General features: G+C 34.5%; 9 protein-coding genes and 3 long non-coding RNA genes across 26 annotated transcripts; 7 read left to right on the plus strand and 5 right to left on the minus strand.

Moving 5' to 3' along the window:
* Positions 1 to 16,288: 16,288 nt before the first annotated feature.
* LOC122281090 (probable LRR receptor-like serine/threonine-protein kinase At1g53430) lies at positions 16,289 to 30,132 on the minus strand. Of its 3 annotated transcripts, none has more exons than XM_043092353.1 (24): positions 28,778 to 30,131; positions 26,233 to 26,395; positions 25,799 to 25,870; positions 25,040 to 25,108; positions 24,862 to 24,930; positions 24,678 to 24,749; positions 24,017 to 24,088; positions 23,859 to 23,930; positions 23,685 to 23,756; positions 23,521 to 23,592; positions 23,345 to 23,416; positions 22,117 to 22,185; positions 21,910 to 21,975; positions 20,477 to 20,539; positions 20,271 to 20,309; positions 20,126 to 20,172; positions 19,646 to 20,013; positions 19,338 to 19,533; positions 19,123 to 19,257; positions 18,393 to 18,511; positions 18,093 to 18,303; positions 17,773 to 18,010; positions 17,380 to 17,530; positions 16,289 to 17,020 (listed from the first exon to the last, which is right to left on the minus strand). In XM_043092353.1, the coding sequence occupies exons 1-24, from the start codon at positions 28,893 to 28,895 to the stop codon at positions 16,577 to 16,579; spliced, it is 3,069 nt and encodes a 1,022-aa protein (XP_042948287.1). In that variant the 5' UTR covers positions 28,896 to 30,131; the 3' UTR covers positions 16,289 to 16,576. The 3 variants fall into 3 exon arrangements, with proteins under 3 accessions (XP_042948287.1, XP_042948288.1, XP_042948289.1); XM_043092354.1 differs by having other exon boundaries at positions 20,126 to 20,169; positions 28,778 to 30,130; XM_043092355.1 differs by lacking the exon at positions 19,123 to 19,257 and having other exon boundaries at positions 28,778 to 30,132.
* A 7,532-nt stretch (positions 30,133 to 37,664) lies between these two features.
* Positions 37,665 to 39,983, plus strand: LOC122281105. 2 transcript variants are annotated; one of them, XR_006230153.1, is made up of 2 exons: positions 37,665 to 38,902; positions 39,544 to 39,983. It is a non-coding gene; the product is annotated as an uncharacterized LOC122281105 (long non-coding RNA). The 2 variants fall into 2 exon arrangements; XR_006230152.1 differs by having other exon boundaries at positions 37,665 to 38,188.
* Positions 39,984 to 47,150: 7,167 nt separating this feature from the next.
* On the minus strand, positions 47,151 to 48,322 carry LOC122281104. Its single transcript, XR_006230151.1, has 2 exons — positions 47,724 to 48,322; positions 47,151 to 47,638 (listed from the first exon to the last, which is right to left on the minus strand). It is a non-coding gene; the product is annotated as an uncharacterized LOC122281104 (long non-coding RNA).
* A 1,423-nt stretch (positions 48,323 to 49,745) lies between these two features.
* On the minus strand, positions 49,746 to 54,525 carry LOC122281106. The gene is made up of 3 exons (XR_006230154.1): positions 54,369 to 54,525; positions 54,036 to 54,093; positions 49,746 to 49,792 (listed from the first exon to the last, which is right to left on the minus strand). It is a non-coding gene; the product is annotated as an uncharacterized LOC122281106 (long non-coding RNA).
* Positions 54,526 to 57,827: 3,302 nt separating this feature from the next.
* Positions 57,828 to 68,933, plus strand: LOC122281094 (probable leucine-rich repeat receptor-like serine/threonine-protein kinase At3g14840). The gene is made up of 24 exons (XM_043092361.1): positions 57,828 to 58,107; positions 58,310 to 58,481; positions 59,903 to 59,974; positions 60,100 to 60,168; positions 60,341 to 60,412; positions 60,498 to 60,569; positions 60,712 to 60,783; positions 60,885 to 60,956; positions 61,068 to 61,139; positions 61,233 to 61,304; positions 61,394 to 61,465; positions 62,061 to 62,132; positions 62,875 to 62,940; positions 63,915 to 63,980; positions 64,067 to 64,102; positions 64,236 to 64,276; positions 65,471 to 65,850; positions 65,955 to 66,150; positions 66,664 to 66,813; positions 66,957 to 67,075; positions 67,194 to 67,404; positions 67,530 to 67,767; positions 68,006 to 68,156; positions 68,265 to 68,933. Exons 1-24 carry the CDS (start codon positions 58,002 to 58,004, stop codon positions 68,655 to 68,657), a joined length of 3,042 nt encoding a protein of 1,013 aa, XP_042948295.1. The 5' UTR covers positions 57,828 to 58,001; the 3' UTR covers positions 68,658 to 68,933.
* A 1,082-nt stretch (positions 68,934 to 70,015) lies between these two features.
* LOC122281099 (protein trichome birefringence-like 41) lies at positions 70,016 to 73,852 on the plus strand. Its single transcript, XM_043092370.1, has 5 exons — positions 70,016 to 70,718; positions 71,763 to 71,934; positions 72,905 to 73,080; positions 73,185 to 73,343; positions 73,468 to 73,852. The coding sequence occupies exons 1-5, from the start codon at positions 70,438 to 70,440 to the stop codon at positions 73,751 to 73,753; spliced, it is 1,074 nt and encodes a 357-aa protein (XP_042948304.1). The 5' UTR covers positions 70,016 to 70,437; the 3' UTR covers positions 73,754 to 73,852.
* A 1,384-nt stretch (positions 73,853 to 75,236) lies between these two features.
* Positions 75,237 to 78,980, plus strand: LOC122281098 (protein trichome birefringence-like 41). Its single transcript, XM_043092369.1, has 5 exons — positions 75,237 to 75,664; positions 76,410 to 76,581; positions 77,598 to 77,773; positions 78,159 to 78,317; positions 78,441 to 78,980. Exons 1-5 carry the CDS (start codon positions 75,369 to 75,371, stop codon positions 78,739 to 78,741), a joined length of 1,104 nt encoding a protein of 367 aa, XP_042948303.1. The 5' UTR covers positions 75,237 to 75,368; the 3' UTR covers positions 78,742 to 78,980.
* A 470-nt stretch (positions 78,981 to 79,450) lies between these two features.
* Positions 79,451 to 82,054, plus strand: LOC122281101 (protein trichome birefringence-like 42). Its single transcript, XM_043092371.1, has 5 exons — positions 79,451 to 79,916; positions 80,633 to 80,804; positions 81,050 to 81,225; positions 81,334 to 81,492; positions 81,649 to 82,054. Exons 1-5 carry the CDS (start codon positions 79,660 to 79,662, stop codon positions 81,947 to 81,949), a joined length of 1,065 nt encoding a protein of 354 aa, XP_042948305.1. The 5' UTR covers positions 79,451 to 79,659; the 3' UTR covers positions 81,950 to 82,054.
* A 1,386-nt stretch (positions 82,055 to 83,440) lies between these two features.
* LOC122281102 (ubiquitin domain-containing protein 1-like) lies at positions 83,441 to 86,766 on the minus strand. The gene is made up of 4 exons (XM_043092372.1): positions 86,563 to 86,766; positions 85,191 to 85,313; positions 84,033 to 84,152; positions 83,441 to 83,749 (listed from the first exon to the last, which is right to left on the minus strand). Exons 1-4 carry the CDS (start codon positions 86,597 to 86,599, stop codon positions 83,685 to 83,687), a joined length of 345 nt encoding a protein of 114 aa, XP_042948306.1. The 5' UTR covers positions 86,600 to 86,766; the 3' UTR covers positions 83,441 to 83,684.
* Positions 86,767 to 87,353: 587 nt separating this feature from the next.
* On the minus strand, positions 87,354 to 97,753 carry LOC122281097. Of its 4 annotated transcripts, none has more exons than XM_043092367.1 (7): positions 97,528 to 97,753; positions 97,153 to 97,221; positions 96,836 to 97,003; positions 95,949 to 96,119; positions 90,104 to 90,316; positions 89,190 to 89,278; positions 87,354 to 88,472 (listed from the first exon to the last, which is right to left on the minus strand). In XM_043092367.1, exons 1-7 carry the CDS (start codon positions 97,610 to 97,612, stop codon positions 87,825 to 87,827), a joined length of 1,443 nt encoding a protein of 480 aa, XP_042948301.1. In that variant the 5' UTR covers positions 97,613 to 97,753; the 3' UTR covers positions 87,354 to 87,824. The 4 variants fall into 4 exon arrangements, with proteins under 4 accessions (XP_042948301.1, XP_042948300.1, XP_042948299.1 ...); XM_043092366.1 differs by having other exon boundaries at positions 87,354 to 88,475; positions 90,104 to 90,313; positions 97,528 to 97,752; XM_043092365.1 differs by having other exon boundaries at positions 87,354 to 88,475; positions 97,528 to 97,752.
* Positions 97,754 to 101,288: 3,535 nt separating this feature from the next.
* LOC122281561 (protein transport protein Sec61 subunit alpha-like) lies at positions 101,289 to 107,400 on the plus strand. 4 transcript variants are annotated; one of them, XM_043093158.1, is made up of 8 exons: positions 101,310 to 101,446; positions 103,296 to 103,318; positions 103,495 to 103,868; positions 104,227 to 104,454; positions 104,860 to 105,214; positions 105,298 to 105,425; positions 106,242 to 106,377; positions 106,824 to 107,400. In XM_043093158.1, exons 3-8 carry the CDS (start codon positions 103,525 to 103,527, stop codon positions 107,061 to 107,063), a joined length of 1,431 nt encoding a protein of 476 aa, XP_042949092.1. In that variant the 5' UTR covers positions 101,310 to 101,446; positions 103,296 to 103,318; positions 103,495 to 103,524; the 3' UTR covers positions 107,064 to 107,400. The 4 variants fall into 4 exon arrangements, with proteins under 4 accessions (XP_042949093.1, XP_042949092.1, XP_042949094.1 ...); XM_043093160.1 differs by having other exon boundaries at positions 101,312 to 101,446; positions 103,300 to 103,318; XM_043093159.1 differs by lacking the exon at positions 103,296 to 103,318 and having other exon boundaries at positions 101,289 to 101,446.
* Positions 107,401 to 113,109: 5,709 nt separating this feature from the next.
* Positions 113,110 to 119,024, plus strand: LOC122281086 (protein GRAVITROPIC IN THE LIGHT 1-like). Of its 6 annotated transcripts, none has more exons than XM_043092343.1 (3): positions 113,225 to 113,365; positions 114,041 to 114,175; positions 117,176 to 119,024. In XM_043092343.1, exon 3 carries the CDS (start codon positions 117,178 to 117,180, stop codon positions 118,594 to 118,596), a length of 1,419 nt encoding a protein of 472 aa, XP_042948277.1. In that variant the 5' UTR covers positions 113,225 to 113,365; positions 114,041 to 114,175; positions 117,176 to 117,177; the 3' UTR covers positions 118,597 to 119,024. The 6 variants fall into 6 exon arrangements, with proteins under 6 accessions (XP_042948276.1, XP_042948277.1, XP_042948281.1 ...); XM_043092347.1 differs by having other exon boundaries at positions 117,187 to 119,024; XM_043092345.1 differs by having other exon boundaries at positions 113,227 to 113,365; positions 114,047 to 114,175.
* Positions 119,025 to 119,387: the final 363 nt, after the last annotated feature.

Here is a 119,387-nt window from a genome sequence, read left to right on the forward strand (position 1 = left end):
AGAAAGTTCACAACTAGTTAGTTGAGGTTATACCCAACAAAGACCACAAAAGTACGATGTACAAAGTTCCCTCCAATAATGAGAACTACTTTCATATTTATTGGTTTGGCCAAATGAGAATGATGGTTAAATTTTGGATAATCTATGCGAAAAAGATTCCACATTGAATTAGACATATCTAAAATATTTTAGATTTCAGTTACAATACTTGGCCAAAAATAGAAGACCACTATTGGGTCATCAAACATTAAAATACTAGTTTTTTACTCCAAATAAAAATACTATTTAGTTATGTAATACCACGTTCCCGTAGAGTAGAGATGTTACTAACGTACATAATATAATATCTGGTAAAGAGATTCATATCCTGAAATATTCCATTTATTGAAAACATTAATAAAACTAAGCATAACTGTTTTTGAAAACATAAAACTGAAAACGTAAAATAAAAACATAAACTAACTCTATGCATGACTTTTTATTCAAAAATCATAAAAGAAACTAAGTCATTGCACTAAATCTACGCCTGGTCCTCCAACTTTATGTCCTTACAATCATCATCTGTGATAGTTAAATGTAGGAGAGAACAAAGGAACAAACAAAAAATGAGTCGAATACTCAGTAAACTCAATAAATAGCATATCATACCGTAAAACATAACTTAACAAGACTTAATTTTTGAAAGGCTCTTCAAACAAACGTATGTCATTCACATATTCTCATAGCATTTCTATTCATCATTAACATGAGCAAAAACATACATAATCATGGCAATCATATAACGTGAATATATAAATTAATTGTTTATCTTGTCTTTCACTTATTATATAGTGAACCACGTTTGAGTCCATGACACCCTATAACATTGAGTGAAATACGCTTGGATCCGTGTTTCACTTAACATTAGGTGAACCATGCTTGAGTCCGTGATACCACATAACATAACTTGTGGTGAACACGCTTAGGTTCGTATCATCCTTAATATAACTTATGATGAACATGCTTAGATCCATGTCATCCTTAACATGACTTGTGATGAACACACTTATGTCCGTGTCATCCTTAACATAGTTTGTGATGAACACGCTTAGGTCTGTGTCATCATTAACATAATTTGGGATGAAACACGCTTAGGTCTGTGTTTCACTTAACATAAGATGAACCACGCTTAGGTTCATAGCACCGTCTTAACACAGCTTGTGGTGAACATGCTTAGATCTGTATCACCTTTAAACATCTTATCTTTCTTAATGCATGAGAACTTATTTAATATCATGAACTTTTCTAGCATGGCATATATTTGTAAATGGCATAGCATAACATAGAATATTCTTGTACATGGCATATTATGATCTAAACATAAACATTCCATGGCATACATTATTTGAGTTCTATATAAACTTTACATTACATACTTGATCTAAATACTTCATGACATTACATAGCATATATGATTTAATCACTTCATGTACATGGCCTACATGATCTAGGTACTACATTAACAAGGCATACATAATCTGGCAATTTTATTACATGGCATAATTGACTTAAATTACTACATGAACATTTCATGGCTTCCATATGATTTTAGAATCATTCACTCCATTAAACAACAAACTCATTCATACAATCATAATATCATAATTCATCAAAGATCGTGAAAGGAATCTAACCTTGACTTAGCTCATAGCATAGCGTAGACAAACATCATATTATAATCTATCATTAGAACATTTACAGTATACATGCAATTATATGATCATACTAATTACCTCTTAATGTCGCTTCCATAATCTCATGTCATAGCTCGTAACTTATATGAGGCACTAATCGTTACTAACTTTTCTAGAAAACGTGTCATAGCATTCTAAATACTTAAATTAATAATATCAAAGAGATAATTTAATAAATATTCAATTATATAAAGATTACATAAAATAATATTAATCAAAATTCATAACATATTCCCTAACTTCTATTTAAAAATATAACTTAATAATTTTCTTAAAAACATAGTTAAATAGAATAGACAATTAGAATACTAATTAAAATAATAGACTAAAAAGTATACTTTAAAATATGCTTAAAATTCCTAAAATATTTTTTGTAAAAATAAGTCTATGACTAATATATTTATTTAAGTAAATAAAGTCCTTGTAAAAGTTATTTTTTCTGAAAATATAATCATCCCAATAAAATCACTAATAAAACAGTTGCTGAAATTTAATAAAATCAAGCCCAATTTAAAAAACAAATCCATCAAACGTGTAGGATCAGTTTACCCAAAAATTTAAGTAGGCATTCGGCCCAATGGACTTAAGGCCCAAGGGTCCCTTCTCAAATTAAAACTAGTGGAAGCTTTCTCTAGAAGCAGATGTAGGGAACTTGTGAGAGGGAAGAAGCCATGCAACACTTACCTAGAGAAGGAGGCTGAGGCGACGGCGACTCTGGGGTGGCTGGAAGTGACCAGCGATACCACTGGACTTCTTAGAATGGTGGTGTGATACAAGAGAGAGAAAGAGTGAGAGAGTTAGAGAGAGAACTATCAAACGGAGAGGAGAGGAGGAGGATCCCGACATGAGCTTACAGGGAATGGCCAGAGGTGGCTGCTGGTCGGTGGGTTCTGGGCGGCCCGGGTGGTGCTCTAAGGTCGACAGTGGGCTAAGCAAAAACACGCAGGTTCTATTTGCGACAAGGGGCTTGTTGTGGAGTGGCTGGGAAAAATGAAGGAGCTATGCGAGTGAGTTTTTCTCTGATTCAACTGGATTTTTCTTGTGTTCAACTATGAGGGTCCTGTGGGATTTATATAGACAGGGGTGAGGGAATAACATGAGTCTTGAGGAAGATTGGATAAAGTATGGAGTTGGGAGTTTGTTTCGTTCAAGGGTCATATTCAAACTTAAAAAAAAAAAAAAAAAAACTAATGGGAGAAACGCTTGGGATAGGGGAAGAAACCTAAACAACAACAAACACTATCTGAAAATCTATCTTAAAACATATTTCAAATTAATAATAATAATAATAATAATAATAATAATTTTTGGGATCTGGGTGTTCCAGGTTAGTAAGTAAGAAATTTAGATATAATTTTAGATCGATGAGTTTGACCAAATATATTTTGTTATTAGCATTAAGCGACATTTGAAAATATGATTTTTTTAATATTAATTTAATTTGAATATAATTATTATTAGCATTTAATTGATAGAACTATAAAATGTGATAAAAATAAATTAGTAATATTTTATTATTATATAGAGAGTGAATTGATAATCTCATGTGGGAATTGAATTTAAATGGAATAATCAAATGCAAAAATGTGTGATATTGACTAAATTTTAAAGATGCATTTGGCCAATCCAATGAGAATCCAATCCTCTAGAATCCCGAAGAGCTGCCTTAGTCCAAAACTTTCTACTTAATAGATCATACCCATTTCACAAACATTATACACAGAAGTTCAAATATTCTTCTTGAAATTTTTATGATGCGCAATCATGTCATGTGCCTAATCTCTCTTTTATTTGAGGCCTTTAAATTCGTATAAGATTTTACAAGTAACTCTTTCCAACTACGTATAGTTAGAAGGCTTCCATACCGGCATTTTACAAATCATGGGTGACCAAGGGTTTTGCAACATAGAGTGCGGGATCAGGCAAATTGTTATGGATGAAATAAGAGAACTTGAAACTTCTACGTACAAAGCGAATGCTGGCATCTTATAGCATGCAAATGTCAATTCCTATCATCGATCAATTCTAGTAATGTTAAAATGAAATGATAGATTGTAAGGAGAGTGGATTGGATGCAAGTTCCAATTTAATTATGATGGAATTAATCAAGTACTTTACTTTTATAGCATAATACCTGAACTAATCAAGTACCTACCTACTTAGACTTGGTAAATTTTAGATGTGTTGCGTCTACTTATGGTCTATTAAATTTACAAACTCAAGTGTCATTTAAAAATAAAAATAAAAATAAAACTTAAAAGCTTCCAACAAAGCAAACATCAGGAGTCGTGGAAGTTTACATAATACTTCCAACTTCAAAGAAAGGTGCAACGCATTACTTATTATACTAAAAAACATCCAAGGTTTCTAAAGTCTGAGCTCATTTAGCATGTGTGCTCAATGGATGGGAATAGCAAGCAAAAATGATAACGTTCCAACAAATACGTGTGCGTGTGTGTGTGTAGGCATGCTCGACTATGAGATGCATAATTATGGATTATGGAACTTCATTGACCCAGATCGAATAAACTTCTGGAATACAATTTTGAAAGTATTTAATCAAAGCATCAAACATATTGTCATAATGGATAAAAAAAAAAAAAAAAAAGAAAAAGAAAAAAACCCTAATGGCTAATTGTCACATAATCAACATTTTCAAAACTCTACACCTTTCTCGAGCAAAAACAAAAAAAATCAAAAAACAAATAACAGATTGATTTTAATTTCTTTCTTAATTTTCTTTTCCATTTTCTGGCATAAGACTCATGGAAAGAATTTTCTTTTTCTTGTAGTAAAAAGATCATGTTCTTCACCTAGTGATTCTATATGGTAGAACCCTACTTTGTCTTTATTTGACTTTGTCCGAAGGCTATCGTACGTGGCTCTCCTATGCATGCAATAATGTTTCTCCAGCAGTTAGGCCTACCATCAGGGGAGAAATTGTATATTGAAATTATATAAATAATTATAAATTTTCTTCTATATAACTGAAATTGTCCCTAATACCCAGGTCTCCAAAAATTTTATTGAAATTGTCCCTTCCAATATTCACGTAGCCCCCATTCTAACTTTTCACTTCACCTTCTTCCATTCAAGATATGTCTATATTATTTGAGCGATGCAGAGGATTAACAATTTCAAAAAAGTCAAAGATATATTATTTAATTGACATGTTAATTCATCTAGTATTAACTCTTCATATTTCTACTGTTATACTAAGCAAACATTTTTTGCCATGAAACTTATAAAAACTAAATTGCATACTCAAATGGAAGATGAATTTCTTGCATATCATTTGCTAATTTATATTGAGAAAAAAATTGTCAAGAATTTCACTTGAGAGATGATAATAGATGAATTTTATTCCATGAAAGATCATCGTCGAGCTTAATTTGAAGGGAAAATCCTAAGTTGATATCTATTTCTTTTCTTTTTGTAATGGTATCTAGCAAACTACATAAATCCCAAGGAAAATTATCTTATAAGATGATTTATAGACATGTATTTTTTATATACAATTTTATGACGTATGATTATTATTTTTTTATATAGTCATGTGCAAAAAATACATATTAATTATACTCATACATACCATACACTTTGTCAATCGCCCCCTCAAACACTAAATCCTAGTTCCACCCCTGCCTACCATCATGTCTTCGATCGGTGGTAAGCAAGCATGCATGCTTGAGGGAAGCGCTATTGTTCCAGATTATTTGGTTTCGGAAGGTCATGGTTTCACAGATGATGACGACGACAATGATTTAGAGATAAAGCTCGTGATCAAAGCATGCAGTCAAATTGCTTCCTGTCAAATTGCAATGGCTTGCCTAATAATATGTAACCCGCATGCATTGGAACAACATCACAAAATACTTCATTCTTATACTTCACAATTGAAAAATTAGCACTTGCTTATTTATCTTAACTTCCTTACAATCATTCAGCCACATCAACTTATATGGCCTAGAGTGTTTCAAGGTAGGTAAATTTAATTTTTCAACTAAAGTAGTGGTGGTCACATTAGTACAACTTTCTCATCAATGATCATACTACACACCTTCTTGTTTACATAACATCTAGTATGAAATATGTTATCTCTCTGCCGCTTCATATCATCTACCTTAATTTGTGTATTGAGAGCACACCCGGCAACAAGAGACTCACCTTCTACTGGATATTCCACTTCATTATCATCACTAGCATCAACTAACTCGAACATCTCATCACTATCATCCTCACTCTCAGTTATTACTGCCCCATTGTCACGTATAATCATCACCCGCTTGTTTGGACATTGAGATGCAATGTGCCCCGAACCCAAATATTTAAAACATTTATTATCTTTATTCATTGAAGGTTGGAAATCTACATTGGGTTTGTTCTTGTTAGTTTCCCCATCTTTTCCCTTAGGAGATTCGGCCTTCCCCTTTATTACTATTCAATCATTTCTATCCTACTTTGGTTTCCAATGAGTACTAGAAACTAAAGTATACTTTGCAGCCCCATTTCTCTTTAATTGTCTACCCACCTTCATAGCCATGTACACATAGCTTCTAACTCCACATAATGCTGCAATTCAACTACGTTGGTTATGTCCCTATTCAAACTACTTAAAAATCTGGCCATTGTGGCCTCCCGATTCTCCTCGACATTAACCCGAATCATAGCCACCTCCATTTCTTTATGGTAATCTTCTACATTCCAAAACCCTTGTGTAAGGTTTTGTAATTTTTTGTTGAGGTCTCTATAATAGTGGCTAGGTACAAATCTCTGCCTCATGAGAGCTTTAAACTCACCTCATGTTTTTACAAGTCTCTCATGATTCCTCCTCCTATTAGTCACTAATTGATCCTACCAAATAATTGCATAATCAGTGAACTCAATTACTGCCAATTTCACATTCATCTCCTCTGAATAATTGTGATAATAAAAAATCAACTCTATATTCTTTTCCCACTTTAAATAGACTTCAGGGTCATTTCTATTTTGGAAATATGATATTTTTATTTTGATGCTCCCTAGGTTCCTATCTACCCTGTCTTAACCCCTTGGATTTCTCCTAGGTCCTTTTCTACGCCTACCTTATTTAGGTCTGTCAATTCCACTCATTCCAACTTCAGATGTTATGTCTTCCTCATCCTTATCATCTTCTTTGTTTTCATACTCATTTTCAATGTTAGGATCACGTCTCTTCCTATCTTGCCCACCTTGTAAATTTCTAATCACTGCATCTTACTAATCCATCATATCTCTCACCTCCTTAAACATCAAATTCAACCGTTCAAACTGTTGTTGCAACACAAAGAATGATTATCGGCCTCCTTTTTAGGTGTTGAGTCACTCTTATGAGACATTTTTAATGTGCTGCAAAATAAGAATGTTAGTGGTAAAACCTCACACACTTCCTTGTGTGTTTACGCTCAAATATTGTCACTCCACTCGTGTTTCACTCTTTTGATTTTTTCCAATACTATTTTCACCCACTCTTTCCTTTTACCTCACATGTTTTCCCTTGCAAGTTCTTTAAGAACTAGGTGAACTAAATCAAGACACAATCTTATATTATTCCAACCAGTAATATATTCTAAAAACAAGAAAGGAATAAAATGATATGGATCTCAAGGAATTTGTATGAGAAAAAAAAAAACAATCAGAAAACAAGATAATAAAGATGATATATTCAACCCATTTGAAAATACTAAAGTAGTGCGCTTATTTGTAATCATGTTTGTAATCGATTTAAGAAACATTTTGTGGGTATAAACTACAGGGAAATCCATTGCCCCCATTTCACTCATCAGTTAACCTTTCAATTGGTTTACACTCCACAAGTTCAAGCCATGTAGATGAAATCCAAAATGCCACACTTTACTTTATTGGAAAAAGTATGTCTACGCCATCTGCTCATGATACTGTTAAATCCAAAGATGATGATCAATTTGGAACACAAAATATTGCGCATATTGAGGGGGCCGATATCGTTGAGGAGCCGATGTTGGGGATGGTGTTTAGATCGATAGAGGAAAGACATAAAAAGGAGATACACTCTTATACAAAGTAGTTATGACATACTGCACGACAAAAAATCAAGGTATAAACAGGTTGATTGCAAAATTTGTGAAGGATTTTTACATATATCTGCAAGTTGATTTGTTCTCTTCCTCTCTCTCGGTTTGCAAACCCATACTTTGGTACATTGTGGTAAAAAAATTTTCTTTTTTCTTGTTTATGAGTTTTCTTTATTAATTGTTTATCGTTTATAGGGGTTCATTGTTGTGAATTAACTTCTGTACCAATGATGATATTTCCAAGTGAACTCCAGTCATGGCAAACTAGAAGAGGCAAAATGCAAAACTAGTTTCAACATGAGAAAATGTTCGTTATTTATATTTTGTTCCCTTTACATTTGAATTCTATGGAAGTTATCTAATTTTTTCTTATGACTTGGAGGCACAGAAGCTTGCTACATGATGAAAATGCAAAAGTACTTGCGTTGTGTACGTATAGTCCTGCATCTTGGTAGGGTAGCAAAGGATTAGGTTGCGAAAAAGGAAGAGGAAGGGAAGGAAGTTTTTTGAGCTACAAACAATGGTGACTGAGCATGGCTAAGATGAAGGCCATGGTGATTGGGAAGGAAGTTTTCTTTATGGGAGAGAAGAAGAGAAGCTACAGAAAGAATGAGAAACAAGTAGAAGGGGAGAAGGGGATAGGGGCTGCGATGAAGGAGAGCAGAAGGAAAAAAGGGGGGTCACCAACTCACGATGTGTTGTGTTAAAAAATTTTCATTTTCCAAGAAGGCCACAATTGCGCGCCGACTCCCCATCGCGTTTGCAAGATGCATTTTTCTATATATGTATATATTTGTTTTTGCTTTGTAGCCACATGGAAGAGAAGACAAAGTTGTTGCAACTTGTAGGAATTTATTTAGGCAAACAAATGTTGGGACACAACAAAGTGTTCCCATTCAGGTTACATACGGGTTTTTAATGCTGTAACAGCCCCTAGAAATTCAATTGTGGAATTTCTATTCGCTTTAGAAACCTCGTGAAGACCCCATAAGTTTTTACGAATCTATTTAATTGTATAGGTTTTAGTCTAACTACATAGTTAGTGTTATTACTCACTATGGTATCAGAACTGTGTTTTTGATTATTAGAGATAGTTAAAAGTGTCAAAATGTATTATGGTTTGTGCCATTATATTCGGCGGGTTATTTAACGTCTTATGGCGCAATAACTCTTTTTCATATTTTCGGACGAAACGTTTGTTCAAAACTGTGAATATTATTAGATAAAATATCTTGAACTGATTTTTGTGGATATTATTAGATAAAAATATCTTGAGCTGATTTTTATGGATATTATTAGATAAAAATATCTTAAGCTAATTTCTGGATATTATTGGGTAAAAATATATTGAACTGATTTTTTGTAGATATTATTGGGTAAAAGAGACCTACACTTAACTCTCACTCCGGGTAAGAGAGACCTACACTCAACTCTCACTCTAGCCTAATCTTCTCCCATATTTTGTCCATAAATACCTCCAGCCACTCCCCACGAAATTATCTTCATTTACACCTTTCATTGAAAGAACACCAAACTCTCTCGGACAGCTTTTAAGTATTCTTTTGCACCCCTATTTCGAAACTTTTGTAAGTATTTTATCATAAAGTCTCTTTCATACAAGTTGTTCCCTTTTTAGTCTAATTTACGTGAATATCTTATTTTTTCCATTTGAAGATCATTTGGTCAGTCAAATATTGTTTAAACTCTAGAAAGGTCATTCTGGGAGATAAACTGGAGAATATGTTATATTTTGGAGTTTTTGACCAAGCTAATGGATAGATTTTGGTTTGAAATTTTTATGGAGTATTGTTAACATGTGTATATGATTATTGGTTGAGGATTTGTTATATGATTAAAGGTTTTGATGAAATATTTTCTTAGATCTAGAAACTTAGAAACTGGAAGAGGAAAAACAGTTTCTATTTTGAGAAAGTTTAAATCTTTGGTAGTTTAAACCTATTCCAATGACTTTGATAATTTTATTTGAGGATCTTAAACCTCTTATATGCATATTAGAATATTATTTTAAAAATATTTGATGTTAGTTTCAAAGATATGAAATATTATGCAAAGAGATGTTCGGATAGGCCAAAGTGTAGATGTTCTTGGCTCAATTTATGTTTTGGTTAATGTTTAACCACGTGATCTTGAATTAGAAGCTTATATATGTTTTAGGATATTTTTTTAAATCATGTGATGGTTTGGTTTGAAGATCACATCTTTATAAGTCATAGATCAAAAGGTTAATCAAAACAAGTTAAAAACAAAAAATCAATGGAAATAGCATATGGGAATTTCGGCCCTATGAAGTTTTAATAGTTGTGATTAGTTTAAAATTTTTCTAAATTGATATTTGAGTTTAGGATAAAATTTACATGAGGCATGTAAATTTTGGTGACTTTTGGAATTAGCATGCAAAATCCTTAAGTTAGGGATAAAACGATCATTTTCCTACATGTAGAGGGTAAAATAGAAATTTTACTCTTTAAGTTAGTATTTTCTATATTTCAAATTATTAGTGATTTAGTTCTAACTTTTAGAATCACTAATTCTAGTTCCTCGTGATCGTGCTTGAAGTTTTATAAGAAACGCGGAGATCGAGGTAAGTTAGCTTTTAACTTACTAGCAGTCTACTGTGTATGTGTGCTAAGTAAATGAACTACAGTATATGTATGTGTATTATCATATATGCCAGGCCGTATTAGGTTATCATATATTTGTCTGTTATATAGAATTTATTCTGTCATGAGTTTCATCTGTTACACAAGATATTTTGTCATATATTACAAGTACATAATGTTAAATATGTCATCTATTACATGTATGTCATGTCATGTTCACTGTTGCAAGTATGTCAGATTAATTATATTTCCATTACATGTAATATCATGTTATGAAATATTGTGTGTTACATGTTTAAGTCATGTTACGATAAAACTCTATCTCAAGTTGGTCATGTCTTTTAAGTTATGTTCAAGTCATGTTATGTTACGTCAGAGCTTCTGTCTTTTCGTATTCTAGTCACGTTTCATCTTGAGTTACATTCAGTTTCGTGGGATCCACAACAACTGTGGCACACGAAGTATGGGGTCACAGCAATTGTGACGCATACACTACGTGAGATACAGCAATTGTGACACGTAAAATACATGGAGTCACAACAACTGTGAAGTATGTATTTAACTGTATTGTGACACGTAAAATACATAGGACCACAACAACTGTGGAGTTTGTATTTAACTGCATTGTGACGATGCAGTTAAATACATAGGGCCACAACAACTGTGGAGTATGTATTTAAACAGTTAAAGAATAAATTTCAAATCACGTTCATGTTAAGTCAAGTTTCAGAGCAAGTTCATGTTAAGTCAAGTTTCAAATCAAGTTCATGTCAAGTCAAGTTCAGTTCACGTTTCAATTTAAGTTATGTCAGTTATGCTATGTTGAACATCAAGTTATGCTTTAATTACTTATGTATATGCTTTCATGCTTTTACTGTCATCCATGCATCATTAGTCTGTGTGAAAGTTTTTGTTAACTTACTGAGATTTGTAATCACATCTCACTGTGGTAGTCTCAACTACCATTCCTCCCGAATGGTAGATCTTGTTATAGGACCTGAAGGAGAATCAGGAGCTGACCAACTAGATACAATTGACTGAGCGACGATGTGGCGTTAATACTAACATAGTAGTTAACGTAAATTACTACTTATACTATGGAGTTGCATCTCCAGTACTTTTTGGATCATAAGTATTTTGGACTAGTGTTGTGATCTTAATTGTTCAATAGGTCTTTATATATAAAGTATGTTTTAAGCATTTGAGATATTTTCAATTTGGTGCATAGTATTGCTAAAGAAAAAAAATTTATCCGCTACAAATATTGCATAATGTTAGATGCATGTTAGGAACATTGCATCTTATATGTCATGAACGGGGACAGGTAACCTTGTGTTGCACGTCTCGACACTTCAAATGTCCGTCTGATCCCAGACGAAATTTGGGAATGTCACTGACCGGTGCAAAACTGCAAGTGCACAGTATCGTAGTTTTATAGTAAAGTAATAAGTAGAGTATCGTTCTCAGGGATTGGTACCTTACTCTTGCCAAATACCAAAATTTTACTAATCTCAATTTTATCTAGAGGAATCGCTAAGGTTTTTGTAGTTGCAAATAAACTTAGATCAACTCAAAGAGAAATAAGCAAAGAAAATAAAACTGACTTTCAAAGATCAAATTCAATGGGGAAGAAACCTTCTAGGAAATCGATTTCACCATAATTCTTCACTATGCTTTTCTCATCCAGCTAATTTAACTTAAACCTCTTTTGTCTATTAGCAAATCTCTAATTCATCCAAAAGCCTCTTTCGATAGTCAATTGGAAGTGATTCTAGTTTATCAATTCACACAAGAGTATGCAAATTAAATAATCAAGAACGCAATAAGACCAATGATTTAATTACTACACAGGTTCATACAAGTCTTTCGATCTCTATACTTACCTATGCTGAAATATCCAAGATCTACCCTATGATTCCCTCTTTCGATAGCAAATCACAAGATTAATAATCATCTAATCAATGGCCAGTTAATTAGAAGCATTAAACTCAGAATAAATCAGATAAACAAAGAGAGAATTGCATTAAATTAGCATGGACAAACAAGCATAGTTCGGAATTAGGTTACATCGTTTTCCTAGAAAGAAGAAAATTTAGCTCATACTAGAATTGGAATTCAACATAAACGAATTCACCATAATTGTTCTGAGAAGATGGGAAGAAGAAAATAAACACTGAAAAATCCTCCTTGCAGCCTCAACTGGTCGTCAAAAGTTCAAGAGAACGATTCAACGCCTTTCTCCCGTCCGTGCTCGTGTATGAATCCAACGTACGTGCAATAAATTGGAATTCCGTCTCCAAAACAAATGATTTGAATCCCTCTAGCTATGTTTTTCTCTCCCAAAGAGTGTTCTCCAGTCAAAACTCGCGGCTCTAGAGTGAAGAATGGCCTTTTATATGGTCCCACGGCGGAAAACCTAAAATCTGTCAAAATACGATGTTCGCTCGAGCGGGGTGTCGAGCGCACGTCGAGCGTTCGACTCTGCCTGATTTCGCTCGAGCGGCCTATCGAGCGCACATCGAGCGTTCGACTCTGCCTGATTTCGCTCGAGCGGCCAATGTCTCCGCTCGAGCGATCTTCGTTTTTCAGCAACCTGCTCGAGCTTCCTGTCGAGCGGCAGTCGAGCGTTTGAATCTGCCTGAATTCGCTCGAGCGGCCAAAAGCCTCCGCTCGAGCGAACTTGTAAAATCTGCAATATGAAATTTTGCAAGCCATCAGTCACAAATGCTATGACAAATTATATTATGTGTTTGATGCTAGAAAAAATTATATGCTCTACGGGTTACTTTGATCTAAGATTTTGCTTATGTATTGTTAGCTGCCTCAAAACACTACCGAAGTGTTGGATTGTAGTGGCACCAAGTTAGGCATTGTAGTGATTGAGACTCAAGAAATTATAAACCATCTTATTTAACTTGGTCATACTCTCTAAATGTTCCATATTTTGTGAGTATATTGGTTTGATTTTTAACTGTTATATTATGTTCAGAGATGCAACTTGGGGTGGATGTAACCCAGCCGAATAGCTTGCTTGGGACACAACCATGACTATAAGTCAAGGTGGAAAAGATAGATCTATCTTTCCCACCTTGATGGCACCCAAATGATATGAAGTGGTTTAGATATATTGTGAATGAATCATGATCGCTTTGTCTTAGCACTGATGATGGTTTATTTAAATATAACTTCAGTATGGGTGTGCAAGATATCGCTTCTAGTGTTTGATATTCTATTAAATTTATTATTGGCTTCTGCTTCTTTTTTTTTTTTTTTTTTTTTTTTTTTTTTTTTTTTTTTTTTTTTGTCTTAGATCATGTTGTTAGGATATATGTGGTCACCTCTAAACGGTGGGATGAGGCTATATTGTGTTTGAGCTAAGGTGGGATGAGATATTTAATATAATATGCGTTGGGATGTAATAGTTAAATTTTTAATCTTTTCTACTTAGTGTATTTATAATGTTTTGTAACAAATTTTTGTGAGCATTGGCTAGTGAAACTGTATTGCTTTCATATGAAAGCCATATAGTTCCACTAATATATATATATATATTTTGTAACAAACTATTTGCAGCAGCTAAACGTCGCTGCTAAAGGAGTAAATTTGTTTTGAATACTTGTAATTTGCGACGATTAACGTAAGTCGCAAATAGGTTTTTAGCGTCAAAATCCAAATTCATTAGAAATATTTTATTTGGAGTGAAAATTTTCGATGGAAATGTATAATTGCGGCAAATAATGTTGGTCTCAAAAAGTTATTAAGGTTTCCATAACTTTTTAGCATCAAAATACAATATCATTGATTATTTTTATTTGTGACAATTACCACCGCAAAAGCCTTTTCCCAACCTTTCTAAATAAAATTGGAATATGCATTTGTGGTGATTTTTCAACCAATTGTGACCAACTTAATTGCCGAAAATAAATTACTATTTGCAACGATTTTTGGCTTTCGATGATTAAGAGCAAAAATAACTATATAATAGCAACAAACTTGCAGCAAATAAAAATAGATGGAAAAAATCAATTGCAGCGATTTTTGCGACTATTTTTGACATTGCAAAAAAGTGTTTTTTCTTGTAGTGAGAGTCATTTTACCACTTGTGATTTTGTATTTGGAACTTTTAGGGCTCATTTTACCACTTGTGGTTTGTATGACACTTGGTGTTCATGTATTTCTTGTTAAATTTTATGATGGTGGGGGAAGCAATCTTGGGTTTCTGGCGGAGCTTATTCATACAATGAACGAGCAACCAAGTCTGATATTAAGATGTGCATTTATGACACATCCTTCTGCATTTATGTCTATTTCTGTCAGTCATTGCTCGCAATAGTTAGCTATCCATGTCAATCAAGGGAATAGGTTTTCTCCTACCATCACAAAAACTAAACGCATAATTCCTTCGATTTTCCAAAGTTTTACAGGGATGTTGAAGTTTGTGTCATTAAGATCTTATATGTTGTGCTATAAGTTCTCTTTTCATTACTGATCTAAAGACTGAACCGATGAGTTTGGTCCGGTACCGAGTTTGTTTCGGTCTGGTATTAGTTTTTTTTTGTTTTAAACCGATCAAAATTTATCTGATTCCGATTTTTCTTTTAAAAAAAAAAAAGAAAAAACCGGATCGGACCGGACCAGTTCATATATATATATATATATTAATTTTTATATATAATATATAATTATATATAAAATAATTTTGTATTATATAATAAATTAGTAATTAATATAATATTAAATTTTAAAATCTTATATCACTATAGTTTATTATATTAATAGTTATACTAATACTATATCACTATATATTATGATATACTATAATATATTACTATATTATATATTATAATATATCACTATAGTCTATATTACAATTACAATATATATTATAATATACTACAATATATTATCACTATAGTATTATATATTATATTATATTAAAACTAAAAAATCGGACTGGAAACTGGTAAAACTAGAGTACCGGTTTAGGAGGATAACCGATGCATAATCGGTTTTGAAAAATGCAAAACCAGTATGCACCAGTTCAATCCTAAATTTTGTCTAAAACTAAACCGTATCGGACCGATTACACCCTTAATTACTGTAGTTATTGTGGCAATAGTTGTTCCTACTTGGTGATTTTGTCACATTTACCATAGACTACCATTCGTATCTTGATGGAATAATAGCTTTGATTCTTGGCTAAATGCAAATCCTTTCAATGATAGCCTGTCAGTTTTTACTTCTCTATGAACATTATGCATCGGCCTTCCTTCTCTGTTCAGATAAATTGCGGTGTTGAAATTTAATTGTAATGGTACAAAAGTGTAAATAGTCTCAAGCTTAGCAAACATGTGAATATTTGAATGTTAGTTAATGTGATCACATTGATCTACCTCTCCTTTTTTCGTATTTAGAACTTTTTAATATAATTTTTTCTCTTTTTCTTGACTATTTGCGTTTTAGTTTTTCGAAGAATTTGACACTTTTGGTTACTTAATTAAAAAAAGAAAAAACAGAATTTGAATTATCTTTTCTAGATAATCTTTTTGACATCATGTCTGGGTAACATATTCTATCGAATATATATATGTAGGCCAAGTTCTACATAACTTGACTTAAAAAATATATATAAAAATGAAGTAATTATTATTGTATGCCACGTCAATTAAAGTCGGTGCTAACATAAAATATTTTAATTACATGACATATTGTGCTAATACTTTTCCTACAAAGTAAATGTATTTCAAGAGTATCTAATACTTTTCCTACAAAGTAAATGTACATTGAGATTACAATACCCATTCATATTGATTGGAAAATAGAGTAGGATGCGATATAAAAACTACACCCTATAATAAAAGGCTGATGCAAGAATATTAGATATAACCATATAACAAAAATCTCAACTACACGATTTTTTCGATAAAATCTTTAAAATTAAAAATAAAACAAAAATCAATACTATAACCATCCCAAGGGGTGGCCCGAAATCCATACCGCCCAAGTGGCCACACACAACCACTAGAATCTGGTAAATAACTAACAACAGTCTTCTTTCAACTGTTGTCCTTACATCATAAGTCAACAGAATATTCTAAAGAAAGACCAAGAAAGAATGCCATAATCTTTCTTATTTTCATCTTCCTTAATATTAATCACTCAAATTAACATCGTAAAGATTTGTGAGAAGCTTGCTCGATGAAGAATGGTACTCTCGGGTGTCGTCCTTAGGGGGGAGAGAGATGGAGGAATCAATCCAAGGTCCATCCTCCAGTGATATGCCTTTCCGCATGTGACTGCGACTGTCTTGAGACGATGAAGAGATATTAGTTTGACTGTCTTGGGATCGCTTCTCAAAGGCTCTGAACCTTGCATCGGGGTTTGTTTCACTGCGCTTGATTATTGGTGCCTGAACTGCAATTTTTCCATCAAGCATACTTATTACGGAAGACATTGATGGTCTGAGAGTTGGAGAGGGGTTGGCGCATAAGAGAGCCAAGTTGAGCATTCTCATTGCCTCTTCAGTGGAGTAGCTTGACCCAAGACTTGGATCCACTAGGTCTAGAAGGTTTCCTTGCTCTTGTAGCACATAGGCCTTCAGTTACACGTAAAAAAAAAAAACACACAAAATTATTCATGATCTCATGCATACTTGCCAACAAAAAACAGATGGCATGCATGAAGGAGGAGCATGTCGAAACCAAGCACAAGTGCACAGAATTACATTAGCATTTCCAGAAATAATATAAATAAGAACCCTTTTTTCATTGTTTAAAAAGTTTACAAAAAAACAAAGATCAATTTTCTGTCATGAGTTTATATACACGATTACAATATACACATGCTACCATAGTAAGTTGAGATAATTTTATTTATGTGTCCAAAGCGACCTTAATCATGGTAAACTAAATATATCAGTAAGAAGTAAGAAGTATATACTACGAGATATATTACCCAGTCTAGAAGAAAAACGAACTCATCCTTTGGCCTGTAACTTGTGTTGCTCTTCCCACTAACAATCTCCAAGGCAACTACTCCAAAGCTGTAAACATCTGCTTTGTCGGTCAAGTAACCCCTCATTGCATATTCTGGAGCCATATAACCTCTGAAGAAAAGCATAAAGCACTAGGACAGTGAGGAATTATGCCATTAGGTAAAATGAAATCCAGCCTAGAGAGGCTTCTAATATCCATTGCAATGGCATCTAACATATTTTCTAAATGATGTGTAAAATCATTACTCCAATTTTTTTTTTCAGTACCCTAGCATAAGATCCTTTATACAATAAAGAAATCCTGTTTAGAGAAGCTCAATGTAGAGGAAGATGTAGAGAGAGATGGGACTCACATTGTTCCAGCAATTCTTGTGCTGATGTGTGTGTTCTCTTCTTCATCAAGCTTAGCTAAACCAAAGTCAGATATCTTGGCATTTAGATCCTTATCAAGGAGAACATTTGTTGCCTTTATGTCTCTGTGAACTATTTTCAATCTTGATTCCTCATGAAGATAAGCTAACCCCCTGGCTATTCCCAAGCATATCTTCTTCCTCATAGGCCAATCCAAGTGTAGCCTGTGCTCCTCGCGACCTAAATTGAAAACCAAGAGAGTTTTCAGTTATAAGTCAAACTATTGAAATACGCAAAAAATGGTTGTCACTGAAGGATTTACCAAAGAGTGCACGGGCAAGACTATTGTTTTCCATGTACTCATATATTAGTAACAACTGGTTTCCTTCGATACAGCATCCATAGAGCCTCACAAGATTTGGGTGCAGTAGTGCAGATATCATGCCTATCTCGGTGACAAATTCACGGCTCCCTTGCTTTGATTTGGAGGATAGCTGCTTAACAGCGATTAGAGCACCATCTGATAGTTCACCCTAAGACCAAGCAAAGCAATTTCAGAAAAGTATTTTCAGATATGTTTTTCCTATGGCTAAAATTGTTGCAGGTGGTCATTCATAATTACCTTGTAAACTGGCCCAAAACCTCCTTCACCTATCTTATTTGCAGGGTCAAAGTTACTGGTGGCAGCTTTAATTTGTCTTAAGGTAAAATGACCTGTTTGTAGATCTAGTCCACGTAGTTCTGTAAGAAGAAAAGAATTCAGAGAACTTCCACAATAAGAGAAGGAAGGAAACAGAAAAGAAAAAATAAAGAATGTGATGGAATGTGTCTCTACCAGTACACACAATGAAACGCAGACATAAACGCATCCATAAAAAATGAGGATCGCTTTGTCCTCCAGTGGGATGTTAAAGGCTGATTAAACCAAAATGCAGTCCATTCTACATTTTGGTCTTGCACTTCAATATCTTCTCCAGGTATCACATCAACAAACATATAACAAAATAAATACAACATATAAGTTCAAATGAGAATTAGAAATCCCACAATTTATTAACAATGACAATGCCAGCCATTACGAATTCCTGAAGGGTATGGACCTTTTACTAGCCAATAATGGCATAAAAATGCCGAAGCTAGAGAAAGAGAGGATCACATCTTAAATCTATCTACTTCGAGTTTATGCATAGTTGTGCATGTGCAGGTGTGTGTGTGTGTATCACAGAGAGAGAGAGAGAGAGAGAGAGAGAGGGGCAATAGTTCAGCTTCTAGCTAAAATTATCTATTAGTGGGTGGGTAGACAATACTTTTTATACTTTTTATGCGTGTGTGTATTTGTGCGATTAACTCACCATTATTGTCAAGGTCTTTCCCCCCCAGATAACCCTTCATACGGAGAGCTGCCAAAGCCAGTACAAGGAGCACACATGACCCAAGTACAATGCCAGCAATAGCTCCGGCAGATAGACCGCGTGAAACATCAAAGTCTACGAGAAGAGAGGGATGTCTACATGAGAAGTTCCCCGTAAAAATGATAGAGATCCTAAGTCATGGCAAAAAAACTTACTTGCTTCCACTGAAATGGCAGAAATAAGAGGACCATAGACAGATAGGTAAGGAATGGCAGTAGTTCCTTTCCCTGCCCAGTACAAATGAATTTCCAGAGTGCTATCTTCAACAGAAACATCAAATTCCTTGATGGTGCCGTTACCAGCAACTTTAGCATCATCCATAATATTAAAATCCTTCAAAACTAAATTCCCCTGATAAAAAAAATTCAAAATTACATCCATTCTCTTTTAAACCCAAACAAAACATTGACAGTTATCACATAACATACTGTCTCTTGATCTTAAGAAACTTTTATCGACTTACTTGAATTGAGACATCAAATATGCGCCTCCCCAGGCTGCTAAATGTCTGATCATCAGAAAAGATTATCTCAGCAAAGTAGAGCTTTACTTTGTAGCTTCCCTTTCGCAAACAAAGGCCGTAGTACTTAAGTGATAGTGGGGAAAGTCGGGCTGTTCGGTAGAATTCTGGGCCAGTCACGTTCAAAGAACCTGAACTCTCCGCGAGGTATCTAGTGTCTTGGTTACCATTGAAAACCCCTGTACTACTGTAAGCCCATTTATCAGAACTAGAACTAAATTGCGAGAAGCCACCCCTATTGGAATCCTCTTCATACTCCTTCCCCATGAATGTGATCCTTGGCCCTCCACAATTGATAAACAATTCATAATCTGCAGATATCATAATAACCATTTCATCTAATACTTCCATAGGTGTCTCCAATAAATAGACTTCTAAGTGCAGTTCTTAAAATGAACAATCTTTATATGTATCTATGCGTACTTTGTGGTTTTCTTGGACAGGGGAGGCCTTTCTTCAAACACCAACTGCTTATAAAAGTTGAAACTTTAGGTTCAGTCAAATAAATCTGTTTTGAATGCAAATTGAGAAAGCAAAATAAATGTGTCTTAAAAAGCAAAGAACTTACGAGTTGTCCCCAAGAGATGAATGACTGGAAACCATATTCCTGTATGATGATATGGATAATTTAAATGCAAGAGGAATGAATATATCAGTCATGTGTACACACAAACTACCATTTATACAGCAGAAGTTTAATATTGAATTCATTTGCTTATCTCTTCAACGGGAATATCTTTGCATTCAGAAGTCATTAATGCTAAAAAAACTTACACAAATGACTCATCTTCACAAGAAAGAGTTGGTGACCCAGAAAAATTGTTGTAAGATATATCCCTGTTGAAAAATCAGGTGCATTGGAAATTTAATCGACAAATCAAACGAATATTCAATAACTACATATCTAAATATCTAAGCAAAATCAAGCTATCAAAAAATATCTAAACAAAATCTAAAACGAAACCCCTAGATATCAAAACCAAAATCTAAGAAAGCAATAAAACAATCAACACTAAGATTTTGGTAACAAAATAGAGACTCATTTGAAAAACCTCTTCAAAATCTAAAGAAATGTGCTAGTGGGCCGCCTAGCACTTACCACTAAAAGTAACACGAGCACAAATATGAGGGTTCATATTTTGATTTTTTATTTTGTAAAGATTTTTTAACATTTTTAATCATTAAAAAAAATAAAAAAATATATACAATTTTACTAATAACCACTTCCTTAATCATTAAGTAAAAATAAATAAATTTAAAAAATTAAAATGCATGAGTGGTAAGATTAATGGGCTCCACTACATTTTTCAAATCTAAAACCAAACCCAAAGGTATCTACTATAGAAAACTTTTGTTACAAACCCACTAAACGACCCGTTCACCTCCCCAACTTTGTGGCTCTAAAACCTCTAACCTTTTTCTATATGAATAATCTTGACGGAAGAACCTCTTCCACTTCAAACTGGAACTCCAGTGGCTGTAGGCTTTTCTGTGGTTTAGTATGAAAATAAAAATTAATGAGAGAGTATCTTGAGGATTCGATATGTTTCATGGAGTTTTCTCTCGAGGAAGACAATATAGGAGCTGTTGTGGCCAATCTCTACCCTAGAAGTCGCACATAATGATCAATGTATAGTTAGAGTTTCTTTAGGTCATTTGGGGACTCTGAATCTAAGTGAAATGTTGTTTCCCACAATGTTCTCCGAAGAAAAGGTCGAGCAACTGCCAAGCAATCTCTCTGTCTAGTTTTTGGGTTAGCTCAATGTCGAGCTATTTTGACCTAGTATGCATTAAAATTTGAAGATCCTTGTAAACTAGGAATCAATAAAGAATTTAGTTAGCTTTCCAATGCCACCAAGATCACCTCAATAAGATGCCAGGATCAAAAGTTAAGGCTGATTTAACATGCCAACACTTTTTTTTCCAATTGCAACCTAGACTCTACCCAACATATTTACAACCTAAGCTTTGTCATAAAAATATGCCAACATGTTATTTTTATATCAACACCTACAATATCATCATAACATTGTTACACTTCTTACCTAAGAAAGAATGAAAACAAATAAAATGTCACAATTTATCAAATGAGTCTCACAATCCAGAAAACAAAAATTTTTAAAAAGTAGCAGCAGCAAGAAATCACTAGTATATAGAAAATTTCACAGCCAAATGAAATGAAGATGCTCAGCTTAAAGTAGACTCACAAGTTTTTTTTTTTGTTCAATACCCACTCAGGTACTTTCCCACTTAACGAGTTGTTGTTTAAGAACCTACATCCATAAAATGCATGTCATCTCCTTTCTTGCCAAGTGAACAGTCATTGTTGCAGAGGAGACAATTTGAGAACCAAATTAAACATGAAGTATTTGCATAAATAAACTAATATTTAGTTCCTATGATTATCAGCTTACATAAAATCTAGTTGCAATGCTCCAATTTCATCTGGAATTCGGCCACTGATATTATTGAAGCTCAGATCTCTACAAGGAGAAAAAAACTTGTATGAACATATATATAATTATTTGTTTCGATGATTTACATACTAATGGTGGAAGCCAATTTGTTTAACAAAATTTATTTTCCAAAATTTTGTTCTAATGGATCAATCAAAACTCTATCCTCCATAAGGCAATTTCTAAGTTTCTTAGATGAATAAAGCCATCACCACAAGTTAGTACGTGATATTGCATAATCCTCCCTAAATCTTATAGGCTGATATATCTAGCAAGGGTATAAGCAGTGGGATATATCAAATTGAAATTATTCAATCGCCATAGCATTTTCTATCTATGGAGAACATAATAATGAACAGGAAAAAATAAAAATAAATTTAAAATATATGAAAGAGAGAAAACCACCACCAGTTTCAACAGAATGAAGGACTAATATAAATGTTGTACATTGGCCGAATGATCTTCTCATAACAGAGAATCCAATTTTTTTACAATGCATAAGTATTTTTGTTGAACCATGAGCTGCCCATCCACTCAAAACTAATTCTTGTGCTTGCAAGTTTTTCATGGAATTAAACACCGCACCTTACATGTCTGATCTTAGAGCGGTTGCAGTGAATAGTATTGTGTACACACCCCAACAATACATACAATAAAAAATTAATTAATTTGGTTGAAACAATAGTCAGTATAATTTTATAATTTTTTCAATCCATATCAAATTAATAAAAAATACTTTCTACAATCAAAAGGAAACTTGTACAAACAAACAATATTCTGCATAATTTTGTCAAATTTTGTTCATCACACGACCTTTTATTGAAGGAAGTTAGTTTTTTTTATTCTGTAATGACATGGAACCCAAAGACTGTAGACACAACATCTTTTTTACTTGGTTAAATACCGTACCCACACAAGAATTGGGTAAATAATTGGCTTTTCAACAATGATAAACTATCATCTTTTTACCGATGAAACTAAATTGTTTGCATCCAATGATTCAAACCTTTGACTTGGGAAGGATAATTTCCAAGGCCAAAACCTTACCACTTGGGCTAACCCCTAAGAGTTAAAAATATTGGATGCATTATAATCGCAGAAGTCAAAAAGAAAAATGTATTCACCCAAAGAAAAATAACTTCAAAATCCGAACATCTTTATAATTAGTCCGTTTTAAGCAACTTACAATCTCTTCAATTTTGGCAACTCTCCAATATAAACTGGGATTGAAGAAGTGATTAAGCAATTCCTAAGCTCCCTGAGAGCACAGAAATAAGAATTTAAGAAACAAAACAACAAAAGGCACAGCTTATTATACGATTAATGTTTGCTTAAAAGATTGAGCATTTATATATAACTTACAGATATTTCAACTTTTTCAAATCCTTCAAATTAGGGAATCCAATACTTGATCCTTTCAAATCAGATATCCTCCTGACAAATAGGACAGATCAGTACAAATCAAATGTACCATCCTTCAGATTTCACATTTCTGCTCAATTAATGTCCAGGAAACATGTGCTCACAATTCTTCTAAGTTCGTCAACTGGGATATGCTAGAAGGAATGGGGCCTTCCATGTCCGTGCCTTGCATATCACTGCCAAAAACAATCCTCAGATAGGACAGAAAAAATACTGAACTTTGATGACTCCAAAAACGGAAAGATGGCAGATAAAAGGAATGGAAGTACAAGACTCACAGTCTTGTAAGATTGATCCAATTCCCAACAAAATCGGGTATCTTCCCTGATATTCTGCTCCCATCTATCCTACTGCAGGCAGTAGCTCAAGTTTGAAGAATTTCTGAATTCTAAAAGCTGCATCTACAAATAAAGTTTTATAGAATGGCACAACTTACAAATCAGATAAATTCTTTAAATTGCCAAATGTTTTCGGTATTGCATCTGTAAAATTGTTTCCAGAAAGAATGCTGCATGATAATGAAACATTAGATCATACTTTTCCTTGAAGCAATACGGCAACAAGAAGTGGTGCAATACAAGTGAGGTGCTGATTTAACATGAATATGACATGTTAGTCATGGATGTGTATGTCCCAAAAGAATGACAATAGAAACACCCTTTATTTATTTATAAAGTCTAGTTCCAGCCAACACACAACTAATATGGGACCCAGTATTCATACAACTCCTGTACCATCCATGAGGCCAACATGTTCATAATCTAGAGATCAAATCCCTCTCAAGGACATTGGAGTACATGATGGGGTGCTAGGACTAATCGTAAGCTTAATTCCATCTATTACACAACCTATGGCACTTAGTACCAATGCAAGATCATCATAATCCACTTCTCAAACGTACTACTTAAATCAATGCTTTCACAGTCCATATTATCCAAGAAGCATGATTGTAAAAGTAGATGGACCATAACCATGCAGACAGAAACATTCAAGCTTGACATATGAAAATGGCAACTATGGGCTTTTATTTCAGTCAACGCAGACAATAAGGAGCAAGTACTTTTGAATGAACAAAAACGGTGTGTTCTAAATCTTACAGTCCTCTCAAGTTGCTCAAATTTCCGAAGCTTTCAGGAAGTTGTCCTCCAAGCAGATTATCTTCCAAGACCCTGGAAAATGACACTTCAACTGTAATCTGGGTAGTATATCATTCTTCTTTGATGACTTTTTTTTAAACTTTTTTTTTAATTAGCTAACAAACAACTCTAATTCATGACTTACAGCCACTCGAGTGAACTAATGTCGCCAATTTCCGGAGGAACTCCACTTATCCGGTTTCCCAAAAGGGACCTGCAGATTTCCAACTGTTACAGACTAACCAACCTGCTGACCCTTTGGCCAATACCACCATGGCAAATAATGAAGGCCATCATAGATACAAATGCAAAATAGTACTTACAAACTGACAAGAGGGAGCTTAGCAAAACTTGTGGGAATTGATCCATTGATATAATTGTGAGTGAGATCGCTGTTTAACAAAGGAAACTTCCCTTAGTCTTCAAGGTCATTATACAAATGGGTACCAATCTTCCATCCAAATTGGTTCAAAAAAAGGGAACAGGTTCCTTTGATGGTATTAATAACTTAATTTTTATGCCAAAAAAGAAAGTACTCTTTGTTGTTAACATGGCATGGCTTGCATTGTACATGCTTGGCTACCAAACTCGGAAAAATATTATGATCTTTCTACTAACCTAGTTTTGGTCTTATCCTATACTACACTCCTATCACATTGTGTTGATGCGGCATTGTTGATCCACCATCAGATTAGTCCTTATTTTTTAAAATAATAGATTCAAAAATTGATGGGCAATGACACGTCAACACAATGAGATAAAATTTGAGATGAGGATATAATATATAGTATTTTCCTTACCGTATTGGTTGTTTCTTTTACAATAAATGATGCTAGTGGTCTTCACAAGTTCTAAGAAAACCAATTCAAATCCTATTTGAAATATTATGATCTCTAGAACAGAAAGGTCTATCAAGGAATGCATGGGCGCCATGCGCAACGCCCCCCTCCCCCCCCCCCAAAAAAAAAAACAAATTTTACAAGTATTCCGTAACCAAGAATCTGAGTGGAAAATTGAGCAAACTGATGATGTAATGAGGTGAGTTGACATCTTTAATCTAGAAAAGTAGGCATTCCTCTTACAGTATTCGCAGATTAGTCAATTCTCCAAATTCAGCCGGTAGAACTCCAGTTAAATTGAGATCCTTCAGTTGACTGTCACACGAACAAAAGATGGATGAAAGCATTAAAAGAACTAAGATATATATAGTAATCTTATATATACCAGTTCCAAGAATTAGTACACTCAGAGACTACTCTAACCAAATTTTGATTAAAGGACTTCTAGTGTTTGTCAGAAAACAAAAAGTACCATGAGGTCATCCATGTTTTTGCACATTTATATATATTGTTGCTGCATATGTATACTGCAACTACAAGTTTTCAATACTAAAGATAAATATTTTCTTGCTGCCCATTAAAAAAAATATAAGGTTCATGATAAATCTAATGTTGGCATACATGCATATGCATGTTTATCAAAGAAAATGCGGGAAAAAGAAATAGAAACGTCATACATTCCTGTGATGCTGCAAACCGTGGTATTACAGTCGCATGAGGCATTACGAGTTGGAGCGTCGATTGTATCTGTCAGGTTGACATTCCTAACCTGGCAAAAATTTTCGCTGCTACTCCAATTGAAGTTCTTTAATTTGATGGATATTGCTTTCAGAGCTTTCACTGTCAGATAAAACCAATTGTTTATCCAAATACATGTACGTTAGATGAAAATTAGGAATCATGCAAAGCAAAAACAAAAAAGGATTTGAAAAGCAACAATTAAGAGAAGAGAGATTATACAATTCTCTTGTCCTCAAAAGCAAATAAGTTATCATTAAAGCATTTCTCATTTATCAAATGGCATGAAGCCCAATAGTAAAAGAGATATAATGTCAACAAAATTCAGATATCATGAAACCAGCCCTAGCACTTTGCATTGCAATAGTAAAATAGTGACGCGTCGGTCTACCAAGTCAAACCAACCAAGTTCAAAACCACCAGCTAGAGTTCGATCTATGCTTTTTAATCACGTGTCCGTCTACCAGGAAAAGTTTATGTTACCATATAAAAAAAATTAAAAATTATATGGTCTGAATTTATGAATAATAAAATTTTTATACGGAATTTATGAATAATAAAATTCTTTTTTTTTTTTAAAAAACAACTTTTCATTTTCCGTTCTAATATGTTTTAATTTGCAACCAAAAAAAAAGTCATCTCCAAACAATATTTTAAGATATAAATTAAATAATAAAATTTATTTATTAATAGAGATCTTAAATATTTGAATATTTATTTTATATTCTATCCTATTTAATTAAAATACTCAACTCATTATCTCTGGTAGAAGAGAGTATTATGATATATGAAATAATAAAATAGTGATTTGAAAAGAAATGCTGTTTTCATAGGCATGGAAACACATCGCACCAATTAATGAAATTAGGAGAACAGAAATAGTAAAATAACATGCACATGGCAAGTTGCAAGTCCAAGGCATATTCAACTACACATTTTAATTGCAGGCAAAATGACGACCCACGGAAAATGAACCATAAAACCAAAAAATTAAATAAATAAATAAAAAGTGACGCCAATTCAACCTTCAAAACTTTGAAAAAAAAAAAAACAAATAGAAATGCTTTGGGTCCTGAATTCGGGACCCAAATTGTCTACCGAAAGATTTTTTTTTTTTTTTTTTTTTACTTAGTGATTAAAAAAATAAATTTTTAATAATATTGTAAATTTTTTAAAATATATAAAAAATAAAATACCTTCTCCTATGAGTATTCAAGCTATATCAATTTGTCTTTCTCTCCACTTATATACTTTATGAGTTGAGTCACAGCCACCAACTTGGAATCTAAAGTTGGGTCTACACAAGTGCAAAATATTCTTAAATATTTAAAAAAAAAAGTTATAATATTAATTAAAAATAATTACTTACTTAATTATTAAATAAAAAATATCAAAATAAATTCTGGCCAAATATGTTAAAATGTTTTTATCATGCACCCTACTACTACAGCGGAAAGGTTATCCAACGCGCCTTATTTTTATTTTATTTATATATATATATATTTAAATATTTTTTTAAAAAAATTATAATATCATTTAAAAATATTTTTTAATCACTTTCGGTGGTCCTTTTATCATTAAAAAAGACGAAGGGGGACAAAAGAAAGAAAGAGACGGTCGACCCTCGTGACAATTTCATGCACGTAACAAATAATTAAATGAAAAGGTTGATATCTCAAATCTCATAAAGTAGCCTACCAAGTGGGCCCTCCGCCATACCTACAGTAGCTCCTAGATCTTCCGTGGACGGCGAAAGAATATGATGACTCTCTCGTCTTTATTTAACGTCAAAATCAATTGTGAATTTTTTATAATGTTTTATCCCAATATTGGGGATGGGGATGGCACTACAATTAAATCACAAACCCATAGTTTCCTTTAAAGATTAAGATTCTGCTTGGTGAGTGAAATTTTTTATACGAGAATTTTAAGTTTTAAGATTAAATATTAAATTTTATTATTATTATTATTTTAAAATTTGAAAAAGTAAAAAAAAAATTAAATTATTTATTATATTTTATATGAAAATTTAAAAAAATTGTAATGATGAGATGAAAATTTTATATTTAAGATGAGAATTCTTTATGGCTAAAGAGTACCTAAAAAATAAAACACGACATTTGCAAAACAAATCTAACACAAACACTGTATAGAACCGTCTTCAAAACAGCCTTTGTTAATATTAATTTTATTTTAAGATTTAAAAAAATTAAATTATTTATTATATTTTATAAAAAAATTTAAAAAAATTAGAATAATTATATGAGATTAGATGGTTTCTTAAATTAAAATTAAAAAATAAAAACAAACTTAGGAACAAAAATTATAATTGCCTTGAAAGTTGGAAATGAAGAAATTAAAAACCATCTCGGCAGTCCTGGAAACAAAGTTGTCGCACAAATAAAGCGAATAGAGAGAGCAGTTGTAGCAACAAATTGTAAACGGCCACCCAGATGTCTAATTTCCGAAAGTAAAGGTACGTACCTTCGTTTTGTGGCAAGGGTGGAGCGTTCGTTCCAAACCCAGCAGTGAAGGAATTCAGGACCAAGATGCCAAGAACAAGAACATAGACAACCTTATGATCTGAGCTCAAGAACCCCATTTTCTTCTCCCAACAAACTCAAACTACTGCTACTGCTAAGGTCCAATACATAAGAGAGACAAAAGGCCAAGAATATCGACCACACTAACAAAGACCAGAGGGAGAGAGAAGTCGACGAGGGGCTTGAATATAAGTGGACTAGAGCTTAGAATAAGACAAAACAAGTGGAATAGAGGTCGTTCAACGAGTAAGGAAACGAGAGAAAAATTAAAGAGAGATTCTTGTTGCAGCCGCTTGAGGGAACCTCGGCGTAACCGGGCGTCCACGTGGAAATGAAACTGTGCATTTCGTATGGATCAAAACGCAGCGTTCCCTCCCTAAAGAATTGAATTCCCTCCCACGGTCCCACCCAAGAGTTGCTCCCAGTGTCTTCAACCCGTAAGAAGACGAAAGTCCCTCCTACAGATTGTTGTTCCTAGTCAACCCACCATATATTTTGACAGAGTTGCCTGTAATGGGGCTCTGAATTGGATAACATTTGTATTATCAATTGACATAGCAAGTGAGGAGTTTAGGGACAGAGTAGAGTTTCCATGCAAACCCAATATATGCTTCACGGAAAAGTTCAACTGCAAGTTATTAGTATCGAGTGGATTCCTTTATTATGCTAATCCAACTTCCAAAGAATAATCTCATTTCTGGGTTTTAAGGGATGCTAAAACCATTATTGGATGAAGCAGCTTACGCTACGTCTTTCATCGATTCTTTCATACCAGATAGTTTGAGGACTTTCCTTTGTGATGATTTCCTACCTCTAGCAATAATAAACGAGAATGAAAGGTCTTATCCAAAGTGTGTAAAGTCATTTCTTCCTCAGTTTCCCCCAAGAAAACAAGAAGCCAGAAGAACCCACTGGTTCGGATATGTGCGATTTTATGAGTAACTACCCGAAAGTTCAATACTTCAACGTTGTAATCTACTAATAGAATCTGTAAAGTTTAGGTGGAGAGAGGGAAAGAGAAAATATTGAAAAACCCAGGATCTGACAACTACCAACGAAAGCAGATCAATGAGAGAAAAATGGGTAGGTAAATTGAATTTGGATGGGATGCATCCAGCTCCAGTTGGATTGGGAGAGACCCACACGAAGACGATGGACAAAGATGGACGAGATCTACCAGTTGTTCACATGAAGAAGATCAGATCTACCAGTTGTTCACACCAAGACGAAAACGACGAGCTCTTCCTTCTTCCAGACCCGAAGACCGACGGTAGCTTCTGAAAATTTACTTCCCTCCTTTCCCTTTCTTTCGCCTGTTTTGTTTTTTTACTTTTTTTGTTTTTTAATATAAATGCTTAGTGTTATTTCCACGTGGAAGCCGATTACGTCTTATTCAGTTCTTCCACCGACAGGCATTATCGCGTACACGGTACACCTGCGGAGACCGATGACGTGGCGGGAGTCAACGTTTGTTTTATATATATATTTTTTTTAAATAACAAAAGTGGAGAAAGAAGAAGTCGATTACGAGAAGCGCCCGCCACTCTCTCTTCTTCCTCGCGACAAGAATAGCAACCATACTAACAAGAAAAATGATATTTGTTTGAACAAACAACATGCAATTATTTAAGAAAAAATAAATTAATATAAAATTTGTATAAAAAAAGAAGTCGATTACGAGAAGCGCCCGCCACTCTCTCTTCTCCCTCGCGACAAGAATAGCAACCATACTAACAAGAAAAATGATATTTGTTTGAACAAACAACATGCAATTTGTTGACCAGCCACCCAAGTGGCATGACTTGTACATGCATCGTAAGGTGCATTGTCTTGTTAGGCACCATTCGGTGCCTTGTTTCTATTAGGCTTCCACTCCGTATTTTCAGCAGCTGATTGCTGCACCGAAATTAGCAGCTGAAGAGAACTTCTCCTATAAATAGGAGAGTTCTGATCAGCAGAAAGAAGTGTGGGTGAGAAGAAAAGTAGAGAGAAAGAGGGACGTGAGAGAGAGATAGAAATTTGTAGAGTGATTTGTAAATCTCGTACAAATTCTATAAAAGAGGCTCCAGTGGATGTAAGCAATTTGCTGAACCACTTTAAAATTATTTTGTGTAATTTTCGGATAGGCCTGTGCCACAACAATTAGTATCAGAGCCACTAGGTTCTTTTTGTGAGGTGGATTTTTGGTGTGGTAGTGTGGATACGTACAGTCTAAGGAGGTTATGTCTAGGAGATTGCAAATTTTAAGTGTGTCCATTGTGACCCTCCAATCTTTCCTGGGAACTGACTTAGTGTGGTACTATTCATTTCTACAGTAAAAATTCATCAAGAGCTCTGGTTCAAGCTGTCCGAAAATTCAAGTTAGTCAAAATAAATTTTTGACAACTCCAGGGTGTTCCTCGCGTTGAGACGAATCTGTTGCCGCAAACGGAATCGAAAACGGAGGTCGGAGGAGCCCACACGCGCCCCTAGAATATCGGCGCGTGCATCTGCTGCAACTCACGCGCCCCCACGCGCTCCAGAGGAGAAAGACGCGTGTCAAACACGCTCCCCACGCGCCCCACCCGCCCTACAGTGTTTCAGCGCGTGAAATCCACAGTGCTGTAGCGCGTGTGTCACACGCGCCTGCTCGCCCCCACGCGCACTGTGCAGCGCGTGCATCCCACGCGCCAGACAGATCAGAACCGTCCGTTTTTCAGATCCAATTTCGGCTTGATCTAAGCCATTCGGAGTCCGATTTCAACAATCAAATAGTGCTTTCCTACTATTTGGATCGTTCCGGACTTATCCGTACGGTTAGAATTTTGAAATTTTGAGTCTAAAATTTCTAAATTGAAATGGAAAGATCTGGAAGAGATAGGAGTTCTGATAATGCCAGTAGCTCCGGGCGTCGGTCTACTGTGTCAAATGCCAAGTTTGAAGTTGAAAAGTTCGATGGAACAAACAACTTCGGCATGTGGCAGTGTGAAGTCATGGATGTGTTGATCCAACAAGAGTTGGATATTGCATTGGGAGGAAAGCCAGATGATATGACTGATCAGGATTGGAAGAAGATTAATACTCAAGCTTGTAGTACAATCCGATTATGCCTTACCAAAGAACAAAAGTATTTTGTCGTGAGAGAGACAAATGCTAAGGTACTTTGGCAGAAATTGGAGGATAAGTTCATGAAGAAGAGCATTGAGAGCCGTTTGCACTTGAAGAATAAGCTCTTCAGATTCCAATTTCGTGAAGGTATTTCTATGTTTGAACATCTGAATAGTTACAACCAAATTCTTGCTGATTTGTTAAATTTAGATGTTGAAATTGAAGATGAAGATAAAGCTTTACTTTTGTTAAATTCCTTGTCCGATACATATGAGCATCTAATTACTACTCTATTGTATGGGAAGGAAAGTATTAGTTTTGATGATGTATCTAGTTCTTTAATTAGCAATGAGTACCGGAAAAAGGATAAACAGGTATGTTGAACCCAAGATTTCAAGTTTTATGTAATTATATATTTACACATGGATTTTGATGATAACAAATGAATTCAAAGAATAAAGAAGTCTCAAACTCAAGTTGTCTACACAATGGAGTCAAGCACATCAAGGAAACAAGCATGAGCAAGAAGGGAACAAGTTCACATTAAAATTATAGAGTAATGTTGTAAATCTCTTCAAAATTCGAAATTAGGATTAATGCTCAAAATTAATATTTTATCATAAAGCATTAAAATACATTTTCCACATATGCATGAATATTTTTGAAAATTAAATTTGAAAATTTTGAAAGATGATTGATTGTCATCTTTTGCATGTGCATGCCTTGATTAAAGGGTTGAATTTTGAAAATATTAAAGATGATTGATTATCATCTTTCACATGTGCATGTTTTATTTGAATTTTTTCAAAAGTGATTGATGCTTTTTTAGACTTATACAAAAAGTAAAAGATTAGGTTTGAATTTTTTGAAAATGAAAGTGTGCTCATTTTGTCATATGCCAAAAGTAAAAGATTAGGTTTGATTTTTTTGAAAAAGTGAATGATGTTGTCTTTGACAATTGAAAAAGAAGAACCTTTTATTTGAATTCTTTGAAAAAGTGAATGATGTTGTCTTTGACAATTGAAAAAGAATAACCTTTTATTTGAATTTTTTGAAAAAGTGAATGATGTTGTCTTTGACATGTGAATCTTTTTAAATTTGAATATGAAGTCTCATATGCCTATAAATAGATCATTTGAGAGCTTCACATTCACAACACCAAGAGCATACAACATTCATTCAAAGCTTTCATTCTCTCTTCTCTAAGCATTGAGCCTTAATCCTTGTTCATTTTGAGAGATATAGTTTGCGCTGTATTGTTCTTATTTCACTCATTGAGGAGTGTTTTATGATAACCTACTCACTATCAGCTCTTGTATCAGAAAAAGGGTGTGTATAACCCTTGTGTGTGTAGAAAGTATTCTACACGGGAAATAATTGAATCACCACGTGTAAGGTGATTGCAAGTGTAGAGGGTGTTCTACACGGATCCTTTGTAGCGATATTGTTCAAAGGTGTAATAGGTTTCTATCTCCACCTGAAGGAGGTTGAATAGTGAATTTGGATATCCTCAAGGGGTAGCTTGAGGCGAGGACGTAGGCAGTGGGGCCGAACCTCGTTAACATACTGAGTTTGCTTCTCTCTTACCCTTACTCTTTATATTTATTGTTATTTCATATTTTGTTTATATTTTATATTATATATTTGATTTATAATTGTTATTTTTTTTATACAACTCAATTCACCCCCCCTCTTGTGTTAGTCATCTGGGCAACAAGGTACATCAAGATACATCAAGTGAAGCTTTAACAGCAAGAGGGAGACCAAAGTCAAGGTATCCCGGAAGGAGAAAAGGATTTCATTCGAAAACCCGGGCCACATCACGTGGTTCATCAGTCGGCAGAAAACTCGCCAGAGACGAGTGTTCCTTTTGTCACAACAAAGGACACTGGAAGAAGGATTGTCCCAACCGGAAGGGACAACAGCAGAATCAACCCACCACAGCCAATGTCGTGGACAGAGATGATGATTCGGATTTTTCCTTGATAAGCTCATCATCCATTTGTCATTCCGATGAATGGATTATGGATTCCGGATGTACCTATCATATGTGTCCCAATCGGGACTGGTTTACTAACTTCACAAAGATCGAGGGTGGAGCAGTACTTATGGGCAATGACAGTGCCTGTAAGACTCAAGGAATAGGTAGCATTCGGTTAAAGCTGCACGATGGCAGCGTCAAGACTCTGACAGAAGTTCGGTACGTTCCGGACTTGCGGAAGAATCTCATCTCACTGGGATCTCTGGATTCGAAGGGATTCAGAATCGTCATTGAAGACGGAACTCTCAAAGTACTAATGGGAGTTCAGGTGGCAATGAAGGGCTTGAGGCGAGGAAACTTGTACTTCTTACAAGGAAGTACTGTTGCTGGAAGAGCTTCCACAGGCTGTGAGAAGTTAGATGAGACTGATGATGACACCACCAGTCTTTGGCATATGCATATGGGACACGCAGGAGAAAAAGCTTTGCAGACACTGGTGAAGCAAGGCTTACTCAAAGGTGCCAAGACTGGTAAACTATCTTTCTGTGAGCACTGTGTATTGGGGAAGCAGAGGCGGATCAAGTTTGGAACCGCAGTACACAATACACAAGGAATACTTGACTATGTGCACTCCGATGTTTGGGGACCTACCCAAAATGCATCTTTGGGAGGTAAACATTGGTTTGTAACTTTTGTTGATAATTATTCTCATCGTGTGTGGGTGTATACGATGAAGAATAAAGATGAAGTGCTGAAGATCTTCCTTGATTGGAAGAAAATGGTTGAGACTCAGACCGACAGGAAGATTAAGCGGCTCAGATCTGATAATGGAGGTGAGTACACTTCAGACCCCTTCATGGAAGTATGCCGGAGAGAGGGAATTGTCAGACACTTCACGGTACGAGGTACACCGCAGCAGAACGGTGTGGCAGAACGAATGAATCGTACTTTATTAGAGAAAGTGCGATGTATGTTGCTAAATGCTGGATTGAGTAAACAATTTTGGGCTGAAGCTGTGACATATGCCTGCCACCTCATCAACCGACTACCCGCAGCTGCCAATGATGGGAAGACACCCATTGAAATGTGGAGAGGTAAACATGCTACTGATTATGACTTTTTACACATTTTCGGATGTCCTGCTTACTATCATGCTAAAGAAAGTAAGCTTGATCCTAGAGCCAAGAAAGCAAAATTCTTGGGCTTTAGTACCGGTGTAAAAGGGTATAGACTCTAGTGCATAGAGTCCAAAAAGGTAATCATCAGTAGAGATGTTACATTCAACGAATCTGAGATGCTTAAGTCACATAAGCATAAAGATTCTAGTGAAGGCAGCAGTAATGGCGAAACATCAGATGATTCGCAGAATGTGGAGTTTATTACTTCAAAGAAGCATGGACAAGATGAGACTGATAATTCAGTCACAGTACCTCCATGTCAACCCGAATCAATAGCAACCAACAGACCGAGACGAGAGAAACGTGTACCAACACGTTATGCAGACTATGTGACATATGCATTACCAGCTGAAGGGGGTGAAATCCCAACCACTTACAGAGAAGCCGTACATTCCAGTGAACAAGTTGAATGGATAAAGGAGATGAATGAAGAGATGCATTCTCTTCACCAGAACCAGACTTGGGAGCTTGTGCCGCTTCCAAAAGAAAAGAAGGTAATTGGCTGTAAGTGGATCTTCAATCAGAAAGATGATCAAGCTGCTAAAAATGGAGTGCGATACAAAGCTAGGTTGGTAGCCAAGGGCTACGCTCAGACAGAGGGAATTGACTACAGTGAAGTATTCTCTCCTGTTGTGAAGCATTCATCCATTCGGATATTGCTGGCTTTGGTTGCACAATATGATCTGGAGTTAGCACAGCTTGATGTAAAGACAGCTTTCTTACATGGTGATCTGGAAGAGGAGATTTATCTGTCTCAACCAGAAGGATTCAAAGAAGCTGGCAAAGAAAACTGGGTATGCAGTCTGAAGAAGTCTCTCTATGGCTTGAAGCAGTCACCTCGGCAATGGTATAAGCGGTTTGACCGCTTTATGATGGATCTGAAATACACTCGTTGCCAATACGATCATTGTGTATATTTCAGAAAACTTGCAGATGGATCTTTCATTTATTTGCTTTTATATGTAGATGATATGTTAATTGCATGTAAAAGTAAGGGGGAGATAGACCGCTTAAAAACTCAGTTAAGTAATGAGTTTGAAATGAAAGATCTGGGAGAAGCACGAAGAATACTGGGGATGGAGATCAGCAGAGATAGGGTGAAAGGTACAGTTCACCTTACTCAGAAGCAGTATCTGAAAAGAATACTGAAACGATTCAACATCGACTCGAAGACGAAGCCGGTGAGTACTCCTATGGCCTCATATTTCAAGCTCAGTGCATTGCAGTCTCCTAAAACCGATGAAGAGCGGGACTACATGAAGAATGTCCCATATGCAAGTGTTGTTGGAAGCTTAATGTATGCCATGATGTGTACACGACCTGATATCTCCCAGGCCGTTAGCTTAGTTAGTCGCTATATGCATAATCCTGGAAAGGTTCATTGGCATGCGGCTAAGTGGATTCTACGGTATATTGTGAAGACCGTAGATATTGGTTTGAAGTTCGAGAAGAGTGAAGATAGTCTAGTAACTGGGTATGTTGACTCAGACTATGCAGGTGATCTTGACAAACGCCGATCGACAACTGGATATGTGTTCACTATGGCTGGAGGACTAGTTAGTTGGCGATCAACTTTGCAGTCGACAATTGCACTATCATCAACTGAGGCTGAATACATGGCTGTAACAGAATCCGTGAAAGAAGCCATTTGGTTACAGGGACTGGTAACAGATTTGGGCTTTGAGCAGCAAGAGGTTACCGTTTACTGTGACAGTCAAAGTGCAATCCATTTGGCCAAGAATCAAGTATACCACTCTAGAACAAAGCATATAGATGTCCGTTTCCACTTCGTACGTGAGATATTGGAAGAAGATGACATCAAACTTCAGAAGATTGGCACTGAAGATAATCCAGCAGATATGTTGACGAAGGTCGTCACAGGAATCAAGTTCCAACACTGTTTGGACTTGATCAGTATTGTACACTGCTGAGCACCCTCGGGTGCAATGGAGCATATTCGATAGCAGAAGTCTCTCATGTCAAAGAAAGAGGTGCATTCATTTGAAGAATGAATCAATTTGCAAACAGCCGGGTATGGCACACTTGGGTGGAGGGGGTGATTGTTGACCAGCCACCCAAGTGGCATGACTTGTACATGCACCGTAAGGTGCATTGTCTTGTTAGGCACCATTCGGTGCCTTGTTTCTATTAGGCTTCCACTCCGTATTTTCAGCAGCTGATTGCTGCACCGAAATCAGCAGCTGAAGAGAACTTCTCCTATAAATAGGAGAGTTCTGATCAGCAGAAAGAAGTGTGGGTGAGAAGAAAAGTAGAGAGAAAGAGGGACGTGAGAGAGAGATAGAAATTTGTAGAGTGATTTGTAAATCTCGTACAAATTCTATAAAAGATGCTCCAGTGGATGTAGGCAATTTGCTGAACCACTTTAAAATTATTTTGTGTAATTTTCGGATAGGCCTGTGCCACAACACAATTATTTAATAAAAAATAAATTAATATAAAATTTGTATAAAAAAATTAATTCTTTAATTATAAATTTTATCTTCTTTTAAATAATTACGCGAAATTTATAATTCTATAACTAAATATAACATTGCTCTACTAACAATGACAGAGAGAGAAAGACAAGGGGTTGAAGATAAAGGGAGCCACGAGCCGTGCTACAAGGAAGCCCCCTGAGGCTCACGAAATGCACGAAATCACATGCGGATAAGTAGGGTTCAAATTGTAAAACACAAAAGTTCTTTTTCCTCTGCATTTCCAGTCATTATCTTCCCAACGAAGCTTTCTAAATTTTTCTTTACAATTTCGCTGCCTTCCTCCCCAACAAAAATAGGAACAATTGCCTCGTTGAGGAAACACTAGTGATTTTTATGGCCATGGAATTAGAAGCAACAGGTAATTGAAAGAAAGGGAGAAAAACAGTTTAGGAAAACAGAGTACAAGGCATGCACTGCTATGAGAGCCTGTTCTGAGTGAATGCAAGACTGAAGGAAAAAATTGGAGTGACAGATTGATGGTGGAGGGTTGAATGCATGCAGAACAGGTTGGTGGTGAACATTATAGATACTCTAAGCCAAGTAAGTTCAAGAAACTCACATCGGAAGATACTTAGTAAGTTCAAGAAACTCACGACTTCACCGTCAAAGTTAGTTTCTCTTTCTTTTTCTTTTCTTTTTTTGCTTGGAAGTTATTTCCTTTGTTTACTTCAGAGATGCTTTGCTTTTTTCTATGGGTTTTGTTTTTATTTGGTTGGTATATTTCGTTTTGTCAAGAAAAGGTTTCGATTCTATACTTTCATTCAACAGTAAGCTGCTTGAGTGGTGGGAAAATGAATGATTTTGATAATGAAATTTAGTTAGTGCTTTACTGCCGAAGTAGCCATTTGTTTGGACGCTGAGAAAAATGATATGAAAATAATAATCAAAGGTACAACCAAAAAGCTGTGATTTTAGGTACGGTTTCCTTTTGGTTCGCATGTGTTTGCTTGGTAATTATGATAGTTTCTTTAAATGTTGCAACTAAATGTCAAAGGCGTTGGACTAGTCACTAGAATGTATACCTCTTTCTGCATAAGTGCAAGACGGAGTACTGATGGCTGTATCTTTATTCTTTAAGTTAAGAGCCTTAGCTGAGTTAGCGTCCTAACTCATAAGGAATAGTCACGTTTATCTCGACGTGGTTATCTTCCTTGAGGTCAGTTTGTGTCTTAGGTGAACATAATGTATATTCATAATTTGCCACGACCCAACTCCGTTCATCTCAGTCTGCTTTCGTGCTCGCAAGATGCTAGGGGAAATGATGTTGGTCTCAGCCAATATAAGGGGAAGACGCTCTTGATCGTCAATGTCGCATCCCAATGGTATGCTTTAGCTTTTCATGTTTTATTTTTCTATTTAGACCTGTTAGTGCCTCTGTCTTATCAAGTACAGAAAGTTGGCTCGATTCTGTTGGAGACTGAACATTGGATGATAATATCTGGATCTGAATAAAATTAGCCAGTATGTGAATTATGCTCCTTAACATCGTCATAGCACAACAAAATTTTTAAAGGAATCGAGATTTATATACACGTATTTTCACACCGAAATATCCAAATTCCAACTGGATGTAGCAATAATTTTCTTAAACCAGCACCGGTTACGAAAGAGGATCTAAAGGAGCAGTGACGAACCACCTTTGAAATCCTCTGCCTCCCCCCCTCCCCACTCCCCTTTCTTTCTTGTTATTTAGCTGCAGTATAGGATGATTTAGTTCTGACGTTCACTTTTGAAAGATAGTGGATCTATCCTGATCTGATGTTCACTTTTGAAAATTGTGGTTAGACATGAGAGATTGAGAATTTGAAAGTAGCAGTTGGTTTTTATTTTTTATTTTTTTTAATCATTGTATAATTGTTCAAGACAGATTCAATTCATTCATTTGCTTCCTGGGTTTTTGCCTTTTTTCTCCTAATCTTAGTTGGAGTAATGCCTGATGCAACTTTATTTCATGCATTATAAGGTGGATGTGAATGGTAAAGAAGCTGCTCCGTTGTCTAAGTTCTTGAAGTCCAGCAAAGGTGGCCTATTTGGAGACAATATAAAGTGGAAATTTTCGAAATTTCTAGTTGATAAAGATGGGAATGTTGTTGACCGTCATGCAAAGGTGGCCATAGAAAAAATGAAGCCATAGGTTGTTTTGTAATGGACTTTTGTTTTTGTACTGGACTTTTGCATTTTTATTGGACATGCCACTAAGTAATTATTCTAACATATTTTGGTGTATTGAGAAGTTGTAAATATGTCTCTCTCGAACTTTGTTGGAGCTTGGAGTTGTAAATATGTGTAGCTCTAGTTTTGATAATTTGACAAGTTCTACTAGACTTTATCATCTAGTTGAAGTTTCAGTAAAATTACAAAGTCTAAGAAATGATACTATCAACTATGATTTCCAGTTTTCCAGTTTATATTTTTATTTTATAAATCTGATATAGCATGTTTTCCAGGTTTGTTTTCCATGGATGTCACGTAGAATCCATGAGCCAACAACTCTAGATCCAACAGCATAGGCAGAACGACACTTTTTTTCCATTAATGTGAGTTACCATTCATCAATACCATCCGATACACAATCACAATCCGGAACATGGCATGATCTGTATGAAAACCGGTCTCAACCAACTTTTAATTCTGAGCATAAGCATTAAACTTGGGCCACCTTTTCGCTTGTCAACAAAACCATAATATAATTATCTGAAAGTTCCAATATGATAACATATGAATCATGAAGTAAAGTCCATTCTGACATCAAAAGTCGAATTATCTGCTTTCACTCTATCATCACAAACCTGCAACTATGCTTCTTTAAGAAAAAATCCACAAAAATGCATTAAATCCACAAAAAATCCTTAGATTACATTCAAGCCACATAAATACATTAAATCTACAAAAAAAAAAAAAATATATTAAAGTCCACAAAAATACATTAAATCTACAAAAAAAAAATCATGGATTACATTCAAGCCACATAAATACATTAAATCCACAAACAAATACATTAAAGTCTATAAAAATACATTAAAATCTACAAAAAATAGATTAAACTCCACAAAAAAACACATTAAAGTCCACAAAAATCCATTCAAGCCACAAAAATCATTGCAGTGGTCATGAGCCATCCATCCCATAGTGCAACGGTTGTGAACCATCCAACCCAAAGTGCATCTATAAAGAATAAAATCCAAATATTAACGTGGTGTCGATAAATACATTAAAATATCAAAAAAAATTGGGATCCACTTACACTTTCTTGACTTTGAATCACTATTTCTCCAAGCTGAGATCCAGTAATTTCAAAAACACCCTGGTGATAAATACTCATAAAAACAAAGCAATAAATGATATAACATACCGCGGATGGAGAATTTGAGCTAGATGATGTTTGCATAGATGGCTGTTTTTTCCTGTTTCCCATGCTGAGAATGAGACAAATGCATTATCAATATATGTAGGGACATATAAGCTGTTCAAACAAAAATTACTCTACTTTTGAAAATTAGCAAAAGTAATGCCATTTGTTTCTGATCTTAAATATAACTCAATTTTAAAACATGAAGATATATATGCTACATTTGTATGTGTCTGTAAGATTGAGTGAACTAATAATTAAAATGATGGAAAGCTGTATATAATTGTTTAGAATGAAGTAATTCAATTGCTTAAGCGTTAAATAGAGTGAGGGCTGTATATAGAATCCTTTATAGCATTAGGCCTGTTCATCCGGGTTCTGACCTGGGAATCCGGGTAGACCCAAACCGGAATCCGGATTTCAAATTCGGGCCGGAACCCGGACGGGGTTAACCCAGGTCATAAACGGGCCGGAACCCGGATTAATCAAGATTTTTCAAAACCCGGATTCCGGGTTCCGGATTGAACCCGGTTTTTTTTTAAAAAACCCATATAAAAGCCTAAATGTATCCAATATTTTCACATATATCTCTGATTTTTTTATAAAAAACAAAAGAATAAATTTGATTGTGCACTTTAGAGGTTAAAAAATATCAACTCTAGTATCAAAGTTCCACTTAATTTGCCTAGCAATAAAAAATGCATGTAAAACCAAAAAAAATTCCAATATTCATCTATGCAACTATGCATGCATTACAATACAATCCAATATTATTTGTTATTTATATATTACATTACGAAATACTAAATTACAATATGTGAATTACAAAATCAGTGATTTAATTTCCACACCAAATAGCTACTTCAAAGTGATTGGTCTGAAAGTGATCCTGCAAAAAACAAAATGAGGGAAGCGCTATTTTTCTAGATTATTTGGTTATGGAAGCTCACGATTTCACAGATGATGATGACGATGACGATTTAGAGATAAAGCTCATGATCAAAGCATGCAATCAAATTGCTTCCTATCAAATTACCACTGCTTGCCCAATAATATGTAACCCGATGCATTGGAACAACATCACAAAGTACTTCATCCTTGTACTTCCCAATTGAAAAACTAGCACTTGCTTATTTATCTTAATCTACCCATAATCATTCAACCATTGTAACTTATACGGTATAAAGTGTTTCAAGGTAGGTAAATTCAATTTTTCAACTAAAATAGTGCTAGCCACATCAGTACAACTTTCCCCATCAATGATCATACTACACACCTAGTTGTTTACATAACGTATACTATGAAATATGTTCTCTCTTTGTTGCTCAATATCATCTACCTTAATTTGCGTATTGAGAGCACACCTGGCAATAAGAGACTCACCTTCTACTTGCTATTCCACTCCATTATTGTCACTAGCATCAACCAACTTGGACATCTCATCACTCTCAGTCATCACCTCCCCATTATCACGCATAATCATCACCCGCTTGTTTGGACATTGAGATGTGATGTGCCCTAAACCCAAACATTTAAAATATTTAATATCTCTATTCCTTGAAGGTTGAAAATCTACCTTGGGTTTGTTCTTGCTATTTCTCTCATCTTTCCCCTTAGGTGATTCGGCCTTCCCCTTTGCTACAACTCGATCATTTCTATCACACTTTGGTTTTTAAGGAGTGCTAGAAACTGAAGTATACATTGATGCCCCTTTCTCTTTAACTGTCTATCCACATTCATAGCCATGTGTACATGTCTTCTACCTCCACATAATGCTGCAATTCAACTACATTGACAATGTCTCTATTCAAACCACTTAAAAATCTAGTCATTGTGGCCTCCCGATCCTCTTCTACGTTAGCCCGAATCATAACCACCTTAATCTCTTTATGGTAATTCTCTACACTCCTAAACCCTTGTGTAAGGTTTTGTAATTTTTTGTAGAGGTCTCTATAGTAGTGGCTAGGTATAAATCATAGCCTTATGAGAGCTTTCAACTCACCCCATGTTTCTACAGGTCTCTCATGATTCCTCCTCATATTGGTCACTAATTGATCCCACCAAATAATTACATAATTAGTGAACTTAATTACCGTCAACTTTACCTTCTTCTCCTCTGAATAATTGTAATAATAAAAAATCAATTCTATTTTCTTCTTCTGCTTTAAATAGATTTCAGAGTCATTTCTACCTTGGAAAGATGATATTTTTATTTTGATGCTCTCAAAGCTCCTATCTACCCCATCTCGAACTCTTGGGTTTCTCCTAGGTCCTCTTCCACACCTACCTCTTCTAAGTCTACCCATTTCAACTTCAGATACTATGTCTTCCTCATCCTCATCATCTTCTTCATTCTCATACTTATTTTCAACTCTAGGATCACATCTTCTCCTATCTCGCATACCTTGCAAATTTCTAATCACTGCATCTTGCTGATCCATCATATCTCTCACATCCCCCAACACCAAATTCAACCATTCAAACTGTTATTGTATGGCATGCAACACAAAAAATGAATTATCCGCCTTCTCCTTAGGTGTTGAGTCACTCTAATGATACATTTTTAATCCGCCAAAATAAGAATGTTAGTGGTAAAACCTCACACACTTTCTTACATGTTTACACTTAAATATTGTCACTTCACTAGTGTTTCACTCTTTTGGTTTTTTCCAATACTATTCTCACCCACTCTTACCTTTTACCTTACTTGTTTTTCCTTTTAAGTTTTTAAGAACTAGTTGAACTAAATTAAGACACAACTTTATATTATTCTAACAAGTAATAAATTCAAAAAGAAAGAAATAAATAAAATTATATGGATCCCAATGAATTTGTACGAGGAAAAAAGCAATTAGAAAATAATATACTAAAGATGATATATTCGACCCATTTGAAGATAAAGATCTATCAACACTAAATCACTTCAATTTTTAGATTGCAAAGTATATCAAACAGCCATTTCTAAAATTTCTTTCTTTCTTTCTCTTTTTATTTTTAATTTTTTTATAACTATGCAGCAACCTTTGTATAAGCTAACCTTTTTTACTTTTCTTTTTTTTCATTTGTTTTCAACTATGTAGCAACCTTAATTGCAATTTTCGAAAAGAAGATTGATCTGATTTCAACAACAACAAAAAATAGAATAATCAAAGCAAATATTACAAATCTAGAAATTACAAATATGGAAATTAAAACAAAGATTTGTGTAATCAATTAAAGAATTTGTAGATCTGAATTCTTAAATCAAGTGCAAGAGTAATCAATTGTGAAAATCATAGATCTGAATTCAAACAAGTGGAATTAACAAGAATGAAGAAGGAATCGCAGATCAGAGTAGGAAACCCTAGAACATGCCTAAGACAAAAATCAAAATGCAAGAATTAAAAATGATAAATCAGATCTGATTTGGAACCAAACTCTGAATGCTAAATGATTTAAACCCGTGGGATCAAGATCCCTTAAACCCATAATCAAATTGAAAACTTACTCAAGAAAGCCAAGAATCAAGTTAAGAAGATCTAGACCCGTTGAAATCTTATTTCAAAAACCTATATTTGGTGAGAACGCCACAAAAGTTTTACCTTTGATAAGTTCATAGTTCAATAAAAAATAAGTAGAGAAAACTGAAAAGTTCTTTGAAATTTCATTCAATGTTAAAACTTGTGTAAAATGAAGCTACAAGGTTGTTTTTAATCTCTCCATGAAACCCTACGCCAACTAAGACTTTCATTAATTAAAAGACATTGGCTGAACATTTTCAAGTCTAAAACATCTTAAACTACATGTTTATAGCTAATACAAGAAGTCCAATTAATGAATTAAATATAAAAACATAAAATAAGTCCACACACCTGTACTTACTAAAATAAAGAATCTAGACCCTAGGCTATGCCGCCCCTTCTGTAGCTTGTATCACATGGATTAAAGTAGTTCTTCTTCTTTCCAGCCCATCTTGAATGTTGGAGTCTTATTCGATAAATTAATTTACAAATTTGGACAAGTGGATTACACCAATTTTTGCATTACTTCCTTAATCTTCTTAACTCTTGACCTTATGATTGGCTCTTCTGAAACTTAACCTCGTTGATTCTCATTATTTTCCCTATTTTCAAAAGGATTCGTTTTCGAATTGTCGCCTATATAAAAAAGAGAAATATCATAAACATTAGTATAGTTTTCTTTATTAAGATGTGTTCTTTGTACTGACAAGCTTGGTTTACCTCGGATTAGATGAGTTCATAAAGGCCCGTGTTGAACGTTTTAGCTGGTTTTTTCCACGTTATGGGTCATTGATTTATTTGGTTTTGGGTTATTTGTTTTTGAGAAAATCTTTAAACCGGATACTCCTTTAATGTGAGATAAACGAAAACCAATTACGAACTGACACGTAAGGGATACTCTTTCTCCCCAACAAACCGCATCGCACCCAATCTATCGTCTCATACGGATAGATTACGCAACACGATTTCTCTCTCTCTCTACTGGTCCTCTCTCTATTCAGAACCCACGTCTCCTTCCCCGATCTCTCTACGTCACGCCATACGTGAGCAGCCATGCGTGATCTGCTCCTTCTCTCTCTCTCTCTCTGCTTTCCCCTCTTTTATACAGAACCCACTCCTCCTTCAAGAACCCAGAAACCCAGAACCCACGCCTGCTTGAAATCGATCTCTCTACGTTGCCGATCTCTCTACGTCGCAGCCATACGTGATCTGAGATTATTCGAATCCCTCTGTCCCTCCCCCCCCAAAAAACTGAAACCCATAAAAACTTTAACCCTCCATCATTTTACAACAAGGAAAAAGGGAAAAAAAATCACGTATATTTCTTAATAAACCAAGGCTATTGTAGCAGCTGCCATTATTTAGTACCTGAATTGAATTTATTGTATAATTTGTTATATTTAAAGGTTTGAAGAGTAAATTTCAATACCTGATGGTTACATATTTAGCTCGAAACTCGTATATTATTTGCTGTCATAAAACTCTTACTGATGTTTGGAATTATGTATATTCATGTTTTAACATTGTTATATTTAAAATGGATTTTATGATAAGAAAGTGCATGTACTAAATGTTCTGCAGATAATTTCGGCAATATATTGTGTAAATTTGAATAGTTTTGCTTGGACTGTGTATTGGTTGTTAATAAATATTGATATGCATGCTTATTGCTTGGACTGTCTATTATTAATCAATATGAAGATGCAGTATGATGATGATGATGACAGTGGTGCAATACCACATTGCCATTGTGGGATTCCAGCAAAGCTAAGGATCTCTGCCAAAGATACTAGCTTTAGCAGACGGTTCTTAAATTTTCCAAACTATAAGATGAAGAGACAATGCTCATTTTTTCAATGGATTGATTTTGAACAAGAACTAAACCATTGTTGCAAAATGACATTGGAGTTAGTTCAAAGAAAGAACGACAGGATCAACCAAGAGTGTGTAATGGTTGAAGAAGCAAAATTTAAACTTTTAGAAAAGAAGTACAAGGGAACATTATTCTTGTTATGGTTATGTACCATTGTGCTTTGTGCTATAATTATTTATAATTTGAACAATAATCATGTATGTCAGCCCCAATGCTAATGTTGGTAGGATCTGTGTGTGTTCGGGACCATCAATCTGAATGTAACTGCTCAAGTAAATGAGCTTGATGCTGTTTGTTTGAAGTTAATGTTGTTATCGCTAAACAAAGCCAGTGATGTAATGTTAATGGATAAGCTTGAAGTTAACGTTTTTTGAGTCCTTTTGCTTGTCGGATTGTGCATCTAAATAATATATTGGATCTCCTTTGGTGACGAAAAATTGATAAATCATGTACAGAAATAGGTGCCTTTTTATATAAGTCCATTTTTATTAATAAAAACAAAACCTGTGTTATGAGATAAAAAACAAGAAAAATTACTATTATTTTGATAAGTAAATAACTAGAATGCGTATGAGCCTTTCGTTGGTATGCCTTCCTCACACACAACATTACACAAAACAGAATCAACCTCCACACTAAATTGTCCTACTTGACTTATTCAACAGGCCAATAACTCCTCTACTCTACACAGTGTCACCCACCCCACTATAAAAAAATAAAAAGCAATATGAAATTATCTCCTTTTACCATAGTTCCAGTACCGATTTGAGGACTTGAAGTTAAGCTGTTAAAATAAGTAAAGAAACCATGTACAGAAATGAGTACTGAATGACTAAAAAACCAAGAAATAAGAACCTGGCAAAAATTATCTATTAATATGGGTTTCTTATGCAAATCATAATCTCTACTTTCAAGTGAACCATCATTTAACAAGATGTTTGGCGAATATAAAGTCCATACAACTTCAAACACTGGCAGAAGACCTCTCTACTACAAATAAATCAGATTATTGGTCACGTTCATTAGCAGCTCTTCTTGCTTGGGCTTGGTTACTTGTAGCTCCAAAGTCACCTGCCATGTGAGGAAAAATAAATGCTAAATTGCAGGAGTATCCAAAGAAAAATTGATGCTAAGTCAAGCATTTGGAACTTAATAGAATATTTTCTTTTGGATGGTTAGGAAGCATACGGTTCAGCCAGTTTATAACAAAATTGTATTATTCTCAACTTTTACCAACACAAATATGAATGATTTGGAACTTAAACAGTAACCGGATGTGAAACGTCCTTCAATATCAACTCGTTGTGATATGTTGTCATTGATATTTCCAAGATCCCTACATGAAAGAAAGACAATAAAAGCATCAAAAATTAAGTTATTATATTATAACACAAGAAATTTTTTTGAGAAATTTACTATACCCGATCGATGGGTAATTGTTCTTTGTATGACCTTCAATCTTGCAAATACTACAACGCCTTTTCTTCACTAACTGAGTTTCTTTCGAGTTCTTTGCTCTCAAGGATTTCGGTCTTCCTTTCGTCGGAACACGTTGAGGATCTTGTATAGTTTGTGAGAAATTTGATATTACTTATGATCTTAACATAGGGGAATCTGCATGTGACATATCTCTTTCAAAATTTTTTTCTCCAATATTTTCCATTAAAAACAACTCGTTGTGGACCTTCTCCAAGGTAAGAGAAAGGTGGTTCATTGCAAAACTTGATTGTGAGCCAAGTTCTGCAATATCGTAAAACTGCATCATCAACTTGTTTTTTCGCATTATCGAATCTTCTTGTGTCATTACATGCCCCTCAGAAACTGGTATTTCAAGTATAGCTCGACTCTTAGCATTGATTGTCCATCGCTCTACCACATAATGATATGGCAACACATCTGTGACGCCCCCAAATTCCGTTTGGGATCGGACGGACATTTGAAGCGTCGAGACATGCAACACAAGGTTACCTGCCCCCGTTCATGACATATAAGATGCAATAATCCTAACATGCATCTAACATTATGCAATATTCGCAGCGGATAATTTTTTTCTTTAGCAATACTATGCACCAAACTGAAAATATCCAAATACTTAAAACATACTTCATACATAAAGATCCATTGAATAACTAAGATCACAGCACTATTCCAAAATAGTTATGATCCAAAAGTACTGGAGATGCAACTCCATCGTACAAGTAGTAATTTAACTACTATATTAACATTAACGACGCACCGTCGTTCAGTCGACTGTGTCTAGTTGGTCAGCTCCTGGTCCTCCTTCAGGTCCTGTAACAAGATCTATCATTCGTGAGGAATGGTAGTTGAGACTACCACAGTGAGATTTGATTACAAATCTCAGCAAGTTAACAAAAAACTTCCACACAGACTAATGATGCATGGATGACAGTAAAAGCATAAATGCATAATCAAATTCATAAGTAATTAAAGAATAACTTAGCGTACAACATAGCATAATTGACATAACTTAAATTGAAACATGAACTGAACTTGACTTAGCATAAACTTGCTCTGAAACTTGAATTAACATGAAAAATACATACTCCACAGTTGTTGTAGCCCCATGTATTCTACGTGTAAATACATACTCCACAGTTGTTGTGGCCCCATGTATTCTACACAAACTTGACTTAACATGAAAAATACATACTCCACAGTTGTTGTGGCCCCATGTATTCTACACAAACTTGACTTAACATTAACAATACATACTCCACAGTTGTTGTGGCCCCATGTATTCTACACAAACTTGACTTAACATTAACAATACATACTCCACAGTTGTTGTGGCCCCATGTATTCTACACAAACTTGACTTAACATTAAAAATACATACTCCACAGTTGTTGTGGCCCCATGTATTCTACACAAACTTGACTTAACATGAAAAATACATACTCCACAGTTGTTGTGGCCCCATGTATTCTACACAAACTTGACTTAACATGAAAAATACATACTCCACAGTTGTTGTGGCCCCATGTATTCTACACATCATAATGTACTCAATATGAAATGTGACTAGAATACGAAAGGACTGAAGTCCTGACGTAACATAACGTGACTTGAACATAACTTAGAATACATGACCAACTTGAGATATAAACATTTCGTAACATGGCATAACATATAATAGACAACATATTTAACATGACATACTTGCAACAGTGAATATTACATGACTTGACTTACATGTAATTGATGACATACTTAGCATGACGTACTTGTAATGTACAGTAATATATAACAGAATATATTATGTAACAGATAAAAATTGATGACAGAATAAATTCTGTATAATAGACAATTACATGATAACTTGACATGGCATGACACATATGATAACGTACATACATACACTGTAGTTCTTTTACTTAGCACACATACACAGTAGACTGCTAGTAAGTTAAAAGCTAACTTACCTCGATCTCCGCGTTTCTTATAAAACTTCAAGTGCGATCACGAGGAACTGTAATTAGTGATTCTAAAAGTTAGAACTAAATCACTAATAATTTGAAATATGGAAAATACTAACTTAAAAAGTAAAATTTTCATTTTACTCTCTACATGTGAGAAAATGACCGTTTTACCCATAACTTAAGGATTTTGCATACTAACTCCAAAAGTTTCCAAAATTTACATTCCTCATGTAAATTTTGTCATAAACTTAAATATCAACTCAGAAAAATTTAAAACAAAACACAACTATGAAGAACACATTATGGCCGAAACATCCATAGGCCATTTCCCTTGATTTTTGTTGCAATTCCTTCCAATTTCAAAACTCATGCTTAAACCAAAATTTTGCAACAAACATCTTCCAATCCTAAGTTCAAAATCATACTTAAAACATCCATTTAGAAAAAGCTAATAATTAACACTAAACTTTTTTGTAAAAAATCCAAGCACTTGAATCACAAGTTTTGACCTTAAATCAAAACATCTCCAAGAATTTCAAAAATCAAATCTTACTTCTAACATATTCATAATATCATCCTAACATCAACCATGCTTTAAATCATCGAACTAAAGTCACCAAAATCACAAAATAACATTTGGAGTTTTTGGTTTTACACTTAGTCTAAAAACAGAAACTTTTTCCTCAACTAGTTTTGATAAATCTCTTGATCTATGACTTATAATCATATGATCTTCAAACCAAACCATCACATGGTTTAAAAAGATGTCCTAAAACATATATAAGCTTCTAATTCAAGATCACATGGTTAGAAATTAACCAAACCATAAATTTAGCCAAGAATATCCACACTTTGGCTTATTTGAATATCTCTTTGCATAAAATTTCATATCTTTGAAACTAACATCAAATATTTTCAAAATAATAATATAACATGTATATAAGATACTTAGGATCCTCCAATAAATTATTAAAATCATTAGAATAGGTTTAGACCACCAAAGAGTTAAACTTTCTCAAAACAGAAACTGTTTTTCCTCTTCCAGTTTCTAAGTTTCTAAATCTAAGAAAATCTTTCATCAAAACCTTTAATCATGCAAAAATCCTCAACCAATAGTCATATATACATGTTAACAATACTCCATAAAAATTTCGGACCAATATCTATCCATTAGCTTGGTCAAAAACTCCAAACTATAACATACTCTCCAGATTCACGCCCAGAATGACCTTTCTATGGTTAAAAATACTTTTGACCGACCAAATGACCATGGAATGATACAAAAAATACATCTACGGAAACTAGACTCAAAGAGGAACAACTTATATGAAGGAGACTTTATGATAAAACACTTACAAAAGCTTCGAAATGGGTGTGCAAAAGAACTCCTAAAAGCTGTCCGAGAGAGAGTGTTTGGTATTCTTTCAATAGAAAGCATAAATGAAGATAATTTCGTGGGGAGGGATGGCTGGAGATATTTGTGGATAAGGTATGGAAGAGATGAGGCTGGAGTGAGAGTTAAGTGTAGGACTCTCTTACCCGAAGTGAGAGTTAAGTGTAAGACTCTCTTACCGGAGTGAGAGTGGAGTGTAGGACTCTCTTACCTAATAATATCTACAAAAATCAACTCAAGATATTTTTACCCAATAATATCCAAGAAAATTACCTCAAGATATTTCTTTTTATCCAATAATATCTACAGTTTTAAACAGACGTTTTGACCGAAAATATGAAAAAATGTTATTGCGCCATAAGACTTTAAATAACCCTCCGAGTCTAATGGCACAAACCATAATACATTTTGACACTTCTAACTATCTCCAATAATCAAAAACACACTTCTGATACCATAGTAAATAATAACACTAACTATGTAGTTAGACAAAAACCTATATGATTAATGGATTCGTGAAAACTTATGGGGTTTTCACTAGATTCTTAAAGTTAATAGAAATTTCACAATTGAATTTCTAGCGGGCTGTTACAACATCTAATTTTGATTTCTTTGTTAGAACACAGAGGATATGCCTACAAACAATGCCCAAAAACTCAAACATATGACATGTACATATTGCCTTCACTTCTCCACTCTCCAAAGTCACATAATAAATACGTTTCTCTTTGCCATTAGGTGCCACCGCATACATCTTACTTTCACCCTCTTTCTGAACTTTGGACGCTTTGTATCGCTGGCTATTAAATAGCTCATCTTGAAAGATTTCGAATGACTTCCTTGTATACATTGAGGCCGCCTCTTCCTCAATTGCCCAACATGTTTTCAAAACTGCCTTTGTCGATTTCGTTTTCATATCTTTCTCTTTTTCTTTAAAATATCGTGCATCTAAGGCTTTCTCGTACTGATGAACAAAATCACTCACCATCGTGCTTGAACGAACATAATCCTTGAAAAATTTATTCATACTCTCACTCCTTTGTGTGGTTGACATACCAGCACAAAACGTGGTTCGCAAGTACGTCGGAACCCACTTCTCTCGTCGGTTGTAAAGATTTTCTAGCCAATCATTACCAACTAAACCATATTTTGTCATTGTTGAACTCCATTCCTCCACAAATTCATCACATGTTATTGTCTCATGAATACAATGACGGAACTCTTTTTGAAAGCCCGGAAACTTGTTATAAACATGTGCCAAATGTTTTGAAAATTTTTACAAAATATGCCACAAACACAATCGGTGAGTTGTATTTGGGAGTACCAGTGCAATGGCCTTGGCCATGGCTTTGTCATCATCAGTAATAATAGTTACTGGGGCGCGCCCAAGCATTGCTTCCTGCCATGTCCTTAATAACCATATATAGGATTCAGCTGTTTCATTGACTAATAAAGCATAACTAAACATTATGATTTAGTGATAATGATTAACTCCTGAAAACGGCACAAATGGCATCTTATAAATATTTGTGAGGTACGTCGCATCAAATGTGACAACGTCTCCAAAATATTGATATGCAAACCTTGATCTTGCATCTGCCCAAAAACAGCTTCCCATACACCCATTCTCATCAATTTGCATGGAATAAACAAACTCAGGTTCTTTACATTGTCGATCAAGAAAGTATGCATACAACCTTTGTGCATCTCCCTCTTCAAACAATTTTCTTCTTTTATTTCCCAAATAATTTTTGACGTCCTTACTAATACAACCTGTGTTAAAATCACCACCTGATTCTTTACTCAAAACTGACATTATCTTCCTTGTCGGTATGCTGGACTCATTCAAAGTGAGAATGAGTTTCTTTTGCACACGCGTCACTCCTCTATGTCCATGGAGCAAACTCGTACTTCTGGGTGTCAGTAGCACATGGTTGTGTTCAGGCACAAACTTGCATACTATCCACCTTTTACCATCTTTTTTTATACACATGGTAGCTTTACAACCAATCTTTGTTTCCGCAAGTTCGGGACTTTTTCTTTCTTTTTGTTTGAGACTTTCACGCCTAAATCCTTCACTTGTACAAACATAATGCACTCCAACTAATTTTCTGTCCTCTCTGGATAATTGCGTATGGTTGGTTCTCATTGCGAAACCTTTTCATCTTGCATACGCCTTGTAAAATGCTTGGGCATCCTCAACCTCATCAAATTTCTTCCCAACGAACGGTTCAAGATTTCCACTATTGGAGGTGGAAATCAAATTGATTCCATCTCCATCTCTCACATTCACTCCATCTCCATCACCATCTCTCTCATTCACTCCATCTCCATCACCATCTCCCAAATTAACGTCATCTCCCACATCCAATCCATCTCTGATGCTCACATCACATTGCTCTTCTACTGTTTCATCCTCAATAGCTTCATTTACAATGCCTTGTGGACAGTTTCTACTCGTCACTATCTCAACGTCATCACTATCCGAACTCCACCCAAAATCCTTCGTCCCAACATAAAACAATGTAATCAATAAAATATAAAACCCTTAAAATAACATATAAAAAAAATGCTTTTCAATAGCCAAATGCATATGCCCCTCAAAAGATTCTAAATAAATATTCAAAACCTTATTCCGCATGTACTAAGATAATATTATGCAAAATAAAAGAAGGCGTGATTATGGAGACTCATTTACTAAACACCCATCACCCTTTTGTTTGAAAAATTTTATCTACCAATCCAGCCAACCTATTTTCAGTTTTTAATTATTTAATTGCTGAGTTAGATGGACATAGATTTAGATATTAATCAAATTAATTTAATTCACAAATTTCATTCTAGATTACAACAAAAAGAGAATTGTAAGCAAACAATAGAAAACCAAACAAATTTAATACCATAGTGTTGACTGTGCCAAATGTGCGAACAATGGTAAATCGAAGCCAAGCCAAAATCCTACAACAAAAACAAAGATAAAGATCATTACGAAAATATTCCCACCGAAATGAAAATTAGGAAAAGAATAAAAATAAATAAAACCCTAATCCTCAGCAAAATAATCGAGTAATAATCTTCAAAATGAATGCTTGTTAGTAGGAATTTTATGGTTCTTTGTAGCTAAGAAAATCCTAATTTCGAACCTCAAACCGAAACTGGGGCTCAAAACTGAAACTAGACATACTTAAGTTAAATAAATAATAAAGGAAAAATTATGAGAAAATAAATCTCACCACTTGAAAATTGAAACTGGGGCTGAAAAATCCTTCAAAAAATATATTTTTTTGGTGTTGATTCGTGAATCGTGATGCTTCAGTATGAGAGAATCAGATGGCTTTTCAGTGAGAGAGAGAGAGAGAGAGAGAGAGAGAGAGAGAGAGAATGAAGGTGTTGTCCAGATTAAAATGGAAAATTATCTCCTGTGGTGCAATCTACATCTTTGTTTAAGAGAAAGTTAGGTGTCAACTCTTAATTCGTCTCTGTTTATTTTATTTTAAAGATATGTCCGATACGAAGCGTTTCTCTATATTTTTATGGTTGTTTGGCTTTCTTTGATTTTTGTAGTTATTAGTTTCCCCCACCTTCCTTAAGAGTGAGGATTTGAATAAAATAGAGGGGGGCCGCCCCCTTTTGGGAAATTTTTTTTTTTTTTTTATAAAAAGCATCAAGTATTCGTGCAGTCTCTGAGCTTTGTAGATTCCCAGAATAGGAAACTTTTCTGGCCTCGGCGTACAGTCTTTGTTTTTTTTTTTTTTAAGAAAAAGTAGTTACAATTATCTTACTATCTATTTATTATTTTTTTATATTTAATTTTTTTAATTTTTTTTACTTAATAATTATTAATAAAATTATATATTTTTAATTTTTCTTAATAATTAAAAAGGTTAAAAAAATAATAAAAAAATAAAAAATTTTATATTTTTTATAAATAATAAATAGATAATAATAAGATAATAACTTGTTTTAGAAACTCGAGCTTGCAGCATGCAGATGACTCACTCACCTCTACACCTCTAATCAATTCGATTTAGCTCTCATAATCCGCACCTAATCTAATCTTTGCATCATTCGCATGGATTACTGATTCCTTCAAACCTTATTATATCCCTTCATAACCCAATCGTTGCATCTTGATTGCCATGACCGGATGATAAAAAAAAATAAAAAATGAACTAAACCTGGTTTAAAAGACTAGGTAGGAAAACAAAGTAGAGCTGTCGCCAGCAAGGTGTGGCTTGTGGGAACATATGACTGTTGACATTCCACGCTGATTGACTTTGTTGTAGCCGACAGTTTGGATTAATTGATCAACCATGACTTTAACGCCGGTATGAATTGAGAAATATTTTCAATTCATTTTATTTATTATAATTATTTTAAATTTTTATATAAAATATAATAAATAATTTAATTTTTTAAAATCTCAATTCAATTTTTTTAAATTTTAAATAATAATAATATTAAAAAATATTATTTTATTTAATTTTTAACTTTAATCTAAAACTATATATCCCATCTCACCATCTAAACAAGTTTTTAATTATTGCCTAAGGGAGAGATTAAATTTTGGAGAAAGGAATCGAGAATGTGTATGATCAATAGCATTTTGTATTTTTTTTCTTGTGTATTTTTCTAGTATTTAAAAAATATAAAATATTATTCTGTACACATTATCAGTACCCTTAAAATTTTCTATTTTCTAAATCATGTTGAGCTTTAGGTTATTTGGATTATATAATGAGGTGAAATGGTTTTAGATAAAAATTAAAAATTTAATAAAATATTTATTTTTTAATATTATTATTATGTTTAAGATTTAAAAAATTTAAATTATTTATTATATTTTATATAAAAATTTAAAAAAATTATAATAATGAGATAAAAGTATTCTTCCATCAAATCGGCCTAATATATGCACGATCTTTTTCTCCTTATAGTTCTTTTTTAACTTTTGCACGACATGTATAAACCCATATTACTACAGTACTGATACATATATGACGTTAAATTTTAATTATTTAAAGAGAAGTATTATAACTATAAATAAATTTTATAAAATTAAATTTATAAATTAACATAATTTCATATAATATGTAATTGATATACTTTATAATAAAAATATCTACCAATATAATATATTATATCATGCTACATAAGTTTTTGAATTTACTTTTTATAAAATTTCTTTGCAGTTGGAGTATTTTTCTTATCTAAAATATTTGAAGGTTTTAACCAATGGGAAAAAAATCAATTATTTAAATTATATTATAACAAAATATTGATAGAATGCAGCAGGACTAGTACTTCGTACTTTATATATATATAAAGAAAATGATATTATGTCCCTTGAGTTTGCCTTATCAATTTGACTGTTTATATATTTTATTTTATTTTTAATTTAATAATTAAAAAAGTGACTATTTATATTAGTGTTTTTTCTTATTTTTTAAAAATGTGTAAATATGTTTAAAAAATATTTGAAATAAAAAGTAAAAAAAAAAAAATACCATTTGCACTAGGGGCACACCAAGTAGGCAAATTGGGTGACATAGTAACACTACCCATATATATATATATATATATATATATATATATATAAATAGCAAATATTGAACGCTATAATTTAAAAGAATAATATTACATACAGTCATAAAGTACACAAATACTGCGCAATCGTTTTAAAAAAATTAGGATCTATTATTAAAAAATTAATTATTATTTTTATGTAGATCTAATATTTATAACTTATTTTTTTTAAAGAGATTATATGTGGCGCTTATGCACTTTACAATTATAAATATTATTTCTAAATTTGAAACTAATTTACTAATTTTTGGATGATCACAAATAATTCTTGATATTCACCTAAGCTGGTACAAATATGGTCAATATATAGAACGAGTAGGACCTGATCTCTTTCACATTATTTGCAGGGCGTATAAATTAAAGCACATGATGGCAAATAAACATATATACCGCGTGATGTCTTCGAAGGACGTACCACATAATAAGGAAATGATAAATTTAGTTGTAAGTAAGACTGTGTATTAATATATACATCAATTTAATATGATTAATTAAAAAATAAATTTTATTAAAAATAATACTAATTTAAATTTTAAATAGGAATGAATCAGTATCAATATATAGATCATTAATATGTGACTTAATTTGTACGTAACAAAACACATAAAAAAAATATTTTAGCATATGTGTGCACGTGTGTGTGACGAAGGTTATTATATATATTACTTCAACTATTCCATATATATAGCTTTTGAAATTATTTAATCACTTTCGCACGTTGGTTAATTACGATTAGCTTTATTTAAAATTTGATATAGTTAATATATATAATCCAAAGTTGGATAGAATATTTTTCAAGGTTAATTAGTACAAAATATAATATTTAATTAATTAATTAAATTTTATACGATTAATTTTTTCTTACTCGGGTTTTTAATTTATAAACCCCTAATTCTTTGTCACTTTTTAATTAAGGTCTAGCTTCAGAGCTATTACCATTAATATTGAGAGTGTTATCATGCATATATAATGTAATTATTGAATTTGGTATGTGATGTCAAGCATATAATAATATTTGATATATATATATATATAAATTTTAAAAGGGGGTTGTGTATACAATATACATGGCATTTTTCATAGAATATATATACACAAATTATATGGCTAGCTTTTGACTCTTATCCTACCTGCTCCTCGAGATCTACTCTCTCTATCTCTCTTGTCGAAATTGAGACTTCTTCCTTTGTACCTTGCTAGTACTTCCACGACTCCGATCCATCCCACACCTAAACTCCAGTCATCTCTCTCTCTCTCTCTCTCGTTGTCCTGAGAAAATCATGAACATCATGCTGATTCTTCTCCGACTTCTTCTTGCTTCAACTGTCACCTTAATTTGCTTTTCAACTTTTGCTTACGGAGCCTCTCTACTAGCTAGCGACGAAGGTACGTATATATATATGATCTGTATATACAAACACTGACACACTCAGAAAAATTAGAGGGATGCAAGATTTTTAAGTTTTAATTTTTTATTGGAATAAATCGGACTGGCCTTTTGTTTTTGCTATGGATCGGATCACCACCATATATAGCTTTGAGGAGGGGATCTTAATTAATAAATGGGTTAATTTGTAAATGTTTACAGTGCAAGCTTTACGTGATATAGCGAAGGCGATGGGTAAGATGGACTGGGATTTCAGTGTAGATCCATGTAGTAGACAATCTGGATGGATTACTCCCAACCCAATAAAAGGATTGGAGAATGCTGTCACCTGCGACTGCACCTTCAATGGCACTGAGTGCCATGTTATCAGCATGTATGTCTCTCTCTCTCTCTCTCTCTCTCTCTCTCTCTCATAGTTCAGCTTGTTTAGTAATTTAAGAGATCAAGAAGAAAGATCAGGAGAATGAGTTCCGCAAATCTCAAACCCAATTAAGGATCATAACAATATATATGCTGGAGAATTGAGAGGGAACTCGACGCTATATATTTTTTTCGCTTTCAAGTGATCAAACTGCCAAACAGTTGTTTTCAACTCGTCATCCAAATAGCTTTTTTTTTCTTCATGCTAAGGTAGGATATCATGAGCTGCTTATTGCTTCGCTTAAAGAAGAATACACTAATTCATGATGCACACTGAAATCCCAAGTGATTTCATGAATTAATTAATCAGGAATATTTGGTATTTTCCGCGGACATTAATTAGCTCATCAGTGGACGAGTTTTCTGGAGTCATTACCCAAAAACAAAAGAACATGATCTTTTTACTACAAGAAAAAAAAAAAAAAAATTTCTTTACATAGTCCTTATACCAGAAAATGAAAAAGAAAATTAAGAAAGAAACTAAAACAGATCTAGAATTGAGTCTTATCCCAGTTCTTCACATGGTGCATATACCATTCATACTCAAATCGGTATAAATAGAGTACGACAACCTTCTGACAAAGTCAAATAAAAACAAAGTAGGGTTCTACCATATTCATGAACTTGTCGGCAGGCTAGCTAGGTCTGCTCGCCTGGCAACTTGACTGCATGTTTATTATTGCTATGCCACCAACTTGCGTGTTGCAACTTGCACCATGCAACATGCGTTTACACTGCTGTCATATCTCAGATGGGTGATGATCAGGATCGAGTACTCTCATGAGAATCGGACCACGTCTTTAATTAATCATTTGACCCCTTTTTTGGATCAACGTTTACTCTCAATTTTATTATTTGTTTGCATTTCAAGTCAATGTTAGTAGTCCTCATCTATTTCGAACGGCTGATCCTCTTCAATCGGGAACCACTTGCTTCGAAAGTACACAGTACTTTTACCTGCAACTCCATAAACGTCCGCATCATCGATATATCTTTACCCTAGCTAGCTTCGATCGACCCATGCATGCGACTCCAAAACGATAATGGTGATCGATCGACGCCATTAGCCATCCCAATTGCTTGCAGTAATAAATAATAAGTAATTATTTCATTTGAAAGAAAATAAGAAGTAATAAATAAACTCGTGGGCTTTTGACAAGGATGCCTTTTGAGGGTTTCTGGGTATATGGATCACAAGCCCAAGCCCAGGCCTTAGATTGAAGAAATATATTTTTTTAATATTAAGATAAATATTTTAACTGGAATTATAAAAAAAGGTTAATAATTAGATTAAAATCACATAAAATGTATTTACTTTTGTTTCTGATAAAAAAAACTTTTAAAAGTTGGTCGCACTTTGTTATGGAAGTACAGAGTTCTGAAAGCACAGAATCTGGCAGGCATTCTCCCACCAGATTTGGGCAGATTTCCTTACCTCCAAGAGATGTAAGTACTGCTCTTGTACTTGTAAGTTTGTAACAGCTATATGTTCCATGTACTTGTCTTTAGTTTCCTTCTTCAACTAACTTAACCGTGGAACTCATTTGTATCTGATCTCCCTTTCGTATCAGTGACCTCACCCGCAACTACCTTAACGGTTCAATCCCTCCGGAATGGGGCTCCACGAAGCTGGTCAACATGTACTCTCTCCCTCTCTCACTCTCTCTGTGATGTTCATGCTTGCGTGCCTGTTTATGTTATTCATACCATATGCGTGTCTTTCTGATAATAAAATGTTGTTCGAGGCCTTCTAAGTGTTCTCCAACTAATTCTTTTATGAATGATGATTTAAACATGAGGGTCTTATCGCAGTTCCCTTCTTGGAAATCGGTTAATGGGTTCCATCCCCAGAGAGCTTGCAAACATCACGACTCTCAAAAGCTTGTGAGTTACGATCACCATTTGTTTGTACTTTTGCAAAGTTCCAAGAGTGTATTGATATCAAGAAGTTCTGTTTTGTTGTTCTTAGTACGGTCGAGTATAATCAGCTTTCCGGAATTCTTCCTTCAGAGCTTGGAAATATGTCCTCAATAGAAAGGCTGTAAGATCATTTTATAAATTCTTTCTCTCGCAACAGTCTTATCTCTCTTATTTCATGCGAGAAGCATTTGGATTGGCTCTTCTATTTGAATCCCAATGCTGATAGTTGAATTGGTTTACTTTTTATATTGTCGTTTTTATAGCTTACTCAGCTCGAATTATTTTACCGGGGAGCTGCCTTCTTCATTTGCAAACCTAACGACATTGAAAGACTTGTAAGCTTCTAATTATTTTTGTCCCTATTGAATATTTCATATTCCAAAATATGGTTGGTAATTTTTTACATTCCTGATTTTCCTCATTCAACGTAATGCAGTCGGATCAGTGACAATCAATTTTCAGGAAAGATACCCAATTACATCCAAAACTGGACAAATCTTGGAAAACTGTGAGACCTTTGTTCTTCTTCTTCTTCTTCTTCTTCTCTTTTCAGGATTTGGTTATTTAATTATGAATATTAAGCTTTATTCCTGATGACGTCAAAATTTGGCAATAACAGAGTGATTCAGGCTAGTGGTTTGAACGGGCCAATTCCTACAGGCATTGCTGTTTTGGGAGAGTTGACTGACTTGTCAGTATGGATATTTTATTTCATAGCTACAAATCATACATAGATGGAGTTGCATTTGAATTACTTTATTCTTCTTTAAATTTTGATATGCAGGAGAATTAGTGATTTGAATGGATCTGAGGCAGCGTTTCCACCACTAAATGATTTAACAAAGTTGAAAACACTGTGAGTTAATAATTCAGTGACATGATTTTCTAAAGTAATGGGATCCTTATGGCTACCCAGTCTTATATACCTATTTAATTCTTTTACAGGATATTGAAGAGTTGCAATATTGTTGGACAACTACCTACATTTCTCGGGGATATGACAACTTTGAAAACCCTGTAAGTGTACTAGTACTTTTTCCACCGTTTCCTCCTGTTTGCTGAGATTACAAAATCTTCTTGAAAACTCTTTGATACTAACTCATGGATCATTCAGCATTCTTGCATGGCTCAGAATTATTTTATTTTTCTTCTTGTTATATTCATTTATGTGAACCCACTTAGGTGGCATTCTTAAAATGGATTTTCTTTTAATATCTTCGTTCAAGAGACTCCTGCCCCATTAGCTTTATTGAGGTTATTATTCTTTAACCAGTTCAAGCCCTAATGGCATTATTTTTTTTTTCAAATATATGGTATGTCTAATCCAAACAATATTTCCAGGATTTTCTTTATTTATCTTTTTAGCCTTTTGCCAGTACCTGAAGCCTTATTTTAAAAATTGAAATTGGTTTTAAAAGCTGGAACAGTTCCCATTAATTTTGTATATTTATGAATTACAACTTTGTTTATAACAATAATACATCGTAAAGATTGTCTTGTTTTTTGTTACCAACTTCAAATGTGCTGCTTGTGCCTTTCTGAAAGGAGTTGTTTTCAAAATCTGTTAGGGTTCTATTTGTTTCTAATTCATTTAACTAAAATTCCCCTGCAGAGATCTCAGCTTCAACAAACTAAGTGGAGCAATTCCAGAAAGATTTTCCGGTCTACAAAAAACTGATTATATGTAAGCATTGCTGAGGGCAATTTATGTACAGCTGAGAGACACTGGTGGTTTCATCCAATAGCTGACATCACCTAATTAGGGGATGAAAAGGGGCCATTAGAATAGCCTGATAAATTAGGCAATCTCTCCAGTCAAATTTCCAATATGATTACCTGGGAAAATCCTTGTGGCATTAAATTTATGCTCAAGATGAACTATGGGCCTAAAGCAGGATTATCTGTGACCAATCAGAAAATATATGGAAAGGGAGAAATATCTGAACGGCTAATAGACCAAATCAAGACTTTAGTTACTTGGTCTCTTTAGGAAGTTTTAAGTATCCACATTGGACATGACCTGCAATTGATAACACGTCTCCTCCTAAAAACATTCCCCGTATTGTGTCTGCTAAAGGCTAAAAGAAAACATTCTCCTTCCATGAGATACAAATAATAGTTTCCTTCACTTAAATAGGATGTTTACATCCATATAAGGACTTGTAAAATTGGTTATAGACCTTTCTTTTATCAAAGGATAATGTAACTAATACCACCTCTACTTTCTGGTGGCTTTAATGCCATTTTCATGTAATTTATCATTCTGAGTAAGAAATGATTTAGAACATGTGTCATGTATAAATATTGATTTAGCCATTTTAGATGTGTTCAAGGACTTGCATCATCAGGGGCAAGTTTACCAGATAAGCTCTGTAATGCACAAAACTCCGCAATGATACTGAATTGTTAATATTGATTCTGTCTAGATATTTGACTGGCAACTTGCTAACTGGACCAGTGCCTCTTTGGATACAGAACAAAGGAGACAAGATGTAAGCTTCTCTGCTAAATTCTATATATTTTTTTTATTTGCTTACCAAAAATGTCAATGGTCTTTTATCCTAATCATTAAATGGAACTAAAATAATTGTAGTAGTTATTTCCTTTCCGTGTCAACTCTCTTTTGGAGCTTTTTTTTTGCCTTTTTAACTTGGTCACCATGTTAACTGTATCTGTGCACGATCTCTGGTATTAAATAGTTAATTGAATGCTTTGATAGCACTTCTTCAATATTGACTTGATCTGAATGTCAATATACAAAAAAAAATATATATATATATATATATATATGCTACAAAGAATGCTAATAATAACTGGAGAAGTGACATACCAAAACTATATGCATCTTTTAGGCTGTAATTTACAAAAACCTTAGAGACTTTATTAATATTTTTTTCTAATTAAAAAAAGAGGAACCGAAAGCTTATCAAAACAAGACAACTAAATCAAATGCATTGCCTATAAGTTCCGATTGAATATCCAAGGATTTCTACTCCTCAAAGCCCCCCAAATGTTTCTAAGTCTTCTATACTTCCTGCAGCTTTTCCTAAAACAGATTTAAAAGTGGTAACAATGAAGAGGCATTTCATTGAAACTAAGTCCCTTGTATTTATAGTCCATTTATTAATTTATATTCAAAACTCATTTGTCTTTATTAATATTTTTCACATCAAATGTTTCAGTATTTGTTTATGGGATTGTTAGATACATTTTTGTGATGATGAAGATGATGATCATTGTAGACAATATTTGCTTACCTTTATAATTGATAAGAACCTTATCACCTCATGAGTGTTGGAATGAGCTTGTAATTTTTCTGATTAAATTCAATTGAATCCTATCACCTCATTTCTTGGACTATATAGAATGAAGAATAAGAAAGATTGAATATTAGTATTATAACCTCTTCCAAGTATACAATCCCGTTATGGAAGATGATGAACTAAATTGCTTCTTTTATGTGCAGTGATCTTTCATATAACAACTTTACAGTTGAAACATCTGGGCAACCAGAATGTCAACAACGCAGTGTGTAAGACTTCATCTCATAATGTTTTGTACATGCATGCGCACTTGGTCATGCTTGCTAAACTTTTCTCTTGGTCTTGTTTTCCACAGGAACTTGTTTGCTAGCTCTTCAATTAGGAATACTTCGTAAGTATCACTTCCACCAATCAAAAACACGCTTCTTAAATTTTTCTGATACTAACTTTCTTATGATATGTAAACATAATCCAGTTTTGTTGTTATAATGCTAACTTGTTCTGGATCCCTATTTTCCCATCAGTGGCCTTGTTTCGTGTTTGAGAAGCATTCCTTGTCCAAAAAGTAAGTTGAAATGTCATATACTCCCTCGGGATTGTTAAATATTCATTATCACTTTGGGTTAGTAGTGTACCAACACTCTTAAAAAGGCATGTAGTTTCTAATGAAAATGAACTTGTTTTTAGTAAGTAGAAAAGTCATATACTTTGTCAAGCCTAAAAAAAAAATCAAAATTGAAAATTTATGGGGAAAAAAAATGAAAGATCAGATCTTCAAATTTTTTCTGAAATTGTACTGCTGTGAATGAGTCAATGAACCAAAACCACAATGGCTGAGGGTGCACCTTTCTAGATCTCCTTTCCTTTATATTTTCTATTTTTTCGTTGGAAGTCTTCTTAGCTACAAGGGTAAGAATGTTGCTATCAATTGTGTTACATCAGCTGGAAAGGAACTTGTCTTAATCATGCCAGGTTTCTTGTCTTGCTTCTGGTCTTAGTGAAGAAGGAACTTGTTTTAAAAGATCCTACTTTCACTTTTAAGCTGTCGCCTTCTCCTCTGCTGCACAGTTTTGTAGTTCTTAGATGTTATGAAAGCTGAGATGCATTATTATAGAATGCAATTTTACAATGACTAAAAAAAATTGCTATAACTAAGCACTAGTTTTTTGATTGTGGGAAAAATGAGGCTTATAATCCAGGCTAGTTTTTCTTAACTGTTTTCATTTACCAATTTCTCCTTACTTTTTTAACTCAAATTACGATTCTTAATGCATCAAGCCTGAACTAATGATACTTGGCATCTTGGATGCCAATGGCCTCCTACCAGTTATATGGCTAGATCCAACATCACCACAAATACATGCAAGAGGGGCAGTTTGTAGACAACTATACTAGCTATTGATCAGTGGGCCTCAGAATATTCTTGCATTCTACCTTGAGATATTTTTCCCGACCAATTGCCAAGCTGCTTTGAATGAGAAATCCCCTTTCGTAGATAACATGCATACCCGCATCACATATTCTTGATAGTCTTACTCAAAATGTGAAATTTCTATTCTGTGAAGGAGCAGTATCAATAACTGATGTTTCATTTGCCTGGATTGTGTACCAACTCATGTTTCTCTCACCTCACTCCCCTCTGAATGAAAAACACTGAATAGGCTTTCTTATTTTTTTCCTTCCCCTCTTTGTTATGAATATTAGATCTGTTTTGTCTACCTGTCCAGGTGTGGCTAATCTGTTGTTGCTTTTGTCTCAGATTTATACAATCTTCATATAAACTGTGGTGGAAAAGAAGTGACTTTAGACAGAAGTGCTACATATAACGATGATACAAATGATGTTGGACCTTCGAGTTTCTTCCAGAGTTCACACAACTGGGCATTTAGTAGCACTGGTTACTTCCTGGACGACGACCGCCCCACGAAGACTTATATCTGGAAAAATTCATCCAGGCTCTCTATGAACAATCCAGAACTGTACATGAATGCGCGCCTCTCTCCTCTATCTCTTACTTATTATGCCTTTTGTTTGGAAAGCGGAAACTACACTGTCAACCTCCATTTTGCTGAGATAATGTTCACTGACGATAAAACATATAGCAGCTTGGGAAGACGTATATTCGATGTTTACATTCAGGTAGTTGTTACAATATACTTCCATCTTCATTAACAGCTTTTCTGCTATTGACGTTGCTGCCATTCAATGGTTGTTAAATGAGAAAATGGATTTAAATATTGCAGGGAGAGCGGGTGCGGAAGGATTTTGATATTGTAAAAGCGGCAGGTGGGATTGGTAAGGCGGTTAAGCAAAATTTTACTGCTGTCGTGACTAATAATACGCTAGAGATCCGTTTCTACTGGGCGGGGAAGGGGACAACTGGTATCCCATACAGAGGAGTCTATGGTCCTCTTATTTCTGCTATTTCTGTGGATCCTGGTAGGTTTTATGTTCTATGAGCTCTTGTACTCTTTTTATGGTTTGAAAGTGCACAATTCTCCTACTTGCTCTCATATGTCTAAGCACTTAACATTACTTCTGTTTCTGTGGACACTTTTAAGGCTACATAATGCTTATTTATATTTCATACCCTTTTTAAAACATTGATTTTTTTTTTTTTTTTTATTTGGCAATAGATGGATGTATTTTCCTTCTTGTCTGTACGACTTGAAGAGACATTCGACTATCATGTTGATGAATAAGGAATTTATTTGTAGAATGATATATGTCATCCTTAAATGCCATATTCATAACGAAATGGATTTCATTTTTTTATGTTTTTCCTTGAAATATTTCCGTGTTTGGAAAAAATCAGAATAATAAAATTCCAAATTAAGTTATGTTAAAAAAAAAACTCATGTTCCTTTAGCTTTTGAAACTGTCAGTTGTCAATTGCCTTGATAGTGATCTAAAACTAGAACCCACATACTGCTTTTCTTTTTTTGGTCACAGACTTTAAACCCCCACCAGAAGATGGAAGTAGTGGTATATCTATAGGTGCAGTGGTCGGAATTGTCGCTGCTGGAGCCATTGTTATATTGTTGATTCTGGCTATCCTCTGGTGGAAAGGCTGTCTAAGTCAGAAAAACACTACGGAGCGAGGTATTTTCTAGGCAATCAGTGTCGTTATTATAAATCTCAGTTAATTCAGTTTGTGTGAAAATATCTCTCAAAGTTCTAGGAATGCCAAGAATTTTTCAAATTTCTTCGATGTGCTTTCTTATCTGACTGGGTATCTTCCTCAGATTTAAGGGGTTTGGACCTGCAAACTGGTAAATTCACCTTAAGGCAAATCAAAGCGGCCACAAACAACTTTGATGCTGTGAATAAAATTGGGGAAGGTGGTTTTGGTTCTGTTTACAAGGTGTTTGTGAAATAAATTTTTTGTTTTGATTGATTGGATTGAACTATTCCTATTGTAGCTCTTCTTTCTGAGACACCATTATTCAAACATGAGAAAAAGTCGTGTTTCCCAAATGCAGGGCCTTCTAGCAGATGGCACTGTTATTGCAGTCAAACAGCTTTCTGCCAAATCAAAGCAAGGAAATCGTGAGTTTGTGAATGAGATAGGCATGATTTCTGCTTTAGAACACCCTCATCTTGTTAAGCTCTATGGATGTTGTATCGAAGGAAATCAATTATTGCTTGTATATGAGTACATGGAAAATAACAGCCTTGCTCGTGCTTTATTTGGTAAAATTTTATCTTCGTGCACTTAATTGTTTTTTTATCCGTGTAATAACATGCATTCATGGTAGCATGCATGTATAATGTATGCGCAATCATTAACCATTTTTTCTTAATTTGATTGATTGAAGGGCCAGAAGAATATCGGTTGCAATTGGATTGGCCAACAAGACATAGGATTTGTGTTGGCATAGCCAGGGGCTTGGCCTATCTCCATGAAGAATCAAGATTGAAGATTGTCCATCGGGACATCAAGGCTACTAATGTCTTGCTTGATAAAGATCTCAATCCTAAGATATCCGACTTTGGTTTAGCCAAGCTTGATGACGAGGATTATACCCATATAAGCACCCGAGTTGCTGGAACCTAGTGAGCTACCGCTTATTAATTAGATGTCACCATATTCCTAGTGAATTTGGTTTTCCCCTTATTTTCATGTGATAAAAATAATTTCGCATAAATAGCGAAGAAGAATAAAATTGAAAGTAGAGGGCAGGGTTTGAAAGTTCCAATTTTTCCAAAAATCTCCAATTTGAAAAGTTTCATTGCTTGAATTATCTTACGGTTTTGCTTGATTACTCGACAATATTGGTTTGTGATTATGCAGTGGATATATGGCACCCGAATACGCAATGCGAGGTTATTTAACTGATAAAGCAGATGTCTACAGTTTTGGAATTGTTGCCTTGGAAATTGTCAGTGGGAAGAGCAACACTAGTTACCGTCCAAAGGAGGAACGCCTCTATCTTCTTGATTGGGTAACTCATTTGAATTTCTTTCTTTCCTGCACATCTCCTGTTCTCGCTCCTGTTAATTTTTATTATCTTTTCAGATTTCACACCTTACACCTGTCTTCCTGTTTGTAGGCACTTATATTAAAAGAGAAAGGAAGTTTGATGGAATTGGTTGATCCAAGGTTAGGCTCAGACTACATGAAGGAAGAGGTTATGAACATGATCAACGTGGCTCTCCTATGCGCAAATGTTTCTGCAGCAGTAAGGCCTTCCATGTCCACTGTGGTAAGCATGCTTGAAGGCAGTGCTGTTGTTCCGGAGTTATCTTCAGATTCAAGTGTCACAAATGATGAAATGAAAGTGAAGGCAATGTGGGATCATTTTCAACACAACAAAGAACTGAAAGGGGGAGATAGCCAGACACAAAGCATGTCAGTAGATGGACCATTTACAGCTTCTTCCACATCTGCTGCTGATCTATATCCAGTCAATATGGATTCTGATTACTTGGAGAAAAGAACCTAGAGAAATTGGTGAGCTCTCTCAACTTGGTCGTCTCTTCAATGTATCTCAATGCTGCAATGGTTTCTTTGTATATTTTCCATTTTCATTTGAGAAATTCTCTCGGATTATCAAAAGTGTAAATTGTTTATTTTTTATTTTTAACATGAAAAGACAATCCACTGTTAAGCAGCTGAATTGCTCGAATATTTGTGTTCGGATATCGGGAAATAATTTATTTGTAAAACATTTCATATTGATGTGTTTTTCCCATCTAATGCATTCTGATTTTGTTTTGTATATTTTTTGTCAGCCAACGTAATCAAAAGAGATATCTGCCCCTGTTTGTTCACCTGTCCTTTTGCCCTTTTACCTGCCAAAAATATGAACAATTTTACGTTTTAACGACGGCACATACACAAGTATGTAACTGTGTTATATGGTAATCGTGAAGCTGTGCTTATGATTGGTGGTCTTGTGCCTGTTTCCACACCAATATCTGGTGAATTTTTTTTTTTTTTTTTTTAAACAACATCTACTATTAGAAATATGAAAGTGTTCGTACAGACAACATTTACAAACTAAAACATCACAGAAATTTTTCTAGTATTATCCATATAATATTTAGATTTTAAGATATTAAATTTAAATTTTAAAGTTAAAAAATATAGATTCCACAGAATCCATACCATTGAATTTGAGATTATTTTGATTAGAATTTTAGGAAACTCACCGGTCCAAAATTAAGAAAAAAAATTAATTCAAGGAAGATTTTTCCCCTGTATGGCCATAGGTGCCAGATCAAGCAGGGAAGGAATTCACGGCATAATTATTCTCCCATTAATGCTTTATGGTGAGAATAATGGATGGAGATCTTCTTACATTTTTGTTCTAATTTGTCGTAAATAGGAAAGAGTTAAATACATAAAATTAAAAATTTTTTTTTTTTTTTAAAGAACTCAGTGTAAGAGATTTAAAGAAAATATCTCTTCAAACAAAGAAAATATCTTTGTTTTCTAAACAAAATATCTTTTAAGTATCTTTGAACAACTGTAGGACCCTGAACTTTAACCAACACATTCATATCCATTGAACGGATCTGGCGGCAATATTACTACTTCACACGAGATTGATGGATTCTCATGAATGTTCTTTCCCCTACTTCTGCTGCAAATTTTCTTAACAAAATTAGTGGGTGTATGTGTGTGTATATATATATATTAATGAATATTGGTATGATTATATATCTTTCTTTTTTTAAAAAAAAAAGGTATGATTATATATCGATATATGTAGACTCATCACTCATTTTTCATTCCATGACACTAAAATCAATTACTCAATAAAGAAGCAAAATTTATGAGTGAAAAGATGCAGATTCACCTCATGAATAAGACCACAGTGTCAGTATATTTGGTTTCCATAGATTGTGAGCTGTTAACAACTTAACATGGTAGGTGCCCTCATCTTCCATTCTGTACCTTGTTTTCCTCTTCCAATAAACAAAACAAACAAAAAAGAAAAACATTTCCCACTGAATTGGACCATTTGATATGTTAAAACCTCTCTCTCTCTCTCTCTCTCTCTCTCTCTCTCTCTCTCCACCATAAAAGGAAGCTAGCCCCACCCGCAATGGACAACCTTATTTTCATTTTCATCATCCCTGTCACTCTAACAACACAAATATTCGTCATTAACCCATAGGAGGTTTATAGTTTCCATATTGGCATTTCCCTTTTGCACTTCAATTGTTTTATTGAACTCAACCTATTTCCATTCTCTTGATTTGACAAGGTTTATACTAATGGGTTTCCGGGTTTTTTGCTGTGGCTTCTCTTTTGCATCTTTTGTTGTTCTGCTGCATTCAGCAGTCCTTATTCTTCTTCTTCTAGTTCATCACAAAGCCTCTGCTGCAAGTCAATGTGATTTTTTCACGGGAAGATGGGTACCAGACAAAACGTACCCGCTTTACCATCCTGCCGTCTGTCCCTTCATCGAGCGGGAGTTCAGTTGCCAGAAGAATGGCCGCCCGGATCTGGATTACACCCAGTACAGATGGCAACCTCTTGGCTGCTATCTTCTTAGGTACCGTTCTAGCTTGCTAACCTTAATAGTTCTCTTTGTTTGTGATTACTGGTGCATGCTGTTCAATGTTCCTAACATATCATGAAATAATACGAAACTGTAATTGTTGGGAAGATATTATCTCTTTTAATCTTGATCTGTTTGAAATATGTATTTTCTGATCTTGCTTTTGATGGCTCAGACCCTGTATGCCTGTCCAAACTATCATCTCTGTTTAATGTTTTTCATTTTTGCTGAAAAATAAAAAGTACTCTTGACTTTCAGAATTAACGTTTTATTTCGGTATCACATGCTTTATTATAAAAATGAAAATGAAAATGAAAATGAAAATGCAGATTCAGATCTCTCGTGTCTTTCTATATAGATATCGTGTGAACTTGGATCAGACATTCACATGGTTTGTCGTCGTACAATGTTTGACGACACAAGGAACCCCTTTGTCGTTTGTCGGTCCCCAATTGATTGTCACTTTGATGACGAAATGGTTTTGAGTTAAATATAATCGAGAAATAGATTCTCTTTTTCAAGAGTCTGGGAAGTGGGAAGCAGGAAGCTGCTCATCCATGGCAGCCAGCTCACGGGTTGAAATTGGAACAGGGTTCAAATTGTCTTTATGTTCCAATTTCAACCCTTACTTTTTCCCCTTCTTCCCGTCAGGTCCCCCGAGTTTTGCCGTGCATTTTTTTTCTTCTGAGCGTATAGCTTAGCTTCCCAATAAGTGAAATCTAGGGCAATTTGGTCATTTTCTTAAGAGGTATTGATTAGGAGGGAAAAATTTTAAAGTAATATTTTGTACCACCATAGAGTGCGAGAACGTCATGGAAAAATAGTAGAATTTAATATTAAAAAATTATTTTTTTATATAAATTTCGTATTTAATAATTTGTACATTCGCAACTGTAGTTATCAATTTTTTTTTTAAATTACATTGAAAGTGAGGGCCGATCATGTCTATACCACAGTTTAGGGAAATGATCCGAGGTAATTAATAAATATATGGGCATGATGCTTCTGATTTTTCTTTTTTCATTTTCTATATTGTAGATTTAATGGTCAAGACTTTATGGAACGATTACGAGGGAAGAGGATCATGTTTGTAGGGGACTCGCTGAGCAGAAATCAGTGGCAGTCATTGACATGCATGCTTCACTCTGCCCTCCCCAATGCTAAATACAACTTAACAAGACAACAAGACGTTTCCACCTTTTCATTTCCGGTACGTACGCTTTTATATATATATATATATATAATGGTTGATAAAGTTTTAGAATATACAAATCCCGTATATTTCTTTATAAAAAAATAAATAAATTTAAAATTTACGTAAAAAAATTATTTTTTAATAATAAACTTTATTTTTTCAAAAAGAATATACGAAACTTGTATATACTAACACTATATGTAACACCCATTTCTCTATATTTCAATATTTACATGTATTATCTCCATTTTTTTTTCTCTATAAATTATATTTTCTTTTCGGTGACACTTGTATATATGTGGAACTTTTGTTAGGAGTACTTTTGCAAGTTGTAGTACTTACACATTTAAATCATTTTGGTTGCCTTTAATAAGAACTTATCTCCCATTCATGCACCTTAATAAGTAATAACATGTGGAAAAGGTTCCAAGATGGACCTCACACAAGTTTAATTTCTACCGTCCTCACCTTATTGTTCTTATCTTTTTGCAGTTGGAGCTAGCAATCCAAAGTTACTTTTAAGCCACTTTTTCCTGTTCTAGATTCTTTCCCCTACCACTAAATAATTAGTTTTATGACTTATAACCAGCCACCTTTCAACCAATTGCCAATTGCATCTTAATGCAACATTAAACAGATGAGATGAGATAAGAAGAGGTTCCTCTAGACTACTTATAGAGATGGTTGAGTCATTAATTAAGTTATTTCTTTTAAAAAAAAAACAAAAAACAAAATAGCCAATATTCCCTAAGCCCATCCCTATAATGGCTGCAAAAGTAGCTTGCTTAATAGTCGTGAAATAGCTTGATATAGTATGATAGATTGTTAAATTATTTTTATTGTAAAATAAATCTAATGTACGTATCATATGAAACCATATTAGTTTGTGAACTTTACTTTTATAAAATTTCTTTGTTATGTTCTAATATTACTTATTTTTTGGGTGAAATTTGTTTACTATTTTTCTTCCCTTTTAATGTTACAGGATTATGGAGTTGAGATTATGCTGGATCGGAATGTGTATTTGGTAGATGTTGTACGAGAAGAAATTGGTAGAGTCTTGAAACTTGATTCAATCGAGGGTGGGAAGGTATGGAAAGGAATGGACATGCTCATCTTCAACACATGGCATTGGTGGAACAGAAGGGGACCTTCTCAACCGTATGGTTCCCTTTCCTATTTCTCAAACATTTTTTGGATGATTTTCTTGTAAAAGAATAATTCTGGGTTTAATTAAAATAATTGTATGATATTTTTTTGAACAGATGGGATTACATCCAAGAGGGAACAAAGATTAGCAAGGACATGGATCGTATGCTTGCTTTCCAGAAGGCACTTGCAACATGGGCTAGGTGGGTAGATCTCAACATCGATCCTAACAAGACTTTGGTTTTCTTCCAAGGAATTTCCCCATCCCATTACAAGTAAGTTCTTCCTTTATCTCCAATTGGAGAAAGGTGTTTGACAAGTTAAAATATCGGTTGTACGTTACTCTGATCACCACATTTTTTTGTTCGATCTTTTTATATATATAATTTTGGACTGCAGTGGCAGCCAATGGAATGAACCGAGTGCGAAGAACTGCGTGGGGCAGAAGGAACCATTGTTTGGGTCCATATATCCAGGAGGCTTGCCACCAGCAGTGGGGGTGCTGAAGAGTGAATTAAGAAAGGTTACAAAACCCGTCAAGTTGCTTGACATAACAAACCTCTCGCTTCTACGCAAAGATGGACATCCTTCTCTTTATGGTTTGGCTAGAATGGACTGCAGCCACTGGTGTCTTGCTGGTGTTCCTGATACTTGGAACCAGATTCTTTACAATCTTATTCTTTGATCCATCAACCTGGATTATTAATTTCTACACCTAGACTAAACATGATCCAAAATTATTATTGAATAAAGTTTTTACCCGGCCAATGATGAGATTTTCACAGCTCCTTGGTGAAGGCTGCATTTTTACTAGTACTGCTGCACTGATACCTTTTTCCATGATACCAAGATCAAGATCAGGCCCCGGCCCGTTGATTTTTTTAATATCGGTTCACATGCTGTACTCTCTATTCCTCTTTAAGATCTGAAAATTCTTGAGTATCTCAATTCTTAACAACTATACCATTTTGAATTGGAAAGAAAAATGGTAAAAGGAACGCTATTCAGAGAGAGAGATCAGCAGTAGACAGATAGCCCATGGCCAATTTAAGATAAGCGTAAGAGCAGAGAATGACTTCAGCAACATTTCCCGTGTGTCTGTACCTCATAAAATGTGGATCATTTTGGTACAGAAACTGGAAATTGGGGAGGGAAACATTTTCTTGATGGGTTTCATAATAATTTCAATAAAGTAATCATTTTTTCAGCGGATTAGACGATCAAGTTTTCTGGCATTGTAAAGTTTTCAGCGGATTAGACGATCGGTTAATCATCCTTTGAACTAAACAAGTACGACTTCAATGGAAAGGTAATGAACATGATCCAAAAATAAAATAATTGACTAACTATTATTGATGCGTGGAAGTATCCCTAGAATTGAATACCCTTTCAAGGCAATCATTAAAGATCGCTTTCCTAATAACAATTATATACAGCTAGCCTTTACGTTCCTATTATTCAAGATGGAAAATTCTATATACTATACTATCTCTCACTTGAATTCCATTTAGTAAGATGTGGCACATTTATCACCATTGAATGATAATTTATTGCATGCTTCTTTATCATCAAATGGTGATAAATGCGCCACATCATATATAGTAGAATGTAAGTAAAATGGTGATGTGGTATATACCATTACTCATCTCTCGCTCCAAACTAGTTAACAGTACTGATTTGAAAAATGATATTCATCTAATTATGATTCGTTATCCTATAGAGTTTGAACGAAAAACTCCATAATCTGCTATTTTAAATACTCATATATATCATGTGACATGCATTATGATGTAGTACTCTATTTCCTCGTTTTAATTAATTTACAACATGTTCTAATTTTTATGCTGATGTTCTACCTACATGGTTGGTTAAATGTCAGAAACAATCATGCATGTGCAACCCCTGCCGACAATATTTCATATGAAATATCAACCATAAAGCTGAGGATGATGATGTGATGCAGAAAAAACGAAGGCTTCCCTTTGAAGAATGGGATGCAAGGTGATTTTATTATTTATGTGCACTTAAATTATGAGAATTTAGTCTACACGTCAATGTCCCAACAGCAACACAAGAAACGAAAAAGAGTGGGCGCGCACGAGAAGAAAACTTTCTTCGTCTTCAAGTGAACCCAAGCACACATATATCCTGACTTAACTGATCAAGTCCTTTTCATGCATGGCCATCTTTAGCTGTCAAATACCGCTAGCTCTTACATATTTCTTCATCATTCTTATTTAACTTTTCTGAGTCCATATTCAAGTGATTTCTCTCTTTATCTCTTCTTTCACCACCCGCACATGGGAAGTAGGATTGGAAGCTTTTGCTCTTTTGCTTTTGCCGTTCTACCACTCATTTCATGCCTCCTCCAATATTGCAATGCCAAAGCAGAGCAACCGAGTAACTTGGGTCGTGATTTCCGGTTGGACAGCTGCAATTTCTTCCATGGAAGTTGGGTTTCTGACGATTCTTATCCTTTGTACAAAACAGCAGTCTGCCCGTTTGTCGAGGAAGGATTTGACTGCCAAAAAAATGGGCGGCCCGATAATGATTATCTCAGATACAAATGGAAGCCTACCGGCTGTGCATTGCCAAGGTACCCCATTGATCATTAATATATGCTTTGTCTTGAATCTTGTAGTTTACACTTTACCGGTCCCTAAATGACACGCATTTAATTTCTCATGTCAGTATGATCTGTCTAGTTTTTGCCAAGATGAAAGACAAACGTACTAAGAATATATGAAAAATCATATATATATATATATATCAGATCAAATAAATAAATAAATAATTCTAGGAATATACCATGCATGGAAGATGATCGGCCCTCTTGATCAATTATTATTATAACTAGATAGTCTGAAGCCATTGGACAGAAGCTGTTGATCGAATATCGTCCCATCCTCTGGCAAAACTGATATGATTTCTTTTGTTTTGCAATCTGATTAAAATCATGATCAATATTAATGTGGCTTAAGCATTAAAATACTAATTACATATATACATACATGTATATATAAATATTAATTTTCAATCAAATATACATAAATTTTAACAAACCTTGTACATGTTGTATTTTCTCGTTTGGATTCGAAAACCTTCTCAATTCATCTTATCTCATCATTATAATTTTTTTAAATTATTACACAAAATATAATATAAATCATTCAATTTTTTCAAATTTTAAAATAATAATAATAATAATATTTTATTCAACTCATTTAAAACCATTCCATCTCATTTCTAAATTTAAATAGCAATCGATCTTGTACTGTTGACCATGTATACATGGTAACATCTTTAGATTTCTTATTTGGTATACTGTTATATATGTGTAGATTCGACGGTCGGGATTTCTTGAGAAGGTTTTATGGGAAGAGAATATTATTCGTAGGGGACTCTCTAAGCCTCAACCAGTGGCAATCTCTCACATGCATGCTACATGTTTCAGTGCCCCGAACAAACTACACTGTCCAAAGAAGAGGTGGACTCTCAATCTTTACTTTGCAGGTTAGTACTTTTAATACGAATTAGTACTGGCTCTTAGAACAGGAATTAACCACCTTTTGCCTATTTGAAACATCACTTTAACGATACAACTCTAATTTAAATGAACGATAATTTTATTTAGAGTAATGTTAAGTATCAGTCTGAGTTGCACAAGCTGTCTCACGCAAATACTCTTTCATAAAAAAGTAAATTTTTTTGTAGTTTTTCATAATGGGATTCGTTGTTTTACAAATGAACCACATGTACGTACATGGCTTGCACAAATCATTACTCTTTTATTTAGTAATGACTTACAATAACACAACACTGTTTTATGTGCGCGCGAGTTATTTTACAAAATAATTTTCATTTAAAATAAAAATATAAAAAAAATATAAAAAGATTTGTGTCTCTGTCATTTAAAAAAAGTTAAATCTAACTCATTAATCCCCATAAGAAAGCTATTTGGGGGCATTGTCCAATTGTCATGGAACAAGATTGATCAAGGATCTAATACCGCTTGATCAGGAAGAGTTCTCAATTAAAAATTAATCGTGTACCAATTACCAATCACTTTTATTGGAATCACTTGATCTGGGTTCTAGCACATCCGAATATATATCATTCTCTTACTGCAGGCATTGAGTTTAAGAGGATTAATGATATTTGTAATCATGAAATGTATAAATACTGCATGATATCTTTAAAAATTATGCAAAATTATAAAATTTACATAAAAGAAAATTCATTTTTAATTATGAACTCTATCCTTTTTTAAAAAATTTGCGTGATACAACTTACGGATTAATTATTATGAGAGAAACAGGGCCGGGATTAATCGACCTGCCGACAAACCGGCTTATGATTGTGACCTTTCTACAACGTACGTAGCATATATAGGAATAGGATGGAATAATAACAAGAAGAATAATCAGCGTAATCATCATGTGAACTCTCCCTGTCTCCATGCACATCGTGTTTTTATTAATGTCTACGTAGACATTAATATTTGGATGTTGTGCTATGCATGCACGCAGGACTATCGAGTTTCTGTGGCGTTTTCCCGTAATGCATTTCTGGTGGATCTTGTAAAAGAAAATATCGGCACTGTTCTAAAGCTCGATTCCATTAACAATGGAAATGACTGGAAAGGATATGACATGCTCATCTTCAACTCCTGGCACTGGTGGCTCCATACAGGAAGAAAACAACCGTACGTAAGATTAACATTAATATTATTATTCTTGATCCCAAAATGAAATAAAAAGCAGCCTTTAATTTGGTCATGCATGCTAGCTTCGACATGATGTGCTAATTAAAATAAGAGAAATGCTATACGCATCATCCTACACCACACACTTTATATATTAAAATATTATTTTTTATTTTTTTATTTTTTATTTTATTTTATTCTTATTAAACTAATTAAATTATTTTATTTATCATCCACACACTACATATTTATTATAGAAAAAATGAAAAAAAAATTAAAATAAGTGTGGTGTGTGAAGTGTGAGGATGATAAATAGATTTTTTCTTAAAGATAATTAATATGGATTATTACTATATTATATATTAATGTTTCTAAGTTAATGCAGATGGGAGTATGTTCAAGTAGGAGATAAAATACATAGAGATATGGATCGTCTGGCTGCTTTTAAGGTGGGGCTAACCACTTGGTCAAAGTGGGTGGACTCTAACATTGATACTAAAATCACCCAAGTATTCTATCAAGGCGTTTCTCCAAGCCATGACAGGTATGCTAGCAGCTAGCTATAGCTAGCTGGCTCTTCATGTCTTAATTTATATATAATTAACAAGTAACAACAACCATGATGATCACCAGCTAATATCTTGGATAATTTGTATTGATGGAGCAGTGGTGAAGAATGGAACTCCTCAAAGTCTACAACTTGCCGTGGACAAACACAACCCGTGAGTGGTTCAACATATCCAGGGACATTGCCGCCAGCTGTAGCGGTGGTAAAAGATGTGTTGAGTAAAATCTCAACTCCCGTGACATTGCTCGATGTGACTACCTTATCACAACTGAGAAAAGATGGACACCCATCGATTTATGGTTTCGATGGGAGAAGGGGAAATGACTGTAGTCATTGGTGTCTTGCCGGTGTCCCTGATACATGGAATGAACTCCTATATGCAAGTATTGTCTCTAGCTAGATGATCAAGACGTTCAAGAAATTAAAAGCGCCTTAATTAACGTTATTGTACACTTTAATTTGGTAGTCTTTTGATCAGCTAGCTAGCTAGCGTGCGTCTTAATTTGATGTCTGAAAATTGTAAACTCTTGGTGGTATTTCCAATTAATATTCTTTGGTGAAATTTGTAAGTTGTAAACGTTAATAATTTGAGATATTCGGAATCCTCAAGAAAAAGGCAACAATATGCATATTTAATCATACCTTATTTTAATGTTTTGGTATCATAATGAGTTTGTGATCTCATTCATCAAATTAAAATCTACCAATTGTTGTAAAAAATAACCCAATTTAACATTTAAGAAATAATTGCCTTGCATAACGATCCTATTTTCGGTAGGAGATCTAGAATTAATCTGGTGATTTCATTGTGTTTGACATCTACTTACTCTACAGATATAAACTAATGTATGGTTTCATAGAATCCGTTAGATCTATTTTATAATAAAATTAATTTTATAATTTAACATATCACATTAAGTCATATCAATTTGTAGATTTACTTTTATCTAATTCTTTTATGATTAAAATATTTTTCATATATACATACTGCATATATAATAATGCGATAATGTGAAGTACTTATTTTTCATGTATATATATATATATATGAGATAATGTTGAGTACTTGATTAATTTTCTCTAGGAATTCTAGCCATAGCCGTCTTGCCGGTGCGTTCCCAAATATACTTCTTATTAATAAATGTTAAAGATTTTTCTTCGGTTCAAAACACCCACCAAATTATTAAACGTCCCTCCAACTAATCTAGCAAAATAAGAAGTTACGTACACATACATTCTCGTCTCTCTCCCCTGTCAAGCCGGCCAGGCCAGGCCACTTTTATCTCACATTTTCAGACTCTCGATCGTCTGATCTCAGATGGCTTCGTGGTTAGGTTTATTTGGTCACGTTTTTGTTGCTCTAACTCTCTCCCTGGTGCCGGCATCATCACAATACCATCATGTGCATGGCTGCAATTATTTCGAAGGGAGTTGGGTTCTTGATAATTCGTACCCTCTCTACAATGCATCGAGTTGTCCGTTCGTCGGAAAAGGATTTGACTGCGTGAAGAACGGCAGACCTGATAAGGAATACCTCAAATATAGATGGCAGCCTAATGATTGTGATCTTCCAAGGTAACCCTTTCCTTCTTCCTTCCTTTTTCCATTTAATTCTTCTTCTTTCCTTTGCTCTCCCGGCCCCTTGAGTGCTATGCTGGTCATACACTTTATCAAATTGTGCTAAGTATACTGCTCACTGAGCATGTATAAATATAAGCTAAAGTTTAGGATGAATAAGCTAGCTAGGATTGTTTGAACTGCATGCGAGTTAGGAAGAGTAAATGAATAGATTTGAAACCGAAACTGAACCATGATCCGAGTGTTTCAGCAGAGAACAATCGCTTCTAGCAAAAAATATAGAGAGAAAGAGCAGAGATTGTTGAAACTTGTAAAAATTCTCATTAATCTATGTTTTTAATTATGTCTAAATGGGAGTCAATAGTCACTCGTGGATCCCATGAACGAAATCAACGGTGGATTATTACCAGATTACAGTACTATAGTATATTGTCATGGGGATAGATGATCAGCAAGTCATGAGATTTGGTTGGATTTGGAAGTTGGGTTGAAAGTCTTCGAGGATAGAGATTTTACAAGCATGGAAATTATCGAGGATTAATACAATCTGAAGATTAATATGGAAAAGAACGCATATTGATGATGTTATTTACAGCACTCATCTCGACACCTGCATTGTTTTCCACGACTTTATTGCATCAACGCTATAGATGTATTGCATTGAATTGGTATTGAATTTTAAATTGACTGCATTGATTGCTGTGCATGTGTAGTTTTAATGGTCAGGATTTCTTGGAGAGACACAGAGGCAAAAAGATCATGTTTGTGGGGGATTCCTTAAGTAACAACATATGGCAGTCTCTAACTTGCATGCTTCACTCCGCAGTCCCCTACTCTGAATACGCCACAAGCCAGCAGAAGCAGCTCTTCACTTTTTCATTCCCAGTTAGGCATCTTCTTTTCTTTTGCCGCACAACTCAAGTTTTTGTTTTCTCAGCTAACTCCGTTTCATAATCCCAATGTTAGTCAATATGCTGCTTAATTTGCATAAGAAAATAAGAAAGAAAAGAAGATAAAATATTAAGGGAAGAGATCAAGCTGCTTGGTTTAATAATATTATATTTGTGAATATGTACTTAATTTATTAATCTTTTTTTTTACATGGGTAATGTACATGATTCATTGTGTAGGAATATGGGGTTTCAGTTATATTTCTGAAAAATGGATTCCTGGTGGACTTGGTTAAGGAAAAGGTAGGCAAAGTTCTAAGGCTGGATTCCATCAGTACAGGTGATCAGTGGAAAGGAGTAGACGTTCTAATCTTCAACACCAACCACTGGTGGACCCATACCGGGCGCTCTCAAACGTATATATATTGCTAGAGTGCATGCTTTCACAAAACTTCCATCTCTAGCAAATTAATTATTCCTAATTAAGAAGGCTGAGCTAATGATCAGTTGATTTTGTGCTCTAGGTGGGATTACTTTCGAATAGGCAACACCCTCGTGAAAGAGATGGATCATATGAAAGCTTACAAGATAGGGTTAACGACTTGGGGTAAATGGATCGACTCAAACATTGATCCCTCGAAGACCAGAGTTTTCTTTCAAGGAGTTTCTGCCTCTCATATTGTGTAAGCGCATGCAGAATGTTTCTTTTCATGCACCTATCTTTTACAGAATCAAATATATTGATGTATCTCCTAGCTAGTTGTCCTCTTATCATGTTACTATTATCAAGTTTCTGAGTCATTTGGTTTGATGCATCATGTCCTTTGATCCTTTGACAGTGGTAAGGAATGGAATGATCCAAAGGCAAAGGATTGTCGTGCAGAAACACAACCAGTAGAGGGATCAAAGTATCCAGGCCCCAAAAATCCAGGAGAAGATGTGGTAAAGAGTGTGTTAAGTAGAATGTATAAGCCCGTTTATTTGCTCGACATTACTTTGCTCACACAGCTAAGAAAAGATGGCCATCCTTCTACATATACCGGCGCAGGCAGTGCTTTTGTGGATTGCAGCCATTGGTGTCTCGCTGGTGTTCCTGATACTTGGAATGTAATTCTTAATGCAGCTTTGCTTCAGAAGTAATTTAATTTCCTTTTTCCTTTTTTATATTTATTTTTATTATTTGGAATATGCATGGTACGTACAAACATTTTAATCGGAATCATGACGGATTTAAATCTTTGGCTCGATGCTGTTTTGATCTCTCCCTTGATTGTTCCTAGCAAGGCATTGAGTTAGGGTTGTCTCACGAAATGTAAATTGAAAAACCATAAACTCGCCACGTGTGGACCAAACCACAGCATTCGATCGGCGTCCGCAGAACACGGAGATGGAGGGAAAATGAATGCCTTTGCGAAAGGAAACAAATTAACAATCGGGAATCAATCATAAGATACACAGCCAAAATATTCTAAAAATTCTCATAATTCTTTTCCTTTCCTTTCCGTTTAGAGAAAGAGAGAGAAAGAACAGAGTATGGCATATATAAATCGAAAACTTCGGCATACTAGAAGAGATCCATCTCTTACCACCACTACTAGAAGAGATCCATCTCTTACCACATCAACTTTCCGTTAATCGTCTATCACAGAATAAGGACCTGCTTGAAAACACAACTATTTCAGACTATTTCATTATTATTTATAAACAGTTCACTACTATTTACAAACTATTTTACTACTATTCACATATAACCTAACATACTCTTAACATCCAAAAAGTAATTATCATGCTTGTGAGTGCTAGATTCTTCATGTTGGTACTGTTCCGTGCTGAAAGATAGCTCTCCATGTTTATGAGTAGCCTCTAAAATAATGGGTTACAAGTCCAGGCCTCCTCCAGTCAAAAAGTCACCCAATATGGGAAACACTGCTGCATCCAATCGGCCAACAGTTTTTTTTGATAAATAAATCAATCGGCCAACAGTTAAAGCGGGAAACAAGAAAGAAGGGAACTTGAAAGATCCTAACAAGGCAACATTCTGTCATTCTCCAGTCCTCATGATGTACCTATAGAACTCTAATTCGTAGTATCCAAAGAGAATGTTTTCGGCTTTTGCTGTAGCCTATAGAACTGAATGGAGTTAGGTCCAAAACAATTAACTGCATTTCGAGCTTCGAACCCAAACTTTCTCACCAACTTCATAAAAAATTACACAACCCATTAATAGTAAAGACACACTCTCTGATGAATTTGATATCACTCTCCACAAATTTCTATACATACCTAGTTGAACACAACGTCTTTAAAAGAGAGAAAACATATAGGAACTATATTGAAGAATATTTCCTTTAGTTTTGCCTAAGATGTCAATTTAGGGATCATCGTTTTTTTTTTGGTATAATCTACCTTCTATATTTACTCTCCAGTTTACCAATAGTTCAATGTAATAGCCCTAATCCATTGCCAAATATGAGGATCCAGAGAAAGTCTGTTCTACTCTGGGAAATGTATCTGGAGACGCAAAGGTAACAGTTAACAAGCCAAAGAAAGGTGATTAATATAAATCAAATTAACTTGCAGCATGATTGTTTTTACCTGGAGAATGGTTAAATCAATCAAAACAATCACTCATGGACCCAAAAGTATTTTCATTCATAAGATGAGAAGAAAGTCCACTGTTTGGGAATAAATCCAAATAGTTGTTGCATTCTCATTCAATTACCAGAAGAAACTTACAGCAGGCTAAAAGGAGTCCAAAGTGAATGCAAACGGAAGGGCACTTTGTGAAAGATTTGAACGCATACAACAGAATAATGTACATGATTTACATTCAATCTCTGGGCACAAACGGCGCCATGTATCCTCCTCTCAGGTATTAACCGTCTTGAATCAAGTTGGTTGGTTCACTCAACACGTATTTGGGTAGTTCATATTTTGCACCTGCAATAAGTTTTGTAAGGCGAGATGGCAAAAGTTCATGAAAAAGAGAAAATCAGCACAAAATAAATAATACCATGAAAACAATCGCAGAACTAGCGTTCAACATTAAAGCAAGGACACACCATATTAGAAAAAGGGTGCTGATCCTGACACCCTAAGTTAATATTTGGTTCAAGTGGCCATGTATGTTTTCTATAGAACAGTTTGTTCCCCACATGGACCAACGAAATTTCTAATCGGGGAGAAGTTATTATAAGAAAGGAAAGCAACATGGATTAAATACCTCTTTCATCATAGCAAATTGTCAAATCAGCACTCTGAATTATGATCCCCGCACTGTCTACAATTGCTTGCGCAAGGGTTAAGTCTGTTTCAGCAGCAGCTCGAAGTGCATCCCAAATCTCTATTGGCCAGGAAAATGATAATTATTCAGATCAATAATATTTATCTCTTACTTATTAAAAAAAATGATAATTACATTTCAGTTATACAGGTGGAAAATTAAAAGCATTTGTAAGAAAAATATTTTTGGTACCAGAGCAAGGCAACAGAAAATCATAGGAACTTGGCAACAAACTAGATTATTAACCCGCTTTCACTCCTAAGGTGATAAAATCAAAGGAAAATAACCATAGTTTGAAGAATTTGAAAGTTTATAATCTTCTCTGACAGACTTGTATTTGCTAGCGCCCAAAATATAAAAAGGTCTTACTATAAAAACGACATTGTAAAAGATATTTTCCAATCAATAGAAACAACCATGTTACAGTGCAATAGTAGATAATTGATTGACTGCTATGGATGTTAAATGCCAATTGCAAACTGAATGTTTGGAGTCAGCTATAAAAACATCTGACACCATTATTCTCTATCAGATTATACACCATCATGCCCTTTTAACTACAGTCAATTTGACCTTTCCCATAACCTTGTACTGGCTTAATTAACATTTTTTTCATAAGAGGGCGAGACCTCAAATATTATTGATAAACTCTCTTATGCAAACCGTGGTTAAAATTAAACATCTTGGTATTCATAAGATAACCTAAAAAGTAAGATGCCAACGAATAAAACCCCTACACAAAACAACTACACAATTCAAACCTACCAAATGAAACAAAGGACTTTTTTTTTTTGCCAGATAATTGGTCACCAAGGAAGCGGGGTTCAATAACAAAGCACACAACACATAATGCAGTTCTAATTGTTTCTCTCTCATAACTAACCCCCTCATACGCTTTGGTAATAAATATACATAATTAGATAAATGAAAATTATCTAAACATGAAATTTTGATTGTATACCCAAAAAAGGATTATTAAACTTGGACTTGTTTATTTATCTTTTCTCAACTTTGTTATATTGCAAGCTAACCTTAGATAATTGCAAAATCTTTCCAGAAAAATATTTGGGCAATCTGACAAAATGTCAAAAACACTACCTTTCCTGCCACCATAATGAGGAGCAGTGTCCCAAAACTCGTCCCTCATCTGCATGAGTTGAGTCTTTGTTATTTGCTGAGGATGCTTCCAAGATTTTGGCTTCCGGATCTTTTTCCCATTCCCTGTTTCACATTAGAATACCATTCAGCATTACCAACTATATTTAACATATTATGTGAATCAGGACTGTCAATCTGATAGCACCAGTCATTAGCTCACCATGACTGAAACTAGTTATTATAGCTATAAATCTTCATGAAATAATAAAGTTGGAGCACAGCAATTGACGAGAGTTCTGAAATATTTAATGGCTACTAGTCCAACTGGAGTTTAAGCTGCATGTGTGTTGACGGTGAATGACATAGACAAGAAAGAAGATGACATGTTCATTAGCTCCTTTATAAAAGAGCAATGCCAGTTTATAACCAATATTTCATTATAAAAACAATGGTCTAAACATTGTGGCGGTGCCCATTCCCCTTTGTAACTCATCTCACATTTTTTCATCATGATTTGGACTTTTTTATTATAAATAAATAAATAATTAAGTGTAAATGTCAGCCACACTCATGCAAGCATCGGTACTTCCAAAAACTTCAATCAAAGAGTAATACCCCACATGTTCTTTCGGTACGGGATCGGGAATCTGATCAGTGTCAATAAATAGGGCTAAAGATCCTATCTTCCTTTCTGTCGTAGGATCTAAGGAATAGTTAACGGGCAGGAAAAATTAACATACTCGTTGAGAAGCTGTATGCCAGGAGGTTTTAGAGCAGTAACAAAAACTTAAGATTAGTTGGTTGTTACTCTTCAACTCTTTGCAAAATATTGTAGAATTATTTTATGAATATGATGGATTATACAAGTACCTTATTTTGATTCGACATTATATTTAGAAAAAAATTGTTCCAGAAACTCGATTCTGAAATTTTGGATTCACAATCAGCCAATCTACAAAGAAGACAGTCGCTGAAAACGCAAAGAATGTACAGAACAAACAATTCTCATGCCGAAAATCAGTAGAGAAATCAATGAACCTTTAAACCAATTGAGAAAAGAATGAGAGAGAAAAAAAAAAAGTACTGCATGGATTGCTAGCCAGAAACTACAAATAACTTTCAAAATTGCAATTCTACAAATCCTAGATTTTCACCAGACTATGCCTACCATAAAATAACTATTTTGGCATAGTTTCCAGACAAATATTAGTTCATTTGTAATGAATTACAAAGAGATTTTACTGTAATCATGATTTATTATTATTATTTGTTGTTTCCCGTGGGTTTTCTCGGAAACCAAACGGAAGTTGAAGTCTTGGAAACAAGCAAATCAGAGACAGAGAGCAGGATGGAGATAATAAAGTGACCTCACCGTCGCCTTTGTCGGGCGATGATAAAGCGCAGCCCATTCGGCTCCTGATTCCCAGACGAAATGAATCGCAGGTTCAAGGGAGAAAGAGAGGTGGAAAGGAGAGCTCAGAAAAGCAGAGTCTTCATGGAGACGCGAAGTCAAAGGTGCAGGAGGAAGCTTGTGCTGTCGATTAACTTGATTTTGTTGTTGCCGTGGAGCTAGTTTTGTTCAGTGTGTTTAATATAAAAAGCAAAACGAAAAATAAAATTTCAAAAGCTTCGGATATTTTTAAAAAATAAAATAAAAATTGGAGAGGTATTATCCGTTAATCATTGCACCATTATAAATATGGCGGTAGCGGCGGCTGTAATAATCTATGCTTATCTCAGAGGAAAGCTGATTAAAAGTAAATTTATAAATGATTTGAATAAATATTGTTAAATTATTTTTAATATAAAGTAAATTTGATAGATTATATAAAATTACATTAATTTATAATTTTATTTTTATTTAATTTTTTTTATATTTACAACAATTCTCATTTTATTTACATGCAATATGGATTTTCCATTGTTGTAACTTTGTTTTTTTTTTTTTTTTGAATTTTTAAATAATATAATGAAAATTCGACACAACATATCACATGATTAAAAAACAATTTAAAATCATATAAAATGCCTAAAATCATTTAAAAATGAAAAACTATGCAACGGAAGCGCAAAATGATAACAATAAAAATAGAAAAACAAAAGAGATAAATTTACAAAATTTAAGAATAGTTTGTACTACGTAGTTACTTTACTGGCAACCCAACATCAAAATAAGTTTATTATTCCACAAGATATTGGCATTTTTTGGACAGCAGGAACTTATTAGTTACAGTACTACTATTCAAACGATTGACAACAATCTTTTGTGACGGGGCAAAAATAGAGAGCTCAAACATCAACCTTTGCAGGCTTTCTCAACAATGCCATTTCTGGGCTTCTATCAGAAACATCAAACAACACCCATTTACATTTAAGACAGACCATAACCTATGTAACTCCAAGAAAGACAAAAGTCCATGCAATGCTGCTCCAAACAGGTGTTTCAGCATCCTGAACAAGTTTTTCTCTGAGCTCAACTTCATCTGCATTGATCTCTTAAGAAAAAACACATATCCTTGCTCACAGTATCGGTTCTATTACAGACTAGATCAGAAGAAAGGAAAAATAAAAAAATTGCTACATCTAGGAGGGGGTGGAAAATAAGCTAACTTTGAAAGGCACAGAACTGTTTGATCAAAATCGGAAGGAATTGTCTGACCCATACTTACTCCTGATATTATAATGGTCAAACTTTGGATCGCCATAATGCACAGCATTCATCACTGTAGGCTTTGGTGCTTCCCCCATCGCTTCTAAAACCATTTCTCCATTTTTATCTCGCTGACGATGCCTTGTTCTTTCTTTCTGGCTCTTAGACTTGATATAAGAAGGAGCCTCACCTAACCCATAAAATTCTGCATGCTCTCGTTGTTTTGAAGAATTTTGCTTGCTTGACAATGAGGAATCCTTAAAACTGTTTGATTTGATCTTTGGGGGCTTCATTTCTGAGTATTTATCAGTTCTATTAGAAGTATGGGCCTGTCGATGTTCAGAAAGAGATGCAGGAGTCGTCTGCCCCTGGACTAACGTGGGCCCAACTTCTTCTTCAGGCATCCGGAGAGAGTCTTTTAATGGAGTAAGGCCAATCCTGGGGCTATCTGTTTTGAAACGAGAAGGCATGCAGAAAAGGGCTATGCCAGCCAATGCTTCGCCTGCAAGCTTGGACAGATCGATAATGAGCTGCCCAAAAGATGGCCATCCCGGCTCCTCTTTTATGCTCTCCACGATAGGAGTGAACTTTTCCTGGTTTGAATGATCCTTAAATTCACTGTCTGAAAGTTGCTGCTGCATCAGTAATTCATTACGTTAAGCCAACATGTAAGTAGGCCTACATGAGCATCTACTTTTCAACAACAACAACAACAAAAAATAGAATGGTTTGGGCCTCCAAGAACAACTAAAAAATCAGGACTTCTAAGACAACACAAATGGCAGTGTAGGCTACTTGGTCTCCATTATTATTATTTCTTTTATAGGCACCGGGTGTCCGGAAATAGCATCATGACTAATCCTGGGAGTGCACAGTCCCTCGGCAAGGAGTCTCCCGCAAGTGCACCTTAGATAATTCAAAGGAAAAATCTCTCAGTCTGATGGCCCCTAAAGATTGTTTGCATCCAAGGGAAATCTGAACCTTAGACCTAGGAGAAGCATTACCCCCAACCCCAAGGCCTTTACCACTTGAGCCAAGTCCTAGGGGTAACTTGGTCTCCATTAATCTAATTGCACACAAAAGAGAGAATCAGAAGACCAAATTTTAAATATGAGCTAATAACCTTACAGACGTAGTGAACTTAATTTTTGGTAGGAAGTTCTCTTAAAATTGTTGACGAACTTGGTGATAGCGTGGCAAACTTACTTAGTCTGAGAGTATTTGGATGTGGATAAGACAGAGGAAAGGAAAGACACAGTTTTTTTTTTTTAAAGTAAAAGACTGAAGTTGGAACAATTGTAAGCATCTGAAGTTTCTGTCCTTTACTTAATTGATTGAAAGAGAGATACCATCCTTGACAAAAATGAAGGTCCAAATCCTTGCTGAAGCAAACATGTAACATATCCTACCAAGACAGCACCAACAGCCATAAGCACATCTGCCAAAACATCCAAAGTTAATCACTACGTGGCAATGCAACCAAAGCCTCGGCCATGACATCAAAGGAAAGAGAAAAGTTTTTTTCATACAGAATGAGCATATATCTCAAGAGTACACCGGTAATGCAAATCAAAGCATTAATGAAGAATAACACAAAATACCAATTGAATTTTAATACAGCTTATTGATATCCATATTAGGAAATTTTCTAAAAAAACTAAAAATTCTGAAAGAAAAAAGGGTAAAAAATTTTAAGAACATGTGAGGATGGCTTACTTCTTGAAAACAAGCCATAGCACGGCAAAAAAAATAGAAGACAAATTTTAATCGCAAATGTTGTCACTTGAAGAAACAAAATGAGGGGCCCATATCTCAACCAAACACAGAAAGCAGAATGCCAGGGAATGTGACATCCAAAAGATTTGTGTTTCCAAATAAGCCCATTCTTCATAATTCTGGTACATTTAGTTGTTATATACACATTGCAAATGGTGGCTCATGTTCAGTTTACCATAAAAAAAGTCTCTTTTGGGCACCAGCCATTGACCCTTTTTGACAACCTTCAAAGCTTCTATCATACCTCTCCATCCAAAAAACTTTTTTTTTATTTTTATTTATGGACATATCTATCTATTTTCTAGATTATCTATTTTATAACATACTTATGATACATTAAGATGACCATCATGGGGGGTTAGACAGCACGCATCACCATGCCGATTCCATGGTCATAATAATCACAAAGGGAGTAACATCTTTTCTCCACCTTTTTTTATAAATGAAGCTTAACTATAAGAACAAACCATCAATAAGGGATCCAAACCTGTAGCAGAAATTGAACTATACTGGTAATCACAATCCTCCTGGTTGAGAGAGATTTGCCGAAGAGCAGCATTTCCTCTATCGACAACTAACAAAGAACAGGTAGGCCGAACATATACTACATCAAAATCATTAGAGAATTTCGCATCCTCGCTTGGGCCATCGCTGTACCCTGCAACATTTGATTTCCCTCCAGCAATGGTTGTCACACCTGCTAATGGAAATGGTTCAGAAAACAATTGCAGAGGAAAAACGAGGCAAAGCTATATGAGAAGGCAATATCAACCTGCCATGTTTCCATTATCTTGTAAGATATATATATATATACAATGAAAAGGAATTAAATAATAAAAGCATATTATTTGGTGGTAGACACAAGTAGCAAAAGGTGGCAGACACAAATAGCTAAAAGTAGATTCCATCGCTTTCCATCATTTCATTCCATTAATTCATTCCATTATTTGGTGGTTGTAACCAATTTCTCAGAGTGGACGTGAGGTGCTGCATGAGTGGCTGCATGTGATAATTCCAATACCCTCCCGCAAGATGGAGAGTAAACATTGATTACTCCCATCTTGGACAAGAGTCGAGTAAACGCAGGGGATTGCAACGGCTTAGTGAGTAGGTCTGCAACTTGAGAATGTGAAGGCACATGAACTGTTCGGACCTGTCCCTCAGTCACTTTGTCTCGGACTAGATGGCAATCTAGTTCAATGTGTTTCGTCCGTTCATGAAAAATGGGATTCGCAGCTGTGTGAATGGCTGCTAAATTGTCACAGAACAGTGTGGCAGGTCCATAAATATTAACATGCAAATCGGCAAGAAGGTAATTTAGCCAAGTCAGCTCGCATACCACCGATGCCATTGACCTGTACTCAGATTCCGCAAACGATCTAGAGACGGTAGTTTGTTTTTTTGATTTCCATGAAACCAAGGATTTTCCTATGAATACACAGAATCCAGCAGTTGACCGGCTCCTCTCAACATTCCCAGGTTCGTTTTCCTCTGTCTAACTCCATTTCTTATCATTTACTTTCCCCTCAATTCAAAGCTTTCATTGTCTCTATTTCTTCCCAAACCGAGCCAACCTCTTATAGCCAAGCCATCAAAGAACCTGTTTGGTGCGAGGCAATGAAGCTAGAACTTACTGCTCTTGAGCTCAATGAGACATGGTCCATTGTGGAATTACCTCATGTCAAGAAAGCAATTGACTGCAAATGGATATACAAATACAAGTTTCGGGCCGACGGAACCATTGAAAGAGCCAGAGCTCGATTGGTCGAGAAGGGCTTCACACAGCGCGAGGGTATCGATTTCCATGATACTTTCTCGCCAGTAGCAAAGATTGTCTCCATACGGTGTCTCCTTGCCATCGCAGCCATCAAAGGATGGGAACTCCAACAACTCGACATCAACAACGCCTTCGTCTACGGCAAGCTCGACGAAGAAATCTACATGCGACCCCCTCCTGGACATCCTGCTGCCAAGACAAACAAAGTCTGCCAATTGAAGAAAAGTATCTATGGTTTACGACAAGCTTCACGACAATGGAATGCGAAGCTTACTGCCTCTCTGGTTGAATTTGGCTTTGTACAATCCAAGGCCGATTACAGCCTATTCACCAAGACAACCTCCACCTCATTTATGGCATTATTGGTATATGTAGACGACATCGTCTTATTGAGTTCCGATGCAACATCAAATGCCACGGTGAAGTAGTTTTTGGAGTCTAAATTCAGAATCAAAGACCTTGGGAGTCTTAAATACTTCCTTGGGATGGAAGTTGGTCGTACAAAGAAAGGAATTCAACTATGCCAGCGCAAATATGCACTTGACATACTGGCCGAAACAGGTATGCTGGCCTCCAAGCCATCTCTGTTGCCCATGGAGCCAAATCTAAAACTCAGAAGGGACGAGGGTGACATCTTCAATGATCCTGCACTGTATCGTCAACTTGTCGGCAAACTTCTATATCTCATGCACACAAGACCAGATCTCACTCATAGTGTGCACCTATTAAGTCAGTTTATGGAGACACCGAGGATTCCTCACTACAATGCAATTCTCAAGGTTCTACGATATCTAAAAGGGACACCAGGTCAGGGACTATTTTTTCCCGTTGATTCACAACTAAATCTCACAGCTTATTCAAATGCAAGTTGGGCGGATGTATTGGAATTATCACATGCAGCCACTCATGCAGCACCTCACGTCCACTCTGAGAAATTGGTTACAACCACCAAATAATGGAATGAATTAATGGAATGAAATGATGGAAAGCGATGGAATCTACTTTTAGCTATTTGTGTCTGCCACCTTTTGCTACTTGTGTCTACCAACAAATAATATGCTTTTATTATTTAATTCCTTTTCATTGTATATATATATATATATCTTACAAGATAATGGAAACATGGCAGGTTGATATTGCCTTCTCATATAGCTTTGCCTCGTTTTTCCTCTGCAATTGTTTTCTGAACCACTGAGTCAAGTTAGATGCAGTGATGTGAGGGCAATGAAAATCACGTAGGTAAGCTGGTGCATGTCTGGTTCGAGTTGAGCGTCGTGGAGTTGGGTTGGTGGGGTTTCGATTAGCAGGTGGGCTTGGGTTATTGGGTGAGAGTGAGTTATTGGATATATGTACGTCTGAGTGAAGTGGCTCTGTAGAGGCAGGAAGTGGTGTAGTATGAGAAAGAGAGGGCTAGACGTAAGGGGGAACAGGTTGGGTGGAGTCTGTATCTATGTGGAGAGGTTGTGAATCGAGAAGAATGGGTTGAGTGGAATTGGATGTGGTAGGAATGGTTTTGAGGGGAAATGTATCCTCATGAAAAACGACATCACGAGAAATAAAAATCTGATGGGTGTTTAAATCAAGGAGTTTGTAGCCTTTTATGCCATGGGGGTAGCCTAAGAATAAACATCGGCGGGCACGAGGATCAAACTTGGACCGAGTTTGGGATAGAGTTGAAGCAAAACATAGGGATCCAAAAACACGTAGATGAAAGTATGAGGGTTTTTTGTTGTATAAAACCTCAAAAAGGGATTTGTAGTTGAGAATGGGAGTTGGGGTTTGGTTAATCAAATAAGTTGCTATTAAGACAAAATCATTCCAATATTTTGTAGGAAGACCAGACTGAAATTTTAGTGCTCTTGCAACATTTAAAATATGTTGATGTTTTCTTTCGACCAAAGCATTTTGTTGGGGTGTGGCTACACAAGTGAGTTGATGAATGATGCCTCTTGGGTGATAAAAATCTGGCATAGAAAACTCGGGACCATTATCACTTCGGGTTACCTTAATTTTGGAAGCAAATTGGTTGTCAATGAGGGAACAAAAATTTTGGAGACAGGGGCGTGCTTCAGCTTTGGATTTTAAAAGATAGAGCCAAGTACATCTAGTAAATTGATCAACTATAGTTAAAAAGTACTTGGAGCCATCGTATGCTTGAATAGAATTGGGACCCCATATATCAACTGAGATAAGATCAAAAGGGTTCATGACATTGTTTTCTGATTGTGGAAAGGGTAGTCTATGCTATTTGGCAAGTGGACATATATTACATGGACTGGCTTTAGTCCAAAAATGAACATCACTTTTACCAATATCATTTAAAACAGTTTGTGTCATGAAGCTATGTCCAAGCCGAAAATGCCACAAAGTAAATTCATCATGTTTTATAATAACAGTGTTGACACTTTTGGAATGAAATAAGGTAGAAAAAAAATTGTGAAGAGCAGTGGGAGGAGGTGGTTCGGGCTGTAAGTAGTATAATCCATCATGCATCTCACCCTTCCCAGCCGTCATCAAAGTTGAAAGGTCCTATATATAGCATGAATTGGAGAAGAAAAGTAAGCAACAATTGGAATTTGTAGTTAAAGACTTGGCGGAAACAAGGTTAAAGGAAAATGCTGGAACACACAATACATGTTTGAAAATCAAATGAGGAGAAAAATGTATGTCACCGAGATGAGTGGCAATCGTGGTTGTACCATTGGGAAGTTTGATTGAGTGACTAACACGAGTGATATTGTGTGTAAAAAAATTGGGACTGCAGACCATGTGGTCTGTTGCCCTAGTGTCGAGAATCCAATGTGGGGATGAGGTGCTTGTGCTGTTGTGTTAAGAAACAGAAACTGTTACCAGACATGGTGGGGGAGTGGAGAAGCTGCGCCTGGTTTACAGCTGCAGGTGTGTTGTCAATGGTGGAGGATGAAGATGGTTGGAGTAAGGCAAAAAGCTTGCTATATTGTTCTTGAGTAATGGGCGAGCCATTATGATTTTGCTCCTGCTCAAGAGAAACTATATTAGCAATGTATTTGGACTTGGGGCCATTTTTGTGGCTTGAAGGATAACCATTCAACCGATAACATTTATCTTTGGTATGGCCTGGTATACGGCAGTGAGAGCAAACTGGAAGGTTGGGATTAGCTTTGAAACAGCGCTCAAGGGAATGTCCTGAAATGTTGCAGTGAGAGCAATATAAACGTTCCTTGCGTGAGGATGATGAAAGCCTTGGATCTGGTCCTCGTGTGACCATCGCAGCTGGTGCTGGTGTTGGTGCATAATGGAGTTGCCGACGTCTCTCTTCTTGTTGAATGAGAGTGAAAACACGGTTTAATGATGGAAGTGGATCAGACAAAAGTATTTGAGCACGGATAGCATCATAGGAATCCTGAAGTCCCATTAAGAACTGCATGACCTTGTGACAATGATGATATTCCATGAGAGTCTTGACAGATCCGCAGGTACACAGAGGCATGGGCTCGTATACCTCGAGTTCATCCCAATACCCTTTGAGCTTATTGTAATAAATGCTCACATTATCAGTATCTTGAGTTAAGGAAGACACGGCCTTCGTGAGTTGGAAAATGCGAGGAGCGTTCTTTATAGAGAAGCCCTCACGAAGATCACTCCATACCTCTGATGCTGTCTCGGCATGGGCAATCGTGGGTCGAAGATCTGGACCAACAGAATTTTGGAGCCATGCAATGATCATGTCATTGCATCTTTCCCATGGGAGGAACAAAGGATCTGAATCCAGAGGTTTGGAAATCTTACTCTCGAGGAAACTGAGCTTATTTTTTATGTTTAGAGCTCTGCGCATGGAGCGAGGCCAGGTAATATAGTTTTCGGTGGTGAGTAACTTAGGGACTAATGGAGATGAGGCATTCTCCCCAAGCTGAATGAAATACGGACTGGGTGGGTGATGAGGATTGTCCTCAGGTTTGGGGTTCTCAGGAGTAGACATGGCTGTATGAGTTGGGGAATTTGGAGGGCTTGAAGACAATTGGCTCATGATACCATAATGGAAATGGTTCAGAAAACAATTGCAGAGGAAAAACGAGGCAAAGCTATATGAGAAGGCAATATCAACCTGCCATGTTTCCATTATCTTGTAAGATATATATATATATATACAATGAAAAGGAATTAAATAATAAAAGCATATTATTTGGTGGTAGACACAAGTAGCAAAAGGTGGCAGACACAAATAGCTAAAAGTAGATTCCATCGCTTTCCATCATTTCATTCCATTATTTGGTGGTTGTAACCAATTTCTCAGAGTGGACGTGAGGTGCTGCATGAGTGGCTGCATGTGATAATTCCAATACCTCCAAATAATTTTCAACCTCAGCAATACTTTTTTTCTATAGCATCCACTGTTTTTCCCTTCAAAGAATAATTTGTAATTTGTAATAAAGTTATTGGTACATGGATGTATCACTTATATATATTCTACTTTGCCACTTACAAATAAAATCCTTATCAAACGCCAAAATGCATATTTATAGCCTAGCTTCTAGCTGTAAATTGTAATTATCAGGGCAACATGAATTTAATATACCAGCATCCCCAATCTTCCTGATGGCCAGGTTCAAGGTATCAGCAACATACACATTGCCTTTATCGTCCATGGTTATGCCTTTGGGATGATTAAAACGAGCGTCACTAGGTTTTCCATCCACATAACCTGTAAAACCCTGAAAGGACCCAGCAACTAACCTTCCCCTGCTATCTGCAAAAACAAAAGTTTCAAGGAGAAAAAAGGAACAAATATAAATTAAAAAAAAAAAATCAGAATATGAAAACAGATCGTGGCAATCAGCCTGTAACATTTAAAATTCAATTTCGCACATGCAATAACCTTCATTTGGAAACATGAAAACTGGTGAAAGTAATAGAAGACTGTACAAACTCTCATGTCGCTTTTGTGTCTGATAAATGAGAAGCTCCAGTAAACTAGACCACTAAACAGCCATGCTTAGCTTTTTCAGTTGTCTTCCATTTTTTTCATTTTTGCTTCTTTTCTTAACATGAAGGCTTAGCTAGTTTGTCTTTTTCTTTTCTTTCTGTGCCTTTTATTCTTCCTTACTTTATTTTTTTCCTATTATTTTTTGTTTTAGTATGAAGGCCTAATTGAATTGTTATCACCATTTTCTTGGATCTTGAATACTGAAAGATCTAGGGTGTATAACTTAGCATTGCACCTTTCCAGAAAGAAAGTTCAGTATTTCCCTCTCCACAAGTACATTTATGCATTCTTTCCAGCAACCAAGTGGAGCAGACATAAATAGAAATGACATCATTTTGAACATAATGGTTATTGCTATGGCCTATGAGCAAAATTAGCAAATAGGTGAATATCTAAGTAAATTAAACTTGAAACGATCAAATTCCAAATAGAGCTAATTATTGAAGTTGTAGCAAGCAAGAGGAGAAGAATAATCATACATCGAGATAATGGCGGAGTAATCCTAGCAATGTTGCTATTAGCCGCATCAATGGCAAAAAGTTCGCCATCCTCAGAGACATGGATTCTGTAAGGAACCACTCCAATCTCATTTCCTTCCACGACAGTTTCAACCAGGTATCCATTCTCAAACTGAAGAACATTCCCATCTGCATCAAACATACCATATGATATATATGGAATGGGATTAATGGCACGCGCACATTTGAAACAACAACAACAAATACATAAACACTAACAAGTAAAACATGAAAACTATATTTCCAATTATACATCTAAGAAGAATATTTGGAACAACCTGATTGGGGAATTTTGGAGGATGCCCTGGTCCATTTAAGAATAGATGAAAATTGTTTGATCAATGGCGCTGTTGAGTTTATGCAAAACAATGCACAGGTGAAGCAACAGTGAGAAAACTTATTAAATAACAGTCAGGAAACAAGCATAATCAGCATCAAAGAAGAAGAACAGTAATTAGTACGAGGAAAGAAAAGGAGAGCGACACACAGAGAGTTACATTTTGGGTTTAGCACCATCAACACAAGATTTGAACAAAAGATGCCAAAAGTAAAATTAAAGTGAAGAAAAATGAGTACGTACACGAAGTAAACAGATCAATCTAACCAAAACTGTTATAAGGCAGAGAGAAAGAGAGAGGTAAGGTCAGGGTTACCTGGAAGAGCAGCATGAGCTTGAAACTTGAGTGTACAAACAAGAACAAGTGCTGAGAAGTTAAGAAAGATAAGGGAATTTTTCATGGCTCCGGAAAATATCCAAGACTTTAAAAGATAGGAGAGATCAGTGGGTAAAGCAGAAGCAAACTAGCAACTCGGAGTTGAAAGCTTCGAGTTTATTCCAGTCCAATGGCGCTCGCTCGCTCCCTCCCTCCCTCCCTCCCTCCTTCTCTCTCTCTCTCTCTCTCTATCCTGTCTCTCTGTGTCTCTCTGCTTTTTTTTTTTTTTTTTTTTTTTTTTTTTTTTTTTTTTTTTTTAAAGTGAGTTTTTCTAAGGAGGGTGGAGAGTTTTTTCAAACTTGCCACTTTTTCCAACCGGCAAATGCTGCATCGATCGAGGATGCAGCACAATTGCACAAAGAAAAAGTTATCGATTTATTTTTATTTTTATTTTTTATATTTTGCTATTTAAATATTAAAAAATATTTTTAATGAGTTTATAAATTTTTAAAAAATATTTAAAAAAATGCAAAATAAAAATATATATTTTAGTAGAAATCATCTGGAGCCACTGTCGTAGCTCTAACATAATGAGGAATCCTACCATCAATTTTTCTTGTTTTTATTTTTTATTTTTTAACTTCCTCTCATAATTATTCTGTAACAAAAATACCACCATTATTTTAAAAAAATTAAGATAGAAGAGCACCACTAAAAACTTTTATAAAATATTAAGGGTAAGTTTGGATAATGAGATGAAAATTTTTTATTTTTGATGAAAGTTTAAAATATTATTTTTTAATATTATTATTATTTAAAAATTTAAAAATATTGAATTAAAATTATAATAATAAAATAAGATGAGATAAAAAATTCTTATCTCAATTTTTCAAATTCTATCATATCAAATTGAGAGAATTAAAAATCATATTTATTTTGTTAGAAAAGAATATCAAACAGAGATTGAAAATTGTAAACAGTGAAATGATTGATAATCTATCTTTTAGATAAATATTATCTCATAATAATAATGTTATATATAATTTTAATATATGTAAATCCGGTACAATTTTTTAAAAACATAAGTGAAAGTCGTCATGAAAATGTTTACTTTTTTTATATGACTACTAGATTTCTCCTACTTTAATAAATTAATAAATAAAGTAACTCTTTAAGATTGAATAAATTATTTCTCATTTCACAAATAAAATATTCAAATAAAAACTCATTTAAAATAAATAAATAGAATAGAAATATATTTTGTATAGACTTAAAATAAGATTTCTCTTACGAAAGTAAAGTATTTAATTTTACTCCGTAGAGTTTTTTTCTTTTGTTTATAAAACGGGCATTTAAATCAATTTTGCAATTATAAGTTATAACACAACAATATATGAAAAGCAACTTAAACCGAAATTGTTTTTTTTTTTTTTTTAAAGTTGACTTTGGAATTTTCCTTTTCCTTAGCAAACTTCATTCATTAAGCTAAATATATACAAAATTAGTTGGAGGGTCTTTTTCACTATAAAAGCTTAATAAGCATTGAAGAATACTAATAAGGGGTATGCTTCCATATTTTTTATTGGAAGTTGCTCACTGCGAAATGTCGCGCACATATGAATTTTGAGATCGATGAATTTTGTTCACTTGCTATCTTTAAAACTGCTTAGCAAATGTTTTATATAACTTATAATGGAATACTAATAAGCATTGAAGAATACTAATAAGGGGTATGCTTCCTGTTTTGAGCTTATTGAATTGCTTATTAGCTCCACAGAGGCTTCTCCAATATTTGGGTCTGTGCTGTGCATTAGGGTTGTGTAGAAAGATTGGACTTTAATTGTCAGATTTGCAAACTGTTGCTGCTATGCTGCCATGGTTTTGGACTGCTACATCAAATAACAATGAATAAAAGCCTTATGGTGGGAGTTGCCTTGTAGGCTCTTCCTGGTGAAATTTGGTGAACCATGTTTTGTTGTGTTCATTGAAAATTTTGGAGACTTTTAAGATAAATAGGTCTAGAGATGGGCTTATTGAGTTATAAATAACCTGATTTCTAAAAAATCAAATAATATCCATGGCTAAAGTGGCAAAAAGTTGGAATGCTTGGGTGTTTTCCTCATATATTGCCAAATTAGTAGCATGATTGAGAATAATTATGATCCAATTTGAAATGGGTTGTTGAGCAAATTGAGCTATATTGATAGGCCATTTTGATTGCCTCCACAAGATTCTTGAGAAGTGACAGTTAAGAAACAAATGAGAGAGACTTTTATCTTCAGTGTGACAAAGAGGTTAGAGGAGTTGATCATATTCTAGAGGTAGAAATCTTTTTAAGAGTGATCTAATGGGCAGTATGTTATGGTGTGTTTTTTAAAGGAGAAGTTTTAATCTATCTTGCAACTTAAGTCTCAAGGGTTTCTTCTAACGGTTTGGTAATAAAAAATTTTCATCTCAAATTTAAAATTATCATCTCATCATTATAACTTTGTCAAATCTACATATAAAATATAATAAATAATTCAACTTTTTCTTAACTTTTTTAAATTATAAAATAATAATAATATTAAAATATAATATTTTAATATTTTATTTTAAATTCAAAATTTTCACCCCATTTACCAAATAGAACCAAATTAGCTGGGTGGTGCGTGGGGTTTTAATTTTGAGAGTTTATCATGACAGGATAAGCAGATTTGACAAAAAGGTTCTAGTTGAATGGTGTGCCCATTTGATCCTATCATTAGTGGTTGAGTAATTATAGTTGAGAGAGAGAAATTTTGAATTTCATTGACAGGGTATGGGGAGAATAGAACCCGAAGAAGAAGAGTGTTTCATCTTCTTTCAAGTTGACTTTCGAGATTTGGAACCATTCAAGCAACCACCACGTTAAAGAATTAAAATGCTAAGAAGTAAAGTATCCGAAAAAAGGGGAAATTCTCCTTAACGTGGAAATCTACTTTTCTATTATTATTGAATTTAGTTTATTAAGGTATAGTATTTGTGAGTTTTAAATCAAAATCTTATCTGATTATATATATGTGCTAAATTATTAAATTTAAAGAAAACACTAGTATGTATGTATTTTATAGAATTTAATGACAAATTCGAATAAATATAAAGGAGTATATAAATATCAAAATACATTTAAATAGTATTTCTAATTTTTTTTTTTTGTAATCATTATGTTTTCAAATATGAGGTCATGTTTGGTTTCTTATTTTTGAGAAAATTAGATAATTTTGAAAAATATTTAAATGTATTGTATAAGAGTAATGTTATAAATAGTCGTAGAGTGTGCAAGCGTTATGTAATCATTTTGAAAAAGAATAAAATCTATTATTAAAAAACTAATTTATTTTTATGTGGGTCATATATTGTTCATATTTTTTAGAATAATTGCACAATATTTACGTACTTAAAGATTGTAATTATATTTTATCTAATGAAAATATATGGTATAGTTGAATATAAATAAGTTTTTAAGATTAATTTTTATAAAATTGTTTTGATTTTTACTTTTTGATTGAATGGAAATTAAGATAATATACTTTTTAAGATTTGAAAACGTTTGATTGATTTTGGAATTTTTTTTTAAAATAATTATGATATTAAAAAAAAAATAAAAAAACACGCAGATGTTTTCTACTTGTCAATCTGCCGGTCCACGATCTGTCAGAAGAAACAAATTATAGAATCCGTCAAACATGCCGTCTCCTCTGATCCACGTCACTTTCATTTCACACGTGTCAAATCTTAATTCGTTCGACCTTGTCCCTCTGACATACCTTCAAGCCCAGGCCCGAAAGTCTTCCCCGAGGCTCCTTCAGATCCATCTGCTCTCCAACCAATTTCTCAGAGAGATTTAGAGGCGCCAGCAGGACTTCGATCTTTCAAAATCGATTCGTGCAGATCTTCGGTTAGTTTCTCGGCCTGAAATTATCTTGCTGTATCTCTCTCCCTTTCTCTCAAGATGTATAGATCTCTTAGATTTTCGGATATATTGATGTATGTAATCATATATGTTGGTATTCATGTGTATACGACTATTCTTTTTAATATATTCGAATTTATTATTGAATATATGAATGCCTGGTTCCAATTTTTGTTGTTGTTGTTGTTGGCCTCTGTAGCATCCGTTTTATCTTTAATGTGCTTTTAATTATCGAAATAAGATATGGGTAGATCACTATGTAGTTATCTGATAAACTGACCGGTCTGCATGGCCATGTTTACTTGTTTAGTATTGGAAATGCAATTTGTATCTCATTTTTAAGAACCCAAGTTGTAAATTGAGGCAAAAGGATTATCTTCTTCTTCTTCTTTTCTGCTTTGTCTTCATTCTTATTTTTCCTTCAGTTGAAAAAGGGCTAAAACAACTTATCAGAAAAGAGAAAAAGGGTTAAAAGGTGTTGAAAATGACTGTTTCCTGCTTGCTGAGAGTGAGGTCAGTTTTTTTTAAAATAAAAAAAAAAAAACAGATATGAAAGAAATTTGTATGGTTTCACTGCGTTACCAAACACATGTATGGCAGCTCTATATGGAGTTTTCAGAGACGGACACCGGTTCTCCCTATGTATACCCTCAGCTAGAAGTTAGAAATTGTATCTTCTATGCAGGATAGGGTGTTTAGCTCTCTGGCTGCCATCTGAAAAATCAGTTTGCATTCTATATTGAAGACAAACGCCTGGTGTTCTTCAAAATATTAGAACTATAGATTGGAATCTGATAGTTCACTGTTTTTAAAACCCTGTTTGATTTGGAAATGTAGATTAATTCATTTCAAGAATTGATTTGGGAAATAGAACTGATAAATCATTATTTTCTGGTTTAAAAATGAAAATCTCACTTTCTTAGAAAGTGTGTGTAACAAAGGTCATAGATTTTATGAAAAATGGGTCCATTTTTTTTTTTTTATAAGTAAGAGGTAAATTTTATTAAAGAGAATGAAATATGTACACAGGAAGTATACAGAAAAATGCCTAAATACATTCTAGAAGCGCTACAGTAAAGATAAGAAATCATGACCATCGGTTCCATCAAGCACAATGGCTGAAAAACATAACAATAACGTGTGTAAAAAAAATTCTGAAGCTCCGCCATAGTGCCCTCCCTATCTTCAAAGCACCTTGCATTCCTTCCGATCAAGTACACCACATAATGCCCAACAGTATCATCTTCCATACTGCCGCCACCTGAGGACAGCCATAAATGTCATTCCAACAAGCAAGTCAACCACCCTCAATGGCATTACCCAAGAAACATCAACTCTTCTAAAAATCTTGTTCCACAATGTTCTTGTCACCTTACAATGCAATAATAAGTGATTCACTGATTCTCCATGTTTTTTTCACAAATAACTCCTATCCATCACAATGAGTCCCCTCCTCCTTAAATTGTCCGTGGTCAGAATGTTCCCAAGAGCAGCTGTCCATATAAAAAAAGCTACTTTGGAAGTCACATGGGACCTCCAAATAATTTTCCATGGGAAAGGTACATTACCTTGTAAGGCCAGAATTTTGTAAAATGCCTTAACTGTGAACTCCTTGCTGCTGTTGAACCTCCACTGTATCCTATCCCCCTGTGCCATTATACTTCCTGTGGAGTAAATCAATCTATGAAAAATGGGTTCATATTCATGGCATTTTTCCTAGATTTTTTTTTTCCAATATTTCAAAAGGCAAATTGATGTTTGTTTATTTTATTTTCATTTTTGTTTGTTTTCAGCTAGAGGCACTCATTATTTTAACCTTTCTTTTTCTTGCTAGGCAGTTGTCAATTCAGCCACAAGGTGTGCTCTATACCAACATTAACTATTTGTTTGTACTCCCTCGTTTGTTTTTCTACATATTACTGGTCTTGATGGCAGTTTTCATTTGAATCGGGGAATCTGTTCTATATAGATGGCATTCATTGCCTGTTTTATATTCAACATTGTACTCATTTATTCCTTTAATGGCTGTGCAGATTGGGTTGAACTAGTTTGTACGAAGTAAGATGGGAGGAGGATTTAGGGTGCTTCATTTGGTCCGACCATTTCTGTCATTTCTGCCTGAAGTTCAGAGTGCTGATAGAAAAATTCCATTCAGAGAGAAGGTCATCTATACTGTGATCGCTCTGTTCATTTTCTTGGTTTGCAGTCAGCTCCCTCTCTATGGCATACACTCCACAACAGGTGCAGACCCATTCTATTGGATGCGTGTTATTCTTGCTTCAAACCGTGGGACTGTCATGGAACTTGGAATCACCCCAATTGTGACTTCTGGACTGGTGATGCAACTCCTTGCGGGGTCAAAGATCATTGAGGTGGACAACAATGTACGTGAAGATCGTGCCCTCTTGTAAGTCTCTTTTGAGAAGAATTTATATATAAGCTTTTTGGGCCTAGTATTTAATTACTCATTTGATTTTATGTCCCAGTTCTGTTATCAGACAACCAAATTTTTGTAAATCATTGTGTTGGGTTTGCATTGATTAGTCATTTTCATGTATGTTCTCCATGCATCATTTTTTACAAATTTGCTCCCTAGTTTGTTGTGCGTGTTGATTATTAAAGCTTTTTCTTTGGGATGCTCCCTCCAAAGCACTAAACTGCTTCTTCTATTTTTATTTATTTATTTATTTTTCCATTAACTGTGACTGGATTTTGCAACTTGTGCTCACTGTTTGACATGATGGTTTTTCCTTTTTCCTTCGCAGAAATGGTGCACAGAAGTTACTTGGCATCCTTATAGCTGTGGGTGAGGCGGTTGCATATGTTCTCTCTGGGATGTATGGTAGTGTTGGCCAACTTGGAGTAGGAAATGCCATTCTTATTATCATACAGCTCTGCTTTGCTGGTATCATTGTTATATGTTTAGATGAGCTTCTTCAGAAAGGATATGGTCTAGGCTCGGGAATTTCACTTTTCATAGCTACCAATATCTGGTAAGTGTTCTAATTTCTTTTACTGATTTTTTTTTTTTTAAAAAAAAAATCTTACTGACATACAGGTCATTTGAACTTTCAAGCCTGGAGGAGCTCAAAATTTTCTTCCTTCAATACTCTCTTCCTTTGGACAGCTTTTATAGACTTTAATGGGCTTAACTTCATGTTTTTCTTGTATATTTTTCTTCTTCTAGTTAGGCATCCCTCTTATATACATCCTGCATACTTGGGTTGTGCCTCTTAGGTAGCAAAATTCGTATTTTTTGATAAGTAAAAAAGGTCCTCTATATACTCATAAAAGAATTTACTTGAGGGACTGGTATCTTTTTTGGAACGCATTTCGTTCCTTTTTAAAAAAAAATGTATTTCCTGATGAATATTTGAATATATATTATTCTTTGTCAGTGAAACCATTATCTGGAAAGCATTTAGTCCCACCACTATTAACAGCGGGCGAGGCGCTGAATTTGAGGGTGCTGTTATTGCTCTATTCCATCTGCTGATAACTCGAACGGACAAGGTTCGTGCTCTTCGTGAGGCTTTTTACCGGCAGAATCTTCCAAATGTGACAAACCTCCTTGCTACAGTCCTGGTCTTCCTAATTGTAATCTACTTCCAAGGTTTCCGTGTGGTTTTGCCTGTGAGGTCCAAGAATGCCAGAGGACAGCAGGGTTCTTATCCAATCAAGCTGTTCTATACCTCCAATATGCCCATTATTCTACATTCTGCACTTGTGTCCAATCTTTACTTTATTTCCCAGGTACTGATATTTTATGCTTGTAATCACAACTTGGATGTGACCTTCTGCATTACCATTTGATTAATATATTTGTATTTGTGCAGCTGCTATACAGGAAGTACAGTGGAAATTTTCTGGTAAATCTTTTGGGTAAATGGAAGGAATCTGAATATTCAAGTGGTCAATCTATACCTGTTGGTGGTCTTGCGTATTATATCACTGCACCGTCAAGGTAATTTAGCATTTGCCCTTGTTGAGATTGCATTATTTCTTATACACCATGCATTATTATTGTACTTGGATATGGGTTATCATCATGAGCAATAAATATGATAAGATGCAGACAGCTAATGAGCTGTAGTTCAAATGATACTTCCCTTTTATGATACAATCACAGAGATTTATCAAGTGTTGGCTATCTAAGATACAATAGGGTGAGGATACATTAATTAGTTGATTGTGTGCGTGTGTGACACATTAAGTTTGCACAACCTACATCCTTATCCTCCATCTCTTTCTCATAGGCAAAGGTGGTACCAATTGAGCTAGATTTAATTGACTACTAATAGATGTTGAATAGTATATAAATATCTTTTTTAAATACGTACGAAGCTAAGATTTTGTATACAGGTATAAATTTGTATAAATGAAATTCTAACATTAAAACTGAAAATAAAAAAAGAAGTGATCTCACAATCCACGTTTGCCATTTATAAATTGGGAATTCTGAAGTTGTTAACTTTAAAGAAATTATATTTTGTATTCTATGTAGAACCCCTTTTTTCTTAAGAAAAATTCAGTTTTTACACTGGAACATATCAGTGTTGTATCTGACCCTTAATTTTCTGTATCTCTTATTGATAAAATATTTATTTCTTTAGTCTATGTATGTGAATCCTCTGTCTTCTGCCATATACATATCGAGAAGGTTTTAATAAATGGGCATGGCTGCTAATTGAAGAATCTGTGCTACCCTGCAAGTTGCGTGAATTTACTCCTTGCCTTATTGATACTGGAAATCTCTATTGATACCATCCTACATTTTCAGCTTAGCTGATATGGCAGCCAATCCTTTCCATGCGCTGTTCTATCTAGTCTTTATGTTGTCAGCGTGTGCACTGTTCTCAAAAACTTGGATTGAAGTTTCAGGATCATCTGCTAGAGATGTTGCCAAGCAACTAAAGGTAAGAATTCTCTAAGATCCAAGTTCAGCTTCAGTTGTACAAATATATATATATATATATATATGAGACACAAGTTTCTCGTGTGCGTGCATGTTGGAGATGGAATTCTTGGCGTTTTGAGCTTGAAATTGGTCATATCTTATGGCATACAAACTGCTATGACTTTGAATTGGTCCAGTAATGCTGTCAAAATTATTTTGGTTCGACTGTCTGCATGCATTTTTTATTCATAATATTTTAATATGTTGTATTTGGGGTCAATTTAGTTTCCAACTTGGACTCAAGCTCGTTATATTAAAAACTACCCTTCAATTTAACATAGGAAATTACTTATAAAAAAAATATATTAAAAACTACCCTTGTATAATTTTTGTTTAAATCATAGAAGTCCATTCCAAAATATGGGCAGCATGTCATTTTATGTATACTTTCTGCTGAGTTTGCAGGAACAACAAATGGTGATGCCTGGGCATCGTGAGTCAAACTTACAGAAGGAGCTGAACCGCTACATACCCACCGCAGCAGCATTTGGAGGCATGTGTATTGGTGCATTGACTGTGTTGGCAGATTTCATGGGAGCAATCGGTTCTGGGACAGGAATTCTGCTTGCGGTGACAATCATTTATCAGTACTTTGAAACATTTGAGAAGGAAAGAGCGAGTGAGCTCGGCTTCTTTGGTTTCTAAGCTTACATCTCATTGCCAGAAGTTATGCCTGGTACCTTGGCGGTGCTACTGAGTACTGAGCTCCCCAGCAGTTTTGGTGGACTGAGAGATGTAAGTAGGTCCTTTTTAACACGAAAGAGTTTGGTTCAAGATGTTAGGGCCTAGGGGTAGTTTGTTAGTACTGAGATAAGCATCACTTCTTGTATCTGTTATTTGTTTTGCCCCTTTAAGACATATACCTTGCTCCCATATTAATACTCCACCATTGGACCTATTACGAGTGCCATGGATATTTAAGATTACTGGTTTTTAGATTTTTTTTTATGTGATGAAAATTGCCTAATTTAGATTCCTTGCATTTCTTGTGTGTTTTTCATTCACTTTTGTCGAATAGGGTAGTATAGCCTGTGATTGCCTAGCGACACCAAAATGAGGCAGATGGTGTCGTTTAACCGAGATTATGGAATATTTTAGAAGTATTGAAAACTGAAACATTCCGTGTCTTCCCGCTGCATATTCTTGCTTAAAATATCTCGTTTTTTTTTTTTTTTAATATTTTATTTTTTTTATAACATGAAAAATTTGTAGCTCTTAGTCTATCTTTACTTTTTATTTTTTTTAAATAAGATTTTTTTATTGAACATTCTATAAAGTTAAATTATTTTTTAATTCTTTCCTCTACTGATAATTGTATCCCGTCAACCTAAGATACCTGAAAAAACGATTTTAAAGAAAAATGTGTCTATATGTGAAAAAGGAAGAGATTCAAAATTAGTCATTCTGTATTTTATCTTATTTTATTTTTATTTTGAGATCAAGCAAACTCCTTTTCCATTCCTTTATAACAATGTCAGTACAATCATTCCATCTCTTTCAATACAATAGCACTAATTTCATTTGGTCCTCTTCCATCTATATTTGCTCCCCATTATTTGTAAAGCCTTATGTACTAATACATGAGCAGCTCCATTTCCTTCACGATAGATGATGTTTTTATTTTATGTAATGTTGGGAAGCCTCTCCTTTCGGATCCATTCATGTAGAGTAAATCTATGTCCCGTGTATCGTATCATAGGAAGTTTCCTTACACTAAACTAGTTAAATTCCTAACTTTTTTTACCAGAAAGTGTGGTTTCAAATTATTGTTTGCATCCATAAGGTGTTGAATCTTAGATTTTGAAGGGAGTGATACTCCAAAACCAAGACCTTTACCATTTTGGTCAATCGGGTTTCCTTCATAGATGAATTGAGCTTACTAATCTATTCTCAAGGAAATGATATGTTTAATATATGCCAATATATGTCCTGTCCATGTCAAATCTTGCTCAGTTGCTTGCACTCTTCAATTGCTTGCTTGCACTCTTCAATTGCTTGGATTACATTCTTAGCAACTCCTTCAAACACTATATCTTTCACTTTTAAATCAGAACATATTTCAATTGACCCTTACTATTTCTAGCAATTACATCAATCCCCAAAGTCCTTCCAATATCATATTATCATGGCCATTATCTTGAAAATGACTTCTAAATGATAGGCTGGCAAGTTAATACAGCTTTTGTACGCAACAAGGATTATGTTCATCATACACATCACGAGTTTTGTTATTCATATCTCACACACTATATTATATTTTTTTTAAAGTTTTTTTAGTTTTACTCCTCTTCAATTAATTGAATTCTTTTATTCATCATCCATATACTATATAGCTAGTAAAAAAAAATTAAAAATTAAAAAATCATATATAATGTGTGATGCGGAGAAGAAGAGTACAATTTTTCTACACATCATACGGTCTCCTCCAAACCAACCGCGCATTAATAACAAATGCACAAAAACACAACAATCCTGGGCCATGCATGTTTTTTGCCCCTTATCCAATTAGTCCCGAGTCATTTATGATCCGAATTAAGATAATAATTTTTTAATCCAAATATTTTTTAATAATTAGAAAAGAGAAGAAATCGGATCAGCATTATACACCCCAAATTTGGCTCACGTGTATAGATCTTTTGTTTTTAATTTTTTTTATTTCCATAATTGCTGTGTGTCATTTTCATGGATTTTTTGGACAAATGAAATTGCTTTAAATAATTGAAAGTAATTAAATATGTTGGGCACTATTGTGTTTGGATGTTAAACTGAATTATTTATAAATAGTAATAAGTTGAGTTGGTGAAGTGAGTTATATGAAATTCATCTAAAATGAGTTTAGATATATTTGGATGTTAGGATAAGTTTAATACTATTTATGAAAAATTGAAAAAGGTTATAGGTCCATGTATAAATAGGTGTTGAGGTGAAAAAAGTTATGAATCCTACGTATAAAAAGGTTTTGAGTTGAGATAAGTTTAATAATTTGAGAGTTGAGTATTTGAATATTAAACTCAGTTTAAAATTAGACTGAACTGAATTGATTTCAGTTGAGTCTTATAACCAAACAGGACCTTAAAGACTGCCACCGCCTTTTAGACCACAACCACATGTATCTATGTCATGTACTTGACCAATTCGATTATCAAATGTCATAGAAAGAATTCTCTCTATTTTGTATTATAATTTATGAGCCAAGTGGATCATATTTCTTAATCAATGATGTTTTAAAGAATGCTCTAACCGACCATGTCGGGACCTGTGATTAAGGCCTAATCCCAAGTATCAAATTCAGTGCTTAAATAACCCAACTTTTCATACTACAAAGTTTTAGTCTTTATTATTATTATTATTATATGAAACTAAATTTATAAATTGATGTATCTCGACATGGTACGTTTTTGGTTTAAATAAGGAGAAACATGAAGAATTAAAACTTAAGATATGATTTTAACATGTTTGTAATAAAAGGGTGGTTTAATTAAATATTAGAGTAAATTTAACATGTATTTGTTGGTTGATCACTTCTCAAATCATTCAAGCTTCTGCTTATAAAAATTATCGTGTCTAATCAATTATCACGATAGTTGTTATCCGATCGGACCTATTTCAACAATTTTCTTTAAAAAATAAATATATAAGATGTATTTGGGGGTAAATAAGGGAAATATTTGTTACAAAATTTGGTGAAACTACATACTCCATGGTCATTTTCTTTACTGTCAGACAGCTTAGTTATACTTTTATTTTTTTATTTTTTATTATTTAACTTTTAGTGATTAAAGAAATATTTTTTAGTGATGTTGTGAATTTTTTTATTTTTAAAAAAATATTCAAAAATTATAAAATAATGAAAGAAAAAAAAATAAGATTCGCCTTATTCGATAGATTCTCAGGTTACATCCCTCGGAGGATGTAGCAGTGCTATTTTCCAAACTCCCCCCCCCCCTTTTTAAAAAAAAAATCATTTTCCATTTATTTATCAAGATAAATTTACATCTATGACCAGATATATATAGAGATATCCTCATATTAACCAATTGAAATTCGACCAGTATACCGATTGACTGATCTAGATTTTATTGCTGTTGATACTTTTTATAAATAAACGTTCAAGAGATAACACTCTACCTAAATAGAGACTCAATCTCATCTTATATAGAAATGGATGACTCAACCCCTATAGACACAACTGTTTAGAGACGAACTCCTTTTTTATTTTTACTATACAATAAGAAAAATAAGAACAAAAAATAGTGGATTACAATTTGAACTAACTCTGGTAGGCTTTAACAATACTTGAAGGTAACAAGCTTGTTTATTTTCAACCACAAAAATCAGATCTAAAAAAGATCCAGTGATGATGATTCCGGTGATCCAAAGCGTGTGGCTATACGAGCTGCCGGAAGTGGTAGTGCATGAGAACTACATGCAGTTGTGTGTGGCACTTGAGGACTATGCACAATGATTTCTACAAAATTGCCACAATCCTTTAAATAATTTGCAGCCTGAGAGTCTTCTTGTGCTGTGTGTGTCTCTTGAGAGTTGTCAGAAAATTATAAATTTGAATTTTTTAGTCTTAGATGAAGAAAAATAAACTACAAAAATAGATAATGAGATGGAGAATGAGGATGTGAAAAAAGAAATACGGGAAAGAGAGGAAGAAATAGGATGAGACTCTTCCTCTAACAAAAATCAAATCCTGAGGCTTTTTTATTTTTTTAATCCGGAGAGAGAGAGAGTTCATGAAGGAGAGAGGGAGAGATTAACTTTTGGTGGAAAAAATATAGTTACAAGCATAATTGTGTACTAATCTGTATACTAATATGATGTGATTGGTCAAAAAGTAGATTTTATTGAAAACAATGTTAATTTAAATTTTAAGTATGAATAAATTAATACTAATATACAGATTAGTACGTAACTGTGTTTATACGTAGCAAAACTCCTTTTGATATTAGGTTGTAAATGAGTTTTGTTTTTTTATTCCAAACCGTTAGTAAATTGAGTTAAAAACAAGTCTCCATTTAAATTAACTCATTCATTAAAGTTTAACCAGATTTATAGATTTGTATTAATTATCCTCGTGATATCAGTGGAAAATGGTACTTAACCGTTAACAATGATAATTAGATTGAATTAATATTTTTTTATTAATTTGTTAAGAGTAACCATATTTATAGTAATAGAAAGTTCAAGTTTCACTCATTTTCATTAAAAAAAAAAGCATAAATCAGGGATTCATATAAGAGAATAATTTTTTTAATAGTAAATTCAAATTTTTTTTTTTTAAATTGAATATGTGGAGTTTAGACACCTTAAAACTGTATTCAATATTATCTAAATTTTAAATAAGTAATGCTATATATAGTCTTAGAGTATATAAATCTCGTATATTATTTTAAAAAAAAAATATGATCTACTATTAAAAAATAATTTTTCTATGTGAATTTTAAATTTATCTATTTTTTTAATAAAAATATACATAACTTACACACTCTAAGAAAGTAAATATTATTTATTTTTAATAAAGAATAATACTAAATACAATTTTATGATGTGCAAGTTTCACATAATTTTATTAAAAAAATGAATTTTATTATTAAAAAATAATTTGATTATTATATAAATATCAAATTTATTTATTTAAAAAAAAGATACAAAATTTATTTTAAAACGGTAATTTTTCTAAATAATAGATGTGCGGACCATTTGGGTCATCCTAGAATAAGAGCATTCACATTGATTTATGCATATATATATATAAAATCACATCTTTTAGAGATCTAATTTACCATATAAGTAAAATTTTCACATTGATTTATGTAAATTTTAGACAAAATAATAATAAAATATTATCATTTTATTTTATTTTTTTACTTTTTTCAATAGGATTTGATCTTCAAATATAAAATATTTGAGTAAAATATTTTTTTAGGAGTGAATGAGTAAAATATGTAGTAAAATATATAAAGGTAAAATATGTAAAAAAATAGTAAAAGGAGAAAAAAATGAATAAAATATATTTTGGAGAGTAAATAATAAATATTTAAACATGTAAAATACTGTTTATAATTATGTAAATATTTAAAAATATATAATTTAATATAAATAAATTTAAACTCATATTATGTAAATATAATTTAGTAATGTTACGTACAGTTATTTTTACGCACTCTCTACACATTCCACTGATATAATTGGTTAGATTAATTTTTTTTAATATACAATTAATCATATCATTAAAATGTACAAAAAAATCTATAAAAATGATGCACATAGAATTTTTTATTATAATTTTGCATATATGTATATATCGATGCTGTAAGCCGGCGCTGGGACCAGCAGTTGTACAGCTCGCCACTTTGCCAGCAGGATCCCACTCGTACGAGTTTTATGTCTAAGCATTTACACGGGAGGAAATTTATTTTAATGATAAATTAAGGCCGTTCGTTTTCCAATGCCCACCTGCCACCTACGCAAGGTCTGCGAATACGTCTCAGATGTCCCCCACCCCAATTGCCCCCAAATACCCTTACCGACCCCACGATCTTCAGCCACCCTTCACCCACAACGGATACGTAATAACTACCAAAACCAATGGCATTCACTTAAACACCGAAATATCACCGATAGCGACAGCAGCTTATGCCCTTTTAAATTCTCCCAACACTTGTCCTGTCGGACATCTTTCCAATCCTTGTCCTTTTTGGTCTTTTCATACCTTCTCGCTCTCTCTCGCCTCTGCAGCTCTGCTTGCTTATTTTGTTTTTCTTTGCCCCTCAAGCTCTGTTCTGTCTCTCTCTGTCTCCCTCCCTCTCTCTCTCGGAAAGTTTCCTGCTCTGTCTCTCTCTCTCTCTCTCTCTGAAACGCCTAGACCAAAGCCATTCAGTATTTCTGCTCCAAAACCCAACTCTCAAACCGGACGGGAAAAAAAATCTGTAGTAGAGGTAAAGAAAGATCCGAGGGATATGTTTTTGTTCTTCCTCTGCTTCTAGTTCTACTTAAAGTTCCTTCGTATGGTATCGTAAAGGTTCGGTTACGAAGCTTGGTAACGGACTTCATTTATTGCAGTATTTATATATTTTTATTCATTTCCTTTGCAATTAATTTTACTTCCGGATTGGATGATCTTCCATTGTTTATTGCCCGTTTCAACAAAGGAAGATTCGTAGTGGGTTTTCGCAATAATAATGATAATTATTATAATATGTATATATATTTCTTTTCAGTTGAGAATATCTAGAATAAATAAGGGTTTTCCCAGGGTTTTAGGCGCGTTTTTCTTTTGAGGCGAAGGTTAGTGCTTTTCACATCTTTCACTACAAAGTTTATCAACGCGTCTTTATTTATGGTTCATCCATTATTTTGTGGGTACAAAACTATATTTTCCAGCGTTTTTAATATTTCTTCACGTTTTTATTCTGTGACTCAATACTTTTCCGTTTCGATTCTTACCCAAACGAAGAGTTCTGTTATCGTCTCTGTATCTGTTTCTTTTTTTGTTACCGTGTTTTGTGAAGTATTTTGCTTCTGTCTGTGGAGGTTCTGTTTATTCTGCGTTATTTTTCTGTGGCCGAAATTTCTTGTTTCTGGTTTTGATGTTTTTTGTCTGTGGGGTTTAGTTGCAGGGTCGTAGAGGTCGCCGTTCGAGGATCGTTGTGGAGTTGTTTTCACTCTGTTTTCTTGAGGGTTACGTTTCTATGAAAAGAAGTCGATAAAAATCTTTTCTTCTGCAATTTTTCGTGATACTTTTTAAGGTACGGTAAATTTCCCCGGTCTTTTATATCAACGGTTTTCATTGGTCAATATAATTTATGGACTTACGATGGTTGGACCAGCGGTCTGGTTTGTGTTGAGATTTATCTCCCGTGAGTTGCATGCCATTCTCTAAAGTGGGTTCTTGCCATTCTGGCAGCATGTCAGCATGAAAGGGATTGACCAATAAGGAATATAGGAAATATCTATTTAATATATTGTGGGGTCTTACTTGCTGGTTAAACCAATTATGCAAGTATGGGTGCATAACATCAAAAAGAAGAAACATTATTAAACAATTGGGCAATAGCTGCTGATCCTTCTTAGCTGTGTCGAAATACATGGCATTAGACATCATAGGGGATTCATTATATCACTAAAATAATGCTAGAAAATTGTTGGCCTGGACCCTAATGTTTGGATCAAGTGGCAAGGGCCTTAGGCCTTGATTGGATTCAAAATCATCTCATCTAATCATTACAACTTTTTCAAAATTTTAAACAAAATATAATAGAAAATTCAACTTTTTCAAATATCAAAACAAAAATAATATTCTAATAATATTTTATTCAGCTTTAATCGCATCTCAACTCATTATTGAAACCTCTCTTCTAGTCTTTGGTCTATGTTTTCCAGATCGCTTAATGTTCTGCAAACAGTTTTTAGTAGACAAGTCCCATAGGTGAAAGTCTAATTTACCTGGTCCATGTGATGTGAATGTGTTGCATGGCTCTGTAGTTTAACCAGGTAATAAACATGTTGTATTTGCACGGTCTTTGGGGTTCCTCATCATAAAAAAAAAAAAAAAAAAAAAAAAAAAAAAAATGTCCTAGCGTAGGGTTTGTTGCTCTAAACTGATCATGAAATCATTTCTTGTTCTATAAGGACTGGGATAAGACGAGGGCAGAGGATAAAGTTGTAGGATTAGGATAAGCTAGGTGCATATGTAATTGTTCATTTTGGTAATGAAGCTGGAGATACGTTCTCAGTTTGTTGTAAGAACAACAATGCTCAAGAGGGGATTTTGTGTCTGTTGGATTATGGCTTCTGTGTCAAGTGCAGTGGCTCAAATCTTGACAAAACTTACTGCTACTCTATCCAAAGGACGTGAAAACCTTTGGATTTAGAATGGTTCTGTGAAGTTTAAGGGAACTGATATTTCAGCATTTTCTTTTAAAAATGTTTTCATACTGCTTTTACATGATGGGATCTATATAGGACCCACCATGTGAGAGGGGTGGGTGTGGATATCCAAAATGGGTGCTGAAATAGCCCGTTGTGTGATAAATAAGGTCTAGATGAGACTTGAGTGGAAGTATTTCTGCCACAGAGTACTCATGGGGCCACATTATTTATGCAAAATCATGATTGGTGAGATAAATGCTCCAATCCAGATATTCATTTTTATGGCCCCCTTCCCCTGGTCCATGCAAATTACTTAGTACCTGATCTTTTTGTGTCTTAAGCATGCAAACTCTAGGAATCCTATGGGATTTCATCAGACAAATGTAACTGTTTTTTTAAATAGTTTTTTGTCGAGGAATGACTACATTTTACCATGCTCGATTGATTATGTTGGTAAATGTTTCTTTTGATCCCTGTTTACTCAGGCTTTGCCTAATTACGTGGATCAATAAAATCTTTCTTACTTATAAAAAAAAATGTTTCTTTTGATCCATTTTTCATAAAATGCATATCATATATATATGGTTTTATTTACTTATAAAAAAATATATATATCTTCATGGTTCTAGAAAATGGTGAAAAAATAACCCCATAGGGCTTAGATCTTTGCGCTATGCTCTATCTAGGTCCAAGGTTCAAATCAATGGGTGTGAACAATTTATAGGAGCCACATTTCCTTAGTGAACAGCCGATGATTTATCTGATTTGTATGATGGGAACACATTACATAGGTCTAGGGTTTAACCGGGTTAAAGACTTGTTGTGCTTGCATGGTCTCCCGATTTCCTCATCATAAAAAATATGGTGAGAAAATGGGCTCACATTTTTCATGAAATGTAGAAGAACTGTTGTGCGGGTAGATAGTATCAAAGTTATGCCATGACAATCATCAAGCATGAATGAGTTAGTGATGTGAAAGAAATTTCTAAATTAGGTAGATCAACACTTGAGATGATAGTCTCAACTAGTAATTTTTTCTAAAGGAAAAAAAAAAAAAAACAACAATATTTTTTAAATTCGTTTTTCTGCTTATTGTCATTTGAAAAAAAAAAAAAAAAGGAATTCTCACAAGAGTAAACGTGTTTCCCTTACTTTCCTTTTGTTTGTATACTCTGGAACCCTGTCCAGATAATAATTGAAGATTCCATCAGGATTGGTAGGTAGTCATCTAGGTTTAAACCCTGACTTTGCTGCTCTGACCAAAGAAAAAGACCAATTTGACCCTTAAACCTAACAAGGGTATTTGTATATAATAAAATATTCCATGTCTCTTAACATTTGGACTATTTTTATGCTATGGAGGCTGTTAGGTGGACATTGTTAGTTCTTAAGATCAGGCTTGATTTGACCAAAGGATGAGTGACACAGGAGAAATAAAAAATAAATAGTAATCTCCTCCAAATACTTATATATATATATTTTTTCTATTGTATATTAGCTTCTGCAGCAATTTCTCGTTCACGACGCATGTGTCTAGTGTTCAGTTGCGCAGCATTTAGACCTTTGAACCTTAAGCTTGTCTTTTGAGAGTGTCTTGGAATCTTTCCTCCCTATCTTCTTCATTCTGGTCCTTCTTTTCGGTTCAATTTACTTTTTCCTGCATCAAAATCCACTTTTTTACTCTTTTGAAAAGACTGCAAATTGGAAAATCTTAAGAAAATTCCATCCTCCATTGATGTCCTAGATCTAAGTCTAAAAGCATATTGCTTTTCTCTTTTGATCTACGCCCATCATTGTCTCAAATTCTTTTTTGCTACTTTAACTTCATATATTTTCATTTTCTTATTCCCTCTCTTCGTCAATTCCATCCTTTGGAGACATGCTGCAGATGGATTCTGTTAAATCATCGGACGTGACTCCTGCTAAGGGTAAATTGGGACGCACCTTTGCTAAAGTTCTTCACCTTCGAGTGGCAACTGGAGTTGCCCCGGTTGATGGAAATCAGAAGGTTAAGCCCCAAGAAAAGATCAAGAAAGACTGGAATGTTGGCAAGAGTGCAGCCCGAACTGGTAGTCGGTCTCCGCCTTTTGATAATGAAGAGGAGCTAGAGAATATGGTGGCCTTGCAAGCTCTTCTTGCCAAACTGTTTGCCACCATTTCATCCATTAAAGCTGCGTATGCTGAGCTACAGTATTCTCAGTCTCCTTATAATGCTGATGGTATTCAAGCTGCTGATCAAATGGTAGTCTCAGAGTTGAAGAATTTGTCTGAATTTAAGCAGAGTTACTTGAAGAGACAGTTCGATCCTTCACCAGAGACAGCAATGCTTTCAGCTGAAATTCAGGAGCAAAAGAGTGTTAAGAAAACCTATGATATAATGAGGAAGAAATTGTATTCTCAGCTGAGGCTCAAAGATTCTGAACTTATATTTCTGCGAGAGAAATTGGAGGAAGCCACTAAACAGAACAGGTTACTTGATAAGAGATTGAACCAAAGTGGGCAGTTATATGTGCTCGACAATCTTCACCGTTCAGGCCTGACTCCTACACATCTTGTAACAGTTCTCCGGCATGCAGTTAAGTCCATTCGAAGTTTTGTCAGGTTGATGGTGGAGGAGATGCAATCTGCTGGTTGGGATATTCATGCGGCAGCAAATGCCATCGAACCGGGTGTGGTTTATCTGAAAGATGATCACAAATGCTTCGTGTTCGAGTCCTTCGTTTGTAAGCAAATGTTCGAGGCTTTCAATTATCCAAACTTCTCTCTTCCAGACAAGTCTTTGCCAGGTAAAAGGCCGGAGCACCAACTGTTTTTTAGGCTATTCATGGACATGAAATCTGGGAAACCAAAGGAGTTTCTTGAGCAGAATCCCAAATCAAAGTTTTCAAAATTTTGCCGTGTTAAGTACTTGCAACTCGTTAATCCCAAGTTGGAATCATCTTTGTTTGGTAATCTGAATCAAAGAAACCTCGTGAAAGCCGGTGAATTTCCAAACACCACATTCTTTGCTTCATTCGCTGAAATGGCAAAGCGAGTTTGGCTGCTACACTGCCTGGCCTTCTCTTTCGAGCCCGAGGCCTCAATCTTTCAAGTTAACAAGGGATGTCGATTTTCAGAAGTGTACATGGAAAGTGTAGCCGATGAAGCATTCCTTTCATCGGATGACACACCAGAATCCGATCCACGGGTGGCTTTCACAGTTGTTCCCGGGTTCAGGATAGATAAAACTGTTATACAATGCCAGGTCTATCTCTCAGTTTCAAACCAAGGTAACCAAAAAGCAAAGGTAGCTAGGTGATGATCCGAGAGATGAATCATCATCAGTTGCGCCTGGACCCGCAACACATAAAGTTATTGAACTGGAGCCGTTCTTTTATTTTAAGCTCCTCCTCCTCCTTCTCGGCCATTAGTGAAATGGCATGTCTGGTTGCTGTGGGGTGTTGGTGTTGTGACTTGATTAACCTTAAGGCTGGTTGTGTTTTTCTTTTTCGTTGTTTATTTTCGTGGCCATTTCGAAAAGGAAACCGCGTAAACCGTTGGTGTTTCACGAGGACGACAGCCTTTTGGAACTTTGTTAACTTTTGTAATTCAAGGAACATACCCCTCCAATTTTGTTAATATTAGGCTAGAAACAGTGATTTTCCAGCTGTTTCTCCATCATTACCAGACATCTCATGATGTAATATTATGTACATAATGATATAATAGTGATAAGGTTTTCATATATTCCCCAGCTTTACAATTCTCCCGTCTGTTCATTTATCGCCATATTCTAAAGTACTTTTAGGATTCGACGCTTGGCCATGCATGGCAGCTGGTAAGGATGATTTGGATAACAGTTGTTAGCTGCCAAATAATAATAATAATAATAATAATAAAAAGTTATTTACAGTTCAAGACTGTCATAGCTATAAATATATATATATATATATATATATAAATTAATTTAGTTTGATGTGATTTATTAAATTTATTTTATAATAAAAATAATTTTATAATTTAATAAATTATATAAAATTAAGCTGTGAAATTATTTTTATATAATTCGTTAAAGTAATTATTTTTTTAAAACGAGACGTCTTTCATATA

Source organism: Carya illinoinensis, chromosome 11 (genome assembly GCF_018687715.1).
Source record: "Carya illinoinensis cultivar Pawnee chromosome 11, C.illinoinensisPawnee_v1, whole genome shotgun sequence".
In the NCBI taxonomy this organism is placed as follows: Eukaryota; Viridiplantae; Streptophyta; class Magnoliopsida; order Fagales; family Juglandaceae; genus Carya; species Carya illinoinensis.

What these genes read in the sequence shown, in the direction of transcription:
- LOC122281090 (XM_043092353.1), bottom strand. Translation starts at nt 28,895, where the DNA reads ATGGGGTTCTTGAGCTCAGATCATAAGGTTGTCTATGTTCTTGTTCTT. An exon ending in TCATCTCTTGGGGACAACTC is followed by an intron (nt 20,173 to 20,270) that starts GTAAGTTCTTTG and finishes AACTTTTATAAG; the next exon opens with CAGTTGGTGTTTGAAGAAAG. An exon ending in ACAAGAATTGCTGGAACAAT is followed by an intron (nt 17,531 to 17,772) that starts GTGAGTCCCATC and finishes GCTTTTCTTCAG; the next exon opens with AGGTTATATGGCTCCAGAAT.
- LOC122281094 (XM_043092361.1), top strand. Translation starts at nt 58,002, where the DNA reads ATGAACATCATGCTGATTCTTCTCCGACTTCTTCTTGCTTCAACTGTC. An exon ending in ATCACGACTCTCAAAAGCTT is followed by an intron (nt 60,413 to 60,497) that starts GTGAGTTACGAT and finishes TGTTGTTCTTAG; the next exon opens with TACGGTCGAGTATAATCAGC. An exon ending in ATGACAACTTTGAAAACCCT is followed by an intron (nt 61,466 to 62,060) that starts GTAAGTGTACTA and finishes ATTCCCCTGCAG; the next exon opens with AGATCTCAGCTTCAACAAAC.
- LOC122281099 (XM_043092370.1), top strand. Translation starts at nt 70,438, where the DNA reads ATGGGTTTCCGGGTTTTTTGCTGTGGCTTCTCTTTTGCATCTTTTGTT. An exon ending in TTTCCACCTTTTCATTTCCG is followed by an intron (nt 71,935 to 72,904) that starts GTACGTACGCTT and finishes TTAATGTTACAG; the next exon opens with GATTATGGAGTTGAGATTAT. An exon ending in AGAAGGGGACCTTCTCAACC is followed by an intron (nt 73,081 to 73,184) that starts GTATGGTTCCCT and finishes TTTTTTGAACAG; the next exon opens with ATGGGATTACATCCAAGAGG.
- LOC122281098 (XM_043092369.1), top strand. Translation starts at nt 75,369, where the DNA reads ATGGGAAGTAGGATTGGAAGCTTTTGCTCTTTTGCTTTTGCCGTTCTA. An exon ending in TCTCAATCTTTACTTTGCAG is followed by an intron (nt 76,582 to 77,597) that starts GTTAGTACTTTT and finishes GCATGCACGCAG; the next exon opens with GACTATCGAGTTTCTGTGGC. An exon ending in CATACAGGAAGAAAACAACC is followed by an intron (nt 77,774 to 78,158) that starts GTACGTAAGATT and finishes AAGTTAATGCAG; the next exon opens with ATGGGAGTATGTTCAAGTAG.
- LOC122281101 (XM_043092371.1), top strand. Translation starts at nt 79,660, where the DNA reads ATGGCTTCGTGGTTAGGTTTATTTGGTCACGTTTTTGTTGCTCTAACT. An exon ending in TCTTCACTTTTTCATTCCCA is followed by an intron (nt 80,805 to 81,049) that starts GTTAGGCATCTT and finishes TTCATTGTGTAG; the next exon opens with GAATATGGGGTTTCAGTTAT. An exon ending in GTTTCTGCCTCTCATATTGT is followed by an intron (nt 81,493 to 81,648) that starts GTAAGCGCATGC and finishes ATCCTTTGACAG; the next exon opens with TGGTAAGGAATGGAATGATC.
- LOC122281102 (XM_043092372.1), bottom strand. Translation starts at nt 86,599, where the DNA reads ATGGGCTGCGCTTTATCATCGCCCGACAAAGGCGACG. An exon ending in ATCGCCCGACAAAGGCGACG is followed by an intron (nt 85,314 to 86,562) that starts GTGAGGTCACTT and finishes AATGTGAAACAG; the next exon opens with GGAATGGGAAAAAGATCCGG. An exon ending in TCATTATGGTGGCAGGAAAG is followed by an intron (nt 84,153 to 85,190) that starts GTAGTGTTTTTG and finishes CCTGGCCAATAG; the next exon opens with AGATTTGGGATGCACTTCGA.
- LOC122281097 (XM_043092365.1), bottom strand. Translation starts at nt 97,612, where the DNA reads ATGAAAAATTCCCTTATCTTTCTTAACTTCTCAGCACTTGTTCTTGTT. An exon ending in CTCCAAAATTCCCCAATCAG is followed by an intron (nt 97,004 to 97,152) that starts GTTGTTCCAAAT and finishes TGTTTGATGCAG; the next exon opens with ATGGGAATGTTCTTCAGTTT. An exon ending in CTTCATTTTTGTCAAGGATG is followed by an intron (nt 88,476 to 89,189) that starts GTATCTCTCTTT and finishes TTACTGATGCAG; the next exon opens with CAGCAACTTTCAGACAGTGA.
- LOC122281561 (XM_043093159.1), top strand. Translation starts at nt 103,525, where the DNA reads ATGGGAGGAGGATTTAGGGTGCTTCATTTGGTCCGACCATTTCTGTCA. An exon ending in CGTGAAGATCGTGCCCTCTT is followed by an intron (nt 103,869 to 104,226) that starts GTAAGTCTCTTT and finishes TTTCCTTCGCAG; the next exon opens with AAATGGTGCACAGAAGTTAC. An exon ending in ATGTTGCCAAGCAACTAAAG is followed by an intron (nt 106,378 to 106,823) that starts GTAAGAATTCTC and finishes CTGAGTTTGCAG; the next exon opens with GAACAACAAATGGTGATGCC.
- LOC122281086 (XM_043092343.1), top strand. Translation starts at nt 117,178, where the DNA reads ATGCTGCAGATGGATTCTGTTAAATCATCGGACGTGACTCCTGCTAAG.